Consider the following 114,875-nt stretch of genomic DNA (forward strand, 5'->3'; position numbering starts at 1 on the left):
GATATGCTGGGTACAATGGGGCGGGGGAGGGGACATGTGGCTGAAAAGGGGGGGGGTTAATTGAAAGTCTATAAATGGAACAATTAACTTCTCTTGTATGTAGACTGCCCAGGCAGCCAGATGTTTGCTCTGCCCCTCATTTTACCCCTTCCCCTCAAATGGAGGGTCTTCTTTAAAGAAATTAAACTGTCTGAGGAAGACTAGGACAGCTGGGTTTTAAGGTGGCATCTTAGAGTAAAGCATATTGTGGGCTGACATTTAGAAATCTCAAGGCATAAAGACCAGTTCACTCTCAAACAAAGCCTGCCATTCATCTCCTCTTATCCATGTACACAGAGCTTCCAGGAAACTTTTCTACTGCTTCATTCTTAAATATGAATGGACAACCATAAGCCAGAAGCTATTTGAGGAAGGCTGCAATATGAAATAGAAAGACTAAGATAAACAAAGGGAAAATAAGACCTCTGAGGAAACAAAGACAATTCATATGTAGAACAGAACTTGCAAAAAGAATTCAAGAAGACACTGTATCTATAAAACATGAATAGTGCTATGAAAAAGGAACAATTAGAGAACAAAAAATCCCCTGGATATTAAAAATATATATAATTAAAATTCAGTGGAAATGTTGAAAGTTAAGGTCAAGGTAATCTCTCAGAAAATAAAGCAAAAAGGGAAAGAAACAGAATTTTATCAGAGAAAAATATAAGAGACATTAAAAAAAATCAAAGCAGGAGGTCCACATTTGATTAATACATATTTCAAGGAAGAGAGAAAGCAGGGGAGGGAATTTTCAAATAAATGATTGAACAGAATTTTCCAGACCCAAAAGATTCAAGTCTTTAGACTAACAGCTCAAAAAGCCCCCAACATAAAGAACACACAGGATTTTGAAATTTCAGAATACTTAGGAAAATGAGAAGATGCTAGAAGTTTCCAAAGACAGAAAAAGCCACCTTGAAAGAAATGAAAGTCAGAAACGTGCCAGACTTCCCACTAGCAGCACTGGATGACAAAAGATGATAGAGCACTGTCTTCAAAGTTCTGAGAGAAAATGACTTTCAATTCAGAATTCAATACCCAGCTAAACTGTCTGTTGGGTAAGATGGCAGATCAAAGACATTTTATGACACATGAGGACTAAGAAAGTTTGCTTCCCACAAACTCCTTGTGAGAATGCTGCTGCAATAAAACAGCAATAAAGGTTATGCTGCCGTGAAACAGGGAGAAGCCCAGAGAGGGGAAAACCTGGGATTTTTGTCAGTTTGTAAGTTAGCTTTGCATGTAGTTGAATTAACTTGTTTATCCAGTGTGTTTGTTCCTTGTTAGGTTTGGGTATCAGGGTTATGCTAGCTCTGTAAAGTGAACTAAATTTTCTATCTTTCTAAGTTCTGAAAGTATTTGCACAGGGAATCATCTCTTTTTTGAATGTTTGCGAGAAAAAAAAAGAAAGAAAAACTGGATCTTTTTTTGAAAGCACTTTCTTGACAATATTTGCTATGTTTTCTTTCATTGTTTTGTGCCCTTGGTGGCAGCGCATTCTGCAATCCAATATGCATTCTTCTTCCTTTATTGAAAGGAATCCAATTTTGCCAAGTTAAAAATTAAATTTCATAGACTCCCTTTTGGAGAGGGAGCCCCACGAGATGAAAACACACAGTGAGTGGAGTTTCCGAAAAAGCTGTTGTTCTCCTGATAAAACTGTCCCTTTGTCCTCCTTTCCTCCTGTCTGGAACATAGACAGGATGCCTAGATGTGGAGGATCAATCCTGTGAGCATGAGGACAAAAGCCACTTTCTGAGAACAGTGGATCACAGAGCTAGAAGGAGCCCTGGTCCCTGGTGCCATCGTGGAGCGTTGCCCAACCCAGAACTTCCCACCTCTGCACTGGTTGTTAGATTAGAAATAAATGTCCCTTTTTAGGTTAAGTTACTGATTGTTCAGTTTTCTGTTTTTTGCTTCCTGGAGCACAGAAGTTTTCAGATTCTGTGGAAAGGTATTGAGTGAATTGAAGGCTGTCATTAAGGGGGAAAACCTTCTCCCCTCCCTATCCTCCTATCAGGAGAAAAAACAGGAACTGACATCCTCTTGGAAGTATTGGAAAGAAACTTTTTGGCTTTCTGGGTACCCCCTTCACTGGCTCCTCACTATGAGAGAAGGAGGGATCCCTTGGGTTGGTGAGGTTTAGAAAGGGGTATCTATTGAGCACGCATCGCTCAGCCTGTTCCGGGCGCTCTCTCTGGGACTGACGTGCCTGCAAGCTGCATGTTCTCTCTGTGCTCCTGCCTCCTCCGGGCCATGAGCATCAGGGCTGGCCCAGCCCCTGCCCGGGAGGACATCAATAGTCCAGCTGCTCTGCTGTGAGTGGGTGGGTGAGTTCAAGTCAGGGGAGAAGACATAGGAAGCCCATTTGGACCTTGGGTCTCAGCCACATCCTCTAGTCCATCTGGACCAGCAATAAAGCTGACATTTTAATCCCTACTTGTCTCCTGTGACTATTTCTCAACTGGATCAGAACTTGGAGAAGAGAGGGGTGTGATTTATTAGTACCCGCAAACCCCAACATCTGTTGAATATTTAGCCCCAGTGGGAAAAGCAAAGCCTAGATGAAAACAGTGGTTCAAAATTCTTATAATTATCAGACAGTACTTCTCTATGCTTAATTGTTTATATGTCTTTTGATCTTACTATGAAATATGTATCACTTTTTTTTTTGAAGGTAAGTGCCTAGATTAGGACAGAGAAGGCTCTTCTAGTCTTGGCTACCACTAACTTGCTCTGTGGGTTGACTCTTCTTGAGCTTCAGTGTCACCAGTTATAAAATGACAAGATTAGACTAGGTGATTAAAAAGGGCCATTCCAAGCTTTGATATTCTTTCCTTCATCCAACACCTTTTTACTGAGTATGCGTTGAGCACCGTTTGGGCAGTTGATTATACGATGTCATAGAACACAAACATGGCCCCTGCCATCTTGGAGTTTAGAGTCTAGCAGGAGAGACAGACATCAAACACACACAAATAAATGAGTAACTACAAGGATTTCTCACTCGTAGTCAATCAGATTTTAATAAACGAGCAATTGGATCAGGTACAAGATTCCTACTAGTTGTCACTTATCCACACTCAGGGAAAACCTTGCACCACACAGTGGTGCCACAGTGGTGCCACTACTATGCAGCTGTGTCCCAGCCACTGTGCTCAGAGAGACAACAAAGGAGCTTCCAAAGGGCTGGCCTTTTGGATTGAAAAAAAAGTTAAGCATCTTTTTAAAGTTACAAATTAATAACATGCTTGTTCTAAAAATTTAAGCAATACAGAAAGAAAAAAAAAAAAGAATTAAAAAGAAAAAAATCTTTCCCTTTTCTTCTCCAAGCTCACTTGGAAATAGAAACAATGGGTAGGTGTGTGTCATTCTGGCACGCTGCATACTTAACTGTAGGCTCCAGGAGGGCAGGGGCGGGATCTGCCTTATCTACTGCTGGGTCCCTGGTGGGTGCTCAGTAGATATTTGCTAACCAAATTGATAATTAAGTAATAATCACACATAAAGGCTCATATATAGTTGTGTGTGTGTGTGTGTGTGTGTGTGTGTGTTTTAAGATTAAAAAAGGGATCATGTTACCCATATTTTTTTCCTCTACTGTGCCGGTTTTTTTTTTCACTCAAAAGTCCATAATGGCATCCTTCCATGTATAGATTCCTAATTTATACATTCCTCTTGTTATGGGTTGCATTGTGTCTTGCCAAAAGCTATGTTGAAGTCCTAATCCTGGGTACCTGTGAATCTGACCTTATTTAGAAATAGGGTATTTGCAGATGTAATCAAGTTAAGATGAGGTCATACTCGATTAGGGTGGGTCCTAATCCAACATAACTGTTGTCCTTATAAGAAGAGGAGAAGAAACAGAGACACAGGGAGAGGCCATGTGATGACAGAGGCAAAGATCGGGGTGACGCAGCTGCAAGCCAAGGACCGTCCAGGACTGACAGCCACCAATCAGAAGCCAGAAGAGGCAAGGAAGGATTCTTCCCAGAGCCTCACAGCAAACATGGCCCTGCCCACACCTTGATTTTGGACTTCTCGCCTTCAGAATTGGGAGACAACACATTTCTGTTGTTACAAGCTGCTAGATTTGTGATACTTTGTTATAGCAGCCTTGGGAAATGAATATACTCCTCTTAAAGTGTATTTAGGTTGCTTCCAACGTTGAGCTGCAGTCATGATGAAAACTGCTACCATTTTCTGAGCCCTGTGGCCTGTTTGGAGCAGGGGCAATCGCAGACCATAGTCTTGGGGCCTGAGCCTCAACTCATAACCTTGGCAGAGTTGCCAGTTAAAATACAGGACACTCATGTCATACTTGGGACATACCTATACTAAAAAATTATTTGTTGCTTATTTGAAATTCAAGTTTCAAGGGCTTTTGTCATGTTATTTGCTAGATCTGGCAACCCTAAACCTTAGGCTTCCCAGGTGTCATCCTGAGCAGTGGGGCTGAGGGCCACCCACAGTCCTGGAAGGAGACCAGGGATCCTGGTTTTCCACCTGGTGACTGTGGGAGCTGCAGAATATCTTTCCTAGTCCTAGGTCCCTAGCTCTTCCCTAGCAGCATTCTCAGTGGGGTGTTCTCAGCGGGCCTGGAAGTCCTGTAGCACTGCTTCCCCCAGAGCCCAACTGAGCCTCTCCCGCCCTCCTCCACAGCAATGCTCCTCCTCATTTGCTCCCCCAAACCTTTGCCCTGGCAGTTCCTGTCCATCTCCCTCTGGCCTGCCCTCTCTCTCCCACGCTCCTCTTCCAGACCTAGAAGACATATGTCGGCCTGGGCTGCAGGGGTCCATAGGACAGAACTAACTCATCAGTGCCAGGTGTGCTGAGTGGGACAGGACAGGGAAGAGTGTCATGAGAGCCTGTGACAGCAGTGGGCAGAGCCTCCCAAACTTGCCCTATTTTAGAAATCACCTAGAGGCTTATTGGGAATGCTATTCCTGGTTGGAATCTGAGATCTCCAGGGAGGGGATCACTGTAGCTCAGGGACCTGGCCTCGTCTGGAGACTTGGCAGGGGGGAGTGGAGGTCCCTGCAAGGAGGTGCTGTCCATGCTGAGATCTGAAGGCTCAACAGGAGTAGGGCAACTGGGGCTTTGGGGGCTGGGCCGGGAGACCCAGGAGAGGAGAGAGCACGAGCAAGTGGCTTGGCAGGGGAGGAAGAGCCTGGCCAGTCTGAGGCCAGAGAAGAGGCCGCTGTGTTTGGAGTGTGCAAAGCTAAGAGAAGAAGAGTGAGGTGAGCTTGGAGGAAGTAGGTGAAGCCACATCTGGGCAGGCCTTGTTGGGCTGGTTAAGGATTCAGCCTCCAGGCAATGAGAATGTCCTTGGGGCAGGGGCCAACTGAGCCTTTTTCAAAGGTGAGCCCTGAGTTGCTTTCCTCCTCTGACATTTGGCTTCTAGAAGTGTCCACATTGCCCCCATTCTATCCCCGTCCTGACCCCCAATCTGGCCAAGAGCCACTCACTCACCCAGCAGGGGCTTCCTGCTAAGTCTGGTGGGAACACATTAGCTCCATGGGGGTGGGGGACAAGGGGTGCTGTCGCTTGTGAGAAATGAGTATGGGCCTTCACCGACAGATTTAGGAAGTTTCCATGTTAGATCAGTGACTTGAGAAAATGCTGTTTTTGTCATTGAGAAGATGCTATAAATGTTCCAGTATGTGCTAGGCATACCCTCCCTAGAGTAGGCTGGACCTAGTGACTTGCTTTGAATGAATAAAGTATGGTAAAAGTGACGGGATATCCCTTTTGAGATTCGACAATAAAAAACTGGGACTCTGCTCTTGCTCACACTTTGCTGTCCAAGACTGTTCTTCCTTACTTGTTCTGACGAAGCCAGCTGCCATATGAGGGGCTGCCCCATGGAGAGGCTGACATGCCAGGGAACTGAGGGAACAGGCAGTGAGGAAATTGGGGCCTTCAGTCCCCAACAACCCACGAGGAACTGAATCCTGCCAGCAGCCATGTGAGTGAGCTTGGCAGTGGGGCCTTGCCCAGCTGAGCCTTGAGACGACTTCAGCTCAGCTGCTGACACCTTGACTGCAGCCTGCAGAGTCGCCAAGGTATACGACTCAGCCAGGCTGCACCTGGATCCAGGACCTGCAGAAACTGGGAGATAATCCAAGCTGCGGCTTGAGACACCAGGCTTTAGGGTACTTTATCACGCAGCAACAGGCAACTCATGCAAAGTGTGATTTGGGGAAGGCCAACCATGCCTGTACCATCCTGACATATATATTTACATAAGTTTTTTTTTTAATTTCAAAATATTAAGGGCGTACAAATGTTTTTGTTACATGGATAGCTTTTATGATGCTTAAGTCAGAGCTGTTAGTGTGCTCGTCACCCCAATCACATACGTTGAAATCATGGTGGGTGCACTAATTTTTAAGATTTTTTTAAAAAAAAATTACTTACATTATGGGGGAGATAGCATTCATCAGGGTCCATGGTCTGTGTGTTCATCTCTGAGTGTCCAAGCAAAAAACAGAAACCACATCAGTTATCTTAACAGAATTCAATATGACGAATTGTATGGCTTAATAACCAGTATAGTATGAAAGATGAAAAATCACCAATAACCAATAATCAAAACCACTCTCAGAATATATTGTACATCATCAAGACCTGGGGCCTTGGCAACTCAAAAGCCAAGAATTATTTAGGTTATTGTTGCTATTGCATTTCAGCTTCTCTTCCATTGCTTTGGGGCATTGGAGGCTGAGTCTATTTTGAACATGACCAGAGAGATTTTCTCTCTCTTTCTCTTTGATAAGCAAGGTTCGTTGAACTAGCTAGTTAGGTGGGAGCATGGTGGTGATCCACTGTGTAGCAAAAGCTTTCTCCAGGTCCCCGGCACAGTCACACAGCTGTGATTTTCCAGACCTGATTGCCCATTGTGTTGAGGTCCCAGTTCACTAAACTACTTCTCTGAATTCCCAGTTCACTAAATTACCGTGGTTCCCAGTTTTTGACCTTTAAAGAAAGACTTCAGTGCACCCATGCATGCAGACAACACTTGGCTTCCATTTGGATGATTTCCTTGGAATAAGTTCCCAGGAATGAGATTACTGGGCCAAAGGGAGAGGAAGAATTGTGTGCCTTTTGCTAGTAATTGCTTTATTGCTTTCCAAAGGCACTATACCAACCCAACAATGACGGTTTATAGTGTATTAGGGGTCAGCTCCAGGGCAACAAGTTGTTCACTCTTAGGAAATCAGCTTCCAGGTCCTTCAAGAACTACCCCAAAGGGCCTGGAGATGTAGGAAGTGGAGTCAAGCGTGGAGACTCCTAGGCTGAGAAGTAGAACATCTTAAAGTCCAACCCCGAGGCAGCAAAGTGAGTTGTTAACAGCACGAACTCTAAGAAACTGGTTCTGAGTTCGAATTCTGATTTCACTGCTGAGAGACCCCGGGCAAGTTATTTAATCTTTCTGATTAGTTTTTTTTTCATCTCTAAATCAGGCATTATAGTATTACTGAACCTCGCAGAGGTGATGGAAGGATTAAAGGAGTTATTACATGTTAAATGATTAGAACTGGCACATGGTAAAGTCAGTAAATATGAACGGTGATTATTATTACCATTTCTATTATTTAGATGGAGCCTCGGTTTCCCTCTCTCAGCCCTGTTTCTCCAGTGGCCGGCCGCCTCCTGCCGTGGGTTTCCACACACGACCCCACCCTGGCTCTCCAGTTTTTCCTGGAGATCTCCTGTCTCTCTCAGCTCAAGTTAGTCGTCATCTTGGCTTCGAGGCATTGAGTGTGATGGTGTTTGGATGCCCCCTTGTGGACGGTGGGCTGTCTTTGCTCTCCCCCATCTAAAGGGAAAACCAGCCCTGCAAAAGAGAGTGTGGGGGTGTGTTGTGTGAGAGAGAGAGAGCATGTCTTGGGGTGGGGAAGAAGGTGGGGGAAGGCTCTGGTTTTGCAGATAAAACAGGAAATATCACGTCATGGCTTCTTCCTCACTGGGTGGGAAGGAATGAGTCTCTAGGTCTCTATACACTTACAGATGGGAGCTGCCTGTGCTGGTTTGGATGTGTGACACGCACACGTGTGCACGTGTGTATGTGTGTGCATGCGGGCGTCACTTGACACCACTCTTCTCGTCACGGGGGTCTCATGGGTTCCACTGAGATCTGCGGTGTGGAAAATGACAGCCCTGTGCAGACTCGAGGCCACTGTTATGTAGAATAGCAAGTATGGTCACCCCATTGATCTGTTCACTCATTTGGACATTGAGCCCCGCAGATATTTATTGAGTACCTACTGTGCACCTGGTCACCTAAGGTCTGGGGAGGCAGCAGTGACCCCAGACAGAATGTGTTTCTGTCCTTGCACAGTCCATTGGGTGAGACAGGGGAGGAAACCACCACAGCGCAGAGGAGTGGCTGTGGAGAGGGACGGCAGGCTGCTCGGAGGAGGTGGCATCTGCGCTAAGCCATGAAACTATGGGTGCTCTAGCCTTTCCCCAGCTTTGGGGCAGAGGATTTGGTACAAAGAGCATTGTGGGGTTTTGGAATCGCAAGTTCTGACCCCAACGCGCTGAACAAGTCCCTTTCTTTGGTCCCTTAAGCTTAAGCTCTGCATTTGGCCACGATATCCACAGTTTCTGTTGAGACTTTGATGTTTTCTCATCTTTCACTCCCGCAGCCTGAGGAATTCTCTTTTCTTCCACTCATCTGTCATGCTCCATCCCTTCCCTGAAGAAATGAAAACCAGACTGAGTGATGTAAAGCAGTGAAACATTTATACGCTCACGTAGGACACGCACGTGTGTGCGCGCCTTCATTCCCACCCCTGCCCTGCCAGAAACCTCCAGAAACCTCCAGAAACCTCCAGCAGCCTCCTGGGTCAGAGTGGCCCGAGAAGGATTGGGGGGGTGGGGGTGAGGGGCAGAGTGGGCATGAGAGCTCAACAGGCCCAAGGCCTTTTATGCTTGGCCCCTGGGCAGGTCACCGCGGGCAGGTCGCTGAGCTTCCCAGAGCCGGCTTCCAGTTCAGCAAAGTACGGAGCCCCCCGCAACCCCACCCCCACCCCCGCAGGACTTCTGCGGTGGTTGGAGTTGATACCTGTGAAGTGCCCCCCACTCTTTGTAGGACCCCGCAGGCTCTCAGAAAATGGGAGCTAAAGAGCAATTATGTTAAAAAATGCCTAGAGTGGGTCAGACCCTTGTCTCTGTACGAGGGAAAGGTGTGGCTGAAACACCACTCTGACCTTCCTGGTGCCAGTAATCTAGGGGAGGAGATCAAGCATGTACTAAACTCACCGCAGGTGGCTGTGCACTCTGGTTCCAGTTAGAATGCAGCCTATGAACTGAGTAGCTTTGGCCGAATTACTCAACCTTTCTAAGCCTCAGTTTTCTCATCTATAAAATGGAGACTTAACAATAGCTCCCTCGCAGAAACACATAAGGATTAATTAAGATAATGAATGTAAAAGGAATTCATGTAGTTCCTGGCATATAGTAAGTGCTACATAAAGTTGTAGTTGCTTGTGTCGGTTAGGATAGGCTAACCAGTGTTACAATAGGCCCAAGAATGTATAATGGCTCAGAGACAATAGAATTTTCTTTCTTGCCCCTGTACTGGTCTAAGGAAATACTAGATTGGGAGCGGGAATCATTCAGAGACTAGGTTGCTGATAGCTCTGCCATCTTCAACACGTGACCCCCAAGACTACTGTGGCCATCGGCATCTAGCCAGTGGACGGGGAAGAGAGAGTGGAGAAGGCACGCCAGCTTTTTATTAATAACTGCCTTGGCCCAGAAGTGCCACTTCTGCTCACATTCCATGGATGAGAATTAGTCACATGGCCCCCTCTTAATGCCATGGGGGCTGGGAAATCTAGTCCCTGCATGTACCAGCCAAGGGGCAGCAGGAGTCATTGGGAGACAGAGATGGCCTTTGCTGTGATCGCTGTTGCTATTTCCACGCAGGACAGAGTGATGAGCCCTGGGGGCAGGCGAAAGCCTGGTGGAGCCTGGAGAGGGGGTGGTGGTGCATTCCGACCTGGGCTCAGGCAGTGCTGCCTGGGGAGGGTAGAGTGTGAGGGGCCTTGGAGGGAGGCAGGGCTGCCACAGGGTGAGATGGAGAGAGCGGGGAGGGAAGGTCATTGTGAGCCGAGGGAATCACACGAACAGAATCAGAGTCAGGAAAGCCCAGGCGGGGAGAGCCTGGGCCGGGAAGGGTGGAGAGGTGTGTTGGCAGCCAGCCCACTAGGAAGGCCTGGAATGTCAAGATAAGGGTGTGGGAATTTGGAGTCACACACGGTCTTTCTGCAGTGGAGTCCAGGGGAGTGAGTGGTCATGGGACAGAGAGGTGCAGGGTGGGGAGAAGGAGGTGAAGGAGAAGAGAAAGGGGCTACAGGAGGAAAGTCTGGGGTTCACAGAGGAGAGGGGCCTTGACACCCCATGCTCACACTCTTCTCCCTGGGACTCCCCAGCTCCGGGGCTCCACTGTCACCTGGCAGCCTCCTTCCTGGAGGTCTGCCCACTTGGGGCCCAGCCCTCCACAACCTCCGTGCAGGGAGAGGCTTTATCTCCTCTTTCTGCTTTGTTCTCCTTCCAGGAAGGAAGTGGCTCCAGATGCCGTGGGTGGGACATTCCTTGGCTCTGCTCGCTGTTCCCAGATTTCTCATGATTCCTGGTGACAGGGCTGGCATCTCTAATCAGCCTTGGAGAGGGCCAGAGGCTTTCTTGAGAACACCCTGTACCCCAGAGTCTCTCTTTGAGCCACCCCAGCCCTTTGAGAGCAAGACCCACCTCCAGAGAGAGGCTTTGGCAAAGCAAGTCCACCCAGGCCAGCTGGGCGCTCACCGTGTGCCCGGCATCATGACGGGCACCAGGAGACACACCGAGGAACGAGGGGTGCCTGCACTCGGGAGCTGACAGTAGAGTGGGGGACGAGCTATTCCTTAGAGAGCTTACTGTAAGCCCTGGGACGCACCCCCAAAGAGGCACAAGACCTACAGGGACCTGAAGGAAGGAAGGAAAGTTCACATTAAAACATTAATTGGAGGCTGGTAGGATTCTGACAGGTGCAGATGGCGAGAAGGTTATTGCAGGGGAAGGAAGGTGCAGGCCTCGTTGGGGAACATGGACCAGCCCTGTTTAGCTGGAACAAAGGGAGTGAAGGGAAGCCATGCGGGTGCGAAGCTGGGGGTCTTTGGGGTCAGACGGAGGATTGTTTGGAGGTTTGTGTTTCATTGAGCAGGGAGTAGGGAGCCCTGCAAGGCTTTTTAGCAGGGGGGGGACCTACTCTTTATTTGGGACACACCTTCCTAGCTGCCCTCGCCCTGTGGTGAGATCCTCCAACCTCAGGGCAGTGTGGAGTTGGGCCCAGGTGGCACTGACCGTATTCCAGGGACCAGAGGACCTGGGGGCAGGGAGGCTGTGCTAATGGTCTCAAGAATCATCAGGTTCACATTTTAAGGACCGTGGTGCTGGGGGTGGGGGGGCATCAGGCCAGAGTGGAGGGAGGACAGAGAGATGGGCTGGCCTCTCAGATTCATCACCTGCTGGCTGTGAGTCTTGGGGCACACTGGTAAACCTCTCTGGGCCTTGGTTTCCTCAATGTGACACGGAATAACATTTTCCTGTGAGCACCCTCTGCTCATGGTAAAATGAGACAACTGCCCTGGCTCACTGTGTGTTTAATAACTATTAGTTTCCCAGTTGTCATGGGTCCGGGGAGAGGGTCAGTGATTCAGTGCTGCTGACGGCTCAGCCTGGAGGGGCTGCCATTTCATCTTGCCTGAAACGTTTGGGGGAAGAAGCTCGGTGGTGGCTGGAAAGCCCACGCCCTTCTCAGGCCTAGCTGGCTCCATTACCTGCCCTCCTGCCCACCTGGAGGGATGGTTAGGGGTCTGGGGTCTATGCCATTCCAGCCACTGTCATATCCCAAGCCGCCCCCATGAGGTCAGCAGGAGCTCTGCCGCCCCAGAAGCCATGGGCTCCTGGGAGAGATGGTTCTGGAATGTGAATCCATGGGAGGCTGGGGTCCTTGGGCCCCATGCCTGTGCTGGCATGGCCACTGGGTCCAGAAGAGGGGCAGGAATCCAGGTCACCAGCAGGAGGAGGAGAAAGAGAGGAAGAGTCTGTAGGACAGAGCTAATTTTGCCAGTTTTTTTTCCCCAAAGTCCATGTCTGAGCTGCCCACCTCCTTCGGCCAGTCTTGGAATGAGAGAAAATGACTCATGGCCTCGCTTCTCCAGACCTGGCAGGTACTGGGAGCATTGGACAGATCTTGTTTCTAATCCTGAGTCTGCCTCTTATTAATTCGGTGACCTTGCACATATTATTAACCTCTTCCAGCCTCAGTTTCCTTGACGGTAAAATGGGAATAATAACAGTGGTAACTCAGTGTTGTTGTGAGAACTGAATGAGCTAGTGGGTACAGAGTTAGTATAGTGACCAACACGTATTAGAAGCCCCTGAAATATCAGTTTCCCTCCTCCTTGCTTCCCTCCTGCCTTCTTTCCTTCCATCCACGCTGGGGAATATGATGGCTGTCTTGAGGGCAGAGCTCTGAGACGGGAGAGCCATGGGTAGGTGGAGGTGGCCCCCTTCCTCATAGAACCCCTCAGAATCACAGGCCAGGAGGCTGGGAAACAACAGGAAATCGGTGATTTCAAGCTTTGCACAATGGCGGTATCCAATGGCCAATGAGATTTATTTGAGGCCTGATTATTTCTAAAAGGAAATCGGTGATCTGATCCCCCAGCATCTTGCCCTAGGGCCCAAGTGGAACTGAGACAAGCAGGGGTGGCTCGCTGGAGCAGGGAGGGAGAGGTGGAAACTTCCTGAGGACCAGAGTCTCCTATCAAAACCTGAAGTCTCATATCCAGCCCTCTCTCTGTCAGACAATTGAGAAAGAGCAAGTAGGTAATTCACACTAAAATGTTAATTGCAATAAATGAATCAATGATATTCACACCCTAGAGGTGTTGATAGCTGTTAACTACCTTCAGGTTCCAGAAACTATCTTCTTAGCTGCACAGCTGACCTTCCTGAAACCACTGGGGCTCAGCTGGAGTGCTGACTGCAGGCAGGGAGTGGAGGCCCAAGTTTTGGCTCTAGTCTGGGGCTGGGGAGCCAACCCAGGGGTCAGGAACAGGGCTGGCCGGGGGACACTGGCCGAGGGGCAGAGGCAGGCATCACTGGAGTACAGGGTCACCTTGGCGACCAATATCAGCTCCTAGAGATCAGGTGAGCCAGGTGGCCTTACAAGTTTAGGTCAGACAAGGTGAGACCTTGCATTTGGCCCCCTGGCCACCACTGCCCCTTGCTTCAAGAAAGGCAGTCTGGATGGTAGAGAGGAGGTGAAAGGAGAGGGCCTGGAGCTCCTCCACGCACAGGAGGGGCTGTTGCACCCTGCGTCTTCACTGCAGGCAGCTAGGACCTAAGGTTAGGACTGTACCAACCTCATCTGACTCTTGGCTGGAGAGAAAGGCAGTGGTGGCCATGGTGGGCTGGCTGCAGCCTCTCCTGGCTCCCTGGGCAAAACACAGCTGTCAGGAGGCCTGGGCCCAGGCTGAGTCCAGTGTGAGGGAGCAGGGACTCTCAACCTGCCTGGGCTAGGAATCAGCTGGGCATCTTGTTAAGATGCGGATTCTGACTCTGCAGGTCTGGGGCCTGAGGCTCTGCCTTTCTCACAAGCCCCCAGGTGATGCTGAAGCGACCACACTGTGAGCAGCCCGTGTGGATAACTGGGAGTGGGAGGCCGAGGGCTCTGAGCAAAGCACTTTCCTTACTATGACCTCTGGTGTCCCTTCCAGCTCTGACACTGTGCATCTCTAAGACCACACGTGGGGTGGGTGGCCAGGGGCGCTGAGCTCACCCACTCAGCTGCTCCATGGGGTGCTGTCCCAGGCTGGCAGAGAAAGGCAGCTACTTTTTGATGGTGATTAAAAATAAGAACCATCAAGAACTTACTGTGCTGAGACCTCATCATTTATAAGTGGCAGAATCTGGCCCTGAGAAGCTTTTGAGACTCGTGGGACCCTGGGTTTGGAGACAGTGTGGGAATGGGAGTCATTGGCTGATTAGGCAAACGTTCCCACCCGGGACTTCTCAGGCCCTTTTGAGGGTCAAGGGTCTTAGTCCCTTTCTCAGTGCTCAGTGCAGTGCCAGGGGCCCGGTGGGAAAGCAGACACCTCCCAGAGACTTGGCCATGCTGGAGGCACCGTCCCCTGGCACAGGCGGCATGTCAAGCCGGCGGTGCCCACGCAGCGAGGGCTCCCGGGACACAGGCCTCTGACTGTGCCCCCAAGGAAGCTCCCTCTCAGGGCTGGGTTCCATCAAGGAAACAGAGAAAGTTTCCATCGTGAGCGCGCGCGCGTGTCTGCGTGTGTGTGTGTGTGTGTGTGTGTGTTTACGCGCGTGTGCACTGAGGCGCCCTACTATCTCTTCCTCTCTGCAGAAAATCAGGTCAGTGGTTTGACTGTTGTTAACCGCAAGGTGCAGTGGGGAGGTGGGCTGAGCTGCCAAGGCTTTGAACAAGTGCCAGGCTGCAGTATGAGGGTTGGGGTCTGGGGCCACCAGGCCAGGGGTGGTGGCCCCCGAAAGCAGGGGAGATGGCTGCCCATCTGGGGAGAGGACACTGCCCAGCCCCAGGGTGTGCTGTTCCCCCCCCCCCAACATTCCTCTCCCTTTCCCCGGGGCCTCAGCGCCTGCGTGGGCGCGAAGCCTCCCCTGGTGGCTGCTGTTGAGTAATCCCAGACTGCTGCTGAAGAAGGACAGTCGCCCTGCTTGTGGCTCAGGCCACTGCAGAGGGAGTGTGGCGCTCTCAGGCTGAGTCCGGTGGGACTCTCCCCGCGCACGTAGTAATGACAACAAGGGCTCTGGCGGCTGAGCGCTGTCACACTGGAGTCCTCAGCTCGCCCACACGTCCTTTAGGGCAGAGCAGGTGTTATCGTCACTGCCCTGCCTTGCTGGCAGGGTGCTCAGAGAGACAGCGGTCAAGGAGCTAGTTCCAAGGCACCCACATTCCCCTCCTGGGGTCCCTGAGGGCACCTGGGCCACACTCCCCGAGGGGCTAGAGAGGAAAGTTTGCCTGTCTCCCGCAGCCCTGGGCCAGGCATCCGAGTAGGCTCCGTTGGGTCCTTTGGCTCTTGGTCTCTCACAGGCTGCGGTCAGGGTGTCAGCCAGGGCCTTGGTCATCTCCAGGCGGGACTAGGGAAGGACCCGCCTCCCCAGACCCTAACCTTGCCTTGTGTGGGGGACAGGGAGCAGCAAGCCCCAGGCTCAGGCAGCCCCTCCATCCCCTTCCCGTCCTGTCCTTAAAGTTCACCACTGCCTTGACCAATCTCACCACCCCCCGCCCCCATCTCCCCAAGTCCTTGGCTCTGCTTTCGAATCCATGGTGGTTTCCTCACAGAGGCTCAGACAATAGTGGCTAATGATCCAACTGCTGAGAGCACAACCTCCCCCTGCAGCCAGAAATCATCTGTTACCCATCGCCGCCCTCCCTGGGGCCCAGGCTGCCAGACTGAGACCTTTTCCTTCCCTCCCACTTCTTACTGGAAATGAGCTCCCATCTCCCTGTGCCCTTCCCACCCCTAGGCCTCCCTTAGGGAGGTTCAAGGACTCGTCTCTGTCTCTGCCTGCCTGCTGGGCACCCCTCTGCCCACGGGAGGTGGGGGCTGGTGCCCACAGCCCCCGGGGGGCCCTTCTGGGAGGACAGCCTTGGTATGACCTCTCTGGGTCAGCTCGGGGCCATGTGCTGGATGCTGACCTGGGGGAGCAGCTGGGCTGGAGGTTACAAGGCTGACGTTGCACAGGCTGTGCTGGAAATTACAGAGTGCCTTGGAGGGAAAAACAAACTGGGGTTTCAGTTCCCATGGAAACGGCATCTATTTGCAGAGGCGCCTGCGTCAGAGCCTGGGACCCTGTGCCTGGGGGGATGGGGTGGACACTAGAGGGCAGGGTCTGTTGACTGGGACTCTTCCAGGACAGCGTCTGAAAGGGGGCCCTTACCTTTAGCTCTTCCCGCGGAGGGGCCCATCTGCCCAGGCATGTCTCTGCGGTGCAGGGGTTTTTGGGTAGATTTTAACTTATGAGTCAAGGGTGTGGGAAGACCCCACATTCGCCATTCATGTGTTTACTCCACAAGCGTTTTGTGCCTGCGATGTGCCGGGCACTGGGCTAGGCCAGTGATCAGGAGTTGTGCTGCTAAGTTCAGTGCCTACAACCTTCCTTTCTGGAAGGAGCTGTGGTCCCCTCACTCTGTAACCAAAACAGGTGACTTCTGTCCTCATGTGTCTCGGTAGGCTAATTCCTCATCTCTTGGGGAAAGATGATCTCTAACCTGTCCGTCGAGGTACCCACAGGAGAGGGTGTTATTCCAGTCACTGTTCTGGGAGGGTGCCCACCGTTCCCCTTCCCGTCACCTGATACTCTCCAAAGCTCCGCATCCACTCTCTCATTTAATGTAACTCTCTAGGAAAGTTGTTGTAACAACATCACACCTATTTGAAAACAAACAGGGAAACCGAGGCTGGGAAGGAGAGAAGCACTCTTCAAGGTCACACAGTCGATAAATGATGAAACCAACATGGGAATCGGATGCCAGACGCCTTGCTTTGTTCCCTCCCCCTTGTCAAGGGGCACCTGGTGACCAGAAGACCCGCCCTGGTAGACCTCCAAGCAGCCTGGCTGCTTCCCACGACCGGGGAATGGGAACCAGCTGTGTGCTGGTGAGCTGGGGCCGGTGGGGTGTGGATCGTTCTGCAGCTGGTCTCACCAGGCTGCATATCAGAAAGACCATAGGCCCCAACTCTGCTGCTTGCATAAGTCATTTTGCTGTTCTGTGCCTCAGTTTCTCTCTCAGTAAGATGAAAGGGAGCACGTATGGGGATCTGAGCAGCCTATGCCCTTGTAAAAATTATCTTTTTTTAGAGACGGGGTCTCACTTTGTCACCTGGGATGGAGTACAGTGGCATCATCATAGCTCACTACAACCTTGAACTCCTGGCCTCAAGCAATCCTCTTGCCTCAGCCTCCTGAGGACAGCAGGTGTGCACAACCACGCCTGGCTAATTATTAAATTTTGATGTAGAGATGGGGTCGTGCTTTGTTGCCCAGGCTGATCTTGAAATTCCTGGTCCCAAGGGATCCTTCTACCTTGGACTTCCAAGGTGTTGAAATTACAGCCCAGAGCGTTCTGGGGAAGGGGGCGGTGGGTGGGCGGCCTCGGGGAAGGCGTCTTGCAGGGATGCGGGTGGGAGGGTGTAGAGCACAGGCCAGGGTATGGGGAGAGACGTGGGCATGGAAGCGCGGGCAGTCGTTAGGGATGGGAAGGGCGGGCAGAGGTGCCCAGGCCCAGCCCTGTGGCCTGAGCTCAGAGCCACCCTCTGAGGGGCAGTCCCAGGCCCGCTGAGGACCGCCCAGTGCCTGACGCCAGCCCACCTCTTCCTGGTCCAGGCCTCCCCTTGCTGCCTCCTGCTTGAGTACACATCAGCCTCATCCTGCAGCCTCGGACGCTCAGGGATGGACTGAAACCTGAGCGCTGGGATGCAGAGAGGGACAAGACTTCAGGGTTCTCTTGGCCGATGTGCACAGTGGCCCAAAACTTCCTCTAACCCACAGTCCCGCTTGGGAGTCACCCCTTGGGCAAAAGGCCTCTGGCGTCCCCTACTGGCAGCTCTGCTTCGCGACTCCCAAACCCTGCTCTGCCGCAGACCCCACCCGCGTGGCCTGAACTCATCCAGGCGGTGCCGAGCGGGGCGGGATGCGTGTCCGCCTCGTGCTGTTTACCTGAACACCGGCAGCTTCCTGACTGGTCCCCTTCCTCCGTCCTTCAGCCACCGCTGGGAGAATCTCTTTAAGAGCTATCTGTGGAATACTACCGAGCAATACAAGTAACGAACTATTGATACCCACAGCAGCTCGAGTGGATCTCAGGACACTACGCTGAGCGCAAAAAGCCAATCTCAAATGTCCCGCATGATTCCACCTATTAACCTTCTCACAATGAAACATTTCTAGAGTTGGAGAAGGACAGTGTTGCCAGGGATGATGGAAGGAGAGGGAGGATGTGACCAGAAAGGGGAAACATCAGGAATTTCTTCTGCGGAATGGAACATTCTGCGTCTTGCTTGTGGTGGTGGTTATGTGAATCCACACATGTGATAAAATGTCACAGAATTGTACACAAAGACAAGCAAAAATGAGTGCCTGCAGAGAGCGGTGACATCAGGCAAGGTCTGTAGTCTGGTCAGCTGCAGTGCCGGTCACTTTCCTGATTGTGATAATGTGCTGTGGTTATGTAAGATGCCACCACCAGGGAAAGCCAGGTGCTGGGGACACCAGACCTCGCTGTACTGTTTACGTAACTTCTTGTGAGTCAATAATTCTTTCAAAATAAAAAGTTTATACAAAGAAGAAAGCATCCCTGGCCATATTGTTCACCTGGTCGTCACCGAGTGCTGCCTGCTGGGCTATAAGGAATGACGTCCATTCTCCCAGCCGGACATACGAGGCTTTGCTGGCCTCCTCTTCTCCCTGAAAGGAATCTGCCACCTCCCTTAAGGCACCAAGCCATGCCGTGCCCCGGGGCTGGCCAGCGAAGCAGAATGTCCACTCGTGGAGGGCACGGGAGGCTGGACCTCACCCGGCCCCAGTCCTACCTGGCAGGACCTCTCAAGTTAATCCCAATGGGTCCCCTCCTGTCCTGGCCTGCGGGGGGCGCTCTTCCATCTCTGCTGCTCTAGTCCTAACAGACAAAGTACCTTCCCTATGGCACTGCTGGGCTGAAGTCTTGAAAAGGGACTGCTCTAGAGCTCTGGAAACAAAAGTGTCACAGGCCCAATGTGCTGTCCTGCCTCGAGGCAATCTGGCTGTACCCCAGGGGGACCTCCGTGGCCCTTCTGCATCTGGCTCCTTCTGGCCCTGCCACAGAGAGTGTGTCATCCCGGGACCCAGGACTATCCTTGGCTCCAAGGAATGAAGGCCAGCGAGACTGCGCAAGTGTCCCTGCGCCAGGTTCTGGGCCGTGCATGTCGCACATCTCAGTTTATGATCCTAGGAAGGTTCTGAGTTAGACGTGAATGTCCTAACTTTACAGGTGAGCACGTTCAGGTGAGCAGCTTGCCCACGATCATGCAGTAGGAAATAGCAGAGCTGGGTTCTCACTCGGGCTGTCTTCCTTTTCACGTATTGGCTTGAACACCTGCTATGTGCCAGGCACTGTGCTGGGCGCTGGGCATTGGATGGTGAGAACAACAGAGTCACCACCCTCCTGGGCTTATAGGATAGTGGGGGGAGGGACACACAGCAATAATCATGATGTGTAAATGTAAAACGACAAACTGAAATAACAGAAGTGTATGGGTCTCTGACGGTGTGTAACAGAGAAAGCTGACCCAGCTGGGCACTCAGAAGAGCCGCCTGAGGAACGGTCACCTGGGCACAATGCTAAGAGGTGACTAAGCAAAGGGAAAGAGAACTGCAAAGTGGGCACAGCACGTGCGAAGGTCCTGGGGTGGGGGTGGGGGAGCATGAAACATTTGAGAAACCCGTGGGAGGCCAGTGTAGCTGCAGTGCAGAAACTAAGAAAGCAGGTAAGGCGTGAGGCCCAGCGAGTGTTCCCTGAATGTTCACTCTGAACAGACTCTGTTCTCACAACCTTGCAGGTATCATCTCGTCATCTGCCCAGCCCCCCTGAGGCCGGTGCTGCTGTTGCATCCCTATTCTCCAGATGAAGAAACCGAGACACAAAGGATGAGTCGATTACCCAGAATCCTCTAGCATGGCAGAGCTCAGATTTGAATCCGGGTGGCCTGACTCCAGAGCCCACACTCCCAGCCACTAAGCCACACTGCTTCATGAGAGGAGGCAGAGGGGTGGGCAGGCCATGCTAAAGCTTGGGATCTTCTCCTTGGGCAGGTGAGATGGTTTCTAAGCAGGGCGATGATACAGTCAGGTGTGTGTGTTTAAATGAGGCTGGGGGCCTCGTGGGGGCCACGAGGATGTGGGAGGCGGAGGGCTGGGAGCAGCCGCAGGGTCCAGGTGGGAGACGTTAGCCCCTGAGGCCGGGGAGGGGCCCCGGCTGGAGAGGAGGAGTTCGGCAGAGAGGAGCAACGACAGGACTTGGACACAGGTCAGGTAGGGCGGCGGACAGAGAGGTGGAGATGGAGGGAGCAGGCCACATTCCCAGGTTCCTGGCTTGCCCGGCTGGGGGCATGGTGGAGCCTGTTCCTGGGACAGGTGTGGGGAGGAGCATGAGTCCAGTCTCGGACTGAGGACTGTCCCAGAGCAGACGTCATCAGGTTGTCAAGGGGACACTGGGGTTGGGAATTTGAGGGGCAGTCATGCCTGCTCACTAGTCACTGATGCGGTGGGTGTGGACGGTGACATCCGGGGAGGGAGGCCAGGGAGAGGAGGGCTGGCCCGACGGGCTCTGCCCTTACTGGCTACGCAGCAGAGAATGGGCAGCTTGGCCAGAGTTAGGAGGAAGACGAGGCTGCGGCATCGTGCAAGCCGAGAGGAAGGGCATGTTTCCAAGGCAGGAGCAGCCAGCAGAGGACAGGCTGTCCCCAAGAGGACGATGACTGTGAAGACCTGAAAGTACCCAACAGACGTGACGTGGAATCTCAGTGGTCTGCTGCTGCGTGGGGGTCGGGGAGTGAACAGGGGCAGCGCGTGGGGACAGTGAGTGTGGAAGACTCTTTCAAGAAGTTTGGTGGGGAGGAGGAGGAGGAGGAGGAGGAGGAAGGTGGGCAGTTGCAGGGACGTGGGGTTGGGGGAGGATTTTTCAGAGAGAGACTTGAACACGATCCCACGGTTAGGGGAAGGGCCCTGTTGGAAGTCAGAGCGGATGCCATGGGCACCACCCAGAATCCCTCCTCCAGGCCTGAACGTGAACTGCCCCAGCTGCAGGGGGTCGGAGGCTGAGGGCTCTCCTCCGAGCCTCTCTCCAGGACTCGCCCTGGGCCGAAGAGAGCCCTGTGGCCCAAATCCATGCCCTCCCTGCCCCAGCCCTGGAAGGCAGTGGCCTGACTCCTGGCCACAATGTGGCATGACGCTGAGGCTGTCCCAGCTCCAGAGCTTCCCGTGGGGTGGCTGAGGACTTTCATGGGCCTGCATCATAGCTCAACTGTCCCTCGGCCCCGTCCTGCCTGCCCCAGCACAGGTGTGGGTCCTGAGAGCATGCCCAGTGAGCTCCCTGCTCGCTGATCTCCGTCTCCCGGGAACCTCAACCCCAGACAGCAGTTCAGTGAGCAAGAGAGAGGAGCGGTCAGTGATCGTGGATATTTCCCAAAAGACAGAGATCAGCTGTGCCCTAGAGAAACGTCTGCTCTGAGCTTCCGGGGAGAGGAGGGCAGGGAGGATGGGGTGGGGGAGGTCTGAGCTGGACGCTGGGACAGGTGTTTCCATTTTCCTGGGAGGTGGAGGCAGGCCCTCTGTTGAGAGGGTGGGAAGGTGGGGAGGGCCAGGGCCTTGAGGAGAATGAAGACCCGAGACAGCTGTTGCAGAAAGTGAGCGAGAACAGAAACCCTCCTGCACTCTGGCAGGTGTCAATCGTACCGCTGAAAACAATCTGATGGTCCCTCAGCAGGTTCAACACAGTTACCTTATAATCCAGCAATTCCACTGCTAGGTGTGCACCTGAAAACACTTAAACATGAGTCATGGGCTGAATATGTGTGTCTCCCCTCCAATTTATATGTTGAAGCCCAACCCCCAATGTGGTGGTATTTGGAGGTGAGACCTTTGGAAGGTGGTTAGGTTTAGATGAGGCCGTAAAAATGAGACTAGTGTCCTTGCAGGAAAAGGAAGAGACCGGAGCTCAAGCTCTCTCTGCCCCGTGAGGACACAGCCAGAAGGCGGCCGTCTGCAAACCACAAAGAGGATCCTCATCAGAACCCGACCACGCTGGCACCGTGATCTCGAACTTCCGGCCTCCAAAACTGTGAGAAACAAATCTCTGTTGTTTAAGCCACAGTCTATCGTATTGTGCTATGGCAGGCCGAGCTAAGACAATATGTCCACGTAAAAACTTGTACACAAATGTTCGTAGCAACGTTATTCATAATAGCCAAATAGTGGAAACAACTCAAATGTCCGTCATTTGAAGATGGATAAACAGAGCGTGGCATATCCATAGGATGGGATGGGATTTGGCAACAGAAGGAATGAGGGAGCAGCGCTGGCTGCGCAGTGGGTGAGGCTCGCACAGGTTCTGCCGGCCCCGGCCTAGCGGGGAGAGGCGGACACGGAAGCGCAGCTGCGTCCAGTGAGCTCAGTGTGCTGAGGGAGCTGCACACGTGGGGGAGCTGAGGCTTCAGGGTGGAGGAAGAATGAGACGGGAAAGGGGGAGGGGCGGGGGGACCGTCGACTCAAAGGCCTTGGGCAAGAAGCAGCCTGGCGTGTGCTGGGAGTGACAGGCACGGGCACAGCTGGCGTGCGGAGGTTGGGGACGTGGTGTGGTCAGACGATTGCTGGATGGAGGATGGAACGGGGCGAGGAGCCCTTTCAGAGGCTGCTGTGCTCACCCAGAGGAGAGAGACCAAGGGAGGGTGGGAGAGGCCGATCTGGAACATATTTAGAAGGTAGAAGACAGGGACTCGGGGGCTGGAGGTGTCATGCTCAGAAATAGGGAAAAGAGCTGGTTTGGGAGTTTCATTGCAGGCCGGTTGCACTTGGGGTTTCTGGCAGCCATCCACGTGGCGGTGTCCTGCGAGCAGGTGGACTTTGCACGTGGGACTCGGGAGAGAGAGGTCTGGGTTGGTGATAGGGATTTGGGTGACACGTGAGCAGGCTTGGTGGCTGAGTCCCCACAGTGGAAGGCATGAGGGCCCTCAGGGAGGGCACAACCTGGGGGCATCACCATTTACGGGTGGGCAGAAGAGGGGGAGCCGAGGAAGGGAGGGGTGGAGTGATGGAGAGGACCGTGTTGTTGGGGCAAAGGAGCGTGTCTCAGGGACAGCAGGCAGTTCATGTGTCCACCGGACTTAGCAATCACGTGGGCACCATGGCCTTTTCAAGAGTAGCTGCAGGGACATACTCCAGGCTGCAGGAGGACCTAGGGGCTCCTGCTAGGAGGCTGTAGGCTTGAGGACAAGCCCCTGTGCCAGCTTATCAGCTGTGCCACTGTCACTCCTTTTTATGTCCCTTCCCCAACCAGATAGAGCCTCAAGAGGGCTGTTACTTTTCTTTTTTTCCTTTTTTTTTTGAGACAGAGTCTCACTCTATTGCCTGGGCTAGAGTGCCGTGGGGTCAGCCTAGCTCACAGCAGCCTCAAACTCCTGGGCTCAAGTGATCCTCCTGCCTCAGCCTCCCGAGTAGCTGGGACTACAGGCATGTGCTACCATGCCTGGCTAATTTTTTTCTATATATATTTTTAGCTGTCCATATAATTTTCTATTTTTAGTAGAGACGGGGGTCTCACTCTTGCTCAGGCTAGTTTCGAACGCCTGAGCTCAAACAATCCGCTGGCCTCGGCCTCCCAGAGTGCTAGGATTACAGGCGTGAGCCACCACGCCCGGCCCTGACTCTTCATTCTTTACTGCTTCACTCAAATGTGGCTTCTGCAGAGGCATCTCGGATCCCTGGACAACAGTCACCCTCTTGACACAGCTTCAGAGCACCCTGCGCTTCTCCCAGCTCCTGTACAGTGGTTGACCACGTCATCAGTTGCTCAAGGTCTGTCCAGTTCTGCCTTTAGACCTGGGTGAGGGAGGTCCCTGCCGTGGGTCCCCTGCTTGGCAGGACTCCAGTCCAGACTTCCCTGCCTGCGGCTTCCCTCACAGGGTAAGGACTCTGTGGGGCCCTCTCGAAGGCCAGACCCTCCCCTTCAGACCACACTCCCAATGTGGGGGACTCCAGGATGTCCTTCAAGGGTGGACTGTGTCACCAGTGGGGTGGCCAAGTGGCAGCGGGTTGCAGGAGCTGTGGGCAGCTTGCACACAGGGACTAGAGTGTCCACACGTGTGCACGTGAACCTCTGCTTGGGCCGAGACGGCTCTGAGGGTGGGAAGACAAGCGGGCAGCTGAGGGCCAGGCCAGCTCTTCTCATGCCCACGTCGGGCTGGGGAACTCAGAAGTCAAGGAGTTTAAATTGGAACCTGGCCTTCCAGGTCACTATCAAAGCATATCTGTCAGAGCAGGAGAATAGAACATATTTTATTTAACAGTTGCTAGCTTGATTTGTAACTTCCAAATGTCTAGACATACGAGGTGAGGCCTCCGTGTGTACTCTTGCCCTGGCCCTGCTGGCACTGGGGTGGGCGTGGGTCAGCCCCACCCGCCGGACCGTAGGCTCCACCAGGGCAGGCAGCGTGTGCAGTCCCCGCCCCAGGGCACAGTGCCTGGCACAGAAGAGCAGACAATAAATATTGGCTGTGAGGAACAATGAGACAGGCCAGGTAAAATACTTGGCGTGGTACAAATGCCCAATAAATAGTAGCTGTCATGTTTTGAATAAATGAACAGGCGGGTGGGGCTGGGGGCTGAGATCTGCAAACTGAGGTGGCTCGTGTCTCAGGAGGGAAGGGGCTGCGACCCCAGGGTTCACACTTCCGATCCTGGGGTTGCGTCCTCCTTCCCCCGACTCTGCAGCCTCTCCCAGCTCTTCCTGTTAGGTGGGCACCAGGCGGGGATCCTTGACAGCTAGAGGGCTAAGAGGGGTGGGGGGGCTCCTGCCAGTGCTTTGCCCCGTCCCCCAGGGGAGAACAGCTGGGGCAGCTTCCCTCTTTGCCTTCAGAGACCTCCCCAGGCCCAGACAGAAACACCCACCTTAGCCCCCTTGCTCTGCTCACAGGCCCATGCTGGGGTTGGGGGTTGGGCCACTGAAAGGAATGATTTCCCCCCCCCCACCCCCGGCTGTGCTCTAGGGTGAGGGGAGCCTTTTCTGGGAAGTCATCATCCACTGGACCCTGAATAAGTCACTTTGCCTCTCCAAGCCTCAGTCTCCTCATCTGTAAAATGGGATGGTGTGTGGAAATGGTGCATATTTAGCCAACATGAAGAACCCTTGCACAGAACAGGAGTGGGTCAAGGAGGACAGGAGCATGGAGCGGGAACAGGAAAGCAGCTGAAACTGGTCAGCAGCCAGCCTGCCAGAGGGGCCCGCGGCAGTGTCACCCCTGAGGCCTGAGGAAGGCAGGTCCAGCTGCCCACGCTGGAGGCCAGGTTAGTCCTGTTTGGGCAGCAGGGAAGGTGTCTCAGCTGCTTCATGGTCCGCACAGGGCTGGGGCACACGGGGTCTTGGTGAAGGTCTCATTCAGGTGAAGGCCTGAAGCAGCCAGGAAGCCCCTCACCAAATTCCTCCTCCCAATGCGGTCCCTCCCAGCAAACTCACCCCCACACACTGTCGCACCGCACAGCAGGCGGCGCCGCGATAGAAAGCAGAACCCAGTTAACCCCAAACAAGACATGCCCCACAAAAATCACATTTTGCGAACTGCCCACCAGGGGTCACCATAGCCTCGGAACCGAGGGGTGCGGACGTCACCACCGCCTGCAGACGGGTGGGAGGCGGAGGGTCTTGTGAAGTCCAGCTAGGTGGCCTCCAGCCACCCCCAGTCCCAGGTCCGCAGTCAGTGCGGTGGGAAGATATCCGAGCACTGCTGCAGGATGAGCTCCACCACCTGGTTCTGGAACACCATGGTCATGGGCATGCTGGTCTCTTCTGTCTCCGGCCGCAGCAGCGTGGGCCCGAACACGATGGCCACGCTCTGCACCGACATGCGGTTCTGCTCGCCGTGCTCAATCACCCTGCGGTGGGGTGGGTGGAATCAGGACCCAGAGCTGGGGGGAAGCAGGGGGGAGGGTCCTGCCAGGACCCGCCACCCCATTCCCACCCGCCCACCCTGCTCACCGGCACAGGTGCTGGAAGAGCAGCCGCAGCGTGTCGTGGTTGGGGGCGGGCAGCGAGCGCACCAGGTCACGCACACAGCGGCTGCGCTGGGCCTGGTCCTGCAACTCTGCGCAAGGGAAGGTCAGAGAGAGGGAGTCGCACAGGGAGGGAGGAGGAGGAGGGTGGGCTCTGCAAGGGGAGCGGGGTCAGCCAGCGTGGTGGCACAGAGCCCGGCCAGGGGGGTGGGCCGAGGCCGGACAGTTCCACCCTTGCCCCATCCACCCCACCTCCCGCAGGTGCTCACTGATGGCCGCGATGAACTGGCGGAAGTGTGAGAAGGGGAAGAGGGGCTCGGGCAGCTCCCGAAAGAAGAGCTTCAGCGCGCCGGTGATAACGTGCACGTCCTCCCAGCGTCCGTCATCCAGGTCGAGGCGCTCATCTGAGGCAGAGGAAGAGAGGTCAGGGGCCCTCAGCGCCTTCAGGCCCTGGGGCAGGGATGGGGACCGGCCTCACCGTGGTCCACCTTATAGCGCAGCTTCTGGATAGTGGCCAGGTTTCCACTGACGCGGTACAGCCCGTCGATGCCCAGCCCTGGGGCAGAGGGAGGCGGACCTGGGTTGGGTGGGGCGGGGCTGAAGCCCCTGCTGACTCCTCCTCGGGGCCTCCCGTTCTTTCCCCGCTCAACCCTGCGCCCACCCAGGGCTCTCCATCCTGCAGTCCTGGAGCGAGGCCCGGCCCAGCCCGCCGCACGTACCGCGCGCCTCGACGGTGCGGATGCACTGCTGCACGAAGCGCGGCACCGGGCTCCGCTCGCGCTCGCACAGCTCTGCCAGGGCGCAACCGAACACCTGGTCTGGGGGAGCGGCTCGTTAGCGCCACCCAGCGGCCGCCGTCCCGCCCTGCGCCACCCACGCGCCCTCTGCGAGCCCGGTACCTTTGATGTAGCCCTTCTCCCGCAGCGACTGCAGCGTGGGCCGCCTCTGCAGAAACTTGCGGAGCTTGTGCCGGACCTTCTTCCGGTCGCTCTCCAGACCCCCGGGGACCAGGGCGGACGCGCCTGCCGCAGGGCAAAGCAGGACCTTGTGAGTTGGTGGCATCTGGGTTGTGGGCTGGGCAGGCCCCAGCGGGGTGTCACCCGCCCTGCACACACCTGTACTCAGCCGCGTGTCACCCTCTTTCTCCTGCCAGCTCCCCAGGCGCTCACTGGACCCGAAGTCCACACTGCCGCTCTCACTTTCCTCCTCCGGGGGCAAGTCTGCGGCCTACAATCGCAGAGCTTCAGAGAGGCAGGGCCCTGGGCCAGCTGGGGGTCCTTCCGGGATGGGGCAGGGACCTGAAATGCCCTCCCAGCAGGTACGGTCCTCGGGCAAAGCGATCTCTCTTCCCTTACCCAGGTTAACTCCCCTCACCTCTACTATGGAACCTCAGCACGTTGGCCTCCCTTAGCTCCCTGGAGCCCTACAGGTGCTGGAATCAGTCACACTATCCTCCCCGACCCACCTCCCAGTGCCTGGCCCCTCTTCCTGTATTTTCCTCAGCTCCTGTAGCTGCACCCGGTGTGTGGCTCTCAGTTCTGAGCTTCTAATTCCAGCTGGGGCTGGAGCACTGCCGACAACTGACCAACATCGCCTCTCTGGCTCTGGGTTCCTACCTCTATTAATACAGCCAAAAGCTGCACCCGGCGTTGGCTCGTAGGGAATTAAGGGTCAAAAGCTCCAGGTCATTTCCAAGTAAATAGCTGTCAGAGGGGACCTGCCCTATCTCTACTTATGCAATTGATATTTTGAACCTAGGAAATGGGAGATGCATGAAATCAATACTTTTAAACTTCACCTTCTAGTTTCAGCCTGCCATTCCAGCCTAAAGTTGGTTCCCAGAATATTTACTTTTCCTCCCGCCTCCCTCAAAATGGGACATTCCTCTAGGATGAGCCCCCACCGCACGCACGTGGAGAGTACGCCTGCAGGGCCACCCCCAGGCCGGATTCACAGATGACAGAAGGCAGTTTCTTTAGCAGCCTGTCCTGCCATCCCCGTCATGCAGGGGACACTGCATTTGCAGGGAGTGGCACTTGCCTACTGGTGCCACGGAGGTCCCTGTGTCCCACAGTGAGCACAGCTGCCGTGCATAACCGCTGGCCACCCCTCCCTACGGGGCCTGGAGACCCCAGGCCCTGCCTACCAGTTCCTGGATGCCCTGGGCGATGGCCTTGTGCCAGGTGCTGATGATGGCCTCTGAGTCGTGCTGGATCAGGTACTCCGAGCCATCGCGGCTCCGTAGCTAGAGGGACACAAATCACTGGGTCATCTCTGGTTCCCTGGGTCTGCCCTGGGGGTTGACCCTGAGGGGGGTGGGTGCAGAGATGGAGGTGACCTGTCCCCTCCCCCCAGGAGCTCAGAGCCTAATGGAGCCAAGGGCTTCCACCTCCCTTAAAGCAGTGGGTGACAGCTTCTCCATGTTACAGATGACCAAACAGAGGCTCAGCAAGTTTTAGCAGCTTCCTCATGAGCACAGAGCTAGTGGCACTGGAGGGCAGATCTCCATGGCTCAGCTGTCGGGGAAACGTCCCCTGCCCCATCCCACCTCCCCATGAGCCACAGGACGTGGCAGGCCTGACCCAGAGCGCTGGCCTGCAAGAAACTAAGGGAGGGCAGCTTCCTGAGGGACAGCCCTGGCCACTGGAGCTAACGGAAGGAAATGTGGGGAGAGAAGATTCGAAAGCAGATCATGGCTGATCCCAGAGAAAGTGAGTGTCCCCCAAGCCCCTCCCATAGGCTCCCTGAGGACCTAGAGTGCTGCCCCTCCTTTAGCAGCCAGGAGTCCCCACCCTCTCTCAGCCTCCAGCCTGGGCAGCGCATTCCCTTTCAGCCACTTCATGGAGAAGCAGAAATTCAACCCAATGCCAGAGGGAGACTGGCCACAACAGGCCTGATGCTCCAAGCCCTTTCTGATTGGATGGACCCTCCGCAGGTTGACTAGAGAACCTTGAGCGGCAGCCAGCAGACCCCACTGTAATCTAAGCAGGCGGGGCCCTGCCGGGGATGACCCCAGAGAGTGGCCTAATGACACTTCTACAACAACCTCCATTATCGGTGGCAGCTCTCTCAAGACACACTCAGCTTGTATTTGAAAGTTTCAGACAGAAGACAAAGCTGTTCTGCAGATTCGTTCTGGTTATTAAAAAAAAAAGGCGGCCAAGCTACATAGCTACACAGAACGTACTGCACAACACGTCGATCCCACCGCACGCACAGGCAGGCTGAGGGTACTAGCGGCTCTCGGGGGACTGATACGTTTTCTGTGGCTTCGGGGTGACTAGGAAGACCTGCTGTGGACATTTCCTGGGCCCAACTAACCCATCTGTCCTCGGTGGTATAGAATTTGGGGCTGTCTCTTGAGGAACATCCTGGAGTTGCCTACAGGCCACCCTGTGTGGAGAGAGGGTGGCCGCCAGCCAGCCAGGAGGCAGGGGGTTCCTTGACTTCCACTCAGGACTGTCAGCCTTCCCTTGGCCCGAGCAGCTGCCAAGAGCACCATCTGCCTTCCGCTCCTTGCCAGCGAACACAGCTCAGAAAGTCCTGCTCTGAAGCTTTCATCAAAAGCCCACGGATGATCTCCATAAAAGAACTGTCTGAAGGCTGTCCCTCGAGGTCAGAGAACGGACATGGCTAGCAACTGTGATGTCCTTCCTCCATGTGACACTATAGCAGACATTGCTACTTGATCACAGAACTCTACCCTGCCAAGCCTGGAGAAGGCTCCAGAATTCTCAAGGTAGCTCCAGATCAGAGTAGCTCATGAGATGAAACCAGTTTTCCAACTCTGCTCTGTAGCTATCCTGGTTCGAGAACCGAATGAAGCTTGGTGAGTCATCGGAAAGCTACACACTCAGGCTCCTTGCAGAATGGCTTTTTCTGAGCTGAGATACAAGGTTATGCTTTTGGCCATCATAATATGGAACCCAACAGCCCTGAGACCCCTAACTAAACCACCCGGGGGGCTCTTGCCTGTAGATCCCATGTTTGTGGAGCCCGTGTCTCACTTGTTTTGCCTGGTCCTAGTTTTACCAGTTCACTGCACGTATGTTTTTGTTGTAACTTGCCTCAAAATGTTTAGGGACTGAGGTGTGGGGCATGAGTAGTTTAAAAACAAGACAGTGGGCAGGGCACAGTGGCTCACGCCTGTAATCCTGGCACTCTGGGAAGCTGAGGCCGGAGGATCGCTTGAGCTCAGGAGTTTGAAACCTGCCTAAGCAAGAGCGAGACCCCATTTCTACTAACAATAAAAAAAATTAGCCAGGCATCGTGGTGTGCACCTATAGTCCCAGCTACTCGGGACGCTGAGGCAGCAGGATCGCTTGAGCCTAGGAGTTTGACGTTGCTGTGAGCTATGAAGACGCCACTGCACTCTAGCCTGGGTGACAGAGCGAGACTCTAGCTCCAAAAAATAGAAAAGAAAAAGGAAAACGAGACAGCACGTGAACAGTGAAGGGTGTGGCGCTGGGAGGACCCTTGCCTGCTGGGGGAGCCTGACAGCTCGTCCACTGCCCTGGCTTATTCACGGGGGACGCAGTCCAGTGGGAAGCTGGGCTCTGGCCCAGGGGCAGGGATGGGGACCTGGGGAGAAAGAGCAGGTTGCCCAGCCCGTCAGGGTAAGTGCCAGGGCCAGGGAGCTTCCTGCCTCGGGTTGGGATGCGGCCACCATTCTAGGCAGGACAGGGTCTCATCTCCCTCTACTTGTCACCACCCTCCAGGGCAAGGACGAGTAACTCAGCTCCTGGGGAGGGAACTGCAGAATCCCTGGCCTTGATCCCCGAGAATTCCAGCCCCCATCTTCCCAGGTGCTCCTCCTTGGGGCTCGCCTACAGTGAGGGTCCCTGGACATCAGGACGCCCCTTCCCTCCTCCTCCCCACCCCACCACTCACCTCCAGTACATTCTTCTTGCTGGATTTGTCTTTGGGGGCCCAGGAGAGAGAGGCCCCCTTCAGCTCCACCGTGTACTCAGGGGTGGAGAACTTGGAAGGCTGCCTCTGTGGGACAGGGAGGAAGGGTGGGCAGGGTCACAGGGAGCCCTCAGCTCAGATGGGCCTGCTGCTGCACCCTGGCTGTAGGGACAGGATGGGGTCGCCGGCAGGGCCAGGCAACAGCTCTGGGTGAAAGGGACCCAAGGGTTCCTGGAACCCAGAGATCCTGCTGGCTGGCTTGTCCCTTGCTGCCTGCCCACCCAGGAAACGGACGGAAGGAGCAGAGCCCCACCCCTGTGAGCAGGTGCGTCCAGCCCCCAGCCTCCCTCCCTCCAGCCTCGAGCTGTCCACCCTCAAGGCCTGCTACCCCTCCCCAAGTGGCTGAAACTGCTTGTCCTGCGGTGAACCTGCTGTCATCACTGCCTCCCTGCCAAGGCCCAGCTCCTTTGACACTCGTAGACCGCTACCTCAGACCTGGTCTTTTCTAAGCCAGACAGAGCGGCTGGGGGGGAGTCCCTGCTCTGGGGGCCTGGGCCTCACCAGGCCAACTGTAGTTGAGGTCTTTGAGTCCTTGAAGAATGTCAGGACACCACCCTCCAGCACGGTCCAGGAGGCGCTCCAGTGCTTCCTCCTAGATGGGGGTGGGGAAGCGGCGGGTGGGCAGGACTTAGATTTGGTCCTAGGCTGAGGCCCCCCTCCTAGCCCCAGGACCAGGGCACCCGACTGTGAGGGGTGGACTCCCAAATCTAACACCTGGTAGCCAGGTGACCTTGGGCAAGTCACTTTAATCTCTTGGTGCCTCAGTTTCCTCACAGGACCTCTCATGAAGTCACTATGAAGATTAATAAGAGCCTGGCACGTGGGAAGTGAACTTCCTCTTTAAGGCCCACCCTGCCCTGGTCTAGGTGCAGAGGGGCTCTCACTGGAGCCGCTTTCCCTTGTCCACCGTCCTGGTGCGATGCAGCACCCCTGCCTTGTCCAGGGTCCTGATCTAAGAGAGAGAAGCGGAAAGGGGGGTAGTCCCGGGTGAGCCCTGGGGGGCAGAGGCCAGTCTCCCCCTCAGCTGCAACTCCCCACGGGCTGGGATCTCCAGAAACTCCCCGTTTCTTCTGTGGTGGTCTTGCCAGGGCCTTCATGACACCTCCATTACCTTCTCCTCAGGGGGCCTGGCCTGGGCTGGAGTGTCACTGTCATGACTGGCTTTTCAGATGCTTCGAGGGACAGGGACCTGGGGAGAGAGCCACTGTCATATATAGTCCCCCCGTCTCTCCCCAACACTCTCCCTTCCCCGGCTGGTTACCTGGGGCAGCTCCCACCGGACGGAGGAGTCGTCTGGGTTGTAGAAGTATGGCTTCCCGTGCTGGTCCTCCAACCTCACCCACTGTGGGGAGAGGGATGGTCAGGGCCCCCCACCCAGGTCATGAGAGGGGAGAAAATGCTCCCTCCAACCAGGGTCCAAGACAGCACCAGGAAGCTCGGAGAGGCAGATGCAGGTGACCCCGAATCTTGGGCTGGCTTAGGGTCTGCGTGGGAGCTGCAGTTTACAGTACTAAGGGGAGCGACCCCGCGGCTGTCTGTGTCCATCTGCCCCCTGCCCCTACCTGCTCTTGGGTGAAGTGGTTGGTGTAAAGCGTCTGATTGTCCTGGCAGATGTGACAAGACCAGCCGGGGGGTGTGGTCAAGGGAGAGGTGGGGCCGGGCTCACCGAGGGAGCCCACGGGGGAATAGTCTTCCTCCGGGTAGCTGGTCAGCAACTCGGGGTAGTCCGTCTCGGGGGTGAGGGGCTGCAGGGACCAGAAGGTGGAGTCAGAGGCTCCCGGTGCCGATGCTGCCCCGGCCCCGCCCTCTTGGACCCAGCCCAGCCCCTTGCCTTTGGGTCCCTGGGGCTGGGTGGGGCAGGAGGCGGGGCCGGAGCGAACGCAGAGACAGCCCCGCCCCGCAACCCTCAGGTTGGGGCCAGGTGGGGCAGGGGGCGTGACCAGGGACTCCCAGAGGGGGGCCCGCCCCTCACCCTCTGGTCCCTGGGGCTGCCGGGGCTCAGGCTCGGCTGCATCTCCAGCTCGTCGTCCTCCGGCTCGTCCTCCCAGGCGGTCTCGCCAGTCAGGGCGTTGTAGAAGAACACCCTGCGGCTCTCCTCATCCCAGTACTGGCCCCACTCCGTCTCCAGGCTCTCGCGGCTGCCCACCGAGGTCGGGGAGGTGGCTGGGCTAGCGGAGCCCTCGGCAGTCTCAAAGGGTGACTTCCAGGTCGTCACTCCCGTGTCCGGGTTGTAGTAGTAGGGGCGCCCCGTGCTGGCGTCCGTGTGCGTCTCCCACACCGGGCTGGGGTGGGGGACCGCGGCAGCGCCAGGCGAAGTGGCCCGAGGCTGCCTCTCTACGTTCGCGTACACGGGCTCCGGGGGTTCGTCCACCTGCCGAAGGAGGAAGGAGACGTGACTTTCAGGGGACCACTGGGGTCACACAGTCCCGACTCGGCCACTTGCCACCTGGGCGACCTTCCGAAAGTCACAATGCCTCCCTGCCTCAGTTTCCCCAGGTATAAAATGTCTGCTCTGCCCGTTCCAGAAATTGTAGTGAAGATAGAATGAGGAAATGTTCTTGAAAGTGCTTTTCAAAGTATTCAGTGTTGCAGATGGATGGGGCTATTGCATTAATTATATTTATTACCAATAATAAAATGTTGATAACCCAGATCTCACAGCTGTGTACTCACAGAGGCAAGCAAGATGTTGGGCAGGAACAAAGAAGTGGCCTGGGACCCACCCCTTTTGGTGGTCCCCATTCAGAGCCCTGTGCATTCTACAGCCCCCAGGGAAAGCTCCCGCCCCTCCTTCCCTCCCAGCCTAGAAAGCTCTGGCATTGGAATGAACATGGCCTCTGGATTTGGGGCTAGAATTTTCCAATGCGGAATTTGCAGGCGTCAGAACCAATTCCAGACAAGAGAGGGAGAAAGAGATGACAGCCAGATGGGCCGGAAATGGACAGGCAAAGGAAGGTATGTCCCTCCCCCCCCAAAAGAAAGTGAGGGCGCCTGGGGGGTTTTAGTCCCACAGAAGGTGAGCCTGGTGTGTCTACCGTGCTCACAGGACAGAAGCTCTCCCGGCGCACCTCGGGGCTCCCTGCTGGCTGCAGGGCAAAGTCCGAGTCCTTTACCAGGCACAGGAGGCCACGGTTGCCTGCCCGTGCTTCTGCCTTATTTCCTGCCACTCCTTGCTCCTTGCCCTGAACTCTAATCCAGTTGTGGGAAGTCCCCACCCTCTGCTGTGTCTCCTGCAGGCCTGGCTCATTTCACAGCCTGCCCTGCCCCAACTCCGCCCCTTTCTTACCTGGCTGACTCCTTTTCCTTCTTCAGGACTCAGCCCAGCTGCCAGTTCGAGACCTTTCCTGAGATTCCTCCCACGTGCCACCACCCTCAGCCCAGCAGAGGGACAGATAACTACGTTCAAGCCCTGGGCAGAACAGCATTCAGGGATTAATACTGTTTTCTAAGAATACATAATGCCCCCGGGAAAAAGCAGATTTCAAAATGGTAGAGTTAGCATAATTTCCATTTTGTGTTTTTCGAAACCTTCCAAAGTGCTAAGAGAGGTCCCTCTCCAGACATTTTGATGATAGCAGTTATATTTGTTTTTGTTTTGTTTTATTCTTCAAACTTTTCTGCAACCTCAACGTTTTGCACCACAAAACTTCTAAACATCATAGAAGTGCCTTGTCAACTGTGACATGTTCACTAAGCTCTAAACTCCTCAAGAGCGGAAGCATGCCCTGCCCACGGTAGCCTCTCCCTGGGTCTTAGGCAGGAGCCTAAAAAAACATTCATTTGTTTTTCACCAAACTGATGCTAAAACAAAACAAAACAAACATTCATTTGTCCAGCAAAGACATGCCTGCTCTGTGCCAGGCACTGTTCTAGGCACTGGGAATGCAGCAGTGAACAAATGTACACAATCCCTGCCCAGGCAGGCCAGACACTCGAGGGCACATGTGTGTAAATGGTGGTGGCAAGGGGGTGATAAGGGAACGCACAGCATGTCAATGATGATCACTGCCAAGCAAGAAAGCAAAAACAGTCAAAGCAAGGGGGCGTGACAGTTTTATACATCATGCTGGTCCCAGGTACACAGGGGACAGGGAGAGCTGGGGATACCAGTCCATCAGTTCCTCACTCCTCCCCCGTACCCCTCCTGATTCCTCCGTGGCTGAGATGGGACCCTCCACCCCACGTCTCCTTCGTTTCCCCCCAGCACAGTCCTCACGCGGCATCCTGCCGTCCAGCCATACCAGGCCTCACCAGCCCCCAACACAAAAGGCGCTCCCTACCTCTGTGCCCTTGCTGCAGCTGTTCCCTCGGCCTAGAATTCCCTTCTCTCAGGCCCTGCTACCCAACTCCTGCTGCTCCGAGGCGCTGGGCTCATAAGCCTCCCCAGAGAAGGGTCTAACCTGCTGGCACTCTGCTCTGCTGGTAGGGTTAGTTAGTTGTCCACCGTCTGCCCACCTTCTCTGCCCCACGAGGCAGGATTTTCTTGAAAGCGGGACCCAGGATGCTGTGGCTGGTTCCATCTGTCCCCCAGCAGCTGGCCCAGTGCCCCAGAGCACACAGCAGATCCGCCAAAACCACTTACTGCTTGAGCACACTAGCCAATCTCATGCCAAATATCAGCAACACACACGAACACACCTGACATGACAGGAGAGACCAGGGTGAGCTTTGGGCAAGAACTTCCTGAGAGCCTGAAACCACAGAAACCAGGAGACTCCTCAGGAGGACAGGATGGAAGCAGTGGATGGAGGAAGGGGGATGAACCAGACACACCTCCTACCCACCCCAGCTGGGCCCACTGAGGCAGTGGCTTTTCCTGTCCCTGGGGCAGGGTCGCAAGGGCCCATGTGGGGTGGACGAGCCCACGAAGGAGCCAGGCTCTTCGGAGCAGAGATTTCCACCCAGCAGGCTGCGGGCCGTGGCTCTGAGTCCATGGGGAGTCCAGGCTGCTGGGCTGACGGGACCTGGCACACAGGAACACCCCCAGCAGGCACAGAGGAAATCTGGGAGGTAGATGTTTAGGTCCCCAGCATGACGGGGCTGTCACAAGGAAGAGCAGATGCAGCATTACGCTGTGGGGGCAGGGTGGCACCCTCTGAAGGAAGCATTTGGAGGACAGGGGCTGCCCCGGACACAGGCTGCTGCTGGGGTAGCGAGGGGCCCTCGCTGGAGGTGAGCGGCAGAGTCCACTCCCTGCTGGGGATGCTGCAGCTTCCTTGAGGCCCCTTCGCCTCTAGAACTCTCCACAGAGCCCCTGCAGCGCTAAGTTCCTCTCCTGGCAAAACCTCAGCTGGGCTCTGGCCTGCTCCTTGGGGCCAGGTGGGGCCGGGTCCTCCATGCCCTCTGGACTTCAGGTGGTTACAGCAGGACCTGCCACCTCTGCCCAGCTCACGGAGATCCAGACAGGACCCATCTGCGGCCCTTAATCAAGGACCTCGTTTTTAGGCTCGTGGGTCGTATCCTGGAGACAAGAAGAGGCCTGCCCACCTCAGGCCAGAAGACAGGCCAAGAGGGGCCCCAGTTCTCGCCACACCAGGCTGCCCGGACCCCCAGCACTTCCTCCCAGTGGCGCGCCCCTTGTCTCCACTTCCCTCTCTGTCCACGAGCAGGTGGCAGCCCTGCCTCTCCTGCCCAAGCTGACCACCTCTCAGGAGGTCCAGGCCTCTGAGAAGGAAAGAGAAAAGGCGGGACAAGCCCCAAACTCCAGGAGACTCCCTGCTCTGAACCTCAGATCACCCAGCTCCTAGCAGGGGTCCCTCTGCCACCCCTAATGCCACTGTCCCCTACCTGTGCCTGCAGGGCCCGACTCTGCCTCCTGGTCAGTTTGGCGATAATGTCCACCATCCTGGCCCCTCTGACCTTCTGGGACGGAGCCCTGGGAAGGTTTTGAGGGTGGAGCACAAGGACACAGCCCCAGAGCTGGCACCGAGAGCGACAGGGAAACAAGAAGTTGCCTCGAGATGGCGGGAGGCTGAGACTCCAGCCCATTTCCTGTCAGGGCTGCGGAAGTGAGTGCTGCCTGAGGTCGCGGCGGGTGGGGTGCAGGGGCCTCAGGTTGGGGTGTTTTATGCTTCCAGAAACACACACCATTGGCTGTCCCCCTTGGTGCTCTGGTGACTGATGAGCTCTGGACCCCAAGCCCAGACACAGCCACGGGGAGCCTGCTGGGGAGGGGGTGCTGCGCGGAGGGGGCAGGCGGAGGGGACAGGCAGAGGGGCACCGGCCAGTGCTGGGGCCCGGGCTGGCCTGGAGTAGCTCCTGGGGCGGAAACAGGACAATGAGTGGCTGTCAACTCCTCCAAGGCCCAGGGAGGGTGTGATGGGAAAGAGGAAGCTTGTGGGGGGAGGGGAGGGGTTCCCAAAGAGGAAGGGTCTGGGCAGATGTGGTAGCAGAGGGAACCAGCGTCTGGATCCTGCCAGCCACGCAGAGGACGCGAGGGATTCTGACCACACCACTACCTGCCCGCCTGGCTGCCTGGTCTGTCTCCTCCAGACTTGGTCACCAAGGCGATGTGCCCTCCCATACCTGTGTGCCCACGTGCACCCACTCCCCCCTGCACGTCCACGTCCCTGTACATGTCTGTGCCCCCCACGCTGTAAGGACCCAGAGGAGGGGGACAGGCACCAGCTGCCCCTCCTTACCAAGGTCAGATCTTCCTCCTGGCCTCTCCTCCCTTCACCCTCTCATGCAGGTGGGCATTCAGCTCCGGCCAAGCACAGTGGACACAAGCCCCAGTGAGCTGCGGCCCCTCCTCCAAGCCCTTGGGGACCGTCTTATCCTCTCCCACCAGAGGTGCTTCCTCCCCAGCCCCAAGGGCCAGGCAGCACCCTGCCAACCCACTCCCCCCATCAAGGCCAGATCGCTCCCAGGTCGGGCTCTGATCCCCACCCTCCTGCCTTGAGCCCCGGTGATCCTTTTGTCCCCACCGCCATTCTCCTTTCTCCCTGGCCCACGTCCCCAAGGGCCCTCCTCTCCTGCACCCACTGTGGGCTCAGAGAAAGGACACCCGAGTAGAGCCAGGTGTGGTGTGGATTTGGGGTGGGGGACACCTGGTGAGGTCACACTGAGAGCAAGTCTGGGCCCCACACCCTACTCTGTCCTCGAAAACTCTCCCATCACTTCCCACCCCATCCCCTATGCCTGGCTCAGAAGCCCAGAACCCAGGTGCAGACTAATCCCCTCCTCCCTACCAAGGTGGGGGGCAGGAGGGAATCACAGAAGTCTGGAGGCCTCATACTTGTCACACATGGGACCCATCTCTGTCCCTATCCTGAGGCCAGGGTCTTGGACACACTGCCCCCACCAACATGGGTCACCAGGAGAGATGAGGCCAGGCCCCAGAGACAGAGGCAGCCTCTGCAAATTCTAGTGTAGCCAGAAACTCTGCGGGGCTGGGAGGGGGAGAGGAGGGGACAGGTGAGGGAAGCGCCCTCAGCACTGCCCTGCAGGTGGAGCAGGGGGCAGGCTCCCCCTGTGGCAGGGATCAGAAGAGTCCCTGGGGGCGCTGGGACCACAGAACTGGCAGCCAGCATCTCACCTGCTTCTCTTCCCCTGTAAGGGTCAGGCCCACACGACTGGGGTCTGCCAGAGTTTCCGGTTCCGGCCCACACTGCAGGGACTGAGCAAACCTACAGGGCTCCGGCCACTCTTAGCTACAGAGGTTGGTTCTCAGCCCTGGGTCTGGGCTTCTCCTCCCCCAGGGAGAGGAGGTGATGACCACAGGGCTCCCAGCAGGGTCCTCCTGCGTCAACCACACCCTCTCGCCTCTGAGAGGGGAGGGGCAGAGGACATGCCAGAACAACCAGCTGCACAACCCCCGCCTCCCCCCCTCTGACCTCACCCCCCTTCCCTCCTAGGAGGTGCTGGGGCAGGGGCAGGTGCACTAGGAAATCCTATCCTCTGCCGATAGAGGCAAAAGAAATGCCCCCAGATCAGCAACTCAGCCCAGGGACGGGCTCAGGGGGCAGCGAGGGGTCATGGCCTCCCCTGTGGACTCAGTGAGCCTGCTAGGTGCCACCCCGGCTGGGTGGAGAGAGAGCGGGAAGGAACCGTGAGCTTTGGAGGAGCTCAACTGCGTCCACAGGGTGGGTCCCTCCCCCGACCGCACCTACACCAGCCAGGACAGAGGCTGGTCTCACTCTGTGACCACCCGGCCTGGCTCAGAGCTACACATCCACCAAAGGTGGGGGGCTGCGGGTGACCCTACAGGGTCCTGGTCCTCAAGCCTCAGAGTATTTGGGGGAGCCATGCCTGGCTCAGCTCTGAGGCTCTGACGGAACTGGTTTGGGCTGGGGCCTGGGCAAAGTATTTTGTTCTAAGGCTCCTCAGGGGATCTGACCTTGCAGCCCAGGTGAGGCCCCAGGGCTCACAGTAGTCTTATCACGTGGATGTAGCTTGAGATTCCAAACATAATGGCTTTAGGTGAGATTCTTCTCTTGGGTTTGGGGTGGAAGCTTGGGTTGAGCAGAAGGAGAAAGGAATGGAGTGGGAGTCCAGAGACTTGGGTTCCCGTGTAGACAGCCGCAGCTTCTCTCGGAGCAACTGCTTGAATTTCTGGGCCTCAGTTTCTTTATCTGCAGAATGGGACTGTCATCCCTGCCCCCTCAAAGGGCTGGTTTCTGTGAGTCGAGCAGGCCCCTGGGTTCCTGGGGAAAAGCAGGGCTGCACTTCTGCTTTTCTGACTTCGCATTTCCGCATTTCCTTTTGACTGGGTGACCTAGGCCTTGGACTCTGCCCCCAGCCTCTGGGTGACCTCCTGGGGCTGCCTGCTAGGGCTGCTCCTCCAGGGCAGGGTGGGATCTGGGGGGCGGGAGGGCCCTTCAGGGACTCAGGTCACCTGAGCTCTCAGTAAGGCTGGCAGAGACCCAGCAGGGCCCGCTGGGGCCAGGGGGATCAGAAACAGTTCATCAGAGAACCTCCCAGCCCCGGGAGGTGGGAAGGTGTGAGCAGGGGGTGGCCACCTTTTGCCTGCGCCCTCAAAGGTATCCGTGTCTGCACGCACCATTCCTTCTCTCGCCCCCAGTGGAGGGCACGGGGCCTCCTGTCCAAGCCAACCTCCCCAGCCTGGGCCTAGAGGACCCCACTTGCTCGGAAGTGACCTCAAATCTCCAACCCTTCCCCTCCTGACTACCTTTGTCCCTTTGGAATTTCAACAAACTCAAGGTCTCTCCATCTCAAAAAGAAAAAGTATGCTCTCTGGACCCCGCTCACATCGCCTTTTACCGGCTAATTCCTTTCTCCCTTCCTCCTTGTCAGAGCTGACTTCTCTGTCCCTCCCTCAGACACCAGCCCCCGGCTCGGAAGGCCTTCCACACTCCCCTGATGACAGATCCGGTCCTCCCCCAGCCCGACTGGGCTGGGGCTGCGCCACCTCTGCCACGGCCTCAGTGCCGGGTGTCTCACTTGGCTTCTCGCTCTGCCGCCTGCGAGAGCGCGACCAGCTGTAGGTCACCAACTCGCAACCCCCCTCTAGGCTCACACATCCAACTGCTGCCTGGGTGTCCTTTGTAGGCCTCAAAAGATGTCCAAAATCAAATTGGCTCCCTCCCCCGTGTCAGCGTCACCCCTGTTACTCAGGTAGAATCATGCTTGACTCCTTCCTCCTTAGAGTCACTGTCGCTGAGCCCAGGTGATCCCCCTGCCTGAGCCTGTCAGACCCTACGGGTTCACAGGTAACACGGGTTAGAAGGACAGGGAAACACTGCCACGAGGAAGCCAGCACACACGACAGCCGGACACCCCACGGGGCAACTGGTCTGGGCTCTTGAACGAGTTGAGTCAGTGTCAAGGCAAAGGAAAGGGTGGGGGTGTTCAAAAGAGATTAAAGAGACAACCAGAAGCAAGGCATGACCTTGGACTGGATCCTGGTGCAAACAGACCAGCAGAGTGAGAGAGAGAGAGACAGAGAGAGGGAGATGTGTTAGGACAATGGGGGCGACCTGACTATAGCCTATGTCTTAGACCACATTCAAGAATGAGTGTTAAGGCCAGGTGTGGTGGCTCACGCCTGTAATCCTAGCACTCTGGGAGGCCGAGGCGGGAGGATCACTCGAGGTCAGGAGTTCTAGACCAGCCTGAGCAAGAGCGAGACCCCATCTCTAGTAAAAATAGAAAGAAATGATCTGGACAGCTAAAAATATATAGAAAAAATTAGCCGGGCATGGTGGCACATGCCTGTAGTCCCAGCTACTGGGGAGGCTGAGGCAGGATTGCTTGAGCCCAGGAGTTCGAGGTTGCTGTGAGCTAGGCTGACGCCACAGCACTCTAGCTCAGGCAACAGAGCGAGACCCTTTCTCAAGAAAACAAAAAAATTAAAAAGTGAATTCTTTTTACTTATCTGTAAAAAAAAATTGAAAATTTTCATAATAAAAATGAAAAAAAATTCCTCAAACTTTTTTACTATTCGCCATCCTCACTGTTAGTACCATACAATGGTACAAGTTTTTCATTATTTCTCATCTGGAAACAGACTTGCCCTTCTAGCTCTCCCCTACCCTGAGCTGTCGCAGACAACGTGATTTCTGTTCCTTTAAGATGCAGTTCCAGGGCTGGGGATTCTGGGAATATGGCAGCTTAAGCACATCCTGCTTCTGGGCTGCTCCCACCTGCAACCTTGTACTGTTCCCACCAGCAACCTTCTGCTGCTCCCACCTGCAACCTTGTACTGCTCCCACCTGCAACCTTGTACTGCTCCCACCCGCAACCTTGTACTGCTCCCACCCGCAACCTTGTACTGCTCCCACCCGCAACCTTGTACTGCTCCCACCTGCAACCTTGTACTGCTCCCACCTGCAACCTTGTACTGCTCCCACCCGCAACCTTGTACTGCTCCCACCTGCAACCTTCTGCTGCTCCCACCTGCAACCTTGTACTGCTCCCACCTGCAGTCTTGTACTGCTCCCACCTGCAGCCTTGTACTGCTCCCACCTGCAACCTTGTACTGCTCCCACCCGCAACCTTCTGCTGTTCACGGGGGCTGGGCAGGTGGGTGGGCAGGACCTGGCTAACACAGGTGAGAGGCTGTGCCTCAGGTGGAGGCTGGAAGCCAGGGAACCCTGGGGTGGGCAGGCCTCCCTTGAGACCTTGGGGGAGGGGCGCGGAGGGGAGCAGGGTGGCCCTTACACCAGATCCCCAGCCCCCAGGAGCTGAGGAGGAGCAAAGAGGTGGGCGAGGCACTCTACTCTTCAGACCAGGAGTCCCCAGGAGGCAGGGAGCAGGGTCCTTATACCAGAGGTGTCCCAGGACTACAGGCCCATTGGCAGAGACCACCATCCTTTCTCCACTCTAGGGCCCTCCACCAAGTGGGGTCTCCAACAGCTTGACCCCAGCCCTAGGGAGCAAGGACATATAAGCTCCAGCCCTCCAACAGCTCAGCAGCTGGAGAGAGGCAGGACAAACAGAACAGCACAACCGGCTGCTGCTGTCAGACCCCAGTACAGCTGCGAACCGGAACATGCGAAAGACACCGTCACAAATCATGAGAGAAAGATGAACTTGTCAGTAAAAGGTCATGGGACAACTGCTTGACCATCTAGAACAAAATAAATAAAGTGGGTCCACATCTCACTCTGTCCACCCAGAAAAACCCTCAAAGGATTAAAGATTTAAATGTTAAAAAAATGAAGCCATAAAAATACTCAAAGAAGAAAACAACCAGTGGAACACAACAGAAAATCCAAATATAGAACCATCCTCATATAGTCACCTAATTTTTGACAAAGCAGGAAAGAATATACTCTGGGGACAAGAATCCCTATTCAATAAATGGTGCTGGGAGAATTGGTTAGCCACTTGTAGAAGACTGAAACAGGACCCACAGCTTTCACCTCTCACAAAAATCAAATCACGGTGGATAACAGACTTAAACCTTAGGCGTGATACAATCAAAATTCTAGAAGAAAATGTAGGAAAGACTCTTACAGACATTGGCCTAGGCAAAGAATTTATGAAGAAGACCCCCAAGGCAATCACAGCAGCAACAAAAATAAATGAATGGGACATGATTAAATTAAAAAGCTTCTGCACAGCCAAAGAAACAGTCACGAGAATAAACAGACCACCTACAGAATGGGAAAAAATTTTTGCATACTACACATCAGATAAAGGACTGATAACAAGAATCTATTTAGAACTCAGGAAAATCAGCAAGAAAAAATCAAGCAACCCTATCAAAAAGTGGGCAAATGACATGAATAGAAACTTCTCGAAAGAAGATATAAGAATGGCTAACAAACATATGAAAAAATGCTCAACATCCCTAATCATCAGAGAAATGCAAACCAAAACCACAATGAGATATCACTTAACCCCAATGAGAATGGCCTTTATCAAAAAAACCCAAAACAACACATGTTGGCGTGGGTGTGGAGAGACAGGAACACTCATACACTGCTGGTGGGACTGCAAACTAGTGCAACCCCTGTGGAAAGCATTATGGAGGTATCTTAAACAGATTCAAGTAGACCTGCCATTTGACCCAGCAATCCCATTACTGGGTATATACCCAAAGGGAAAAAGGTCATTCTGTAACAAAGACACATGTCCCCGAATGTTTATAGCAGCACAATTCACAATAGCAAAGATGTGGAAACAACCCAAATGCCCATCAATACATGATTGGATTAGTAAGCTGTGGTATATGTATACCATGGAATATTACTCAGCTATAAGGAATGATGAAGATACGACATCTCTATGGTTCTCCTGGAGAGAGTTGGACCCCATTATATTAAGTGAAGTATCCCAAGAATGGAAAAACAAGCATCACATGTACTCACCAGAAAATTGGTTTCCCTGAACATCACCTAAATACACATCTGGGAACGACACCAATCGGATATCAGACTGAGGTGGGGGGTGGGGGAGGGGATGGGGGTATGCCTACACAATGAGTGCATTGCGCACCGTTTGGGGAATGGTAACGCTTGAAGGTGGTGACTCGGGAAGGGGCGGGTGGGGAAGGGAGGGATATATACCTACATGATGGGTGCAACGTGCACTACCTGGGGAACAGACACGCCTGGAGCTCTGACTTGGGGGGAAAGGCAGTACATGGGCAACGTATGTAACCTGCAATTCTGTATCCCCCATAACAATAAGATGATATAAAATAATAAAAAAAAGAAGAAAACAAACACAATTCTATATACTGTATATGTAAAACAGACTTTGTAACAAAGGCTCAAAATTAAAAGCCATAAAATAAATGATTGATACATTTGTCTATATAAATATATTTTAAGAAAACTTGTGTCACAAAATAATACCATTAGGAAAGTCAAAAGACATATTACGGGGGCAGAAATTATAACTCATGTAATAGACAAAGGGCTATTTTCCCTAATATAGAAGAAGCCTAGAAATCAATTAAAAAATCCAATAACCTAATACACAAAAGAGCAAAGGACATAAATAGACCATTCATAGAAAAAGAGAAACAAATAGCCCTAAAATACACAAAAAGAAACTCACCGTCACTGGAATGCAAATTCAAACCACCTTAAGGTATTTTATGTTCAGACTGGCAGCAAATAAAAGTTGTTAGCAAGGCTGCGGGGAAATCCTCTCGTTTGTGTTGGTGAGAAAGCAAATCGGTAGACACCTCATGGCCGGCAATTTGGCAATACCCATCACACACCTATTATTTACCCTTTGACCCAGAAATTCTACTTCTGGGATTTTTCCTACATTTATCTGCACATGTACAAAAGATCATTCATCGTGGCATTTGTAATAGCAAAAGTTGGGAAACAGCCCGGTGTTCATCAGCGGGAGGCTGGTTAAATGAGTTATGATACATCCTTGCAGTGGAAGCCACGCGGCTGCAGGGAAGGAGAGGGAGCCCCTCCGGGCACAATCTCCAGGACACACTGCTAGATGAGAAAGGCAAGAAGTAAACAAGCTGCAGGATAGCGTGTCCGGCATACTACCTTTGTGTAAGAGCACAGAAAGTCAAGTAATCAGACATACATCCATACTTGTTTGTATGCAGAAACTCCGGGAGAAGAGACAATGAATGAAAGTGTTGACTTTTGAGTTGATGGAGAACAGAGCAAGGAAGCAGGGGTGTGTGCGATTTCTACTACATACTTTTTAATATTGCTTTGATTTTTAAAAAACCTGTAAATATATTATCTAGTTAAAATAAATTCAAGGCTATTAGCAAGATAGAGGGGCTGGAAAATGTAATTGTTAACTTGTACAAAACACAAGAACTCTTAAGGAGACTTGAGTCAAGCAAAAAGTGAAAAAAAAAAAGAACCCCTGTTTTTTCGAACTTAAAATACATCATTGTACTAATTGAAGGAGAAGACAATCACTGTTGAGATTCAAGTCTGTGGCCTGGAAGATCGAGCCTCAGAGCAAAAGCACATAGAGAGGAAGTGAGTGGGAGGAACCCAGGCAGGAGAGCTCACGTGCAAATGAAAGAAAAAGTAAAAGAGAAAATAGTCAAGAAATAGATTTTTTCCTGAGCTGAAAAGAAGACTCGAATCTACAGACTGACAGGTTCGGTGGGGTCCAGATGAGAGGATCCCCGTCCCGACACAGGCTACAGAGTGTGTGTTTGACTATGTGTTTGACAGGAGCCCCAGGGGAGGGGGCAGAGCCATTAATGAAATGGAAAATGTAACCGTGGAAGACAAGGGAAACCAACAGGAACTCGACTGAAGGGAAAAAGCCACCAAGCAAACCAACGCGTGTAAAATAAGCCAGCATAGTAAAACCGAGTACAGCCTGCCAGTTAGTAAATGAAACTCCAACAGATCGAATTCTCCTAGCAAAAGAGTCAGCTCGGGTTTTAAAATGCAGTGATATGATGTATACAAGAAATACAGTTTAAAAAATGATAATGGTTGAAAATAAAAGGGTTTATTTTTAATGTAATATAATGTAAAATAAAGAGTGGCCATATTAAAATAGAAGGGTCAAATTTAAGATTAAGCACTAAAACAGGATAAAGAGAGACGACATGTAATGACAGGAAGGCACAATTTGTAAAGATAGAACACGCAAAATCTGCACGCTCCCAATTGTCCCATTGTTAAATATGAAAAGCAAAAACTAGTAAAAGCAACAGAAGAACTTTATAGGGAAAATTTGAGAGAGAGGTTTAATAAAACGTTATCAGAATTAGAGTAAGAGACTAAAATCAAAAAAGATACAAAGGAAGTGAAAGTTTGAATTATAATCAATAAACTTAATAAACTTGATTTGATACATATGGGACCTTCTATCCCTTAAATACAAAGCGTACATTTTTTCAATGTCTATGAAAGACTTAGAAAAAATGATTTACTTGGCCACAATCAATAATAAATTTGAAAAGTGTAATGCATACAAATCTAGAGAAAACAAATGCTTTCCTAGTAAAATATAAAATAACCAAAATTAACTAGAGAACTAGTAGAAACTTGAATAGACCTAATTATCACTGAGAAAAAATCTGCCACTGAAAAAGCACCGGGTCCAGAGGGCTTCATGGGAGGAAATTGCAGAAACCTTTAGATTTTGCCTCTGGCAACACCTTCCTCCTCCAGGAGGCGTCCCTAGAGCTTCCTCTCGCAGCAAGAGCCTGCACCCCGCAGACGCGCCAGGTCATGTCATAACCGCCCCATATCGTCGCCACCCGTGTCATGTTCTTCCCACGCCCCAGGGCCTGGCACTGACCACCCGTGCAGGCTGGCATTTCAGTGCTGATGCCCGTCCCCTCCCACCACCGACACTGTCAGCTCTAGGAAGGGCAGAGAAACTAGGTGCAGAGGGAGGCCGACTGCTGGGGCCCAGGAAGGAGGGGAGGAGGCGGGTGGGCTTGTCAAGGGCCCCTCTCAGGAGGCCTGGGGCTGCAGGGAACCAGGGGCTGAGAGGTGAATAATGAGGCCAGGCTCCGGGGAGATCCCCAGAGGACCAAGGGGCCGCCTCACGGCCTGCAGGGGACGGAAGGGTAGGTGGGGAGAGCTCTGGGTGGCCAGAGCTATGTGGAGTGGGGGGACCCAAGAACCTGCTCTCTCACAAGCCAGGTCACAGGCTGGGCAGCGGGGCTCTCGGGCCCAGCAGGTGAGTCACGGGGAGGGAAAGTCAGGCCAGCTGTGAGGAAACCAGCCAGCAACCCCAGGGCTGCCCTAGCTGGGGGGCGGGGAGCTGCTGGAGGAGGGGGACAAGGGGCTCCCTGGAGTCCCCTCAGCTTGGCTGCAGCTCCCCTGCCGTTACCAACCCCACTTTCCAAAGGCCCCTGGCTGGCCCCGAGGGAGGACAGGTGGATCCGTCCCGAGGCCAGTTGCTGTATCTCAGTCACAGCCACCTCGGGCTTCCCTTGGAGTTTGCGCCAGGAAGTGGAAGCCGGTCTGGGATCCAGAGAGGAGGGGTCGCCGGGTGGGTTTTTGGACCGGGATAGGGAAGGGCCTGGGGGGGAGTCTGGGGGGCGGGGAGAGAGCGGGAAACCGCGGCAGCCCCTTCCCCAGGCGAGGGTCACTCACAGTTCCCAGAGGAGGGAGGACGAGGCCCCGGGCTCCTTCCCGCGCAGGACGCCAGCTCAGGTGCGGCGCCTCCTGGGCCGTTTACGTGAGAAGTGGCAGCAGCTGGGCTGTAACTCCGCCTCCCGGCGGCCAATGTCCGGCAGCAGGGGCGGCCCGGCCACAGCCACTGGGCTCTCCTGCCTCTGGCGCGGGATGGTGACCGCACCCAGAAATCCGGACTGCGGCCTCGGGGGAGGGGCCGCAGAGGCTTTTGCCAGGCTTCCCCGGCTCCCTGAGTGGTCACCTTGGGGGAGAGGGGTCCACGCAGCTCACCTCCCCTCCTCCATCTCTCCCTCCTCAGAAGCCTTTGCTTCTGCCCTCTCCTGAGATGTCAGATTCTGCCACTGCACCCTCCGCTGCAGATAGCAAGGTCCGGGTTTGGAATTCACGTCCACGACAGGGCTGGGCGCGGAGGTGTGTGCAGAAAAGTGAGCACTCGTTTGCCTTTGGCTTGTACTGTTCTTGCTGAGGGTAACAGGGTGGCTAACCCTGAAGGCCACCTGGCTGAAATGGCCCAGAACTGACCTGGACACAGCCACTTCCTGGCTGTGTGATCTTTGGCTAGTCACTAAACCTCTCTGAACCTCTGTTTGTACTCAGGGCAAATTGGGGTACCTATGCCTGCCTTCCGAGATGCTGGGAGCTTAACCCTGGGTGCAAGCCTTTGAGTGAGAGCCCACGGGACTGTTAGCTCCTTTGGGACTGTGTCTTATGACGCTTTGGGTCCCCAGTGTCCAGCAGGGTGACCAGCACACACCAGGTGCTCAATATGTGCTATCTGAGTGAATGGTGAATGACAAGGCTGTAAAATGCCATACATGGCAGAGGCTCCTCTCTTCTGGGGGTGTTCTGGCCCTGCCGAGTAGCCTGCCCGGAGCCCTGAGCTGATGCCCTGCAGACGGGCACCCCTCACCCTCCCCAGCGACCTCCCTTCTCACATCCTTGCCTCTCTGTTCTGGGCTCTCCCTCATCTTTTCTCCCAGGATCCCCTCTCAGCAGCCCCCTCCTCCCCATCCTCAGCCTCCCTCCCGGTCTCCTGGCTCTTGCCCATCCATTTAAACTTGGGGAAGGCTCCACCCTCGGCTCTATACCCGCTCTGGCTGGTCGTCTACACGCCATTCTCATCGTCGCCTTCGCGCCTCCGCCTTCAGCAACCCAAGACGCCAGGACCTGGGGGATCTCCTTCCTCCTTGGTCTGGGCTCTTGCGGGCTGGCCCTCGGGCAGACTTACAGAGCCCTGGTTCATGGTCAAGGGCTGCCTCCTCGCCCCTCCTCAGCACACACTCTCTGTGCACACTGTCCGAGGGTAGGGCCATTCCCCCACCTCCAGGACACAGGTCAGAGGGGCAGGCACACTCCCAGCGTCACCAGGACAGAGAGTGTGCCTGGGAGTGCGCCACCGGGAGCCTGCCCAGAAACGAAGGGGCGCTGGGGAAAGGAGCGCTGGCATCCAGCCACCTACCCCAGAGAAGCTGCCTGCCTGCTGGCAGAGCCACGGGGCACAGGGACCCGCCTGCGCCCCCCTCCGCCGGGTGCTGTTCTCCACCCTGGCCACCAGGGGGAGGGCTGCCCCCGAAGAAACCCCCGCGAAGGCGGCGCAGACCCGAACCGAAGCGCACCGAGGGGGACCCCAGGCGGTCTGAGGGGACCGCCCGCTACTGCCCAGCGCTTCCACGCCCCGCGCCATTTAAGGCTCGCCACAACCCCGATCGTTAGGTACAGTGCTTACACCCGAGGACACTAGGCCTGGGGGAGGCAAGTGGCTCATCAGCAGCTGGCAGGGCACCCAGCAGAGTCAAATCCGAGCCTCTGCCCCTCCCTTTGGGCTGAAGAACAAACCGAGACCCCGAGAGAGGAAGTGAACCGCCCGTAGGTAATCACGCGCCTGGCGCAGGGGCCAGACGGTTTCTGCGCATCTTGTTTTGCCCTCAGGCCACCCCTCCCCCAAAAGTTGCTAAAGTTCGAGATGTCAGGGCCGCCGCGAGGATTCTGAGGATGTAAGAGTGTTTTTTATACGTGCTCTATTTTCGATTTCCCAAATTAACACCACTGAACTCGGAAGAGGAAAAAACTCCCCCCCTTACCAAAAGTAGACTTCTTTCTGAAACTAACTCATCAAGAGGTTTTTGGTTTTGGTTTTTTCAAAAAAAAAAAAAAAAAGGGGGAACTGAAATGTTGGAAACAGCCCAAAAGGGAAACAGACGCCGGACTTTCACACCCATCTCGTCTGCACCCCCAAGCTCCGGGGAGAAAGGCGAGGCAGGTGGAGCCAGTGCAGGTCCACAAGCCCGTATCCGCGTCCAGGTGCGTTTCGGAATACAGATCGGCTGGGATTTTAGAGAATAGGACAGCACACACCTGCCAGAGGTTACATAACCTCCCGGCAGGGCTTGGGCTGCACCCTGCGATCAAGCTTATTTGCATTTCTGCAGCAAAACATGAATATTCACACTAAGTGGGATAAATAAAGACCACCAACATCCTCATATCGGTTCATGTGAAATTTTGTCACGGGGTGAATTACAAAAAACCTTTGGGCTTCCAGGGAGCTTTGGCACTTGGGAATTGCAGAGAAGGGATTGTGAGCCTGTACCACTCTCGTTTTGGGTTGGGGAAAGTGAGCTCGTCCGAAGTCGGCGGACACCGTGGCGGGCGTCCAGCGGGACGCTAAGCAGACCAGGTCCCCTCGCACCCCTGCTCCGTGCAGTCGCGGCCACCCGCCCGCCTCCCCGCGCCCGGCTGCGTACCTGCTCGGGGCTCTCCTCCCGCTGCGGCCCACGCACGTCCAGGATGGCCTCGTAGACATTTTCCGAGTCGCTGCGCGCCAGGGGCCGCGGGCACACCCAGGAGCCCGCCACGCTGCAGGCCTTGAAGCGGCCGGCGCTCCCGAGGAGGCCGGCAGGAGGCACGGCGGTGGCGCGTGCCAGGTCGGGCAGGGACTGCGCTGGCCGCACGGGAGCTGAGGGCCGCACATACAGGCAGGCGGGCAGGCCAGGCGCCAGGTTGCTGCGCGGGGTCGCGCCACTGCGTCGCGCGGGGCCGCACAGGGAGCTGGCACGGCCCCGGGGCTCGGCGGGGGCGCCGTCAGGGCCCGCGGACGCCGACGCGCTCACGAACCGGTAGTCGTAGGCGAGAGGCTCGGGAGCTGCGGGGCCCGGGAGCGGCGCGGGCGGCGGCGGGGCGGTGGTGGCACTGCCGAGTGCCGGCAGCTCGCGCACATATTGTGCTGGTGGGTAGAAGGGGCGGCCGCCAGGCTCGCGCCGCACGTGCCACCAGTGCTCGGTGCTGCGGCGCAGCAGCCGGTAGCGCTCGTTGGGCTGGATGGCCACGCGGCGTCCGTCCTTGCCGGTGTACTCGAAGGGGTGCTCCACCAGCACATACACGTCCCCCTCGACGTCCGCCGCCATCGCGGCCACGGCGTTTTCCTGCAGGCAACAAGGAGGGGGCCAGGAATGTCAGGGCCGAGGAGCCGGGAAGAGCCCCGCGCCAGGGCACCGAAGGCCTGGGTTGGCATCCCATCCCGCACTCGCCGCGCGCCTGACCGCCTGCTTTCCAATCTCCAAAATGCGGACTTGCATAAAATCGCCTCTAAGGCTCCCATTCTTACACTCAGTGATGGCATTAGGACAATCCCTTCATTGGGGGAGTTGATTGTAAGATTTGAGCCTTGCTTCAGTTCCGTGGTGGCCAGATTGTGGGTAATACACGTCCAACTTTACTGCTAGGGAACCTTGGCTCTAAGACGAAGGGTGATTGCCGGCGATAAGGTGGACACCACATTTGCCTAAAAGTTGACTGAGCCTCAGCTTTCCCGTCAGTGAAGTGGGAAGAACAGCCCATTTCCCGCCGCTCCCTGGCCCTGTTCCGCCCCGACACCGCCAACCGGCGAGGACTCCGCGAGAGGAAGCGCCCCCTCCATCTATCAGTCTGCGCCCTGAGCCCGCGGGGTCAGGCTTGAGGTGCGGGTTCCGGGGGCGGCCCCCGAGCAGCTCTACCCTGGGGATGTCTCTGCCTTGCTTAGTCCAAGGGACTTGGCGTAGGAGACCCGACTGCCAAGGCAGGGGAACCGGTTCTCTCGGTGTCTCTTTCCTTCCCCAGCGGCTTCCCCGCAGAAGTGAACCCAGCGCCCAGCCCGCCCAGACCGTCTCACACCGGCCCCTGCCTTCCAGCTCCCACGCCGCCTCCGGGGAGAGGCTTGGCCCTCGCGGCCTGCCCACCTGCCCTGCGATCACTCCACTGCCCCGTGAGAGTGGCCCCTAGAGGATGCACTTTCTGACAGTGACTACCCATGCAGGGTCCCTAGGCCCCAAAGCTTTCTGAAGTGGTCACCACAGGCCCCCTTGGCCCCATGCCTGCTCAGCCTGGCTCCCTGTGTGTCGGGAAGGGGGCAGAGCCCCCCTAAATCTGTAAATCTGCCTGTGTCCCTCCATCAAAGCCATGGGTCGGTGGCCTCCTGCGGGAGTGGCTGGTCCCTCCACACCCTTACACTGACCACACCTCCCGCCCCACAAAGGTGTCCCGGGACCAGGCGTCGGGAGCCGGGCTGCTTGCTGAGGCTGGGGCACCGCAGGAGCAGCGTCCGATAGGGGCCCCTGGCGCTCCTTCTCTACTTTCTCTAGGGTTCCTCGATGGAGGAAGGGGTGTAAATTGAGTCACTGGGCGCGCTGGGCCCTGGAGGCGGGGTCCGTAGCTGCCCAGAGCTGAGCCAACAAGCCACAGGGAGGAGGACACTCCCCTCAGGGCCCCTTCCCCTGGCCCCCAGCAGCGCACTCACGTCGGCTGGGGGGGCGTCCGGGATCCCATGGGCTGGGTGGGCGGAGCCAGCGGCTGGAGGCAGGTTAGGCCCCCCACCATGTCCCTGGGCGGGGCTTCCAGAGGCCAGGCCCGGGAGACTGCGCGCGGAACAGGAGCTGGGAAAGGGAGAAGAGGGAGAGGGACGCTGGCGAGGACTGTCCCCAGTCCCCAAAGCACCCATATCTGGGAGGGGCGAGGAGGAGCCTGACTGCCTCTGCCAGGGCCCTTGGGGGGCTTTGGGACGGGCGCCGGACCTGGAGAAGGCGCTGGAGAGGGGCCGGAGCCGGGAGGGCTGCGTCCGAAGTGGCGCGGGCAGGTCGCGAGCCGAGCCTAGGGAGGGGAGGGTCCCGCTCCTGCCCCGCCTCCCTCCCCCACCCGCGGCGGGACTTGCTGTTCTCGAGCCCCTGCGTCCCGTGGGCGCGCGGCTCTGGGAATGGCCGGCTGGGGCCGCTTGTCTCGTCCGGGCGTTCCTTTTCCGAGCGAGGCCATTTGCACCCGGAATCACCAACTACCAGCGCTTTCCAGCGGGACTGCGGCCCTACCCGCGCCGGGCCCACCCCCGCCTCCCCAGGCCCTTTCCAGGGCTCCCACGGCAGGGACGCCCACCGGAGCGCAGTGTCTCGGGCTGAGTGGGAAGGGGACCCGGCCTCAGCTCCTTCCCCGACCTTGAGGGAGCGAAGAGAAGAGGGTAGGATGGGGGAGCGGGGAGGATCCCTGGAGCATAAGAACGCACCCGTCGCCAGGAGGTCCCCTGCGTCCACTGCCCCGCGACTCGAGCTACAGTGGCTTCAACGCCTGGGTCGTCCCTGGGGTTCTGGGCCTGTCCCCTCCCGCCCTGGGACTTGAGGGCAGCCCTTCGCCTACCTCCTCCTCCCCAGGGGGATGCGGCCCTCGCAGCTCCCGCCCCAGCGCAGAGCGAAGGGGAACGGGCGCCCGAGCTCCGGAGTGAGGACCTGCGTCTGCGGCACCCTTCCCACCCCCACTCTCCCTCAGCGCCCCCCGCCCGGCCCCGCCGGCACCTCCGGGCGTCCGCTCGCCGGCCTCGTCTCCGCTTGCCCCGGCAGGCGCGCGTGGGCTCGGCGTCTGGCGCCCCCTCCTCGACCGCCCGGCTCCCGCGCTGCCCTGTTTGCTCTGCAACAATATAACTAGGGAGGCGCCGGCGGAGAGCGCCCGGCAGAACTTCCTCCCGGGCTGGGGCTGGGCTGTGGTTGCGAGAAAAAATCCCCGGCGTCCTGGCTTCCTGTCCCCTCTGGGCCGGGCCAGCGCCCCAGGAGCAGAGACGCCACCCCCTTGCCCCTGCACCTCCCGGATCCGGGGCCACACCTGGCTGTCTCCAGAGAGGAGGAGGCAGCAGGGCTGAGATGGTGGGATGAGGGTGGCGGGAGCCTCCCCACTAGCTTCTCCTGGCCAGATTGCCCTCCCACTGCCTTCCCAGATTGTCCCCCTACCTCCGGGAGAGGAGGGCCACCCTCCAATCTGTCCACAGGGTAAGCTCAGAACAACCTCCTGGAGGCCAGGATCCCAAGTCCAGCCCCAGGTTCCTCCACCCTGGGGGTCTTCTCTTGGGAGTTATCTGCCTCTCTGGGGAAAGCAGCCTGGCCCCTCTGACTGGCCCCTGCACTCACTACAGACATCACAAGCCCCGGCCTGGTGGACCCTGTTCTCAGGGACCTCAAGAAACAGTTGTGTCCGCCTAGGTGCTGAGAACAGCCGCTTCAGGCTAGTGTCCGGGAGAAGGACGGAGCCCCCACCCCAGCCCCGGCCTCTCTCGACACCACCTCATGAGGCCTGAGGCTTTGGTTGGAACCTGAGTCTAGCCACTTTCTTGAACCCAGGTACCTCTGTATCTTTGCCCCTGCTAGGCAAATGAGTCTACACCACCAGGGAGTCTACATTGTGCTGGGCATCTCAGTGTGTCTGAGCCCTGGTGGCACCTTGGGATCCTCCAGGGCAGGCTCCTGCTAGAAAATGGTGGCTGAACCCTCCCCACACCCTACCTCTTAGGTCCCTCTTGCCCCGAGTAGCCCAGCAAGCAAGGCAAGGTGGCAATAGCTGGTACCCTGTGGTGGTTCTCGCCTGGGGCCGGGCAGGTCTGATGCCCAACTCTGCCACTTCCTGGCCTTTAGACCTTGGGAGTTTTGCCTTATTTCTGCATCTCGGTTTTCTTCCTACAGACTGGGGGTGGTAGCACCTACTTTGTACGATTGTTGGGAAGATTAAATGAGATGCGCTAAGCACAGTGCCTAACACATGGTAAGTGCACACGATGTCTTAGTTATTATTGCTACTTTTATTATGAGATGAGCTCTTTGGGGTTGGGATCGCTAAACCTCCCATCTTCCTTTAGGCAGAAGGGGAGAAGGGGAAACAAGTGTCCTCAGAAGCACCTTGCAGGGGGTGGAGGGGCTGAGCCCACAGTGGGGCAGCACCACGTCACGTGCCCGGCCCTCAACCCCAGTTCCTTTTCTCTTCTCTGGACCTGCCATCTACTGGCCCTGACGAGGTAAGGATCTTGGGGGAAGCTGGGGCTCCCACATGGGCAGAGGGTCCCCCCTTCCCCCGGTGGGCTGAAAGGGTTCTTCAAGGACAGGAAACTGTGGACCTGAATGCTGTCTTTTTCTGTCCCATTTCCCTGCAACCTGATTCCCTGTCCCGTTAGTCTGTTTCCTTCTGTTCTTACAATGGACAGTGGTGGCCTCCCCTGGAGGGACCCCTGGGCTTCTCCTGGAACTTCTGAGGAAGGCCAACAGCCAAGCATAGGCCACTCTGAACCCTAAAACCATGAGTCCTGAATCCGGGGCCCTGCTCAAATAGCCGGTCCTTCCTAAGCTCCTTCTCTCTCCTGTATCCCTGAGGTTTCACATGATTTGGTGTCAAGGGTCTGTGCTTGGACATGTGAGGCACAGGAAAAGCAGCTGTCGTGGTGGCTTCCATGTGAGTGTCTCTGAGTAAACCTCTCCAAAGTCCCTGAAATCCTACCCAACGGTGGGCCCTGACTGCTGGGCGTGGCAAAGGTGGCAGGTGGCATACAGACTGACACTGTTGCTTACTTACTCCCCCCTCCCTGCCCACTCCTGGTACACGAGCCCCCCGCCCGCAAGTGTTTGCCACCGATCCCCCAGGCCGTCCCCTGTGACTAACAAGAGAGTGAGGGGACCTATCGGATGCTAATGGATGGCTGGTGGCCTCCCGCAAGCGGCGCAGTGTAAGGATTCAGAAGCCAGGCCAGTGAGTAGAAAGACCAGGTCTTTACTGCAAAATCATTCAAAAATCACACAACACGGCAGCAATTCCTTCAACACAAAGCACTTCTCAGAGCCAGGGCCCCACTGACTAGCAACAGTTTATTGCATAAAGTAACATTTTAAAATAGTGTGGGCGCTACCGAGGTTCACCTCAGCATTCCACTGTTGGGTAAGAGTCAGCTCCTCTGAAAGCATCAGCAGCTTCTCAGTCAGGGTCACGGGGAGGGGCCAGCTCTAATGCTAACAATCCCGCAGGTGGGGGAGGCCCCTCCAACCAGGGCCTTGCCCCTGCTGCTTCCTAGGGCACCTTTGGTGGGGGCAGATATCCTCACAGGCCCAACAGGCCCAAGCCCACCCGGGCCAGGGTCCTGCCCTACACCCTACAGCAGGGAAGCCTAATGGTTAGGAGGCTTGGGAGTCTAACAGTCCTGGGTTCAAACCCTAACTCATAGTCTGGGATGTGTGGCCTACGTTCTTGGAGCCATTTCTTTATCTGTCAAATGATGATGGTCCCATGGATTGTTGGGCTAAAGGATACAAGGCTGTAAAATGCCCAGCCTAGGGCTTAGCACCAAGTAAGCAAATTGTAAATGGTGGCTGCTGCCACTGCTGCTTCCTATGATTATTACTATTCAGTCGTCTGCTTTAAACTCAGTGTTTTCTGCTGAGATAGGGTCTTGCTCTGTCGCATGGGCTAGAGTGCAGTGGTATCATCATAGCTCACTGCAACCTCAAACTCCTGGGCTCAAGAGATCCTCCTGCCTCAGTCTCTCAAAGAGCTGGGATTACAGGCGTGAGCCACCTCGCCTGGCCTTCAGTAAATGTTTGATGGCTCACTGAAGTCAACACACAGAGAAAGACACTCGTTTTTCGTTCTTAGTAAGGAACTTTGGGAGGTCACCGGGGCAGGCATCAAGACAACAGGTGTGTGTCTTGCCCAGCACTGGTGAATGGATCGGCCAGGTGGGGAACTGAGGGCCGTTCACTTTGCCAGACCCCTCACCGGCATACATGCTGGGCTGCTCCCCAGCCGAACGGCTGGGCCCGCTGGGGCTGGCTGTGCTGTTCTTCCGTGGTGTGCGCAGCTCTTCATCTCTTATTGAACTGCCAGCATTCATTCAGTTAGGCAGACTGTCATTCTTGCTCATTCAGATTTTCTTTTACTCACTAATGTGCTTAACTCTCACCTACTTACTAAATGTGATTTATTAATGACTTTTTAAAGATGGAGCAGAGGAACCCTTGCATCTTCTGCAGAGTTGCACTTGCGTTACCACTTGGAACAAGGCAGCCATGGATCTGCGTTGGGTGAGGCAGCAAGTGGGTGGATTTGGTGCTGGGCGGTGCTGGGGGTGCGGGAGGGTCAGGAGTGGCCAGGGCAGAACCTGTGAGTGGAGACGCAGCCCCTCCAACGAACGCGTTTTCTGCGAGAAAGGCTGCAGGAGGGCTGTCTTGGGAAATTACTGCTCTCACACGTTCTTCTTTACCTTGCCCCCCAGCACCTCCCTGCTAGCTATCCAAGGCTTGGGATTTTTAAAAGGAAAACACAAACAGAAAAACCAATGTGAATTTTCCAGCTTTAAAGGGTGGAGAACTCCCTACCAAGACAGGACACACATTCACACAGGAGTTTGAGGGCCTGGGAAAAAAGACAGGACTCGGCCTCACAGTGCAGGGAGGCTCAGCGATCCTCATTCTGGCAACCCCACTGACCCTGTGAGAGGGGCCAGAAGGTGGACGACCCCTGTGGGCAGGAGGTCAAGTATGTCATAAATGACTGGTTCTTGATGAACCAGGGAGAGAGCCCCAGAACAACTGTATTTGAGGATGATATGTTCTCAGGTTCCCAGAGGCTGACTAGGCTGGGCAATGAGGCGGGGGAGCCCCTGGGAGTCCTCTGCCCACACCGCCCTTGGGGGAGTGTTGGCCAGCACCAGGGATTCTGGCCTCAGTCCTGCTTTTCTTTCCTATGGCCCTTGTTACCTGTAGATAAATATTTAACTAGTTACATTTTAATTTCTTACCATATGGGTGGAATTGCTCTTACAAGCAATGCTGAGAAATGTTATATTCGAAAATTTATTGACAGGCTGCCTGAGGCAGGCTGGGGCACTATGCTTCCTCCTCCTCCTCTTCCTCCTCCTCCTCCTCCGGTGCTTCAGCTGACTCCATGGGTGTGGTCACCACAACTTCCTTGGGCTCCCTGGGATAGGAAGGCAATGCCAAGGCTTTCACTCTTGAAAGGAGCAATTACACTTTTCATTATCCCTCATTTTAGATACGATTCTAAATTTTCCCCAGCCATTTACCCTGCATCCTTGTTGAAAATTTCCTCCTCATCAGAAGACTCCTTGTCGTGTAGCTTCTCTGCCATATTTTTCTGGCGTGTGGCACTGAGAGGTCTGTACATATCCCTAAGCCAAAGTGGCCGCCATCCCCATGAAAAGCCCCTTGGGGGAAACATACAAGACAATTAGTGATTCCTGCCATGTTCCAGGTCTCTCACGATGTACATCTCTGGTCTTATTAGGACTAAACGTGCACCTTGGTCCACAATCACAGTGAGCAACATCACTACAGACCTGGGACCCTGAAAATAATTCCATGTGTGCTGGATTCCAGAAGCTCTCCAACTCTGTCCAAGAGGGCCCCGCAATGTCACTGGGGAGACCTTTGTGCGTGGCTTGGCATGGAGTGCAGGCAGGATTTTCAGCCCCACTTACCCCCTTGGCCAAGTGCTCTTGTGCAGTGAACAAACCATACAACCATACAGGGCAGAAGTGTTTCACTCTGTCCAGAAGTGTGTTACATCAGTCCCTTTCCAACTTAGTCCCACATGCAGCATTTGCTGGGGAGCGAGGGACAAAGTGCTTCTATTTTCCTAGAAGCTTTGTCCTATAAGTTGAGTCACATCAAGCAAATGCCTGGGTCTAGCTAGCAAAGTTATCTGACTTACAGATTTTCATACTGCAGGCTGTCACTGGGGAGTGAGCTGTGAAATCAGTTTAAAGGACAAAATATTCTTTTTGAATATGAACAGAATGGAAACAAATCAGAGTGCATTGTTTTAGAAACTACTTATGTCTACACAGCATATGTGTATTGTTTGTGATATAAAATGCAGCTCACAGCCCAAGTAGAGTATAATCAGTGGAGAAGCCCCCAGCTGGAAAGGGACCACGCTCTCTCTGACACTCACTAGCAGTGTGACCACGGGGCAAGATAATTTCCCTTTCTGTGTCTCTATTTCCTTCTTATAAAAGGAAGAGACAAACTACTGTCTAAGGTCTCTCCTAGTTAAAATTCTATGAGGTTGAGATAAAAGGAATAGAGAGTGGAGTCCCAAAAACCAGGAGGATGAGAAGGTAGGTTTTCCTGCCACTCTAGAGGGAGGATTCATATCTTCTGCTTTCCATCAGCCTTGAAGGAGACTAGCTCCCTTGCCCCCATATCATGTGGCCTTCCCTATCTCTTCCCCAGAGCCTATGAAAAGGCCTCCGGCCTGGCCTGATGCCCACCACCAGCAGGGACAGACACAACCACAACTCCCCCACCTTCCCTTGAAGGACTGGTGACAGCAGGTGCGTCCTTGCCAGTCCTGTCCAACTCAGCTTTGGCTGGGGAGCTAATTTTGCTGGAACCAGGCAGAGCACTACGGTAAGTAAGTATTCGTCCTGCCTCTGGCAGTTTCCTCACTGTAAAATGAGGGGACTGAAATAGATGAGTTCTAAGTTCTCCTCTAGTTCTAAAATTCTAATTTAAAAATCGGTAGACCAATATTTACCTCCTTGAGGATCCTTCGAAATCTCCCTGTGATGATCTTCTGTAGTATATCTGTTTTGGAAGAAAACAATCATGATTATCCATCATAATGGCTACTATCTCCAAATCTTTGTTCACTCCTTTTAAGTCTTATCTACCCAGTGGGGTAACTTCTTTTTATTTTTCAATAGAGAAGGGTCTCACTCTGTTGCCCTGGCTAGAGTACAGTGGCATCATCATAGCTTACTGTAGCCTCAAACTCTTGGGCTCAAGTGATCCTCCTGCCTTAGCCTCCTGAGTAGCTGGGACTACAGGTGAGGCTAAGAGATAACTTCTTTGAAGACAGGAATTCTTTTTTTTTTTTTTTGAGACAGAATCTTGCTCTGTCACCCTGGCTAGAGTACAATGGCATGATCATAGCTCACTGCAACTTCAAACTCCCAGGCTCCAGTGATCCTCTTGCCTCAGCCTCTCAAAGTTGCTGGGACTAGAGGTGCGTGCCATGACGCCTGGCTAATTTTTCTATTTTTAGTAGAGATAGGGTCTTGCGCTTGCTCAGGCTAGTCTTCAACTCCTGACCTCAAGCAGTCCTCCTGCCTCACCCTTCCAGAGTGCTAGGATTACAGGCATGAAGTGCCACTGCGCCTGGCCTGAAGATAGGAATTCCATCCTGTTTAATTATTCTTTGACTCTTCCCTTGGTATCTTCAGGGTATTGGTTCCAAGATCCTCCCCCACCCCCATCCAATACCAAAATCCAAGGACCCTCAAGTCCCTATATAAAATGGTACAGTGTATGTACATAACCTATGTACATCATCCTATATACCTTAAATCACCTCTAGGTTACTTATAATATCTAATACAATGTAAATGCTATGTTATTACACTCTATTTTTTATTTTATTTTATTCATTCAAATATTTTGATTCACTGGTTGGTTGAGTTTGCAGATGTGGAACCTGATAATGCAGAGGGCCAACTGTACCTAGCTTGGGGTCTTGTATGCAGCTGGCACTTAATACATTTTATTGACTGTCTTAGATAACAAATAATTCCTGATAAAAACTCTTACAATTAGGAAAAAAAGGAAACATCCTTAACTTGATCAAAGTACCTATCACAAACCTAAACAACAGCACTGTTTTAAAGTCAAGAACAAGAGTAGGACGCCTGCAATTATGGCTACTACTCATCATTGTTGAGGAGGTCCTGATCAATGCAGTAAAAAAAATAAATGGGTTGTAAGCATTGGAAAGGAAGAAACAAAAGTATCACTATTTGCATATGAAATGATAGACAACCTAAAATGTCCAAGAGAATCAACTTTTTATGGGAAGTATATGAAAATTCAGTAAGGTGGTTATATACAAAATCAAGAGATCAGCACTCAATAGCTTTCCTGTGTATCACCAATAACTAATTAGAAAATGGAAGAAAGATTCCACTTACAAACACAATAGAAATGTATAAAGTATTTAGGAACAAAGATACATAGATCTTTTACCTAACAGGAGATGTAAAGTCTATGTGATGCAAACATGAAAACTCTTCTGAAGGACATTAGGAAGAAATGAATACACACCATGAGATACCGTGTTCCTAGAATGATATAAAGATGTCAGTTCTCAAATTAGTCTACAAATTTAATGTGATCCTCTTCCAATCCCATGATAGTTTTTTACAAAAACTGGCCAGCTGATGCTTGGTAGAGAAAATATGCAAGAATAGCTATGAAATGTATGAAAAAAATAAGACCAAAGAGAAGGAGGTTGACCTGCCAAATATTTAACTCAAAATATGTCACAAAGCAACTGGAATTAAGTAGTATGATACTGGTACTGGTACAGAAAGACAACTGGATCAATGGAAGAGAATAGATTTCAGATATAGATGGTATTTTAGGTCAGTGAAGAAAGAATGAATCATTCAATAAAAATTATTTTAAAACAATTGGATATTCATGTAAGAGAATAAAAGATCCTCTACCTCAACCATACTAAAAAACAAATAATAAAACAAATTCCATATGTGCTAAAAAATTTAAATAATACGACGTCATGAAAGTACTAGAAGAAAATATCAGGGACGGCCTCTTTCCCAGCCCCCACACCAGGTAAGCCGTGAGGTGAGGGCCGCTGATGGGATGACTCAGACTACAATCACACCTGCTCGTCATAGCCTTTGCTCCCTTTTCCACTGGATTGTTGGCCTTGTTGATTTATAACACTCTTTTGATATTAAATATGTCAATCCTTTCAAAGGTTTTCATTGTATTTCAATGTTTCAGATACTTCCCGGTGTTTTTGTCTTTAAGGAGGCGGAATGGTAATGAAGAATGCAGGCTTTGCAGTGAGCGGGATCTGGGCTCTGTGTTTGGCTTTGCTACTGGGGCCTTAAGTTGATCTCCTTCATCTGTACAAGAGGGATGATGGTCTCTTCCTCACAGGAGTGTTGTGAGGATTAAACCAGACAATATACGGAAAACTCCAGCCCATGCTTGGCCTCCCCCAGGGCTAAGTTTGCCAGTGGCCTCAGAGACAAGGTGGTCAAATCCACCAAAGGTTTCTGCCTGTGCTATCAGGCGTAGAAAGCTCTTTTCTATCACATGAGTATAAAAATATTGCTTCTATTTTCTTTCTAATACTTTTCTTTTTTTACATATACTGATATATGTTTAAGGTGAGAGATAGGGATCTGCCGTTACGTGTCACCCAAAGAGTTAGGCAGAGCTGTTCCATTTCCATTTATTCATTTTCTTCCACTGCTTGGAATATGAAAAGGTGACATTTCAAAAGTCTTAGGAACACATGGATTGTCTATTGCCAGACTCTATATGCTAATTCAAATAAATATTAGGTTGTATTATTCCTCATTGTGGAATTAACAAAATGCCACATCCCTCTTCCTGGAAATGCCTTTGTCTACTAAAGGTAAAACACTACATGCTACCTTATCCTCAAAAAGCTTATCATTTAAGTGGGGAGAGGAAATAATGAAAAGATATAAATACAAATATAAGGTTAAACTGTACATAGAAACTAAAAGCAGTAGAGGAGTTTATAGGAATTTAAAAAAAAAAAAAAAAGCAAAAGGCCACATGCCACCTGGAGATGATGCAGAGGGTACTGTCTCGGTAATGGCCAGGGACCATCTTCCTGAGGCCTTGACAAACTGACCCCATGCTGGTCCCTGCTTCCTGGGCTCCGAAATCAGACTCTGTCCTCAATTCACTTCTTCCTCTTGGAGCAGTGTCACCATACCAAGATCACAAGACTGACCAACAATCAGAATGCCAGATCATGCCTTGTCAATGAGAAATACATCTGCTCCTTAGACAAAACCTCTGTGGAGAGAGGCCTCTGCCGCACGCTCAAGTACAACCAGAAAGCAACTTGGTGAAAATAGAATTAGAACAAAAGCAATCAGCCGAATCCAGAGTTTAATGGAAAGGGCTGAGGTGCCGGATGCGGCCATCTCCCCCTAGGCACAGTCTCAGCAGTGGCCCTGACCCCACGTCTGCCGCCTGAGGCCCTGTGTGCTCTCGTGCCATGGTTGGATGGACGCTGCCCACGCTGGTCTCTTCCTCACCTTTTCTAAGTTTTTACTACTGACCAGCCTCCTGCAGATAGATATGTTTTTCTTTAGATAAGTTAATACAGGTTGAGTATCCCTAATCTGAAAATCTGAAATCCAAAATGCTCCAAGGTCTGAAATTTTTGAGCACCAACATGACACTCCCAGGAAATACTGGAGCATTTGGAGATTAGGGATGCTCAGCTGGTAAGTATAATGCAAATATTTCAAAATTTGAAAAATCTGATATCTGAAACACTTCTGGTCCTGAGCATGCAGATAAGGGCCACTCAACCCGTACATTCCGCCAGATTCGCTCCTGTCTCATGGGCCAGGGAGCCACTGGTCCTTGCAGCTCTGCTCTGCTTCATGTGCTGACCCAGGGGTTTCTGTCTCGGACAGCCGTCTTTAAAAAAATTGTTTGCCACATTTTTAAGTTCTCAGGGGAGAGGAAATGCTTCACCATGGCCTCTAAGAAATGGTGACAAATCTCACAGAGGGACTAGGACCAAGAGGGCTGGAGTATTCAGGGAAGGCATCAAGAAGAAAGAAGAACTTGAGCTGGCTTTTGACAGATTCACAGGATTTCCACGGGCAGAGTGAAATAAGAGAACTGTAGATGGGCAGAGGTGCAGACGAAAGCAGGGATGGGCAAGGTGTGACTGGGGTACGGTGTGGGGCTGCCTTGGCTGGAATGGAGGGCGGCCACGACAGGAGAAAAGGTAAATTAGGTTGGATTGGTAGGGTAGAGTCATGATTGTCACCTTATTAAACCAGCCTTTTAATATGCTAGCACTGCCTGTTGTGAAAAGTAATAGACCATTATGAAATTGAACAAAAGGTAAACGGAGGCAAGCTCCAGGAAGGAGCCACCGTAAATATGACACACCTTGGAGTAGTAGCTGGATGCAGGGTTTAGCCGCAGGGCTTTAACTGGACCTATTTAGACAATGCCTTACACACTGGAGGAGGATGCTACCTGAATCTAATGAATCTACAAGATGACACTTCTATCTTTGCCTGTGTCCTTTCTCCCCAGGGTGATGACAGCTCAGTGAGGGTGGAGATAATATAGTTCAGCAACAAAGAAAGAAATCAGTGGTAGAATGAGAGTGATTGGTGAGTACATCAAATTGTTGACATAGTTTTGGGTTGGAAAAATTTTGCTGTCATATCAACTTTAGCTTTCTTAAATTTAACTTCTCAAAATAGCATCGTGGTTTGCTAACTTGGTTTCAATCCACAGTGATCTCCTGGGAGTAGGGTTACTTTAAAAATCCTTGGTATATACTTTGCAATAAAAGAACAAAGCATACCTCAGTCTTAGTGACTGAAGAGGAATGTCAAGTCATAGTAGGTAGGAAAGTACATTTGATTTTCAATTCATGGGTTCTGAATCTATTGTAAAGGATGTATTCTGGAAACCTGAATTAACTGTTGTCCTTACCTCAATGAGACAGAAAATTATAATCAAAATCATCACTATTACAGTCACAGATATTGCCAAGATGAGTTTGTTGTTATAGCCATATCCTGGAACTTTTTTAGTGAGCTAAAAAAAAAAGGAAAGAACAATTAAAAAAAAAAACCAAAACAAAGAGACAGAAACGATGAAAGCTAACTATTCAAAACCCCATTCTTCCAGGTAAATAGCTTACAGGTTATTAAAGAACATACCAAATCTAATGTATTACATAATCTTATTATTAAGCATTTTGCTCTACAATTTCTTTATCTTGAGTGTTAGGTCTGTTTCATTCCCTAAATGAACAAAGTGGGAGATCAGTGTCATGGCCAGGACAAAACATGGACTTGTCAACCCGGGTCTTGCTGTGTGGGTGTTTTCATGGCCTGTGCTAAACGATGGAAAAGTCCATCCTGTTTCTGCAGTTGTCCTCACCTCACTTGACTCCTGCTCTTTCTGCTCGCTCTGGGGTTCTGTGTTCTCATTGATATAGGTCTCGGTTTTCCATTGATCCGTGTCCCATTCTGCCTTGGATACTTTCACTTCTTGCTGCTCACTGAGAAGCTTCATCAGGAGGCCTGTTCTAGAGATGAGCTTGGCACAGGCCAAGTGCACATGGCTCTCAGAACAGTCCATTTTCAAAGTCCGGATGACGTGAGCAATGAGCCTTCGCACGTCCTTGTTGGGGATGAGGGATCGTAGCTGCTGGTTTAGCTGAATTTCAAGCTGATCACCTGGGGATGGGCGCGTGGGATAATTAATGTCGTGGGGCATGGGGGTGGAGTCAGCGCCCGTGTTGTGGTATTCCCACTGGGGTTCACTGGCTCGTTTCACAGTTGGCATTATGTTGAATGCAGCCCCAGTGGACCCTGCAGTGGAAGGACTCTCGTAGGTTGTGCTTTCAGGGACAGCTTCTTCGGGCACAGCAGTGCTTCCTACAGAAATCTTTGCTTCAAAAGTATTTCCTTCAGGGGATGTACCAGTGTTTTCTGTAGAAACTTCTGAAAGGGAAAATAATTTTGGAAAAGGATTCTCCTGATGACTCAGGTCTCCTGACGATGAAAAAGCTTCACGTGAAGGGGAATGTATGAGGTGCCTGACTGGAGAGAACGGAGGCCTGTTTGCAAATACCAGTCTTTTGAGCGAACTTTCCTTTTTGACCTCTTGACTTAGTTTGCCCTTGGGTGTCCTATGGGCCACATGGGAATGAGTTTTATGAAAGTGGTATTTTTTTCTGGAATGTACGATTGGCTTAGCAGCCTCCATACTTTTAACTCTAGCATTTGCGTCTTCTAAAACAAAAATGGTGTCAGTCAAGTCTTTTGATTTGTTTTTAACCTTAGGTGGGGGTTTTGCAGTGGTGGGGGCAGCAGGCACGCCCACCGAGTCCTGTTTCTGTAAAGAAGAGACAGCTGCCTTATGCTCCTGCGTGAACGAAGGCTTGGTGTCGAAGGAGCTTCCCACAAACCTCTTGGGGCTCTGCACCGCGGGAAGCTGTTCCAGTTCACTCGGGACTGGTCTCCCAAGCCTTCTGGCTTCGGCAATTTCCTTTGCGATTGGCCAGGCACTCTGTTTCCTCCTGATTCTCTCCTCTTCTAGGAGCTTTTTCCGTATGCCCTTGGGCCCCTTGAGGACTATCTTCATCCTCTGCCGCCTTTTCCCTATACCCTCAGTCTCTGCCAGGCTGTTTTCCTGTGGTTCAGCAGTTTCTAATTTTTTGGGAAAGATTTGGCGTTTAAATTTGGGACCTAAAAGGCTGGACTGCATAAGCATGGCAGCTTTTTCTTTCTTTTTAACATCATCAATTTTTTCCTGAATTTCTGCATTTAATAAATTTTTCAGAAAATAGAGTTTCCTCAGTTTGTTTGTGTAAATTGGATTGTTGGATGCAGGTTCAAGAGAGGGGGTCTTTATATTGTTTTGCAGATGACTCAGGGGCTTGTCTCCATCTTGTTCATTTGAAAAAAGCAGTTTAATGAACGGTAATAACGTTGACTCTACATCTTCTAGATTTCCCTCTGAGAAGTAAGGCAATATGTAATTTAGTGCACTAATAACATCGCTTTCGTCATTGAAGTCCAGCGGCTCGTTTGTGAAGCCTGACAAGCTGATGACAGTTTTATCCGAGGGTGCCTCTGGCTCAATAGTCAGCTCAGTGCTGGTGTGCTTCTTCCGGGCCTGTAATACCTTCATGAGCGATCCTTCTGTATTTCCCAGAGATGCTTCTTTGCCTGTCAAAAAAGAAGAGACGGTTTTTGATAATGGAAGACGGATGAAACAGCTTTTTGTCAGTCCACAACCATATATCCCAGTCAAAGAAATTATCAGTCACCAAACAGGTGAGTGCCATTTAGAGAGGAGAAAAACTAACCCAAACTTAAACCTATGAGATGGCAACAGCAAAAGGAGAAAGAGGCATCTTTTGAAACAGTGGCTACCTACTGAGAACATTTCATAATGTGAAATACAGCAACTCTATTTAAGATTATTCCATCGGTCCGCGAGGGCCCAGCCCTCGGCGGACGCCCAGAGCTCCCCACTGAGCCAGCCTCTCTGCGGATCTGCTTCCTCACGCCCCGTAGCCCGTGCTGTCCTGCCTCACATGCAGGGGGCACGCTTGCGTTCTCGCTGCCATCACAGAGGAACAGGACGAAAGACAGTCCTCTGAGGGGAGGAGAGCAGAGGCCCCTAGCCCACTGCTAAGAGGTTGTCCCCTGGACGCGGCCTTCTCCGCCTCCGCCGCCAGTTCCTCCGCGTGGCCCCTGCTGCCATGTGTACTGGCACCCGGAACAGGAGGCTCTCCACACAAAAACCAGTAGGTCCATCCCGGGTCTTTCCTTACATTTGGGCAGGGATCTCGGGTGGACGTGAAGAGAGTTTTAATTTGCCAGATTGTATGCCTATGTGGAATGTTCAACAAATTTAAGGAATGACAGAAATTTCTGGATAAACATTACTTTAGGGCCAGGCATGGTGGGTGAATTGTTTGAGCTCAGGAGTTCGAGACCAGCCTGAGCAAGAGCGAGACCCCCATATCTACTAAAAAAATAGAAAGAAATTAGCTGGACAACTAAAAATATATATAGAAAAAATTAGCCGGACATGGTGGCGCATGCCTGTAGTCCCAGCTACTCAGGAGGCTGAGGCAGGAGGATGGCTTGAGCCCAGGAGTTTGAGGTTGCTGTGAGCTAGGCTGACGCCACTGCACTCTAGCCCAGGCAACAGAGTGAGACTCTGTCTCAAAAAAAAAAAAGCATTACTTGAGGCAGAAGGGAAAAAGCAACTTTTGTCAGGTGCCTACTTTGCTTTCATTCCATTTCTGTAATTTCCAGCTTTACTTGGGGTACCAACCAAAGCTTCTAACTGCGTGAAGGACAAGTGTACCATGGTGTAGCTGGGTTTCTTTTCCAGAATTAACAGTTTTTGTGGTGGTGGTGAGGGTGCAAGGAGTAGGTAAGCACTATGAGAAAGAAGGAACATGGGCTTGTGGAGAACCCAGAGTTGGGGACAGAAGACCTGGCAATAGGCTGCAGCACTTAACGCCTCTGACCTTGTTTTTCCTCATCTGTAAAACAAGATTAAAAATGTTTGTTCTGCCCACCTCTGGGGAAGAAGGGAGTAATATAATACAGTTGGTGAAGAACTGTTGTGGAAAGTGAGCAACACTGTGTTTATATAAGTAGCAAAGTGTTCTTATTGATTATCTGCCCCGTGTCACTGGTAGAGACCCGTATTCAAGTTGTCCGGACATGAAAGCAGTCGCAGTTTGGAAGTCATGAAGTTAGCGCTAATAAACCCAATATGTAGAAAAACACTTAAAAGCACCTGAGTGTTTGCTCTGAGGCTAGAAAAGCTTAAGATTCAGAGCAAGTTCAGAGTTGGACAGTCTAAGAATGGAAAAGCCCTCCATTCCGTTAGAAGAGCCAGGTAGCATTTTCTGGCTGTGGAACCAGAAACTCTCAGGCTCCAAATAAAACAGAGTCACTTTTACTCTTTTATAAAATTATAAAAACAAACAAACCAAAACCAGATCTACACCTGTCCCATAAGGCAGAGGGCACTTGAGATCTAATGCATATAAAACCAGTTTATAAACTGCGATGTGCTGTGTGGACAAGTTGTCACCAGGGGGCAAAACACCAAGCAAAGAGCACAGTACACAGTTGTGGCTGATAATGTTATGCCCTTCCCCTTCCATTCCTTCCTCCTGGTCCTTTATGGATGTGGAACTGTTACATTATTAAGTTACATAATAATAACTGAGAACTTGACTTTCAGCAAGGGAGTAGTTCAGAAATTTAGGGAGTTTAACTCTGAATGAATGAATAAAAATAAAGCAATGACATCATTAGCTTAAAAACTATCAATTAACAATTAAAAAGCAAATAAAAATTTAAATATTTATCATCAGGCAATTTAGACTCACGACAATCTGCGGTGCTTGTCAGACATGCATTCTCACAATGTAGCTTCACTGTCTTGCAGACAGCCTCAATATTACTTTTAAATTGGCAGAGGCAGCAGGCCAGACGGCTAGGTAAGATCCTATAAATGGAAACAGAGAATTAAATTAATGTAAAGGGGTTACTTCAGTTGGTGGAAGAGACAGGCCAAGGCTACCACAGGCATAGGCAAAAAGGGGTTCTTGAGGCATATGGCCTGGTCAGTTGTTGGGTAGGAACCAGATGGCCAATAGGAAGGACAGAGGTGGGTGAGCATGGCAGTGGGTATGGTATGCCTAGAATAAAGGTGATAGAGATTAGAGTTGCCAGGAATGGTCACCTATACCTGTAATTCTAGCCCCATGGGAGGCTAAGAAGGAGGACCGTTTGAGGCCAGGAGTTCAAGACCAGCCTGGGCAACATAGCAAGAACTTGTCTCTTAAAAAAATAAAAATAAAAATAAAATAAAAGGGATTAAAATTGGGTCATTTGATTTGTAGTTTAATTCAGAAGTTATCTTCTCCCAACTCAAAAGTCTCAATTTGGATTGAGAGTGCACAGCAAGAAGACCGACTTCTAAGAAGAGTCCAAATAAGCCCCCAACTTCTGAAGTCCCTTTCTCAATTACTGTTGAGAGTGGTAAATATTAGAAATTACTCTGGGCATAAATAACAGCTTAGTTTAATCCATATTGTGGGGTTAAACAATAATGGAGATTGCATTGGCCAAACCTGGACAATTTGAGCATTCAAAAGAATGATGATAATAAGGTACCACATAATTACTATAAAGAAGAATCCATGAATTCACATGGGTACTGTAAAAGAAAAGGGAGGAGTGCTTGTTTAATAGAATAATGCCAACTAATAAATGTAGAAGAATGACAGAATTAGGAAAGTGTCATTTTGCAACCACCAACATAATAATTGATTCAGATAGGGATCACCACAGATGCACAGTTGGGTAAAAAGATGCTTGAGAACAGGATCTTCACTGATGCCAAAGTATCACCACAGAGATTATTAATTACCAAGGGAAAATATGCTTTGACAATGGAGAGATCTGGAAGATAACACCTTAATCAAGTGATTAAACTTAGCATTATGGGCCACCTGAAGTCAGGAGGTAGGCAGGATACATCGCCTATGTAGTATTCTTCCCAAAAATGTTTAACCTGAATCTAATCATGAGGAAACAGACAAATCCAGATCATGGGAGAATTTATAAGACAACTGTCTTAGACTATTCAAAAGTGCCAGTGTCATAAAAGACCAAAAAAGGTAGAGAAATGTTTTAGACAAAAGGAAACAAAGACATGCCATGCAGTGCCTCATCTTTGATTGGATCCTGGATCAAAACAAAACAGACTTAAAGAATAGTATCGGCTTCTGGCCAAGATGGAGTAATAGGGACATTGAGCTTTGTGCCTGAAACAACCAAAAATACCAGATAAAATATATTAAACAACAGTTTTCAAGACACTGGGCATCAGGCAATGAAGGACAGTGATCTCTGTGAGATGGGAAGTAAATGAAGTGTGACCTGTGACCGCCCTAGCTTACCACTTTGAGAGAGTTTCCAGGCCGTGGTGCAGGGAGAGGAAACTCAGGCATAGACCGGTGGACTCTCTGATTAAGGAAATGGAGCTGAGAGTCTGGGAAAACCAAGGTGGCTAGAATTCACACCTTGCAAAGTACTAGAGAGAAAAGAGGCACACAGAGAGGGAATTCTGGGATACGCAGAGGGATCGTCTTAGCATTCAGCAAAGTACTGATTGGTGCGTGTGTGTGAGGAAACTCCTTGAGGCTTGGAAAAGAACCTCCCAAAAGGATTAGACAGAAGAATACTCAGATATTGCACAGGGTTAGGAATAGTGCCTGTTACCACAAGCTAGACTGGAAAACCTCGTGATTCATGGGGCAATGGGTACTCTCAACAAACTCAAATTCACAATGTCTAGAATCAAATAGAAAATCACCAAGCATGCAAAGAAGCAAGAAAATGACCCATATTGAAGGAAAAAAGCAATCAATCAGAACCTACACAGATGTTAAAATGACCAGACAAGGACATTAAAAGTTATTTCAAAAACTTAAAGACTAAAAATGTTAAGTAGAGGCATAGAAGATATAAAACAGACCCAGACTGAACTAGGTATTAAAAACTACAATGTCTAGATGAAAAATACACAGGACGCAATGAATGGCAGATTAGACACTGCAGAAGAAAAGATCAGTGAATATGAAGGCATTGCAATAGCAACTACCCACATGAAACATAAGAAGAAGCAAAACAAAACAACAAAAGCAAACACAGCATCAGTGAGTTGTGTAACAACTTATATTCTGGGCCATAAAACAAATTTCAATATATTCAAAAGGATTCACATCATTCAATATAAGTTCTCTCTTCTCTGACCATAATGGAATTAAATTAGAAATCAACAGAAAGATCTGAAAAATTCCCAAATATTTGGAAACTAAACAACACATTTCTTTTTTCCTTTTTTTTCCTTCAGACAAGGTCTAGCTTTATTGCCTGGGCTAGAGTGCAGTGGCGTCATCATAGCTCTCTTTAACCTCAAAGTCCTGGGCTGAAGCATTCCTCCAGCCTCAGCCTCCCAAGTAGCTAGGACTACAGGCACGTGCCACCACACCCAGCTATTTTTTGTATTTTTTGTAGGCATGGGGTCTCGCTGTGTTGCTCAGGTTGGTCTTGAATTCCTGGCCTCAAGCGATTCTCTCTCCTCAGCCTCCCAAAGTGCTAGGATTACAGGCACGAGCCACCATGCCTGGCCTAAACAACACATTTCTAAGTAACCCCATGGATCAAAGAAATCAAAATGGAAATTAAAAACCATTTTGAACTGACTGAAACTGAAAACACAATAGGCCAACATGTAGGGTGATGCTAAAGCAGTACTCAGTTTCTTCAGCTTCTACCTCAACAAATCAGAAAAGGAAGAGCAAATTAATCCCAGAGTAAGGGGTAGAAAGGAAATAAAGAACAAAGCAGAAATAAGTGAAATAAAATGAAAAACAAAAAAATGAAATCAGGCTGGGTGCAGTGGCTCATGCCTGTAATCCCAGCGCTTTGGGAAGCTGAGGCGGTGAGAGGATCACTTGAGCCCAGGAGTTTGAGACTAGCCTGCGCAACATAGTTGAGACCCCATCTCTCCAAAAAAGTTAAAAATTAGCCAGGTGTGGTGGCACATGCCTGTAGTTCCAGCTACTTGGGAGGCTGAAGCAGGAGGATTACTTGAGCCCAATAATTTGAGGTTGCTGTGAGCTATAATGATGCCACTGCACTCTAGCGTGAGCAACAGAGTGAGACCCTGTCTCAAAAAAAAAAAAAAAAAAAATTAAAGAAATCAGTGGAACAAAAAGATGATTCTTAGAGAAGATCAATAAAATTGATAAACCTCTAGACTGATCAAGAAGAGAGAAGACACAAATTATTAATATCAGGAATGAAAGGGATAACATCACTATAGACTTTATAGATATTAAAATGATAAGGAATTATTATAAAATACTTTATACCAATAAATTCAACTCAAGATGAAATGGACAAATTCCTTTAAAGACATAAATTACTAAAGTTTACTAAAGAATCAATATGTAACTTAAGTATCACTATTAAATTAATTGAATAGGTAGTTTAAAACCTTCCCACAAAGAAAGTTCCAATCCTATATGGCTTCACTGGTGCATTCTATTAAACATTTAAGGAAAAAATAATATCAATTCTACACAAACTCTTCCAGAAAATTGAAGAGAAGGGAATACTTCCCATTCATTTATAAGGCCAGCTTTTACCTCATCAAAATTAGACAGACAAGAAAAAACTACAGACCAATATTCCTCATGAACATAGAGGCAAAAATTCCAGACAAAATTTTAGCAAATCAAATCCAATATATACAAAGATAATATATTGTGATGAAGTGGTGTTTATCCCTGGAATATGCAATGTTGGTTTAATATTTGAAAGAAAGAAAGAAAAGTATGTATGTTAACAATTGAATCCACATGAAGGTCTCATGGGTGTACATTGTTCTATTCTTTCATCTTTCTGGTAGGTTTAATTTGGTCGAAATATAAATTGGGGCAAAAAAGATAACCAAGATAATTGATTAGCCTATCGTTGTGGTTTACTGGGGCAGTTTCAAGAAGATAAAAAGTAACTGGAGTAAATTCTCAAGGTTAACCTTAAGCAGTGTAGCATGGTGATTAAGAATACAGACTCCATATTAGGCTCAAATACCAGCTCTGCTAATAATGTGAACTTGGACAAATTGCTTAATCTCTATTCCTTAGCCTCCTCATCATGACACCACCTACCTCTAATAAGCTTTGAGAATCAAATGAATCAATACCTGAAAAGTGCCTGGCGCACAGTGAATGCTCAATAAATGTTAACTGCTCTAGTTGCTCACTTGCAGAGGCTGCCAGAAAAGTAATGATGCTCTCCTACCTTGGGTTGTTTGGAGTATTCTCTGCGCCCTCCAAAAGGATGACTTTATTAAGACCACATTAGGACCATGAAAACAGAAGTGTGTTTCATGGATACATATAAGGCTGTGAGTTGGGAGTATGATATGTAGAGTTTTAGATTAAAACTGCATCCAGTAAGTTGGCCTGACACATCTTTCAAATGTATAAAGGATTAATAACAGGTGACTAATGTTATTCCTTTGGGTCCAGTGGAAGCCTCTGATCTTCATATAAAAAGAAAGGACCCAGAACAGTAACCTAGCATTTTATATATATACCATCCTTAACTTTGACACAAAGTTTTTGTTATTCCTTTCCCGGCTCCAAATTTTTATCCTGAAAATTTTCAAATCTACAAAAAACTTGAAAACATACTATAATGAACATCTGCATACCTTTCACCTGGATTCAACAGTTGTGAACACTTTGCCACGTTTGCTTTCCATGTGTGTATGTCTATACATTTTCTGGGCAAACCATTTGAGAGAAAGCTGCAGACATAATGACCCTTCACCGCTAAATACTTCAGCATGCAGCTCCTGAGAACCAAGGCATTTTCCTACATAACCGTGATACTACTACCACCCAAAATGAAATTTAACGTTATATCATTGTTTACTATATATAGTCCATACACAAATTTTCCCAATTGTCCCAATCATGTCATGGCATTTGAAAAAAATTCAGAATCTAATCAAACATTAAATATTGCATTTAATTTTCATAATTCTTTAGTCTCCTTCAGTTTAGAATGCTTCCCCATCTTTTTAAAATCTTTTATGGCACCTATATTTTTGAAGCAGTCAAGCCAATTGTTTTATACAATGTTCCTCAGTCAACTTGAATATAATCACAAGGGAATATTTTTAGCAAGGACACTTCGTAAGAAGTATTGTAGTTTTTATTACTCATTAAAATGTATGAGCTAGAAATTATACAAGTAATGATAAACTTAAAGAATTGTTTTAATATATACTGACAAATCTTTGAGACTGCAAATGACCTGAGCTATAGATTATCCTTATTTGAGAATAATAATTTTTCAATATGCATTAAAGATCATTACACAGCTGGGCGTGGTGGCTCATGCCTGTAATCCCAGCACTTTGGGAGGCTGAGGTGGGAGGGTCACTTGAGGCCAGGAGTTCAAGACCAGCCTAGCCAACATAGCGAGACCTGTCTCTACAAAAAAGAAAACTAAAAATAAATTAACTGGGCATGGTGGTGCATGCTTGTAGCCCTAGCTACTCAGGAGGCTGAAGCGGGAGAATTGCTTGAGCCCAGGAGTTGGAGGTTATAGTGAGCTATGATCATGCCATTGCACTCCAACCTAGGCAACAGAGTGAGACCCGATCTCTTAAAAAAAAAACAAAACAAAAAACTATTACACATGAGTTAAGGCTCACATGAGGTGGCCTACTTACTTTGTATGTAAGTGTGTAAACTCCTGAAGACTTCCAATAATGAACTCCAATATGGCAGTTGCTTTAATCTCTTTATGGCCTTGGTGGCAAATGGCTACAGAGAATGAGAACACTTTTCCTATCCACTACTGGTCAAGAGGAAAGCAGACAGAACCCCACTACCTTGGACAACTGAGAAAGCTGGTTGATGATGAGGACTTTGACAACCCAGAGAGGAAGGCATCTAGCTAATGTGGAAGACGCTGCAAGACGTCGAGAAAGATGAGGGTAGAGCAGTAAGATGGGTCTGACATGGTGAGGATAAGACAGTGATCTGGCAAAAACGATTGGAGCAGAGTGCTAAATGAAGGGCCTTTTTCCATACTAAGCTTGTGTAGTCTTCTCACCTAGCCTTGGAATAACAGCAGGTTTCTATGTAGCTTGCCATATTGGAGGGGGGGTGGCGGCACAATTTAAGCTGCAGTAAGTTGTGTATCAAACTACCACACAGGACCCTAAAGAAATATTTTTTAAAACTGCAAAAAATTGAAATACATCACACCATACATGAAAATTAACTCAAAATGAATCATAGACCTAAAGGTATTAATAACTATACAATTTCTGGAAGGAAACATAGGAGAAAAATCTTTGTTACTTTGGATTAGACAATGGGTTCTTTGACAAAAATGTCTTAGGTAAGACACAGAAAAGCACAAAGCACACAAGAAAAAAAATTGCTAAATGAGAGTTCATCAAAATTAAAAACTTCTCTTCTTCAGAAAACACTTTTAATAGAATGAAAAGACAAACCACAACCTGAGAGAAGATATTTACTAAACACATATCTGAAAGGACTTATATCTAGAGTATAAAAAGCACTCTTAAAACTAAACAAGAAAATAAATATCTAATTAAAATACGGGATCAGATTTGAACAGACAATTCAGTAAAGAAGATATTTGCACATGAATAGACATTCAATGTCATCAGCTATTAAAGAAATGCAAATTAAAACTACAATGAGATTCCACTACACACCTACTATTAGAAAGGCTATAATATTTTTTAAAAAACTGAAATATAAGGATCTGCTGATGATGTGAAGCAACTGCAACTTTCACACTGCTCATGGGAATGCAAAATGGTACAGCCACTTTAGGAAACAGTTTAGCAGTTTCTTAACAAGTTAAATATGCACTTAGCATGTGATGCAGCAATCCCACCCCTAGGTATTTACCTGAAAGGAATGAAAGTATATGTTTCATGCATATGAGAGTTTTTAGCAGCTTTATTCATAATTGCCAAAAAACTGGAAACAACCCAAATGTCCATAACCTGATGAATGGATAAACTGATATATCTATACAACTGGAATACTACTCAGCAATAAAAAGGAATGAACAGTTGTCCCTCAGTATCAATAGGGGACTGGTTCCAGGATTCTCTGGAGATACCAAAATCTGTGGATGTTCAAATCCCTGTATAAAATGATATAGTATTTGCATATAATCTCCAGTATACTTTAAATCATCTCTAGATTACTTAGAATACCTAACACAATATAAATGCTATATAAATAGTTGTTATACTGTATTTTTTTAAATTTATATTATTTTTATTGTTATTTTATATTTTTATTTTTTCCAAATATTCCCCATCTGTGGTTGGTTGAATCTGTGGATGAGGAGAGGACCAACTGTACTTATAGATACAACAACACGGATAGTAGCATAATCTCAAAAAACTTATGCTAAGTGAAAGAAGCCAAAGACAAAAGGCTACACACTGTATGATTTCATTTATAAGACAGTCTGGAAAAGGCCAAACTATAGGAACAGAAATTAGATTGGTGGTTGCCAGGGGCTGGTGGGGGGAGGAGGGGATTGATTGCAGAGGAACATGAGAAGCCTTTTTAGGGCGACAGGAATGTTCTATGTTGGGAATGTGATGGTGGTTACATAACTATACATTTGTCACAACTCTTTGACTGTACACTTAAAAAGGGTGAATTTTAGCCTTAGCTAAAGCAAGAGCGAGACCCCGTCTCTACTAAAAAAATTAGAAAGAAATTAGCTGGACAACTAAAAATATATATATAAAAAAAAATTAGCCGGGCATGGTGGCACATGTCTGTAGTCCCTGCTACTCGGGAGGCTGAGGCAGGAGGATTGCTTGAGTCCAGGAGTTTGAGGTTGCTGTGAGCTAGGCTGATGCCACGGCACTCTAGCCCAGCAACAGAGACTCTGTCTCAAAAAAAAAAAAAGGTGAATTTTATTACATGAAAATTATACTTCAATAAACCTGACTTAAGAAAATATAAACCTAAAAAAACAACTGAGTGAAAATAAATTTAAGAAAAAAAATAACTTACAGTTTTTCCAACTCAAGAGTTGCCATGAGGATGTTCTCAATTGTTGTAAGTGAGACTTGTGTTGTTCCCACGTCTCTGAAGGAGAAAGCCCAAACAGTCAATGATATGAACCCCAATACGAAAATTCTATACTTAAAAAGATATTTCAAGGACTTAAGATTACTTCAATTTTGGCTTCTCTATAAAACAAGCCAGCTCAAGAGTTTATTTGCCATTGAAGATAATTCTAGAGAGCTCTTATTGAAGAAATGTGATTATTATGTTCATTTGTATCGTCAAATTAATGGCATTGAATAATAGAACTTACATACTTTTTAACCATTATCTTCCCATTTTAGTATTGCATTCACCTCTCTTGATCATTTACTCTATTTTTTCTTTTTAAAATAGTGAACACCTATTCCTCTTTGTTTTCTGGGCTAAATGATGTTCCTACATGCATCTGTACATTCTATATCTGTATGTGTTCTTCAGCACTGCTCTCTTCCCCTGCTGGCTGTCTTGCCCATCATACCTCCTTTCTTAATCTCTTGTCATTGCCAATAACTTTTTTTCAATAACCTAGTTAAAATTTAAATTATGACTTTTTAGCCTAAATTCAAAATATTTAATCTTTGATGTAAATAAAATACAAGAGCAGAAATCATCTCATGACTCATGAGATTACTGTAATACTTACAGATATTTTAATGCTGGCAATTTAAAAAGATATGAATCTTCAACAGTGGTCAGAGGATTTTGATTGAGAATTCTGAAAAAATGCAAGGAATTAAAATTACCTGCATTTTCTGTGTGCACGAAACTGCATGAAAAGTTGATATTCATTTTTCAGTATGAAACTTATAGGTAAAAAAAAATCATTTTCTGTCTTTACCTATAAATCACCCTTAGACTCTGTAAAACACTCTTCCTTTGGGAACTACCCACATTCTAAAAGATAAAATGGAGATGAGAAAGAGAAAAAATAGAAAAAAAAAAAGTGGACAGCAAGGAAAAAATATGCCAATTATCCTCTATAATTCGAGGTTCTTGTCTTTCATCTCTAGAAATTAAAAAAAAATCATGGTTTAATACACACAGTTAGGAAAAATGTGGACCAAATCCTTGGCTTTAGAGCTAAAGAAAAAGAGATAAATCTAAGAGAAGGGAACTCTCATCACATACTCACACTGTATTCTTGTATCACATCACAGCCTTTGTTACTTTGCACATAATCACCTGTTCACTTGTCAGTCTCCTGGACTGTCAGCTCCTTGACAGCAGGGACCACACCTTATTGTCATTGTCATACCCGTGCCTGGCACAGTGCCTGAAATTTACTAGGTATTTAATAAATGTTTGTTGACAAATAATAATTTGTTTAAATATAAGTAACATGAATAAATTCATTTTTTGATGTAAATTTTATTCCAAACTGCTGGAACAGATTTCCTTTTCAATTCTTGAAAGCAAACAAATAAACAAACAAACAAATAAAAACAAAACAAAAGAAATGGGAAGGAAGAGAAGGAAATCTGCTTTAGGTTAACTCTACTCGGCCGGGCGTGGTGGCTCACGCCTGTAATCCTAGCTTTCTGGGAGGCTGAGGCGAGTGGATCGTTTGAGCTCAGGAGTTCGAGACCAGCCTGAGCAAGAGCGAGATCCCATCTCTACTAAAAAAATAGAAAGAAATTAGCTGGACAACTAAAAATATATATATATAAAATTAGCCAGGCATGGTGGCGCATGCCTGTAGTCCCAGCTACTCGGGAGGCTGAAGCAGTAGGATCGCTTGAGCCCAGGAGTTTGAGGTTGCTGTGAGCTAGGCTGATGCCACAGCGCTCTAGCCCAGGCAACAGAGTGAGACTTTGTCTCAAAAAAAAAAGGAATAATAGGTTAACTCTACTCAAGAATCATCAGTATACTGCAGAACATTATAAAAATAACAATTATTACAACTGATATTTATTGCACTGCAAGGCACTGGTGATTAGCATTTCACATTTAATCTTCACAGTAAGCTTACACGGTAGATTTATTATCGCACTTTATAAATGAGGAAACTGAGGCACAGAGAGGTTATATAACTTGTCCTAGATCACCAAGCTAGTTAGAAGCAAAGATGGAATTTAAACTCAGTACTGACTGCAAAGCCTGTGTTTATCTTCTATGAAGAAAAGAAGTTTAAAATAGTTGTTATTTTAACCTTAATTCTGAGAGAACTAAATATAAAATGCCTTTTCAAACTTTATCCATTCATCGGGGAGAAGCTCTTGAGAATTACATTTCTCTTTTTATTCATTTTCCCTAATCATTTCCCGTGATTAAATATTTAATTAGCCTGTGATCATTGAGACTTTAGAAATTTAAAACCATGTTGTAGGTGACATCAGTGAAAATGGTGGAGTAAAGACATCTGAAAATTCATCCCTTCATAAAAGCAACAACAAAAAATATGGCAAAAGTGTCCAGAATCAACTTTTTCAGAACTCTGGAAATTTGCCTAAAAGCTTGCAGCAGCCCAAGGAGCATTTATTCAGGAAAAATGGCTGACTTTCTGTGAGAACAGTGAGATTGGTGTTGTTTTAGGTTGCACCAGACCATTCCTGACTCCCCAGCTCAGTAGTAGCCTTGAAAAATAGCTCACACCCCCAGTACCAGAGGGAACAGAATGGAGCTGGATGGAGCTCCTTCAAAGCCTCGTCCCCAATGAACTGTCATTATTTGACCTATCTGGTGGTTCCATGGAAGACTTTACTTGAAAGGCTTGTCTTTATTTGACCCAGCTATGAGCTGTCAAGTGCTAAAAGCCTCTCCCCAGAGGGTGTCTGTGGAAAACAATTCCAGGAAAAGTGTTTTCACATCACAGGTGCATGAGGCAATGGATAAAAGTTGGGTCAAAAAAAGAAAAAAAGCCTAATTAAAAACCTTAATAGAAAAGGCTGAGGAATAAGATGTCCATAGGGACTTTGAAACACTCCAACGTATCCTTGGGAAACTGGAAGACCACGAAACATATTCCTGGGAATCTGGAAGGTCATGCACAGGTTTAGGGCTGTGAGCATGGTCAGGAAAGACCTGAGAAGTCCCTAAACTCTCATCTCTGGCTGATCCTGGGGTTCTGCACAAGCAGTAAGTGAAAGCTAAGGCGGAGCTGGAAACTACCTTGCTGAGTGCTGAAGCTATGCCCTAACATGCATATGATGAACACAAAATGTATAAAGACGTATATGTGACAATAACATTATAAAGGGAGGTGTGAGAGTGGAACTTTAGAGAAGCAAAGTTTTTGTATCCTATTGAAATTAAGTTGGAATTAATCTGAACTAGAATGTTATAAAGTAAGATTAAATTACTAGAATGTAATCCCAGGGCAACCACTAAGAAAAACGACTCAAAAAAATATAGTAAAAGAAATAAGGGAATTGAAATGGTATACTAGAAAATATCTATTTAACACAAAGAAGGCAATAATGGAGGAAGTGAGGAATGAAAAAGACATAAGACATAGAAAAAACAAATAGCAAAGTGGCAGATGTAGATCCTATTTTATCACTAACTACATTAAATATAAATGGATTAGACTCTCCAATTAGAAGGCAGAAATTGGCAGAATGGATTTTAAAAAAACATGATCCAACTATATGCTATATAAGAAACTCACTCTAGATTGAGAGACACAAATAGGTTGAAACTAAAAGAATGGAAAAGATACATAATGCAAACAATAGCCAAAAGAAAAGCTGGAATGACTATCCTAATAACAGATAAAATAGACTTGACACAAAAATTGTTGCTAGAAACAAAGATGAACTTTTATAATGACAAAAGACTCGATCCATTAAGAAGATAAAGTGATTATAAATATATATGCATCTAAAAACAGAACCCTAAAATACGTAAAACAAAAACTGACATAATTAAAAAAAAATAGATAATTCAACAATAGTGGCTGGAGACTTCAATACCCAACTTTCAATAAAGGATAGAACAACTAGACAGAAGATTAGCAAGGAAATGGAAGACTTGAACAACTATAAATGACTAGACATAACAGACATCTACGGAACCCTTTCCAACTTTAGGAACATTAAAATAGCAAAAGACACATTCTTCTCAAGTACACACAGAACATCCTCCTGGATAGACCATGTTAGATCATAAGACAAGTCCCAATAAATTTAAAAAGACTAAAATCATACAAAATAGGTTCTCCAAACATAGTGAAATGAAATTAGATATCAATAACAGAAATAAATTTGGGAAATTCACAAACATGTCGAAAGTAACATATTCCTAAGTAACCAATGGGCCAAAGAAGAAATCACAAGAGAAATTAGAAAATACTTTGACATGAATCAAAAGGAAAATACACATGCCAATACAATGGGATGCAGCTAGAACAATGCTCAGAAGGAAATCTATAGATATAAATGCTGATGTTAAAAGTCTCAAGCCAATCACCTAAATTTCCACCTGAAGAAACTGGAAAAAAAAAACTCAGTAAACTAAATGCAAAGCAAGAGAAACAAAGGAAATAATAAAGATTAGAGCAGAAATAAATGAAATAGAGAATAGAAAAACAATAGAGAAAATCAACATAATCAAAATTGGTTCTTCGAAAATATCAACAAAACTGATAAACCTTTAGCTACACTGACCAAGAAAAAAAGAGAGAAGATTCAAATTATTTAAATCAGAAACGAAAGAGGAGACATTACTACTGACCTCACAGACACAAAAAGGGTCATAAGGGAGAACCATGACCAATTGTTTGCCAATAAATTAGGTACCCTGGATGAAATAGAAAGATACAAACTACTGAAACTGACTTGAGGAAAAAACAGACAACTGACATCAGGATCCTGCATTTGTGCCTAGTGAAATCAAAACAGAGGGCCACTCCATGTTAGCCTATTTCTTCCTCCTGTTGCAGAGCTTTCTTGTTTTCACTATGTCTGTGCTGGGGCAATGGAGGGAACGAGAGGGAACTGACGCAACAACTCAAGTCTGGGGCTGCTACAGCAACTCTTTCCCACAAACCAAATGACATGAATGTCTTTAGATTCCCACTGGATACTGTCTTAAACCATTTCTATTTCTGGTTCAAGTCCCTCATTTTACAGATAAACTAAGGTGCACTGACACCTAATCTACTGCCTTTTTGATATCTTTATGGTAGTAAAAGGTGGCAAGCTTTTTATTTGCTTCAAAGTTTAAGAAATATCACTCTAAATGATTTTTTTTAAATATACCTTATTAGAAGAGGAAAACCCAACTATTTCTGTATAAACCTTTTGCTGTAGAACAATGAGACAGAATAAAGGCAGCTTACAAAATAAGGGAACATTTCTTACCTGGTATTTTTTTTTCTCCAAATTCTTCTATACGGTCCAGACAGATGGGCTATATTTCCTTTCTATTAACTGAGGAGACACAGCAGACTTGGGGACTGAAGCATGTCATCACTGTCCTGAATGTACTGGAATCCTAACAGCTTTAGCAGAACAAATGTCCAAAGCAGGCAGTGAAAATAAATTTTAAATAAGACAATCTCTAAAACTACCTACGCTAGAATCCCAAGGCAGGCAGGGAGAACCGGTTCCTTGGAAGAGGGTGGTCAAAGAACTAGGCAGAGTGACCTAGACCCTGTTCCGGTATGTCTGAAGTACTTGGCGATGGAGTAACCGCTTTCCTTCATTCATCCACTCGGCTCCATGAGCCGTGAGAACACGTCTCCCACGTGAAGCTCCTCATTACAGGACCTCTGACTGTATCACGTGAACCCTTTCTTGGGGGCAAAGTCTAAGGAGTCTGAAATGGTGAGCCTGTACTTTAATCCAACTTCTGAGCATAGCCTTGGAGAAGACTCCTTGGCAGTGAAGAACAACGGAAGCAGCAAGGGCCCTGGAACCAGGCAGACCTGGGTTTGAATTCTGGCTCTGTCACCTTCTGGTGAAGTGACTTGAACAATGACTATCTCTGAGCCTTACTGAGTAGCGTTCGCCTCACAAGGCAGGTTGGGGATGAAGTGAAAGCGCACGTGAAGGCACCTAGTGCGGCGCTGGTCACGGTGCCGGTCTCAGCAGTGGGGATGTCGTACCTGCACTGGACAGGGCGCAGCGACCCTGGGCATGCCCAGTGGCGGCACGGCTGGGAGCTCTGCAAGTGTGGAATTCTCAGAGGGAAATGCTGCTCTCTGCTCTAAAGGTCCTATTCAAGTTAAAAAGTAACTTTAAGATAAAATGCCCAAAAAGGCAAATGGTCGTCATTCAGCTCCTATGACAAGGGAACAAAGAGCTGTATCAAAAATTACTCGCAAAGCTTGTAAGTGGTTCTACCACTTATTAAAAGGTGTGAACCTAGGCAAGTTATCCGATGTCTCTGAGTTTCAACTTCCTCATCTGCAAAATGGGGACAATAATATGTACATCACAAGAGTTGTTGGGAACATGAAAATGAGATATCACAGGAGGCAACATGTATCCATGTTTACCATGTGACAAGCACTGTTCTAAGAACTTCAGGCATGTTTTGTCACTGTATATAAGTACTTGGGTGCCTGAAACATAAACATCACCTATCAAAGTTATGGGGAAGAGGAAGAAATAACTAAGCTTCCAAGAGAAGAGAAGATGCCTTGTTATATAAACGGGAAGGATAAGAGGCAGCTGGGAGAAGAAAAGTATAATAGCTGCTGGGTGTGACAATCTCAAAACTTTTGAACCATTACAAATTAAACAGCCATGTTAAATCGCCCCAAAGGACAGACCTGAATTGTTATTTACATCTTTAATGTTTATGCCTCTCTGTATCTGAGAAAAAGCCGCCAGGATTCCAGTACATACCAAGACGTGATGACAATATCCCAACGATACCCTGAAGTGTGTAAGCTTTTGTGCATCTACAGCCTCCAGAGGAAGCCGATGTTAGTGGACTGGGGGCAAGGAGAGCATTGATCCAGTAGGGATGAAGCTCGGGTTTTCCTCTTATTCTTAGTGCTTCCTTTCTTGGCCCAATGTTGACGTACCGCTGACAAATCAGCATGTGAACGTGCTCTATCTGAATAAGCCTTTCCACACTGTAGAGTCAGTTTCTAAAATGATGGAGCTTGTACTATTAGAACCAATGAAGTGACTAAAAGAATTTAAAAAATAAGCCATCAGTCTGGACCTGTGTAGGTGAATGAAGGAGAAGCACTTTAAAGTCAGGAAAAAGAAAGCATATTTAACATATAGGATAATCAACCACTGCTGGTTTTCCACTAAATATTTCATCTGAAAGAAATACGATTATTACCATCATTTCAATAGCAGTACTTTACTAATAAGCTCTTGGTATGTCTTTTTTTCTTTTTTTTTGAGACAGAGTCTCACTCTGTTACTCAGGCTAGAGTGCCATGGCATCAGCCTAGCTCACAGCAACCTCAAACTCCTGGGCTCCAGCAATCCTTCTGCCTCAGCCTCCTGAGTAGCTGGGACTGCAGGCATGCGCCACCATGCCCGGCTAATTTTTTCTATATATATTTTTAGCTGTCCAAATCATTTCTTTCTATTTTTTAGTAGAGACGGGGTCTCGCTCTTGCTCAGGCTGGTCTCGAACTCCTGATCTCGAACAATCCTCCTGCCTCAGCCTCCCAGAGAGCTAGGATTACAGGCGTGAGCCACCGTGCCCAGCCTCTTGGTATGTCTTTGAGGTGGATTTCAGATTCAAAATAGACTGACCCTATATCACACTGCTGACTTGTTCACTCAGTGTTTGTCAATAACATAGAGGCTTCACCCAGGAGATTTGCTGGGTTGTAATTACCTGGAACCCAGGGGTGATTCTAGGCTTTGTGAGGCCTGAACCTTATCTAATTTGGGAAATCCTCTCTAATAAAAACACACAAAATTATGAATAGAAAAACTGCTAGGGCCCCTCCCAGGACGTTGGAAGGTGCCACTGTAAGTGAGGAGCCCTGAAGCTTAGGCTCCATTCAATTCATGATAAATCCACCCCAGCTGGGGCCTTTTTACAGACTTCTACAATGCTGGGAAAAATATTGCTTCAACTTGTGAACAACCCAGAACTGTGTCATGTTGGTCATGAAATTACTAGCATCTTCCTTTGGCAACTGGCCTTTGGAAAGAGATGCAATAGGCTTATATCTCACTACAGCAAATTAGCTTTGTCTATTAGAAAGATTTGACCCAAAACAAAGGAGCGCAGCCCCCAACACACACTTGGTAAACTGTGACCGTTGTGCCCATCTCTGAAAGTAACTGTGAACTAGGTGGAGGGGTACAGCTCTATTCAGATCCCATACAGGAGCATTAATTTCTAACACCAGCTAGCTCTGGTTTCCTCATCACCGTGAAGCAAATGCCTTTCTCTGCTGTTTAAGATGAACACAGAAACTCGAGATAAACAAGTTGGTGCCTCCTCCACTGGGAGTCTTTCCTAACCCACCCCCCAATTCCTGTGCTGTCCCTTCCCCTACCTTGTCACCCTGCTGTGTAGACCCCAGCATGGCTCTCATGTTTTCTCATCATCATCCCTCTTTCTCCTTCTGATATGAAAGCCTCTTGGGGACAAAGAGGCTTTGTCCTATTCCAACTTGCACCCCCAGCACTTAGTGTCGTACCTGGCACACAGCAGGCATGGTACTCATTAATTTTTACCAAATGTGATTCCACGGGTTTTGTTTTTTTCTGGTGTTGCCTACATAATTAGAGTGAAACTTGGGTTCTTATGAGGGACTCTCAGTGTTATAAAATGTCCACTAAAGGTGGTGAGTTTAAGACATTTGTAAAAAGACGCCGCCTAAACCTCTTGGTGGAGGGATCCGATGAGTGTGCCCTCTGGTGGGAGGGCAAACAAAAAACAGACCCACACTGTTCCTCCCTAAGTGAGGCCTCAACAAAGTAACAAGGGGACAGAGGAGGCCCCTAAAAGATGGGCATTGGCAAAAACTGTTAATTCAGCCCCAGACACATCCTAAACCCCTTCCTCTAGCCCAAAATGAACTGTGGGAAATTAGACTTCTGAACCACAAGACAGGTGGACAGTCTTTTCTAGAGTCAGGTTTAGAGGAGGATCTTCACCTTGAGTCTAAAATCCCCTTCAGGCCATGAACATACCCACTACGATTTGCTTGTGTCACAGAGAAATCATAGAATTTTTGAGCTGAAAGGGAATAAAACCCACACTTTTTGTTGAAGAGTAGTCAGGAAAGAAAGTATATGGAATTAGACTAGAGCAATGTATTTTCTTTACGAATATTTTTTGCACTGTAGCTTAACATAAATATTATCTTTTCCTACACTGCAAAGGTTCCTATCACTCACAGATAATTCTTAACTTCTTAGGTATATACTTTTTGAAAAATAATGTTCTGGGTGATTGGGGAGAGAAGTGCCCTGTGGCAGGATTTCAGGAATTGTTTCTGCTTTACCATTTAAAAGAAACTGACACTGAGAAAGCATCCTGCACCTTTCGCTCCCTGGAGGACTTTGTGTTAAGCTCCCTTCTTTATGGCTACATGTTGCAGACATTTCAGCAGTTAGAAACTCTGCACATGAGGAGGAATCAAAGTCATATTCAAAAGGAGGATTTCAAGGACAATTCGCATAACAGGGCTCCCAGGACAAAGCTCATTTGAGCATTACTTGCTTGCTGTCTCTTATTGCCCAAACCAAAGATCAGTACTGGGGAAAGCAGAGCCCGTCATATGTAAGTTACACAAGTCTCTTGGCCTCTTTGTACCTTAGTTTCCTCATTTGAAAAAAATGGATGGATCTTAAGACATACTTTTCAGAGTTCATGATGAGCTTATACCAAGTTAACCAATAACTGTAGGATGCTTTTACACACAAATAGTGTTTTTACATATGTTCATCTATTTCACTTACAACGTATGTAAAAATTGCATTCCATGCCAAGCCTGAAATGTTCCAAAGCTCACTTCCGTTAGCAAATTGCAACGAAGGTTTCTACAAAAGAAGAGAGAGACAAGCCAAAGAAGAAGAAGAAAAAAGATATTGTTTGAGAACATTTATCATTTGGCAGTGATCCTAACTCATATATGATGAAACACGCCCTCAATACTTTCTCCCTACACTAAAGAAATCTCACTGTACAAGATATTGGCTTACGATTTATACTTTCATATTTACACACGCAGTGCCTTAGATTCAAAACAGTGAGTGCTCAACAAATACTTGTGTTAAGAGATCTTTATTTCTCTAGAACAGAGTTTTACAGCTTCAGTGCTGTTGACATACTGGCCATGTAATTCTTTGTCGTGGGGGTTTGTCCTGTACGTTGCAGGTTGTTTAGCAACATCTCTGGCCTCTGCCTCCCAGGTGTCAGTAACATACCCACAGTTGTGACAGACAAAAATGTTTCCAGGCATTGCCAAATGTCAGCTGGGTACAAAATCACATTGGTTGAGAACCACTGTTCTATAATGATTCACTCTGATCTGTGTAATAATTCTCACACTCATCTTTGCTAGAGATGAAAAGGATTTGCTATATAATTTTAGTAACTTTCTACCAGTAAAATTTTAATATTTCAAAATGAATAGCAAAGAGGTTTACAATAAGTTTAATAAAAATTGCAAATATAATGAAGTTATATTTGTAACTTACACAAACTGCAAAAATGGTAGGGGTTGAAATGCACCTCTTTCAATTGACCATATTTTATTGCATGATAAATCTCTAGAAAAAAGAAGATATTTCTTTGATTAGCTATTAGATATCAAATTAGCAGGAACAAACAGCAGAGTTTAGAATGATAATATTGAATATGTAGTTTTTGTCTACACTGCAAACTGTTGGATTTGTATTAGAACTTTCCAGAGCCCCTAATCCTGCCTATACCTCTTCTAGAGTCTCACCTTCATGATTTTCATAAATATTTTTTATTTTATTTTAGTTTTTTTTTTTTAGAGATAGGGTCTCACTCATGCTCAGGCTGGTCTCAAACTCCTGAGATCAAGCAATCTTCCTCCCTTGGCCTCCCAGAGTGGTAGGATTACAGGCATGAGCCACCACACCTCGCCAATTTTCATAAATAAAATATGCAACTACAGATCTTGATAGATTTTAGATGTAATCTTTCCCTAGAGCAGGAGACTTAATTACATGACCTTTTGTAGTCTCATCAAATTCTAGATTATGAGCTCAAAGTTTTTGTCTTTCAATATAATTTCTAACATGAAAAGAAATGATCTCACATTTATTCACCTTCCTGGTTTAATTCTGTTTTTCTAAGGCAGTTCAATACCAAAAGAAATAAAAGATATCCTTTCACATCATTTGAGAGGAAATTACTCCTCTAATTAATATATGACTTTGAACTAATTCAGAATTTTACCATATTAATAGAAATTCATTTTGGTTTTATATTAATATTCCACAAAAGCAACTTGTTTGTCGTATAGTGATGGGACAACCAAAAACAACATGGAACTGGATTTTTATTTGAAAACACCCATTCTTGACTACAGTTGACTATTTCTGTCAATGCCAGCTTGTCCCTCACTCTTCACCTGGCTGGTATAACTCTGTCTGACTGGTGTCTCCATCTGTAGTCTCTTCCTTTCTAAACTATCCTGCACACAGTCACCAGATGAACTCTCCAGAAGTGTTCTCAAAGACCAGTCCCTGGGAATTTATGGAAGCTGCAAATTCTCGGCCCTACTCTAAACTGACTGAATCCAAAACTGGGGGTGGCATCCAGAACCAAGGCCTAGCAAGCCCTCCAAGTGCTTGTCAGGCAGGCTCAAGGTGGTCTTCAGCACGGCTGGTACAGCATGGTTCCCCATCATGGCTCCTTTGCTTGGCATTCAAAGCCCTAGAAAATCTGGCTCCAGTCTCCTACTGTCCCTCCTTGTAATCTACAGGAGCTCACGGCATTCCTCAAATACTTTCCTGTGTTTTGCCTTTCTCCCATTTTCCAAGTTTAGACTATTTTCCCAAAGATGTCTGTCTAAGGATACCCAATGGCCCTTTGAGGTCCTGTTCTAACAGCATTGCTCCGGTAACATCTTCTCCGATCCACACTGAAGTCCTTTCTCCCTTTTCTGTGCTCCAGAAGCAATTTGTCTCTCTTAGTGCCCATATCTGTTTCTTCTTTTTGATATAGTTATTTTTGCATCCCATTTCTTCTGAGTGTAAACTCCTTGAATGCATGGACTATGTCTTGATCATCTACATGGCCCACCATGTTTAAAACTGACACACAAAAATCAAGCAAACTCAAATGTTTATAAAATGAATGAATAGCTGAGGAATGAACAGCACAAGAAAAGTAACTATTTTAAAAGAAATATAATTTTAATATTTGTGGTCCCTCTTCTGCACCTCTGCGGCACTTTGTCATCTACTTAGTGCTTGTTGCATCATGGTTTGAGCTTATTTGTTTGTTTCCCCTGTGAGATGTTAAGTTCTTAGAAGAGTAGGAACCCTGTCTTACTCATCTGTCTGCCTCCAATGTTAGGCACAGTGCGTGGCATATTCTTTCTTAGCTTTTTTTTATTGATTGGCATCTTTTAAATGAATGAGAATATGTATGCTAACGTGAAATAATTAGCTTACAAAGTATTTCATAGTGGAAGTAATAAAGGGCCTCCTCCATTGAGCAATTAACTCATTTGCTTTTTTCCAAATGTGGCAGAGATTCCCAAGAAGACCAATACAAAAGTGGTCATCCCCTTATGGCCTAGAAGGTTTGATAATTCAAAGGACTATTTTTAGTGTCACGTGAAGCTCTTTGTACCCTCTTCCCTTAAGCCTTCTACATTTGAAAGAAGAATCTATTTGTGCAAGAGCATCATTAATTAGCTTTATGAGGATTAATGATGTACATACTTCTGGACCTCATGGAAAAAGGATAAGAATCAAACTTTCATAGCAAAGAATATAGTATCTTCTTATCTCTAAACAGATAGAAATACTATGCAAGTATTCCCTCCTTGGCAACAAGGCTGGAGAGATTTTTATTTTGTAATTAGTGAAGAATTAGGAGCATTTCTGATATGCTTACTTAGTGTAAACATTTCTAGCTATACCACTTAACCATCATTCTAAACAACCATTTTTAATATGAGTATAACAATTCCTGCAATAAAATCCTTAATACCAGTCTATTCTCTTAAATATGTTTTAATATTCTTGATATTATTTATATTAATATAATTCATGTTATTTAATATTTAAATGTTAATTTAATTCAGATTAAATTATCAAAACATTCTGGATTAATGGCATTCGAACTAGTATAGATGGTCTATATTTTCCTTTCCTTTAGGTAACGACGACTTCAGGTTAACTTTAATTCCTCTCATTCTACTAAACCAACTTTTTCAAATCTTTTTCTGAAGGCTAGAGAGTGACTATTTTAGGCTTTATGGGCCACATATGGACGCTGTTGTATATTCTTGTTTCTATTCTTTTCTTTTCTTTTCCTTTTACAGCCCTTTAAAAATGTAAACCATTCTTTACTTATGGGCTGTATATAAAAACAGACTGTGGATTAGATTTGATCTATGGGTTGTAGACTAAATATAAATATAAGCAGATGGTATATGAACACTTATAAAACAAGGTTTACATGGGTGTCAATAATTGCTCAGATCTTATTACCATTTTTTCCCTATAAGTGAAGTTCCTTTCTATCTGTACCTTGTCTATATGATTTAAAAAACTGAAAATGCATAGGAAGTATCTGATGCTAGAGATGGGCTAAAACCCTACACAAATTTAGAGAACTGTAGAATTTTATTGCTGGAAGAAATTTTAGAGATTGTCTAATTTGAATCTCTTATTTATTTTGTAGATAATGTCACTAAAGGCTTACAAATAAATATGATTAACTAAGTAACTTACAAATACCAGAGGGATAGCAGGCCTTCAAATGAATCTTTGCGTAATTCTGAGAAATTATTTTCACTGAGAATTCTGGAAAATGAAAAGGTTATTTCTGGAACAAAATGCAAACTAGCAACAACTATTTGCTACACAGGACTAACTCCTATCTATGGAGGAAACCTGGGTCACGGTGCTGCCCGAATGCCCTAATTCTGAGTTAATTTCAAGATGGCAATGTCTGCTCTGTTTTCAAACCTTATCTCACGTTCTCCTTTTTGTGTCCATCTCTCTCTACCACACACACACACACACACACACACATGCACACACCCCTACCTGCTCTTCCCACCCAATTTGTATTTAATGCCTACTCTTCTCTAGATCACAAAGTCCCTATTAGAACCCAACTCTGGTAGCACACCAAGATCAGCAGAACTGCCATTTCCTCATCTTTTTCCCTAAATATTATTATGAAAGCCCCACATGGACCTATGTCAGGGCCACAAAGAAGCCATTAGGTTTTTCCCCCATTAAAAAAATCTTTTTGAGAACTACAATGCGCACAACATGCACATAACATAAATGTTCAGTTTAACAATCATGAAGCAGATGCCCATGCAATATCATCGTGTCAGTAAAGAGCACTGCGAGCATCCAGAAGCCCCGGGGGCCCTTTCCGATCACAACCCTCTCTCTAACCCCTACAGGTAACCATTCTCTGACTTTTATCGTAATTTCCTTGCGTTTAAAATGTAGTGTTACCTATTATACGTCAGCTATAAGCAACATACTTTAGTTCGCCTTTTCTTGAATTTTATGTAAACGGAATCTCATTGCACATGTGACTTTCTATCTTGCCTCTTTCACTCAACATTCTGTTTGTAAATTTACGATGCTGTTGCACGTAGCTGAGGTTGGCTTCTTTCGGTGCCTGTACGGCATGTCCCATAGGTCACCACTAGCTACATGTGGTTCCTGAGGACTTGTGTGTGGCTCAGTGTGACTGGGCAACTGAATCTTTAATGTCAGTAATTTTAATTATTTTCTAATTTAAAAGCTGATATTCAATGCAGTTATTAGAAAACGTTTAAGTACGGTTTTCACCAATGTGGGTATAGGATGCTACTTTTTTTTTTTTTTTTTTGAGACAGAGTCTCACTCTGTTGCCCAGGCTAGAGTGCTGTGGCGTCAGCCTAGCTCACAGCAACCTCAAACTCCTGGGCTCAAGCGATCCTTCTGCCTCAGCCTCCCGAGTAACTGAGACTACAGGCATGTGCCACCATGCCCGGCTAATTTTTTCTATATATTTTTAGTTGTCCAGATAATTTCTTTCTATTTTTAGTAGAGACAGGGTGTCGCTCTTGCTCAGGCTGGTCTCGAACTCCTGACCTGGAGCGATCCTCCCGCCTCGGCCTCCCAGGGTGCTAGGATTACAGGCATGAGCCACCACGCCTGGCCAGGATGCTACTTTTTAAACTGCATATGTTATGAAATCTAAATATAGATTAAGTATTTTTGATGAAAATTCACCAACCAAATTTAGACTTCAAAAGAGTATGGAAAAAATAATGTGAACTCTCTAAATAATAATTTTAGGCTAATTATATATTGAAATGATAATACTTTGGATATTTTGAGGACTTGGTATAAAAAAAGAACATTTTGTTAATAATGTACATAATGATTACATGTTGCAATGATAATATTTTAGATATATGGGTTAAATAAAATATATTAATGTTTGTTTTTACTTTTATTATTTAAGTGACTACCAGAAAATTTAAGATTATATATGTGGCTCACACCATGTTTCTACTGAATAATGCTGCCTTAGGGTATTTCATTGTATCACTATACCACAATTTATTTATTCATGTACTGTTGATGAATATTGAGATTTTTCTAGTTTTTAGTTATTACAAACAATGCTGCTTTGAACATTCTTGTACATGTATTCCCATAACACTTTTGCCTGAGTTTCTCTAGGATGTAATAGGAGTACAAAATTGTTTTCCTAAGAGATTGTGCTATTTCAAGTTGGTAGACTGAGAACATGTCACGTCTCTGCCCCTCCAACCTCCACCAAATCCCTAAAAATGATAGAATAGATATAATTAAAAAATTCACAACCTTAGCTCAAAACTTGCAAGCAGCCTTACAAATGCTCCCCTGTGAGAAATGCGCTGGAGCTATCTGCAGGGTTATTGGTTGGGATACTACAGGAGGAGCAGCCAGAGGCACACGTCAACCCCATGTACTTCCTCCTTGGACCAGGCAGCAAAGGTGTCTTCCTCCAGGCAGGAGCAACTGGCCTTAAAAGGGGGCAGGGTCCTGGAACCCTGGAGGAAGGGCACACACTCCCGTACTAGCTGCCTCCCACCCCTTCCTTATTCTCAGGGGAATCCACCTGTAACACAAGCCCCGGCATATCATTTCACCTCTCCCCTGCAGCTGGAAAACAGAAGCAGCAGAATTTCAACTACAAAGATGAATTACATTCTGGAGTGACCAAACAACAAGAGAAAGCTAACTCCAGTAAGGACAGAAAGCAAACTCAAACAACGGATTAGTTAACAGAGAAAGCATGAGAGGACTTTAGAATAGCAGCATTAATATCCGCAGACAGATGTAAGCAGATAGTTTATCCACGAAAAGGAATCGACTAAAGATTATATAAATATAAGGTGTTATTAATAAAAAACTCGGGGGGTGGGGGAGGGGATGGAAGTATGCCTACACAATGAGTGCATTGCACACCGTTTGGGGAATGGTAACACTTGAAGGTGCTGACTCGGGAAGGGGGGGGTGGAGGGGGAGGGATAGATACCTACATGATGGGTGCAATGTGCACTACCTGGGGAACGGACACGCCTGGAGCTCTGACTTGGGGGGAAAGGCGGTACATGGGCAACGTATGTAACCTGCAATTCTGTATCCCCCATGACAATAAGATGAAATAAAAAAAAAAAACAAAACTCAGTATATGGGCTGGGCATGGTGGTTCATGCCTATAATCCCAGCACTTTGGGAAGCCGAGGTGGGAGGACTGATTGAGGTCAGGAGTTCGAGACCCTGTCTCTACAAAACAATTTTAAAAATTAGCTGGGCATGGTGGCACACACCTGTAGTTTCAGCTACTTGGGAGGCTGAGCCAAGAGGACAGCTTGAGCCCAGGAGTTGGAGGTTGCAGTGAGCTATGATCATGCCACTGCATAGCCTAATGGATAGAGTGACACCCTGTCTCTTAAAACAAAACAAAACAAAATAAAAACCTCAGCGTATGAATAGCAGAAAGGACAGTGGAACAGGAATGATTCTCAGACAAGCCTGACACCTGGGCCTGCCCAAGAAATGTTACAGCCTTCACTTCAGCTACTCTCATAGTAAAGACTAGGAACATGCTGGGGGAGGGGTACTGCACTGTTTCTAGAACCTGATGAACAAGCAGGCACATAGCTATTTCTCCAAAACACTGGGGAAAGGAAGTGGTAGCAAGCCAATAGGGAAGAAATCCTCTAAGATGTCCAAGGCCAGCTCCTTTTGCCTGGGAGAATCCATTTCTTTGCAAATGGTATCAACAGCTGTCCATCCTTTGGGAGCCTTGAGGAACTGAGAGCATGCTATGTTGCCTTATGAAACTATTTCCATCAAGTTCTGTATTCTTTGACATTTAAAACATTCTGCTTCCTCTAGCTGCATCTGTTGGTCACATATTTATATTAATTTCATCTCATAGCTCATGACAATAAAATACTACTACCTAGAAAGCATGCCACTGAAATTAAGGGCAGTTCTCAGATATAAGGTGGTCCATATCATACACAATATAGTTATATACATATTAAAAAGATTATCATTAGGCCGGGCTTGGCGGCTCATGCCTGTAATCCCAGCACTTTGGGAGGCTGAGGTGGGAGGATTGCTTGAGGCCAAGAGTTCGAAACCAGCCTGAGCAAGAGCAAGACCCATCTCTACAAAAAAAATGGAAATATTAGGCAGGTGTGGTGGCATGTGCCTATAGTTCCAGCTACTTGGGAGGCTGAGGCAGAAGGATCACTTGAGCCCAGGAGTTTGAGGCTGTAGTGAGCTGTGATGAGACCACTACACTCTAGCCTGGGTGACAGAGTAAGACCCTGTCTCAAAAAAGAAAAAAGAAAAAAGAAAAAAAAAAAAGATTATCATTAAAATAAAAACACAAAAACTTTAATTCCCAAAAAGAACTCTTGGAACCTGAGAATGCATCAGATTCTGTCTGACCGCAACTGAAATCCACCGTGTTGGAAGGAACAGTGATGGTCAGAAAACGTGTGAAGGGGGAACCAGGTGATTTGACTTCCCACCTTGGTTAGCTAATACTTTCAAGTTTCCATGGAAATGTCCAAAAAGGAAAAACAAATCAATGTGTCCAACAATGTTTATAGTAACCCTCTTCATAACTAGAAAATGTTGACAAAACCCTACTTCCCTATCACATAACAAAACTGTATGGATATACTACGGACACTATACAAAAAACATATAGGAAATGATGGCAAGTGAAAAAAATCCAGACAAAAATGAAATATTTATTAATTTTAACTTTAAAAATATTTTAAATTAATGGAGTTTGTTTCTGCAAAGTTGTCTGAATGACAGGACAGGACAGTGAAAACTGAAAAAGTAACAATAAATTCAGCTAAGAAGGAAAGTTTACACTGAGAAGTGGGTAAGTCATCAAAAGATTATCCAAAAAAAGAGCTTGAAATAAGCAACTGGAATAAAATACATCAATTTATTGAACTCCAAATGTTTATTTTGATTGAAGCAAAAATTTTAAAACTATAGGGAATCAATCAGTTATTTCCAGATCTAAAATTTTCTCAACCATGACAATATCAAAACCGAGCCTAAACTAAAATTTAAGACATCCATGTTTTGTATTTTTTTTTTTGAGACAGAGTCTCATTCTGTCGCCCAGGGTAGAGTGCCATGGTGTCAGCCTAGCTCACAGCGACTTCAAACTCTTGGGCTCAGACAATCCTCCTGCCTCACCCTCCCAAAGTAGCTGGGACTACAGGCATGTGCCACCAGTCCTGGTTAATTTTTTTTCTCTTTTTACTAGAGACAGGGTCTCACTCTTGCTCAGGCTGGTCTCAAACTCCTGAGCTCAAGCAGTCCTCCTGCCTCGGCCTCCCAGAGTGATAGGATTACAGGCATGAGCCACCTCGCCCGGCCAATACATCCATGTTTAACTCCTGAACTTCACAATATTAATTCTTGATTCTATATAATAGACAATTAGCCTTCACCCTGTCTTGTAACTTTTAGGAAATTGAGAGAACTCAAGGTTTATTTGGGTTTAAATATACATATAATGCAAATAGTAGGCCATTCTGAAATTGATTGACTCTCCTTTCCTTCCTTTCTCTCTCTTTTAATCACTTATCAGGACTTGAAATTATATCTATTATATTTATAAATTTATTTGTATGTTTATAAGCCCCTTGAGAACTGGGATATTTAGTTTGTTTTGTTCCTGGGCCTGTATCCCTGGCACATAGTAGATGCTCCAGAAATATTTGTTGAATGAATGAATGAAGCGACAGATATCAGTTTTCAGATTTACTACTTTTACTTAAAACAAATCGTCCATTTATTATTATTTGTGAGGATAAGTACAGCTTTTCAGGAAGAGAAATGTCTTTCTTCTCCCCTACATTTGTAACTCAATCTTGTATGAGATAAAACCTTTTGAAAATTTCATAAAAGCTATGGGTCCTTTTCCCAGAAAACTGCACTTTCCTGAATATATGCAAACATATGTATGTAGTTTCCATTTGTGGATCTCCCCTTTGGGGCAGAGGTCCATGAAAAGAACAGATTGAATTCAGGGGGCCAAACATGAATGTGAAGTAAAATTACATCTCTATTTTCACAAACAGAAATTCAGAAATCAATGGTGATATGACACATAAACTATTGTGAAATGCCAGTTAATTACTTTGAATGTAAGTATTTTTTTCCAAAATCATTTATGCACATAAGCTGATTCCTTCAACAAATCAATAAGAAAATGATAAAATGATTCAACATTAAAAATGGACAAAGGACAGAAAACTCAGAGAAGAAACACACATATTCAATAAACATATAAAGATATTTAAATTCACAAGTAATGAGAAAAATCCAAATTCAGATGGGACCCCTTGTGTTCACCCGTCATATCAGCAGAGTTGGAGAATACTCAGTGACAAAAGGGAAAAATGAATGCTGTCATATTCTGTTGACTGCAGTGTAAGCTGCCACAACTTTTTTGAGAACAATTAAAATTTCATACCTACATAGTCTTCACACCAACAATTCCATTTGTATATGTCTATTCTACAGAAATACTTGCCCATGTTTATAAAGAAGCATGTACAAGGATTTTATAGCAGCAATGCATGTAACAAGAAAACTGGACATAAAATATAAATATCCAGCAATAGGGTAATTATTAAATAAACCATGATATATCCATACTGTGGAATATTATACAGGAGTTTAAATGAATGGGATAACCCTCTAAGCACTAGGAAATAAAGAAATCTAAGACATACCATGAAGTGAAGGAATCAAGGTCCAAGATGTTACCATTTATGTGTAAAAAAAAAAAGATAAAAAGACCACACAACAAGTCTGTTTTGCTATATGTAAATATGCACGTAGGGAAATACCTGGGAAAAGGTCTGGAAGGATATATGCCAAGCTCAGAGTAGTGGTTACCTCAGGGACCAGGGATCAGGGTACAATGAGGGTTTTCATTATACCTGTTGTTTCGCTTTTATATGTTAAGAATATATATAATCGTGTATTACTTGTATAATACAAAATAAATTTAAATTGCCTCTTATTTTAAAGAGAGCCCACCAAATTTAATTTTAAAATGATCATAGAATTACCACCAACAGAGGTTGATTTGAGATAGGGAGGGGGAAATACCTTCCCTCAGAAGTACTGACCTCAAAATTCTGGACCAAGAAGGATCTTACAATGCAGTTAAATTTTTGTACTCATATTTGGAGAGAATATACTCACAGTTTCTCAGTCCAACGGTATGATTTCCATACATTCTCATCAGTGTAAGAAATAGCATTTCCTTGGAAATTTCTGTGAAGAAACATAGTTCATATCCTTGAATAGGTAGGAAAAAATGAATAGAATAAAAGAACCATGGCAACCTTGTAGGGATATTCAAATACAGAAAATAATCCCAGCTTTCTAATTTCCAGAGCTATCGGCTTCCCAGTTTGCATAATTGATCTAGAAAGGAGGTGGGACCACTGGCACGGATGATGACGCATCTCCTCAGCTGCTTAACTATTTTTTTCCAAAATCACTTAGGTGTCTAAACTGACTACTTCTACAAACCAATGAGAAAATGATAAATAATTCAACAGAAAAAAGATGGGCAAAAGTTTAGCATTATCAGCAAATAAGAATAAAGAAAAGAAGCCTATGTCAGGTAAGAGCAAAGCTCTGGCTAAATACCCTCTGTTGAAACCTCTCCAGGTATTGGAAGGATAAGGGCAATTAGAAATTAGAGGGACTAATGTGCTGATGTCAAAAGATCTCTTAGACATATTGCGTAGGGGAAAAGCACAAATCACAGAGCAAAGAGTGAAGTAGTACCTCATTAGGAAATAAAAAATGCAAAGGAGAGAGATTGGAAGGAAGGACACACACCAAAATGGTTAACAGAGTTATGGGTGGGAAGATGCAGGGGACAGGGGCGCTGAGAGGATGGGAGTGCAGATTTTCACATTTTATCCTACATATATATGCTGCTTCTTTTTTTTTTTAAAGTGGGAATATATCCATAAATGACATATGTTTAAAAGAAAGGTGGGGCACAGTGGCTCACGCTTGTAATCCTAGTACTCTGGGAGGCCAAGGTGGGAGGATTGCTTGAGCTCAGGAGTTCGAGAACAGCTTGAGCAAAAATGAGATCCTGTCTGTACTAAAAATGGAAAAATTAGCCAGGCATAGTGGTGCACACCTGCAGTCCTAGCTACTCGGGAGGCTGAGGCAAGAGGATCACTTGAGCCCAGGAGTTCGAGGTTGCAGTGAGCTATGAAGACGACACTGCAACTCTACTCGGGGTGACAGGGTGAGTCTCTGCCTCAAAAAAATAAATAAATAAATAATTATTTTAAACTTATAAATAAAATAATTTTAAAAAATAAAAGCACGCATTATTTCCTCATGATTAGCTTCTTATTGAACACTTTTGTCAAGAATGCTAGATAAGTAATATCGTCTATTTATGATATGATACCAGAATTTCAGGTTTTTCCACTATTGGTGGTATGTTCACTGGTGAAGGTGCTGACCACCACGTCACTACATCACAAGGGACAGTTCGTCCTTTGTAATCAGCAGGTTGGTATCTTGGCACCGTTTGAGTATCTTACCCTTTCATTTAATTTTTATGTTTGTGTATGTGTTTATAATATATAATTCTTATTTTTACATATATAAAATATTGTATTTTTAACTGCTTCCTTAATTTCTATATTCTCCCAGTTTTTGAAAATACTTAATATATATTGATATGTTTAAGTTTTATGCATTCACTATTTGGCCATTGTTTCCCCAGTTTGAGCATATGTTGAATGACTTAATTTTCTCTTAATGTAGCAAATTAAAGTATTTGAGTTCCTCAGAAAGCAAGCAAGCAAGCAAGAAAGAAAAGAAAGCTGTTAGGTACCTTATGTTCAGTTTCAACTCTGTAGGTGACTCTGAATCTACCTTTAACTCTGTCCTCGGTCCTCAGCAACAATTTTACTTACTCAGTTTCTAGTTTCAGTTCAGTTCAGTTTCCTCATCCAGTTTGCCAGTGGGGGGGGGGGGGGGCGGGCAGAAAGCAGCCAAACAGACACCGGTCTGCTCATCTGCCTAGTGCACATTTCCATTCAACCAGAAGCTTCTGGTTGCTTAATGCTCACCATTAACAAATTTAAAAATATCCAAACTAAACTCCCTCCCTCAAACTGACTCTCTTCCCGGACTGCTGCACTTCCACTTGTCACACCACCATCATTCTCTTCATCGTCCAGGACAGAAAGCTTGGAGTCACATTTGATTTCTCCCTTCCCTGTACACACCATCACCCGACTCCCTAGTCAGTCACTAAATCCTGTCTGTTCTGTTTGTCATGTTGCCAGGACTTTCTTCCCACTCCTGTCACAGCCACTGGGATTTAGCTCCTTCTCATTTTACTCCTAGATTTTGCTAGAGCTTTCTATTTGGTCCCCCCGAGTTAAGCTTTCCCCTCTAGAGCACTCTATGTGTGGATTCTAAAATAATCCTCCTGTCTTAATCATTTCTCTCTCTTGCTTGAGAACCTTCAATGGCTCTCCACACCTCATCGCATAACTTTCAAACTCCCACATCTGATATTCAAGCTTTCTCATAGTCACGTCTTTCATTGCTTCCTAACCCAATTCTTTGCAGCCAGACTGTCTACTAAATCCCCATCATGTCTGCAGCCATGTCTTTGCCTAGGCTTTACTGCCTATTTTTCTTTCTATTTAACAAATTATAGCCACTCTTTGAGCCCCAGATAAAGTTTCAGCTTATGCAGGGAGCTTTCCCCTGACCTCCACATCTCAGTGATTATAGATTCCAGTGAATTATGGCGCCTCTGGTCTGCATCTCTCGTAGTACTTCATTATAAATCACCTCCCTTTTTATGCCTATTCCCTTTCTTCCCACCTATCATTTTCATGTTCTAGAGACAATGTCATACTTTGCCCTGGGTCGGGCACAAAATGGCTGCTACATATAGAAAGCCAGGTACAAGGATGAGTTCTGGACATAACTAAGGAACTGAATACTAATAACAGCAGCTAACATTCGTAGGTATGCCAGGCACTGATATATGCATTACATGTACTCACACACCTAAATCTCACAACAATCCTATGAAATGGTAACTATCATAATCCCCATGTTAAAGATGAGGAAATTGAGGCACACAGCAGAATAACTTGCGCAAGGTCACAAAGCTAATAAATGACAGGCCTGGGTTCAAACCCAGGCAAGCTGGCTCCAGAACCCCTCTTAACCACTTTGTTGTATCATCACTAATGAGACGGGGAGAGGGACAGCCGCTGTGAAGAGAATGGAGCAAACACAGGGGCAGAGGTTAAGCAAGGATATGATGGGGCTAAGTAAAAATGGTTAAGGAAAAAGGAAGAGTAAGCACAAGTAAAAGTTTGGAGAAGGGGCACAATAGTAAGAAGGAAATGAGGATAAGGAAAAGTTGACAAGTAAAAGGTAAAGGGAGAAAGTGAGTCAATGAAGAAGGCCCAGGAAGGTCTCAAGGAAAATGCTGCCACACGAGGCAGGTGCAGAGAACCAAGGAGGAAAGGTGATGCTTACAAGATGGTGAAGGTGCCATTATAGGCATTAGGCTCCTGCACAGGCACTTGGCGGAGCCTCTGCTTTGGGCCGAGACCAACACACGACATTGTCTCATCTTTGCAAGTACAGAGCTCACATATGTTGGTGGGATATGTGGTGGCATTCTGTTCTGAGATGTAATTTACAGTAAAATCCATCTCAGAAGGTTGAACCATAACTTCAGGCAGGTTTGGAGGCTGAGTCTGAACCTGGTCTGGAGGTGGGGCTACAGGCTTCTCCAGAGCGACAGGATGTTCAGCCTGCGTGGTGGATACTGAACTCTCGGTAAACTCCAGGTCTGAATGTTGAACTGGGACACTGGGTGATGCTGGATGCTGAGCTTGAGTTTGACTTGGTGTTGGAACTGTTATCTCAGAATACGCAGGAGCTATAACCTCCTTAGGCAGCTCTGGAGGTTGAGTTGGGGTCTCCTGCAGGGTTGAAGAAAGTTCGACCTCTGTAGAGGGTTCTGGATTTATGGTAAGCCACAGGTCCAAAGGTTGAACTGTGAGAGTGGGCAATGTATACTGGGCTTGATCCTGACCTGGTGATGGAACTGTCATCTCATAATTCACTGAAGGCTGAGCTACAACCTCCTTAGGCAGCTCTGAAGGCTGAGCTGGAAACTCCTGCTGAGGTGGAGAAGATGTGATCTCTTCAGTGGACTTTGAAGGATGGCCCAAGGCTTCCTGCTGGCTCCCAGATGGTTCAACCTCCATAGGGGACGCTGGTGGCTCAACTAGGGCCTCCTGCTGGGCTGGATAAGATTCAGTCTCTTTGGTAGGCTCTGAAGATATGGTAACCTCCACATCTGGAGGTTTAACTGTAACATGGGGCAAATTATAGTGATGAGGTTGAACTGTCACCTCATAATTTGGTGGAGTTTGAGCTAGACTCTCCACAGGGGACTCTGGAGCTTGAGCTATGGCCTCCTGCTGGGTTGGAGAAGTTTCACTCTCCTCAGGAGACTCAGAAGGCTGAGCTGACTGCTCCTGTTCACTCGGGGAAGGTTCAGCCTCCACAGGAAAGCCTGGAGACTCAGCTGGGGTCTCCTCCTGGGTGGCAGAAGGTCCCACCTCCTCAGAGAGCTCTGGTCTTTGAATTGGGCCTTCTTGTTGGGTTGAGGGAGGTTCAACTTCCTCAGGAGATGGGGCCTCTTGTTGGGTTGAGGAAGGTTCTACCTCCTCAGGGTGCTCTGGAGGCTGAGCTGGGGCCTGCTGCTGACTTGGAGTAGGTTCAATGTTGTCACCTGCCTCTGGAGTTACTGTAAGCTCCAGATCCACAGGTTTAACTGTGCCTCTGGAGAAGAGTGAGTGCTGAGCTGCAGTCCGACTTGGAGATGGAACATTCACTTCGTGGTGCATTGCTGGATGAGCTACAACCTCTTCAGTAGCAGGTAGCTGCTGAGCTGGGACCTCCTGCTGGGTTGAAGAAGGTTCTACCTCCTTAGGGGATTGTTCTGAGGCTTCTTGCTGGAGTGAAGAAGATCGGATCTCCTCAGGGGTCTCTGGATTTTGAGTTTCATCCCCTAGGTGGAGTTGAGAAAGTTGTTGTCGAGTCAGCTTGTCATTCGGATCCCGATGTGGAACAGCAAACCCATCAGGCCCTGGAGGCAGCTCTTGAGCTGAACGCGTGTCCAGGAAGGGAGCCAAAGTCTCAGTCAACTCCTGAGGCGGGGCCGACATCTGGGGAGAAGCAGAGGACCCCAGGTAAGCAAAGCCCTTGGGGTGTGCCGAGGGTGTAAGCGCATGGGGCGATTCGCGTGGGAGATCAGAGGAGCGGGCAGACCAGGGCTCGGTCGGTCCTCGGCGTTCAGAGGTCAGCGGGACCGGGTCCCGGGCCCACCCCCGAAGCGGAGCTGCCTGGCCCAGCAGCCACAAAGATTGCCACGTGAGAAGGACCCGTAGGGTCCAGAGGTGCAGTAGGGACATGACGTGAAGAGGCTCCTCCGCGAGCGGGAGCCGGAACACTTATGGCAGCCCTGCCGCGCGCGCGCCTGTAGCAAAGGCGCCCCGACCACACCCTTTATCTATGACACCTGTATTTGCGCAGCGGCCTTTATTTAGCTCAGGCCCAGATCCGCTGCGTGCCACCAGGGCGCGCTTTTTCCCACAATCACTGGGCCCAAGCCTCTCTTCCCTGCAGAGGTACAACTGTCCCCCACAGGAACATCACTATCCCCTTAGCGAGGCAGCATTCGGGCCACAGACCCGGGTGGCCCCAGAACTCCAGCAGCCCACTGGGGTAGGGACGGCTGAGCTTCCCAAGGAAGTCACAGGGCCTCCCCTCTCCGTACATTCAGAAGTGTCAGTCCAGTTTTGGCAGCCTGAACTTGTCTTCCTCCAAGCTAAAATCTGAGAGATATTCTTCCTCTCCCTGGCAGGACTGCTTCCAAGAAACGCAACTGACCTGCAAAATGAGCGCCAGTTAGGGTGACAGGCAGAACACACATTACGGTTATTTACTCGAAAATGTTACCATTTTTCCTCAACTTTCAGTATCCTTTGTTCCACGTTTGATAATTCATATTCACCACTCTATTAGATAGGGGCTGCCACAGAATCAGTGATGACTCCAAAATTTCTGTAGGATGGGTTTTAGAAGTTGTGCAATTCAGTCTAGGAGACAATGTGTGAATCCGAGTGAACAGCCCTTTATGTCAGCATGGGCAAACTCCCCCCATCCTGCCTTGGCCAAACACAGCCATTAACCCAGAAGTAACTATGCCACTTTTCAGAGGTCTATCCTGTGTGCACACATGGAGAAGACACTTAGGATCTTAAAGTCAGCAGGTTAAATAATTTCCTTGAAATACCAGTATAATAGAAACCAACTGACTTAATTCACAATGCTTCCTATCTATTTTATGACTTGTTGATTGTTTGCTACACCCTGTAATATATAAACTGAGGTACTTCATCTTTTTTCCCAGTGTCTAGCACATGGCTTGGTGCATAGTAATGGTTTTAAGTTGGAAGTGATTCCAAGATGCACCTCATTTAGGGATGGACCTGTTGTTACAATCGTATTTCTCAAATCAGTGCTGACTTCCTTCCTTCCTTTCACATTTCACAGGAAGCTAGTATTCTTAACATTTGACATTACCTTCACTGGTTTTATTTAAATAGAATTAAAATAATTATTTTACATGGAAAAAAACTTCAAATACTTTTTCAGAATGCAACCACTTTCTCTCCCTTCCTCAAAACAAAACACTTTACAACTCTGGAGCCAGTTAAATAATCAAACATCTAGCCCCAAATTAAGTCCCCACTAACACGAAACACATTTTTTGCTCCTAAAAAAAAAATCCTATACATAGTAAATAATGACTATTTTAGATATTACTTTAGCAACTTAATCCCTAATTAAGGGATTTCATATACAGTTATACATTGCTTGCCGTGTGAGGAGGAGCTTGAAAAATGCATCATTGGGCAATTTTGTTGCAGTGCAAACATCATAGAGAGCACTGACACAAACCTAGATGGTATATCCTAACACACACCCAGGCTATATGGTATGGCCTATTGCTCCTAGGCTACAAACCTGTACAGCATGTATTGGTGTCAAATACTGTAGGCAACTGTAACACAGTGGTAAGTATTTGTGTATCTAAACAGAAAAGGTACAGTAAAAATACAATATAAAACATAAAAAAAAGGTACACCTGTATAGGGCAACCCCATTATATTCTTATGGAATCACCATCACTTATGTGGTTTGTTTTGACCAAAACGTCGTTATGTGGCACATGACTGTAATTGATCTACAGAAAGGATCTTCAGCAAAATATTCCATCCAAGATATATAGGAGATGTTGAGCTCTAGGTAATAAGCCACATTTGAAAGACATAACAGTTTTCGAAAGCTATAGCGTAATCACATTTAAGGCAATTGTTACTTTCTGCCCAAATCCCTGGATCTTGTTTAAGAGGAGTTCAAAAAAGGCCTGTCTTCAAGCAGCCCAGAATCCCTAACCTCTGGTGGGAGAGACTAAGCCCTTTCTTGTGTCTACAACAGTAGTAGTATTCTAATAGTCTTCAATTCTGCTCTCCAAACTTCAAATAAGGGGTCAGAGCCAAGGGCCAGGACTTTAGTAAAAGTCCCAGAAATACCCCACACTCAAAAGCAGTTTCAGAGTTTCACATGTTCCTAAGAATGATACATACTGAAGTCTTCCAAATCCTGCTGGTTGTTTTGAATTATGGCTACACTGGCTTTGTTACCCTTAAGCTTTTATCTCCACATACTTGAATTAAATCATGTAGTTCTTCTTCACTTCTGACATCTACGATCTCTTCACTGGGTCTGTATGCCACAGCTATTTTACGACTTTCTGAAATAAAGTTAACAAAGATTAATTCAGAATTTTTTTTGTTCTAAAACTTACTGCATATAATGGTGGTACCCCATAATGAGACATTCTTTTGATCTCTAAAAGCAGAAAATAAGGGCATTTTCCTGGAAATTTCCTCATCTCATGCTTGAGTTTTTAACATAACTATTTATTAAAAATATGTGTGTTAAGTGAAGTATCCCAAGAATGGAAAAATAAGCACCACATGTACTCACTAGCAAACTGGTTTCCCTGAGTGCACATTTGGGAATAACACCAATTGGGTATTGGACAAAGGTGGGGGCTGGGGGGAAGGGATGGGTGTATACCTACTTGATGAGTGCGATGCGCACTGCCTGGGGAATGGACACACTTGAAGTTCTGACTGGGGGGGATGGGGGTGGGGGGAGGGGATGGGTGCACACCTGCATGATGAGTGCGATGTGCACTGTCTAGGGAATGGACACACTTGAAGCTCAGACTCGGGGGGATGGGGAGGCATGGGCAATATATATAACCTGAACTTTTGTGCCCCTATAATGAGCTGAAATTAAAAAAAAAAAATATGTGTAAAGTGTCAACTTCGTTTGGTTCAAAAAACCTTATGATCTTACAGACAGGAACTATGGAATTCATAATTTATAGGAAGCAAAAAATGTAAAAACAAAAATGTTCAATCATAATATGATTAAATAGTAAGGCATTAGGTGGAGGTCAAAGTGAATTCAAAGCTGGGATAGAGACCCTGGGACTAGTGGACACTTCATATTAGAAGCAAGGGGCAAGTATCTACTCCCTGGGAACCAAAATTCCACCAGATACAATGGACAAAGCTTCGCAGAGAGAAAGCATTTGAACATTTTATTGGCAGAAACTGGCCCACATACCGTATAGACAATACAACTTCCTTCAAGGCAAACTAGAGCTGTAAGGCTTTTAGTCTAAGGAGTTTTGAGTATGTATGAGGGATATCTTCACATACTAGGGAGAGGTAAATAACCCAGACACCTAGTTTGGTTCTTGAAGACTATTACTCAGACTTGACAGTTGACGGAAATTCTACCTGATAACCAGGGAAGTAAGACTTTCACTAGAAGGGCCGCCCAGGTTGGAAGGCTGAGACCAATCAGGGCCATCTCTTTTAAGCAAATAAGGGTCTCTGGTAACTTAGCTAGGATTTCTCAGTCTCTAAGCCTTCAGAGCTGTGAAGCAGAAGAGCAATTCTTTGCAGGGACTCTCTGTGCATCAAGTTTCCTTTGAGCACAAACCATAACATTGACACTGCTGTAAAACTCAACAGGGGACATAATCAATGCCGTTCAACAGCATGACCACTCTCAAGGCTCACATGAAAGCAGCCAGTTATTACATAAGAATCGTATTCGCCCAATGTCAGTGCCAGAAATTAAAGCTGAAAGTGAATTCTTGATTCATAAAGCATAATCTAATAAACTCTCTTCAATAGAGTTTATTTATCTATTTATTCAGCTAGAAAACAAAGATAATAATAGTTAACATATTTTGTCTGTTTCCTATGTAAGCATAGTTCTGAGTTTTTGCATTTGTCATCTCATTTACTCTTACAATATCCCCCATAAGGTAGGTTGAATTACTAACCTCAGTTTGCAGAGAAAGAGATTGCAGCTTAGAGATATTAAACATCTTCAAATCTCTCTGGCTATAAAACCTAAAGTAGTATTAAAAATCTAGAAGACAGAGTTAGGACTCAAACCCACGTGTCTAAAGTTGATAGTCAGTATTCTGTACGACAGGCAAGCAATTGAGAAAGAAGACTTGGATCAAACACTTTCTGTGTGAACTGAGGCAAGTCACTCCACACCTATAAACTGGGGACAATATTTACTCTCATTTTTCTCATAAATGTCACAAAGAACAAATCTGAGACTGTTGCTGTAAAAGAATTTATTGAATAAAAGCATAATGTGGAATGTTTTAGATATCCATATTTTCATCCAATTAACTTTTCAAAACGAGTTTACTTGCTCATTGAAACTGAAGGCCTTCAAGGACAACAAAGAAAGTCTTACTGGCTGGGTACAGGTACTCACACCTATAATCCCGGCACTTTGGGAGGCGGAGGCAGGAGGGTCACTTAAGCCCAGGAGTTTGAGACTAGCCTGGGCAACATAGTGAGACCGTGTCTCTATTTTTAAAAATTATTTAAAATTATAGAAATAGCTGGGTGCAGTGGCTCATGCCTGTAATCCTAGCATTCTGGGAGGTCAATGAAGAAGGATTGCTTGAGGCCAGAAGTTCAAGAGCAGCCTTGAACCGGAGCCTTGAACAAGAGCAAGATGCCGTCTCTACAAAAGTAGAAAAATTAGCTGGGCATGGTGGTGCACGCCTGTAGTCTCAGCTTCTTGGGAGGCTGAGGCAGGAGAATCGCTGAGCCCAGTTGTTTGAAGTTGTAGTGAGCTATGATGACGCCACTGTACTTTAGCCTGGGCGATAGGGCAAGACTATCTCACCAAAAAAAAAAAAATTATAAAAGTAAAAAATAAAAATAGAAAGTCTTACCTAAAACTACAATCAATAGTTTCTGGAATGCATCTGACAAAGCCTTCTGAATAGCAAGCTTCTGAGCTATCTTCCTTTTCATAAGGAACGATAATGGTCCTAAATCCAACCAAAACAAATGGATTTAAAATGCGTATCTGAATGATAATTGTTAAATGTTTAAAACATGTAAATACATCCATGATCAGTGTCTTAGTGATCAAGGGCAAACAGAACACAATGGTATGGTTGAATGGTACTGTTGTGGGTACCTCCTGGCAGGGCTCATTTTCACTGCCTCTATCTAGTCTGGAAGTTCCTGAAGGACTACAAGGGAGATAGAAGCCAGAAACTTGGCGCAAGTCTACCTCACCCACAGATTTCAAGTCGACCCGTTGAGGCTACACTGCTACAGACCCTACCTCCTGTGCATCAAGGGCTGGAATCACACCCTGAAAAAGGTTTGGTGGTGGTGCAGATGGTCTGGCCCCTCCGCGGGCATCACCCACAGGAGCCCACTTCACTCCACTCACCTACCTGACTTAGAACCCTAAGCCTGTGGGCCATGGATTCTAGAAAAACTTAGTATCAACTGAATACCCTTTCTACGTATCTATATTTGATTCTTTTTCTGCTCAAGCCCTTCCCTGAGTAGAAAAAGGACTGCATGTTTACACAGGAGATTTTGTTAGAGGATGATTTTGCTGGGACAACTGAAGGCTACAAAAGATCTGTATTTGAAGGAATATTTTAACACAAAGCAAGGTCTTAATCAAACACGGGAAAAACATTATTTCCCTCCTCCTCCTAAGCTTCTTGGCAAGAGGTCAGCTCTAAAATTTTTAATTTAACGTTTCTGTCAGGTATTGCCTAAGGTAAAAACCCATAATATAAGGGAGAAAAACTCTGCTCAGGACTTTAGTAGCTTAGCAAGGGGAGGATCTGATATGTATCTGAAAAGATGAGTTTTAGAAAGTAAGAAAAAAGAGAGATTCTTCCCCCCACTGAAAACAGACCTTCCTCCAGTTGATGCACAGGCTCCTCTGCCACACCAGCTCCGGCACTGCTGCACCCATAGGATGGCAACAGCACCTCTACAGCACAGAAGAACTTCAGGCTTTGCTTCTGAAGCGGTGCTACAATATCTTCATTTTCCCTTTCTTCAAGGTCAGAAAGTTCCTGAAGCTGATAGGATTTTGAATTAAAGGTTCTTCTTAGGATCTTAATGTAGACTTCAAAATGTTTTATTATTAGAAATAAAAACTAAACTCTGGTAATCCCAGCTAACAGTTGATACGTCCTATAGCTTCAAAATCAAGTAAGACTTGGCCGGGCGCCGTGGCTCACGCCTGTAATCCTAGCACTCTGGGAGGCCGAGGCGGGAGGATCACTCGAGGTCAGGAGTTCGAGACCAGCCTGAGCAAGAGTGAGACCCTGTCTCTACTAAAAAATAGAAAGAAATTATCTGGACAACTAAAAATATATAGAAAAAATTAGCCGGGCATGGTGACACATGCCTATAGTCCCAGCTACTCGGGAGGCTGAGGCAGAAGGATTACTTGAGCCCAGGAGTTTGAGGTTGTTGTGAGCTAGGCTGATGCCATGGCACTCTGGCCTGGGCAACAGAGTGAGACTCTGTCTCAAAAAACAAAAACAAACAAAATCAAGTAAGATTTACAAATGAATTACTAGATATAGATGACCATTTTTATTATATGTCACACAAACACTGGAGAGAATTATGGAGACCATCATCCAAGTGATTGAGTTTATTATAAATTCTAGGTGGCAGGGCAATTCAGAAACATCCACTTACCCTCAACAGTAGGAGGTCTCTCATACCTCCTTCCCACAACCCAGTTCAGTCCTTCTGTCTAAAGTCTAGGATTTCAGTGTCAAAGGGAAAGTGTAGTTAGTGAAAGAAAATCTATAAGGTTTACCTTGATGATCCTTTTTGTCCATCCATTGAAACCAAAGTAGTAATTTGCCAGTTCTTGGCATTGGAAGCTGTTTAGGGCAAGAGCCTGATGTTGAACTGCCCTATGTCTGGTGCCAAGACGAACCTAAAGTCACAAGAGATAAACCCACAAAATCACAACCTGCCAGAGAATTTATTTTGTTTGTTTATTTAGAGACAGGGTCGTGCTTTGTTGCCCAGGCTGGAGGGCAGTGGTGCGATCATAGCCCACTGCACCCTCCAACTCCTAGGCTAAAGCAATCCTCCTGCCTCAGCTTCCCAGATAGCTGGGTCTACAGGTGCACACCACCATTCCCAGCTAATTTTGTAACTTTTTTTTGTAGAGACAAGGTGTTGCTGTGTTGCCCAGGCTGGCCTCGAGCTCCTGGCCTCATGCGATCCTCCCACCTCAGCCTCTCAAAGTGCTGGGAAGAGATTCATTCTATTTTGGATACACATGAGATTTACCAATACAGATTTCATGAAATGGATGTGAAGATTAAATGGGATAGAACATTATAAGCACTGAATTCATACTAAGCCCTAAATAAGTGTTATTCATTATGTCTAAGCCACAGTACTTTTCTGAATCATTTTCAGGGCCCCTGATTAATTGGAAAATTCCCCTGACCTCTGGTGGTGAACAGTGATGATGAAAGCAACTAAGGAAGCCCTGCAGAGGTAAATTATAGGGTAGTAATTGAGCAAAGAAAAGAAATCATTTCAGTCTTCCTATCCAGTAGCTCCTGCTTGAGAATATGGCCTGAAGAGCAGGTAAGATGATCCCACCACCACCCCTCTTCCCAAGTTACTAACTCCTGTCAGAAGAGGTTATATACATACCTCTATAAATTTCACAAGCAATGAAAACAATTAGAGGTTCATCTGCATTAAGAAGCTTCTTTAAATATTTTACACATCACTGTGGATTTCTTGCATCACTAGTTCTTTCTTACATGTCTATTTCATTTTTTTTGAAAAGTGTAGTATATGAATATAGTCATAAAATTCAAATAATACAGGTAAAATCAAAGCCTTATTAATTCTTTATTGACTTATTTATGCATCTTCCTCTATCACTGGTTTATAAGCTCCTTAAGTGCTCGAGGGAACCGTGTCTTATTCTTTTCTCATTCCCAGAACCAAGCGGAGTTCTTGGCATATAATAGAGGATTGTCTTGTTGATTGAGTGAAGGAATGAAGGAATGAGTAAATAAAAAATGAAATTACTTTCTCCAACTGAAGAGATGGAGATAATACCTGTTGGGAAGGAGAAATGAAGGCTAACTTTTGAATGCTGGATGCTGAAAGGGAGACTTGCCCGTGTTGTGAGTCAGCCTGGAGCTTTTCTGGACAACCAGGAAGCCTCAGAAGGGCTCTGGGACCCTAGATAATACAGACAGTTGTCACCTGGATAACCTTGCCGGTTCTTGCTGGCAACCATTTTCTTTCATGCCACTGAAAAAAACTCTTTCAGGTGCCTTAGGCCTGTCCTCAATTTTATTTTAAAATGTTATTCTCTGTATTTATAAAAGGCAGAAAAGACAAGAACTATGTGTACTTGCCAAAGTATAAAAGAATATGTAATTAAAGTAGATGACAATTTTGGGGGGATAGTAACCCAAACTCTGAGTTAGGTAAATAAATGTATTTAATACATAAATACATCTATAATAACATGAATGCCTTCTCCTCTCAACTATATATTGACTCGTAGATCATTTCCTTCATCACTCTATTGGTGATGGGCTTTATGCTGTGAAATTCTCAAAACCTAAAGCTTATGGAATGGTCTCAATGTCCAAAGAGCACTAAAAACTCATTACTCACAAAATGATACCAAGTAACTATTTCGTAATATTTCCAGCACTATCTGTGATATCTGAGTGGTTATGTGAGATGGTCACTGGTTAAGCAGATCATAGTCCAAACATTAAAGCATGTCTGACAGGTAATCATTTCAATCACAGGAAGTGGAGCCAGGATTGAAGAGGGTGTTGGACAGGCTACAGAAATGGAGTAGTATACCTGGAGTCACTAAGTAGAGTTCTCAGATTCAATCAAGGTTAAATCAATGAAGAAAGGAATATGGACAAGAAAAGGCAGCAAAGTCAGTAGGAAGTAGCCAGATCAAGTAGCCAATAAGGAACTGAAATGGTCCTTGAAAAAATGAAAGATGGTTGAGTTGAGGCACAAGAGATCATTCTGTGTCTCTGGGAAGTAAAATTGGTTGGCAGGTTAGTATGGAATCGGGTTTTTACAGTGCATTAAAAAACGTTCCCATGTTCTGGGAACTAAAGGGTGTTCTGAGTAGGCAGCTTGAGAGTAATCATGAGGATAATGATGATAAAGCTTCCTTTATGTTACAACTGGCAAAAAGAGTTTGTCATGCTCACACATTTTAAATCTACATAAAAGTAAATATGAGCAGAAATCTTCTGGTAAAGATTTCTTAAAGGGCAGCACAAAATGACATAGGATTTAGCATCAATAAGTTTGGGTTTGACCTCTAGCTTTCACAGTTCTTGTCATGAACCTTAAGCAAGGCACTTAACAATCCTGAGTTTGAGTTTCTCCATCTAAGAACTGGAAGATCAGCGTGGCAATTATCAGGTTTGCAATTTATCTGTAAACCAGAATGCCAGACAAACACTAGCATATTGAATTCAGCACTTCATTCCAGTGGAGCTAAGAATTCCATATTTGGACCCACCTTCACTGGAGATTTCTGAAAAAGCTGCTTCCGGTCGCATGCCTTTTGGGCTCTACAGGCATCCCTTGCTGAATAAAACTTGATGATGGCATAGAAACCAGGACGAGCCACTGCAGCGTTTGGGAAGACCCGGACTGAATACAGAAGGCCAAACTGGGAGAATTCTGTGAACAGAGAATTCTGTGGGGTGGTCCCACGCCAAGTAAGTGCATGAAATCTCATGGCCAGAAAACAAAACTTCACGTCGCCTCCTACTCCCCAAACCCTTGTCCACAGTGGGTGCAACTCAAAACACTTCTCATTTCATGAACAAGTTTTCCTCTTAAATTCTAAGCTTTAAGAAGTATTAGAAGGCAAAATGTGCTGGCTGTTGAGAGGTGCCTCTGGGTCTCTAAAATCTGTTGGGGCTAGGTGACTGCTGGGGTCCGCTACCGAACTGAGAGCTGGGGCCCCCTACCGAACTAAGAACCTGTCAGTGGAGGCTACGAAGCAGGTGAGGTGCCAAGGCAGGACTCCCGGGCTCCCAGTCACGGGTGGGCGGCTTTCTCCATCCCTCCCTCCACCCTGGCCCCAGCTTACATGCAAGTCCTCCGCCGTGGGTCCAGAGCTCAGCTCCCACACTAGCAAGGTTTTGTCACTGTCGGTGGGAACCTCAAAAGGCACCAACTCCGCCATCCAACCGCCACTACGCCTGCGCGGCTAAGGCTCGAGCAGTACTGCGCCTGCGCAAGGCATGCCCGCGCTTTTTAAAAAATGGACGCATGCGAGGGGCGGGGCCGGCACGGCGCGGAGGACGGGGGGCGGGGCCGGCACGCTGAGCGCTCCCTCGCGCCTCCCACCCCAGGCCGCTCTCTGAGTCAATTCGCTTCCTCCAGCCAAGGCGCTCCAATCTCAGAGTTGTGTTGTTAGGGCAGAGTCCTAGGATGGGCTTTCAGGATCGAAGGATAGGGACACATTCATAGCAGTGGGCTTCATCTTTACTCCTGGAGGAGACTAGGGTACTGGGGAGTTAACACTGCCTACTGATCTTGTAGGAAATAACCGCTAAAGGTGCTATCTTTTGACTTGAGTGTTTTCAGCTTTAAATACGCAAATCAAAGTATAACTCACTAAACCGTTAACAGTCGCATGAAATCCTTAAAAAGAACTCTCTAGTTGTCCTGTGCGATTCTGATAAATTGCGTATGTGTGTTTCAGATGGTGTGGGAGGTTGGGGGTGGGCAGAGTAAGAAAGAAGGAGAGGTAAATTTGGGGACAAAAATCAAAAAGTGGGTCCAAATAGGGCACCAACACTGGAGCTGATGGTGCCTGAGAAGGGGTGTTCTAGGCGTCATAATCGGCTACTTACTGAGAGTGAAAGAGTCCTAAGACTCTTTACACTAGAATGTCAGAACCAGAAGAAACCCTGCAAAACAAGTCTTCTGTGGTGTTTATAAAAATAATAATCCTCAGACCTGTGCTTGTCTGTGATGAAATTTTTACCCCTCCTCAGCTAAATGAGAAAAGGACAATATAATCAGGGTTTTGTTATTTCATAAAATAAAATGTATTCCATTTCATTCTTCTACAAGCATGACCTCCCTACAATTCTGACACACACAAAAAATGTGTTTTATGAAAAGATGCTGATAAATAGAGAATAGTTGTTTTAATACACTTATTTGGGCATTAAAATTAAAAGTTGGAAATATCAGGTTTAACTTTTTTGACATTTTACTGGCTTGTGAAATCCAAAAGTCTGGGAACTACTTACTGAATAGTCAAATCTTATAGCTGAAGCAGTTTGAGTGGCCAGAATAACACCCCCGTTTGGCCAGACATTTACTGACGATGGCTATGTGCAGGACATTCTTCCAACTGTCCCTTTTCTGCCTTTGCCTTGTCTTTAAGCAGTTCTACTCTACATCAGCACCCTCTAAGCAAACTGGACCCTATCCAGAGAAGACATTTTTAATCATCTAGATTCTATTAATAGCCCATCCTCCCAAGCCACCCCAAAATCATTAGCACCTGTCACCATTTCTCCATCTCACCACTCCTTTCTCCACCTTAATACCAGACCCATACCCCCAAGAACCTCAAGAGCAATAGTTATGTTTTATCTTCCTTCTAGTAACCAGCACACTCCTATTGTATTAGGTACTCAAATATACATGGAATTAATAATGAATGA

General features: G+C 48.0%; 2 protein-coding genes and 1 pseudogene across 5 annotated transcripts; all 3 read right to left on the minus strand.

Annotated features, from left to right (window-relative positions):
• Nucleotides 1–24,910: 24,910 nt before the first annotated feature.
• On the minus strand, nucleotides 24,911–52,189 carry LOC138391547 (rho GTPase-activating protein 27-like; annotated as a pseudogene).
• A 5,319-nt stretch (nucleotides 52,190–57,508) lies between these two features.
• Nucleotides 57,509–102,876, minus strand: LOC138392369 (leucine-rich repeat-containing protein 37A2-like). Its single transcript, XM_069483133.1, has 15 exons — nucleotides 102,331–102,876; nucleotides 101,156–102,225; nucleotides 97,808–97,879; nucleotides 90,770–90,841; nucleotides 87,527–87,598; nucleotides 86,786–86,866; nucleotides 77,593–77,664; nucleotides 76,914–76,988; nucleotides 68,625–68,743; nucleotides 66,157–66,429; nucleotides 64,634–65,895; nucleotides 64,181–64,285; nucleotides 59,181–59,230; nucleotides 57,706–57,846; nucleotides 57,509–57,599 (listed from the first exon to the last, which is right to left on the minus strand). The coding sequence occupies exons 1-15, from the start codon at nucleotides 102,859–102,861 to the stop codon at nucleotides 57,509–57,511; spliced, it is 4,086 nt and encodes a 1,361-aa protein (XP_069339234.1). The 5' UTR covers nucleotides 102,862–102,876.
• A 607-nt stretch (nucleotides 102,877–103,483) lies between these two features.
• LOC138391548 (RAD52 motif-containing protein 1-like) lies at nucleotides 103,484–113,377 on the minus strand. 4 transcript variants are annotated; one of them, XM_069481354.1, is made up of 7 exons: nucleotides 113,282–113,377; nucleotides 112,703–112,882; nucleotides 109,973–110,095; nucleotides 109,049–109,217; nucleotides 108,054–108,152; nucleotides 105,430–105,515; nucleotides 103,484–103,585 (listed from the first exon to the last, which is right to left on the minus strand). In XM_069481354.1, exons 1-7 carry the CDS (start codon nucleotides 113,375–113,377, stop codon nucleotides 103,484–103,486), a joined length of 855 nt encoding a protein of 284 aa, XP_069337455.1. The 4 variants fall into 4 exon arrangements, with proteins under 4 accessions (XP_069337455.1, XP_069337456.1, XP_069337457.1 ...); XM_069481355.1 differs by lacking the exon at nucleotides 108,054–108,152; XM_069481356.1 differs by lacking the exons at nucleotides 105,430–105,515; nucleotides 108,054–108,152; nucleotides 109,049–109,217.
• Between the last annotated feature and the right edge of the window lie 1,498 nt (nucleotides 113,378–114,875).

Source organism: Eulemur rufifrons, chromosome 9, assembly GCF_041146395.1.
Source record: "Eulemur rufifrons isolate Redbay chromosome 9, OSU_ERuf_1, whole genome shotgun sequence".
NCBI classification, from domain to species: domain Eukaryota; kingdom Metazoa; phylum Chordata; class Mammalia; order Primates; family Lemuridae; genus Eulemur; species Eulemur rufifrons.

Bases quoted from the DNA above. Each gene is read 5' to 3' on its own strand.
- LOC138392369 (XM_069483133.1), bottom strand. From the start codon at position 102,861: ATGTCGGCCCCGCCTCAGGAGTTGACTGAGACTTTGGCTCCCTTCCTG. The intron at 87,599-90,769 runs GTAAGTTACTTA...TCTTTTTTCTAG, and splicing joins CTGCTATCCCTCTGGTATTT to AGATTTATCATGCAATAAAA. The intron at 65,896-66,156 runs ATGAACAAGATG...AAACTGCTGAAC, and splicing joins CATTAAACTGCTTTTTTCAA to CACAGGAAAACAGCCTGGCA.
- LOC138391548 (XM_069481354.1), bottom strand. From the start codon at position 113,377: ATGGCGGAGTTGGTGCCTTTTGAGGTTCCCACCGACAGTGACAAAACC. The intron at 105,516-108,053 runs GTAAGACTTTCT...ACTTTATTTCAG, and splicing joins ACTATTGATTGTAGTTTTAG to AAAGTCGTAAAATAGCTGTG. The intron at 103,586-105,429 runs GTATGTGGAGAT...CTCATTTTGCAG, and splicing joins AACTACATGATTTAATTCAA to GTCAGTTGCGTTTCTTGGAA.